The 129,769-nt window shown below is 45.7% G+C and overlaps 2 protein-coding genes across 3 annotated transcripts; both read left to right on the top strand.

Annotated features, from left to right (window-relative positions):
• The first annotated feature begins 21,570 nt into the window (after window positions 1-21,570).
• Window positions 21,571-61,835, top strand: LOC141153591 (cholesterol 24-hydroxylase-like). Of its 2 annotated transcripts, XM_073638542.1 has the most exons (16): window positions 21,571-21,792; window positions 21,957-22,034; window positions 22,879-22,960; window positions 31,879-31,949; window positions 32,712-32,798; window positions 34,417-34,555; window positions 38,502-38,600; window positions 40,139-40,295; window positions 41,665-41,727; window positions 55,532-55,604; window positions 55,801-55,885; window positions 56,734-56,844; window positions 59,408-59,496; window positions 60,040-60,106; window positions 60,265-60,408; window positions 61,687-61,835. In XM_073638542.1, the coding sequence occupies exons 1-16, from the start codon at window positions 21,668-21,670 to the stop codon at window positions 61,729-61,731; spliced, it is 1,515 nt and encodes a 504-aa protein (XP_073494643.1). In that variant the 5' UTR covers window positions 21,571-21,667; the 3' UTR covers window positions 61,732-61,835. The 2 variants fall into 2 exon arrangements, with proteins under 2 accessions (XP_073494643.1, XP_073494644.1); XM_073638543.1 differs by lacking the exon at window positions 56,734-56,844.
• Window positions 61,836-62,342: 507 nt separating this feature from the next.
• On the top strand, window positions 62,343-122,509 carry LOC141153589 (cholesterol 24-hydroxylase-like). The gene is made up of 15 exons (XM_073638539.1): window positions 62,343-62,612; window positions 102,268-102,345; window positions 103,305-103,386; window positions 103,615-103,685; window positions 105,025-105,111; window positions 105,953-106,091; window positions 106,271-106,384; window positions 116,815-116,971; window positions 117,748-117,810; window positions 118,210-118,282; window positions 118,369-118,453; window positions 120,567-120,677; window positions 121,563-121,651; window positions 121,735-121,801; window positions 122,254-122,509. The coding sequence occupies exons 1-15, from the start codon at window positions 62,449-62,451 to the stop codon at window positions 122,401-122,403; spliced, it is 1,530 nt and encodes a 509-aa protein (XP_073494640.1). The 5' UTR covers window positions 62,343-62,448; the 3' UTR covers window positions 122,404-122,509.
• The last annotated feature ends 7,260 nt before the right edge of the window (window positions 122,510-129,769 follow it).

The following is a 129,769-nucleotide window of genomic DNA, read 5'->3' as shown; positions in this document are numbered from 1 at the left end:
GAGAATTCTATCCTTGGCAATGCAGACTATATATATACAGTACAGACCAAAAGTTTGGACACACCTTCTCATTTAAAGATTTTTCTGTATTTTCATGACTTTGAAAATTGTACATTCACACTGAAGGCATCAAAACTATGAATTAACACATGTGGAATTATATACTTAACAAAAAAGTGAGAAACAACTGAAGATATGTCTTATATTCTAGGTTCTTCAAAGTAGCCACCTTTTGCTTTGATGACTGCTTTGCACACTCTTGGCATTCTCTTGATGAGCTTCAAGAGGTAGTCACCGGAAATGGTTTTCACTTCACAGGTGTGCCCTGTCAGGTTTAATAAGTGGGATTTCTTGCCTTATAAATGGGGTTGGGACCATCAGTTGTGTTGTACAGAAGTCAGGTGAATACACAGCTGATAGTCCTACTGAATAGACTGTTAGAATTTGTATTATGGCAAGAAAAAAGCAGCTAAGTAAAGAAAAACGAGTGGCCATCATTACTTTAAGAAATGAAGGTCAGTCAGTCCAAAAAATTGGGCAAACTTTGAATGTGTCCCCAAGTGCAGTTGCAAAAACCATCAAGCGCTACAAAGAAACTGGCTCACATGAGGACCGCCCCAGGAAAGGAAGACCAAGAGTCACCTCTGCTTCTGAGGATAAGTTTATCCGAGTCACCAGCCTCAGAAATCGCAGGTTAACAGCAGCTCAGATTAGAGACCAGGTCAATGCCACACAGAGTTCTAGCAGCAGACACATCTCTACAACAACTGTTAAGAGGAGACTTTGTGCAGCAGGCCTTCATGGTAAAATAGCTGCTAGGAAGCCACGGCTAAGGACAGGCAACAAGCAGAAGAGACTTGTTTGGGCTAAAGAACACAAGGAATGGACATTTGACCAGTAGAAATCTGTGCTTTGGTCTGATGAGTCCAAATTTGAGATCTTTGGTTCCAACCACCATGTCTTTGTGCGACACAGAAAAGGTGAACGGATGGACTATACATGCCTGGTTCCCACCGTGAAGCATGGAGGAGGAGGTGTGATGGTGTGGGGGTGCTTTGCTGGTGACACGGTTGGGGATTTATTAAAAATTGATGGCATACTGAACCAGCATCGCTACCACAGCATCTTGCAGCGGCATACTATTCCATCCCGTTTGCGTTTAGTTGGACCATCATTTATTTTTCAACAGGACAATGACCCCAAACACACCTCCAGGCTGTGTAAGGGCTATTTGACCAAGGAGAGTGATGGGGTGCTACGCCAGATGACCTGGCCTCCACAGTCACCAGAACTGAACCCAATCGAGATGGTTTGGGGTGAGCTGGACTGCAGAGTGCAGGCAAAAGGGCCAACAAGTGCTAAGCATCTCTGATAACTCCTTCAAGATTGTTGGAAGACCATTTCTGGTGACTACCTTTTGAACCTCATCAAGAGAATGCCAAGAGTGTGCAAAGCAGTCATCAAAGAAAAAGGTGGCTACTTTGAAGAACCTAGAATATAAGACATATTTTCAGCTGTTTCACACTTTTTTTGTTAAGTATATAATTCCACATGTGTTAATTCATAGTTTTGATGCCTTCAGTGTGAATGTACAATTTTCATAGTCATGAAAATACAGAAAAATCTTTAAATGAGAAGGTGTGTCCAAACTTTTGGTCTGTACTGTATATATATATATATATATATATATATATATATATATATATATATATATGTACCAGTACAATGTGCCTGTAAGGAAGAACAACATCATTTAGATATGTAGGCAGAGAGAATCTTCCTATCCTTAGCGGTGCAGATTGTATATATAGATATGTTTTATGTACCAGTACAATGTTCCTGTAAGGAAGAAGAACATCATTTAGATATGTAGGCAGAGAGAATTCTCCTATCCTTGGCGGTGCTGCCTGTGGCTCACAGCTAAAGCTGCTGCCTGACATGCAAGAGATTGTGATTTTGGATCTTGGAGAAGCCAACACTTCAAGAAAAGCAAAGAATTTATAAATGAAAGAGCACAGGCAGATGTTGTTTCCGCTCCATCATGGTCCTGTGCAGAACAGGAGGTACTGAACAATCTCAGCGGCGTCCTCATTAACAAACTAGCCAGTAGACGTGGAATCATCACCGTGCTCCCCCTGAGAGATTTTGCAGACTGTCAGTCCCGAGGGCGCAATGATGAAGTTGGGACATAACCCTGACCTCTCGGGATAGCGGGACATCCCCCCCAATTTGGGAATGTCCCGAAATTCCCTCTGGTGGCCGAGAATCCCGGCACTGCATGCAAGGGACCTTCAGGAAATGCTGCTCTTCTAAGGTTTTTAGAGAATTTGTTGTCCACCATTTATCAGTTCGGGAGGTTTCCCCTTTTTCTAAGGGTCTTGTGGACATCTTTGGACTGCTGGCTGGCGAACATTCGAATAAAGCGGCCCATCGTCTAGTTCTGACGTGGTGCATACAGTGCTATTTTTTGGGCCAAATCTGTGAAATCTGCTCAATGTGCTATAACTTATTGTGAGGCCTTTTGGTAGCGACTTTGGAGAGGAGTCAGCACATTATTTGCATAAAACACACTCTCGAAAATAAAGTCTAATTACAACGATAATTATTTATAAATGTATATTTGGGGATGTTATTATCTTTTTTAATAGCCATCATTTTTTAAGTTTTAGTGATGTCTGGGCTGGAAGGGCTAAAAATTCCCAAATGTGAAGTGGTTAAAAAGATATTGGTGACAGAATTGGAGGATTCAACATGACCCAAGTCCGCAGATAAGTAAAAGTGCAAGGATAAAGGCATTGTATACTTCAAATAATGTGGGCCTGTCTAGGAATACACAGACCTGGCCAACAAGTACTGGTGGTCCCGGTATAAATATGCACTACTACTCCCAAGCGCAGGTATATCCAGTGTTGTCAGTCTGGAGGCTGCATTCGCCTGCTAGTTTGTGCCTTCATGATTCTTTTACTCCTATATGCTTGTTGAAGCTGGTTATTTTCTCTCATTTTAATAGATTTCTTATTGCCCACGTGTAGAGGATACGAGGAGCAGAGAATTCCTACTGGCTGGTTTGGAAATACACACAAAACCTTGGAAGGTGGAGCTGTGCAAATAGGAACATTCAGATTAGAAAACATAGTTACAGAATGTGGTTTTATGTTACAAGAGACTGCCATCTGTTGGTGGTAGTGAAAACTGCAAAGTGTAGAAAGAAGTATACAAAATCAATTACTGTACACAATGGTTGATGAACCATATTCTTGCAAATCAATGTTCTCATCTCTATTTACTATATATAATTTTTTACAATCTTATTCTAGCAAATAAAAAAATATTTAAAGTGTTTTAAAAAAGTGCTTTACATGGCTGAGCAGCTGCCTGCAAGCCTTACATAATAATAATAATTTTTATTTTTATAGCGCCAACATATTCCGCAGCACTTTACAATTTTAGGGGGGGGACTTATACAAACAATACAGAATAAGCATTTCTCAAATCAAAAGGAGTGAGGGCCCTGCTCGCAAGCTTACAGTCTATGAGGAAATGGGGGAGACACAAAAGGTAAAGTGTACATATATTTTATAATGCAGCCTTGATATAAATAGGATAAATAATAATACATGGACTGGTCGCCAGCCAGTATGTGTACAGTTTTGATCGAGGCTATTAAGTGCATGGATGGTATGAACCTGAAATTGAAGAAGATTTTAATATGGGGGAAAACTGGGACAGACAGATAGTGTGTTGAGGCGATACGCCAGTCTAAAGAAATGGGTTTTTAGGGTCCACTTGAAACTGTGGGTATTGGGAATTAATCGAACTGTCCTGGGTAATGCATTCCAAAGAATTGGCGCAGCACGCGAGAAATCTTGGAGACGGGAGTGGGAAGTTCGGATTATGGAGGATTTTAGTTTTAAGTCACTGGCAGAACGGAGGGCACGTGTAGGGTGGTAGACTGAGACAAGGGAGGAGATGTAGGGGGGTACTGAAGCATGGAGCGCTTTGTGGGTAAGCGTAATAAGTTTAAATTGAACTCTATATTGGATGGGCAACCAATGCAATGAGTAGCACAGGGAAGAGGCACTGGTGTAGTGGTTGGCGAGGAATATGATCCTGGCTGCGGCATTAAGGACGGATTGGAAAGGGGAGAGTTTAGTAAGAGGGAGACCGATAAGTAGAGCGTTGCAATAATCGAGATGAGAATGAATAAGAGCTACAGCAAGAGTTTTTGCTGAGTCAAAGGTGAGAAATGTCCTGATTCTTGAGATGTTTTTGAGGTGTAGATGACATGACCGAGCGAGTGATTTGATGTGAGGAGTGAAGGAAAGATCTGAATCAAAAATTACCCCAAGACAACGGGCATGTTGCTGGGGAGTAATGGTTGAGCCACAAACGGAAATGGCAATATTGGGCACAGGTAGGTTAGTGGAGGGAGGAAATACGAGTAGTTCAGTTTTTGACAGATTCAGTTTTAGACAGAGGGAGGACATAATGTTAGACACAGCAGAAAGACAATCACTGGTCTTTTGTAGTAATGCAGGGGTGATGTCTGGAGCAGAGGTGTATAATTGGGTGTCATCAGCATAGAGATGGTACTGAAAACCGAATCTGCTGATTGTTTGTCCAATAGGAGCAGTGTATAAGGAGAAAAGAAGGGGGCCTAGGACTGATCCTTGAGGAACCCCGACAGTAAAGGGAAGGAGAGAGGAGGAGCGGTCAGAGAGATAGGAGGAGAACCAGGAGAGAACAGTGTCCTTGAGGCCAATAGTGCGGAGCATAGTGAGGAGGAGCTGGTGATCCACAGTGTCGAATGCTGCAGAGAGATCCAGGAGAATCAGCAGGGAGTAGTGACCATTAGATTTAGCTGTTATTAGATCATCAGAGACTTTAGTGAGGGCAGTTTCAGTAGAATGTAAAGAGCAGAAACCAGATTGTAGAGGGTCAAGAAGAGAGTTGTCTGAGAGATTAGACGGGAATGGACCAGGCGTTCCAGGATTTAGAGATAAATGGAAGATTGGAAACAGGTCTGTAGTTGGCCGTGCAGTTCTGGTCAAGGGATGTTTTTTTGAGTAATGGATGTATGCTGGCATGTTTAAAAGAAGAGGGAAAGATACCAGATGAGAGGGAAAGGTTGAAAATTTTAGTTAGGTGAGTTGTGACAGCTGGAGAAAGGGACTGAAGGAGATGTGAGGGAATAGGGTCACTGGTGCAGGTAGTAGGGCGAGAAGATGCAAGGAGCCTGATCCCTTCATCTTCCGTGACTGGTTCGAAGTCAGAAAGTGAGCAAGATACAATGTGGCGGGGAAGAGCATGTTTAACGTTTGGGGATTGGAAGAAAATTTCCTGTCGGATATGGTCAATTTTTTCTTTGAAATAATTGGCCAGATCGTCAGCGCTGAGGTCGGTGATTGGGGCCTGTGCTGTTTGATTGAGGAGAAAATGAAACGTGTCGAAGAGTCGTTTAGGTTAATTGGAAAGTGAGATGATGAGATTGTTAAAGTAGGTTTGTTTGGAGAGGTGAAGGGTAGAGTTATATGTTTTCAGCATAAATTTATAATGGAGGAAATCTTTGGGCAGATTAGATTTTCTCCACAGCCTTTCAGCACACCTGGAACACCGCTGGAGAAGATGTGTTTGAGGCGTGTGCCAGGGTTGTCGCTGTCTATGCCGAATTGTTCTTTGTGTAGGAGGTGCGGCTTCATCCAGGGCGCATAGCAATATTTTGTTATAATGCTTCAATGCAGAGTCGGGACATAAGAGGGAGGAGATTGGGGCCAATGATGATTGCAACTTTTTCATACATTTCTGGGTGTTAATGACGCGTATATTTCTATAAGTGTGAAAAGTGGGGGTTTCCTGAGTAGAGTCACAGTTCTTGACAGAGAATGAAAGAAGATTATGGTCAGAGAGTGGAAGGGGAGAGTTAGTAAAGTCATGTACTGCGCAAAGCCGGGAGAAGATCAGGTCCAATTTGTTCCCGTCTTCATGTGAAGGAGAATTAGCAAGCTGTGAAAGGCCGAAGGAGGAGGTTAGGGTATAGTTTGATGAAGGAGGGATAATGCTATGGGCTTGTTTTTCAGGGGTCAGCCTTAGCCACTTATATCCAGTAAAAGCAAATCTTAATACTTCGGCACAAGACATTTCTTCACAATTGTAGCTTCCAACTTTGTGGGAACAGTTCGGGGAAGGCTCTTTTATGTTCCCCATGACTGTGCCCAGTGTACAAGGTCCTTAAAGGCAAGCTGTGGAAGAACATGACCGGCTGCACTGAGCCCCGACCTCAATCCCATCTAACACCTTTGGGATAAACTAGAATGGAGATTGTGAGCTCGACCTCTCCCCAATATCATGGTCTGACATCACAAATGGTCTTCTGGATGAATGGGTACAAATTCCTACAGATACCTCCAAAATCTTATAGTCTTCCCAGATAAGTGGAAGACTATAATAGCTGCAAAGGTGTGAACAAATTTATATTAATGTCTATGAATGTAGAATTGGGAGGTCATAAAAGATACTGAAGATGTAATGTGGACGGGATACATACTTTCATCCATGTAGTGTATAGAACTGACATGAAGTATAGAAATTTCATATATCTAACACCCTAAAACCACAACCAAAGAAGACTATAGCAGTGGATGAGACTATGAGAATATGTCTGAACTCAAGTCATTATCATTAAAGATAATGTTAAAAGGCTCGGATGCCGCACACAGCACGCAGAGAGTATGGCAGAGGTTTAATTCAAGATTTGGTTTCTCCACGCAGGGAGTGTAAATTTAAGTAACACAACAATAAAACAGTAAAATCGGACAATAAACGATTGTGGTTTAACTATAACACCGAAAGGATGAACAATACGGCGCAGTCCCAAAAGTTCAGGCTGAATAAGAGAAGGTTGATTACTGGAGGCTTGCACTTATCTGTCCTTTAGCGATAACTACGTCCGTCTTCAGACACTCACTCCTGAGGGTGTCCGTCTTCTGGTGGCAGTGGGTGGTCTCGGGTCTCACCCACTGGGCCCCCAGTCCTTTTGACCACACGACAGTGGTCACGACTCCTTTAAGAGCCGTAGCAAGCTCCTCCGGCATACAACAAACTGCGTTAGGATCACTAATCCCGGGTGCGTCCTCACCCGTAGGTCACCGTCAGATGTCTGGAAAACTGTGGTGATGCAGGTAACTGAACGATCACTTTCTGTAGGCCCGGTACAGACCGCACACCCCTTGTTTTGCGGCAAACTGTGTCACCCGTTCGTCCGTCACCGCAGACAGGTCAGCACGTCTCTATTTCACCGAGGAAAGGGCAGCACGTCTCTCTCTCGTTGTCGGCAGGACAGACTGTTTCTCCCCAACTGCCGGTCTGCTCTCCACAACCAACTGTCTCTTTCGCGCGAACCCAGACACCTGACTTCCTCTCCTCTGTCCCCCAGCACTGTCCAGGAAGTCCCCCATGCACTTTTAATACCGTCCCGTGGCAACACCGAGCAGGACCCTGGCAGTTCCGGCACCGGAGCTCCACACCTGTCCCTAGGCAAGTCTTCCTTCTTACACTCCCGCTCCCTTTGAGCTCGTCATTCCATGGGCGAGAGTTTTTTCACCAGGCGCTCACAGTCTCTAACCTCTTGGATGATACGTTGCCATATGAACTGATCCTGATTGTAGCGAATAGGCAGCACACCAGCCGTGGATCGTTGGGACCGGCGTAATGCAGTTGGAGCGCAGGGTACTTGAGAGTCGCTGGGGTTCCCAACTTCGCCCGGCCCAGCCTGACGGAGCGGTGGGCCCTCCTCTCTCGTGTGGGAAGCTGTAGGTGATGTGAGACTGGGGATCGCAGCCACTATCGTCTCTTCCTCCTCATCATCGTAGACGGGCGCACTGGGTGTGCGATCTCTCGTCCTTGTGCTGAATTCCTCCTTCTTTTCTTCATCGCTAGACAAACAGGGCCGTAACATGCTTCGATGAACGATTCTAGTTGGAGCCGCTTCTTCCCCCTCAGGCTGAACCTCATACACCGGTCCTTCAGGACTAACTCTCCGTTTCACTCGATACGGGGTCGACTCCCACCGTCTACTCAGCTTGCCCCGGGGTCTCTTGTCCCGTACCAATACCCATTCTCCCGACTTAAGAGCTGTCCCCCGAAGAGGTGACGTTTCATTGTGCTTATGTTCCTTAAACTTCTGCTGCACCAACCTCCGAAGAGTCTGCAACCGATGCCTATGCTCCCGGACCCAGGTAGATGGGCCCGTCCGGGGCCAGTCCTCCATAGGATCTAGTTCGAGCTCGGTGATCTCCCTACCCTTTTGTCCGAACAGCAGGGTGTAGGGGGTGAACCCTGTGGCACTGTGTACCCGGTTATTATAGACCCACACCAACTCGGCCACAAACTCCGGCCAGCGTACCTTCTGATCTTCTTCCAAGGTTCGAAGCACCTGGATCAAAGTTCTGTTGAAACGTTCACAGGACCCATTCCCTTGCGGATGGTAAGGGGTGGTCCTAGACTTCTTGATCTTGTATAGCCGGTGCAGCTCCTCCATCTCTCGTCCTTGGAAACAAGCTCCTTGATCGTAGTGAATTCTCTTCGGACAGCCATAGACCCTGATGAAGTCCTGACCGATAGCCTGGGCAGCAGATTCAGCTGTCTGATCCCTGGTCGGAGTTACCACCGTAAATTTCGTGAAGTGGTCGGTCATGACCAGGCAATGTCCATACCCGAGATGCTCCGGCCCGATGGTCAGGTAGTCAATCATCAACACCTCTAAGGGTGCAGCCGTCACAATGGTCTGGACGGGGGCCCTCTGCTTTGGGGTTTTCACCAACTCACAACTCCGGCACTTCTGGCAGACGTTCTCCACTGCAACTCTTAGCTGGGGGTGATACACCAGTCTCTGCAGCCACTGGAAGGTCTTTTCTGGTCCAAAGTGTGCTCCCCGCTCGTGTGCTTCCTTGGCCAGTGTCCCGATCACACTCTCTGGGACCACTACTTGCCAAGTGGGGCCGAACTCCCGTACCAACTGGACCCGTCTGTACAACAAGCCGTCCTGCAGGCTCAGTCTCTCCCACTGCCGCAGCATCTTCAGCCCCTCTAGCGTCAGGGTCCCCCTTTCTTCGTGGTTAGGGACTTGTTTCAAAGTCACCCACTGTCGCAACAGCGCAATCTCTCCATCCATTTGCTGTATCCATACCCACTCGTCCCTGGGCCGCCCCAACACGTGTCCTTCTTTCACTTCCCCGATCTGTCCCTGCGTAGCGGACAACGGGCTGCCAACCCACCGGAAGCTGGGCACCTTTTCGACCTCCAGTTCTTCGTCTCGGTCACGGTCAGGGTGCTCATGGGTCACCCCGGAGAGGGCTTCAGCATGCGTGTTTTCAGCCCTAGGCCGGTAGGTGATCTTATACCGGTACCGAGCCATGCGAGCCACCCATCGTTGTTCCAGGGCTCCCAACTTCGCGTTCTCCAGATGAGCCAACGGGTTGTTGTCTGTTGTAAGGATTTGTACTCACTGAGCCGCGTTGGAGGTAGGCACGGGTTCACACAGTGATGCAGTCCACGGGTTCAAATAAACTGGTGGTTTATTTTAGTGTCCATACACCAGTTAAGAAACAAAAGTAACAGCCTTTTCCTGGCACGAAAAGGAATAACAGAACAAAGCTCAAAATAACATGTCCATGCAGCACGGCCTCAGCCGTTTAAACAAGGTGCTTTTCTCTGCCTCCTGCAGAGTCTAAGAAGCACCTGCAAGATCTGCTCATCTTGCCCAACAAACACAGACAGACAGAGACAGGCGCAGCTGTCTTAAATTAGCCTTCCAAGACCTGGACTGGAGGTAAGTGAGCAGCTGCTCCCCCCCCCCCCCAGCTCTTTCAGCTGCTCGTAAAACCCGGCCCTGTAATCCAGGCCAATTAAATTTCTCTCAGCACTATGTGTGCTGGAGCCTGCTTCTCCGGGTCCTACATCACCGAAGCTTGGCACTTCGGGGACACATACCTCCCGTCCATGACCTGTCCAGCAGCCACCTTACATACCCCCCCTCTGCCCAAAGCCAGGGGGCTTGGCACCTTCTGTCACCATACAATAAACCCTTGACAAGGCATCAGCATTCCCATGTTGTTACCCAGGCCTATGCTCTACGCGGAAACTAAAATCTTGTAGAGCCAGGAACCACCTAGTCACTCTGGCATTGTTCCCCTTCTTTTCTCGCATCCACCTCAGTGGGGCATGGTCTGACACTAACCTGAACCTTCTACCTAACAGGTAATACCTCAGAGTGTCTAACACCCACTTAATGGCCAAACATTCTTTTTCTGCAATGGAGTAGTTCTTCTCACAAGCGGAGAGATTCCGACTGAGGTATATTACAGGGTGTTCTTCTCCGTTAATCTCCTGGGACAAGACTGCTCCAAGCCCGACATCCGATGCATCCGTCTGGACCACAAACTCCTTGGGAAGTTGGGCGCCACCAAGACTGGTTGTTTACAGAGGACCAGTTTCAATTCCTGGAAGGCCGCTTCTGCTTCCGGGGACCACTTGGCCATAGCTGACTTCGTCCCTTTCAGAAGATCCGTCAGCGGGGCTGCTATCAGGGCAAAGTTAGGGACAAATCTTCGATAGTAGCCCACAATGCCTAGAAACGCCCTGACCTGTTTCTTCGAGAGGGGCTGTGGCCAGTTCAAGATCGCCTCGACCTTATTTATTTGTGGTTTTAGATTGACGCGAACATGAGGCTCTGTGAGAACCTCATGCTTTATGAGCTCAGTGAGTCCTGGCAACTCTGAAAACAGGTCTTTATTTCGCTGTAACAACTCTTTGCACTGTTGCTTTTGACAGTGACCCTGCTACCTTGACCTCTTTCACATCGGCCTCAGCCTCAGCCACTAAACAGGGAGCTTCCGTGGGCTCTCTATCTTGCCATGGCTTAATCAAGTTAACATGGTAAATTTGGTAGGGCTTCCTCTTCCCTGGTTGGTGGATTTTATAGTTGACTTCCCCCACTTTCTCTACCACCTCATAGGGGCCCTGCCACTTGGCCATGAACTTGCTCTCCACTGTGGGCACTAGCACAAGCACTCGATCTCCTGGGTTGAACGATCTCACCTTGGCCGACCTATTATACACCCTGGACTGTGCCTCTTGTGCCTTGAGGAGGTGCTCCCTCACAATGGGCATCACGTGGGCAATCCTCTCTTGCATCTGGGCAATGTGCTCCACCACGCTCCTGTAGGGAGTGGTCTCAGCTTCCCAGGACTCTTTCGCCACATCCAGGAGTCCTCGAGGGTGTCATCCATAGAGTGGTTCAAACGGGGAGAAACCTGTGGAAGCTTGGGGAACTTCCCTGATGGCGAACAACAGATAGGGAAGCAGATAATCCCAGTCTCGGCCATCCTTTTCCACTGCTTTCCTCAACATTGCTTTCAAGGTTTTGTTAAACCTCTCGACCAGTCCGTCCGTCTGGGGATGGTACACGGAGGTTCTCAGTTGTGCAATCTGCAGTGTCTTGCACAATTCCCTCATGACCTTCGACATAAATGGAGTTCCTTGGTCTGTTAGGATCTCCTTAGGCAACCCCGTTCTTGAAAACATGTGGACTAACTCCCGGGCTATACACCTGGTGGAGGAGTTTTGTAGTGGTACGGCCTCCGGATACCGTGTAGCATAATCTAATACCACCAGGATATACTGATGCCCTCGGGCAGACTTGACCAGAGGCCCCACTAGATCCATTGCTATGCGTTCGAATGGAACCTCGATGACTGGTAGGGGCACTAGGGGACTGCGGAAGTGGGACCCTAGGGAGGTTATCTGGCATGTGGGGCAGGAACGACAATAACTCTTTATTTCTCTATGGCAACCTGGCCAGTAGAATCTCTGGAGGATCCGTTCTTGAGTCTTGTCTGCACCCAGGTGACCACCCAACACATGAGAATGAGCCATGTGTAACACCCTGCGTCTATAGGGCCCTGGCACCAGCAACTGTTCTATTACCTCACCCCTTGGCTTGGTTACTCTGTACAGCAAATCCCCATTCACAGCAAAATGAGGGAACCGAGTGTCAGCCCCCGGTTCCTGAGGCACCCCATTTAACACAGTAACATTTTCAAGGGCCCCTTTCAGAGTTAAATCCCTGAGTTGGGCAGTTCCAAAGTTTCCCTCGGACACCTCCAGCTCAGGGATATTGGCCTCAGGGGATGCAACTTCATCCTCATTGCCCACCAGCACACACATGGGAAACTCATCTACTATGTTCTGCGGGTAAGTTTCCTTAGGGGCGATCTGGCTGTCGTCCGAGCAACCAGGTGTCCCCGCTTTCCCCCACATTTCCCAGAATAATGCAAAGTCACGTCCAATTATTATGGGATGCAATAGATCCTTAACGACCGCCACTTCATGAGATGTGGTGCCACAGTCCGTGTTTACATCCACCTGGGCCACAGGATAGTTCTTAGCGTTCCCATGGATACACCGGACACCCACCACCTTCCCAGGAACCAGCCGATGAGGGAGTGTGGCCCTTATGAGGGTCACCAAACTTCCTGAGTCCAATAGTCCAGAGACTTGTGCCCCGTTTACTGACACTGAGCATGCCTGAGGGCCTTCGCCATGTTGAGGAACCGCGCTGCAGGCGGGGTAGGCAAAATAAGAGCAACGCCGGCCCATGTTGCAGTCCATTGGCTCAGAGTTTATGGGACTCCGGGCGGCAATATGGCCAGGGGTATGACATCTCCAACACGCTATATTATGGGGTGGGTCCTTGGGCAGCAACTCAGACCCCTCCCGAACTCTAGGACACCCCCCAGGTGTGGCGCTAGCTCCCTTCTTTTGGGTGTCCGCCGCCTTTTGGGAACCCCAGTATTGAGAGGCTATGATCCCTTGTTTTCCCAACGGACTCTCAACCGCCTGGTATCTTTCCACCAACCCCACCAAGTCATCGGCATTATGGGGATCTCCCTGGGCAACCCAGGATTTCACCGACTTCGGGAGAGAGTGTATAAACCTGTCTATAACGACCTTCTCCACCATCCGTGCTGGGGAGGAAGATTCAGGTTGCAACCACTTTTGGACCAGGTGTAGGAGGTCGAACATCTGGGACCGGGGAGGTTTGTCACTGCAATATGCCCAGTGGTGCACACGTTGCGCCCTGACAGTTTGCGTTACTCCCAAGCACGCCAAAATCTCAGTTTTCAACTTAGCGTACTCTTTCGCGTCCTGCAAGGCCAAGTCATAATAGGCCTTCTGCGGCTCGCCTGTCAAATATGGCGCCAGTACCTCCGCCCACTGCTCTGAAGGCAATTTCTCCCGCTCTGCCACCCTCCGTCCATCCGTCATCACCCGGGGTCATCTTTTGTAATGCTCTTCTTACCGTCTTCCTGACGTGTGAGTCATCACCTGGTCCTGAGGATGTGGCGGTCGTCCTGCCACGGATCTGCTCTGCCAAGATTTCCATTTGTCTTTGTTGCTGTTGGATCTGCTGCATCAGAAGTTTATTTGTTTCCTGCTGCTGCTGCAGCATGCTCTGCTGGCTCTGCAGGTACTGCTGCTGGTGTTGCGCTTGCTGCTGCTGGTGCTGCGCTTGTTGCGCCTGCTGTGCCTGCAACAGATGTTTAAGCAGGTCCTCCATTTTTTCCGGTGACACTTGCTGGCTTATGGCCAACTTCACCCAGGACATATACGTCTTCTTGTAGCAGTCACACTGCCGCTTGGGATCTGTGCCCGTGCTTCTAGCACCAATTGTAGGGATTTGTACTCACTGAGCCGTGTTGGAGGTAGGCACGGGTTCACACAGTGATGCTGTCCACGGGTTCAAATAAACTGGTGGTTTATTTTAGTGTCCATACACCAGTTAAGAAACAAAAGTAACAGCCTTTTCCTGGCACGAAAAGGAATAACAGAACAAAGCTCAAAATAACATGTCCATGCAGCACGGCCTCAGCTGTTTAAACAAGGTGCTTTTCTCTGCCTCCTGCAGAGTCTAAGAAGCACCTGCAAGATCTGCTCACCTTGCCCAACAAACACAGACAGACAGAGACAGGCGCAGCTGTCTTAAATTAGCCTTCCAAGACCTGGACTGGAGGTAAGTGAGCAGCTGCTTCCCCCCCAGCTCTTTCAGCTGCTCGTAAAACCCGGCCCTGTAATCCGGGCCCATTAAATTCCTCTCAGCACTATGTGTGCTGGAGCCTGCTTCTCCGGGTCCTACATCACCGAAGCTTGGCACTTCGGGGACACATACCTCCCATCCACGACCTGTCCAGCAGCCACCTTACACTGTCTTCACCAACACTTCAGACCCCGACAAGTACTCCGCCAATTTTTCTGTCATTGACCACACTAGGGCCAACAATTCCAGTTTAAAGGAGCTGTAATTGTCTGGGTTCTTCTCCGAGTCTCGGAGGGAGCGACTCGCATATGCTATCACCCGCTCTCTCCCCTCTTGCTCCTGCGACAGCATGGCCCCTAGCCCAAGGAGACTTCCATCGGTGTGAAGAACGAAGGGCTGAGAAACGTCCGCTTAGGCCAGTATGGGAGCTTCCGTCAGGGCCATCTTGAAGGCCTCCTTCTGTTCTCTTCCCCATTTCACTGTTCAATTTTTTGAGCCCGCAGGTATCCCTTGAAGGAGCTCCAGTAGCGGATTAGCGATGCGTGTGAAATTTTTCACGAATCTGCGGTAATACCCTGCGAGTCCTAGGAAGGCCCGCATGTCCTTTACAGTCTTCGGGGTGGGCCACTCTTGCACGGCGGCCACTTTCTCCCGAGTGAGCCTGACTCCTTCACCGGACACCATGTGCCCGAGGTACTCAACCTGCTTGCGGAATATATGACATTTTTGTGGCTTCACCTTCAGGTCGTGATTTCGAAGGCGACTCAAGACTTGCTCCAGTCGTCGTAGATGTTCCTGGAAGGTAGACGCATAGACGATGATGTCATCGAGGTAGGTCAGTGTGGCCTCAAAGTTCAGATCGCCTAAACATCTCTCCATCAAGCGTTGAAAGGTCCCGGGAGGGTTGGTTAGGCCAAAAGGCATTAGATTAAACTCGAAGAGTCCCATGGGCAACACGAATGCTGTCTTGGCGCGGTCGTGTTCAGCCACTGGCACTTGCCAGCATCTGCTGGCCAGATCCAGGGAAGAGAAGTATTTTGCCTTGCCTAGGGCAGATAGAGACTCCTCGATCCTGGGTAAAGGGTACGAGTCTCTTATGGTGCAAGCATTTAGCCGCCTGTAGTCCACACAGAATCGTAGGGATCCATCCTTCTTCCTGGCCAGGACGATTGGAGCCGCCCACGGGCTCTGGCTTTCCCGAATCACCCCGTTCTGTATCATATGGGCCAACATTTCCTTCAGCTCCTGGTACATTTGCGTGGGTATCTGTCTATACCGTTCCCGTACCGGAGCAGCATTTCCCGTAGGGATCTCATGGGTGATGGCCTCGTACATCCAAAGTCATCCTCATGACCGGCAAAGACATCCTGGTACCATCCCAGCATCTCTTCGACCTGGTACACCTGTTCCGTCGTGAGCCCTGTCAAATCAGCACGCATCTGTTCTAGGATCCTTCGACCATCCTTAGTCTGAGGTCGAGGAGACCCCGATCGTACGGTGATCGCCAGGGTCCAGGGATCCCCCTTTATGCTGACAATTGTATCGCATCTGGCGGTTCCAGCTGTTCTGGCATCCCCAGGATCTGGGCCATTTCGGTCCTGGTGGGAAGAATGAGAACACTCGGATTCAGGTTCACGCATCGTACCACCACGTTTCCCTTATGGACGGTAGCCAAGGTCAACGCTACCAATAGACCCGGAGGCACCTTGTGCACGGTGGTTGACTCGATCTGAATCTCTACCCCTTCTAGTGGGGTGCAGGCTCGGATGGGCAAAGTGAGGACTGTCTGTCCTGGTGGTAAGGTGAGGGTGTTGGTGGCGGGTATTATCACCTTTCCCAGAACTTTTCCCCCACTCGAGGTCTCTTGCGCCTGGGCAACCCTGATCAGCTGCTGGAGGGCCTTCCTTTGAGGGGCTCTAGATTTCCACCACCCTAGCGTGAGCTCTCGTGGTTCCCCAATCAGGATCTGCCCCATTTTCTTCAGCACGTTCATACCGAGGGTCACTGGCGGTCCTGGGCCGGCATCTCCGCCTGTCAGGACGACTCCTTTTCTTCGACACATCTTGTCCGCACACCCGGATGCGTAACCACACAACTCCTGTGACTGGAATAGGCAGTTGGTTAGCGGCTGTGAGCTTTATCAAGGGACCCCCTTCATTTTGTGCCATCTCTGGGTACCGCTGACGGAAATAAGTTTCTCCCATGGTGGTCACTTGAGATTCCGTGTCGATCAAGCAGTGAACCGCCCGTCCGCCAAGCTCGGCCCACACTGTCGGGCTCATGGATATTAAGTCTTCGGGACTCACTGCCTTCCTCCGCTCCGGGTTGCGTCCCTCACACCTTGAGCCCGTCAGTTTAACGGCTGCTGGACAGAGGCCTTCCTCGACTGGCACAGCTCCTGGCGTAATGCCCCATGCCCCCACAATTCCAACACGTTGGTCCCCTGTCTGCAGGGGGTCGTCGGGCCACCCGATTGGGCTCTGTTCCAACCCGGGGTCTGGGCTCGTCCTTTACTTCGCCCGGGGGTCTCGGGTCAACTGTTCCGGCTCTTACTGATTGAGCCACTTGAATATTGTACCACTCTTCTCGTATTTCTTGGATCTCCCGCCGCATCTCTTGGGCCCATTCCGGTTCGGCCGTGGGCGACGGGGGCACTGCATTGCCCCGGACCATCCCTGCCAGGGTCACTACCCCCATCTCCTGTTCCCTCACGCGGGGCTCTGCCCCTGCCTCCAGAAATGTCATACGCGGGTTGGTGTTCAAGCGCTCTCGCAAGGCCTGTCTCAGCTGCGCATCTCTGAGGCCGGCTACGAACTGGTCCCTAAGTACTAGGTCCGGGGGCCCCACTCCCACGTCTTCTAGTTTTCCTAGTGATGTAAGTGTACACACTCTGTAGGGCGTTGACATATTGGGTCACAGTCTCCCCCTCCCTTTGTACCTGTTGGAACAGTCGCATCCTTAACTCTGCCACATTAGTAGGGTCCCCATGCATTTCTTCTAGGATTCGTACCACCTTTTCCACCGTATTTCGGTCAGTGTGGGAACGAAACATTACTGACTGTCGAGCTTCTCCTTCTAAAGCCAGCAAAGCTATCTCTGCTTGCATATCGGGGGTCATTGGGTGCATCCTTAACATGCTCTTAACCCGTTCTACCCAATCCCACAGCTTCATGTTGTCTCCTGTAAACTTTGGGAGATTATTCAACATGGCGCCCAGGGGTAGGCTAGCTGTAGGGGCTCTCGCGCTGGCCTGGTCTGCCATGCCTGCAACTGCGTCTGGGGACGACATTCTGCCGACTGCGCCAAATGTTAAAAGGCTCGGATGCCGCACACAGCACGCAGAGAGTATGGCAGAGGTTTAATTCAAGATTTGGTTTCTCCACGTAGGGAGTGTAAATTTAAGTAACACAACAATAAAACAGTAAAATCGGACAATAAACGATTGTGGTTTAACTATAACACGGAAAGGATGAACAATACGGCGCAGTCCCAAAAGTTCAGGCTGAATAAGAGAAGGTGGATTACTGGAGGCTTGCACTTATCTGTCCTTTAGCGATAACTACGTCCGTCTTCAGACACTCACTCCGGAGGGTGTCCGTCTTCTGGCTGCAGTGGGCGGTCTCGGGTCTCACCCACTGGGGGCCCCCAGTCCTTTGACCACACAACAGCGGTCACGACTCCTTTAAGAGCCGTAGCAAGCTCCTCCGGCATACAACAAACTGCGTTAGGATCGCTAATCCCGGGTGCGTCCTCACCCGTAGGTCACCGTCAGATGTCTGGAAAACTGTGGTGATGCAGGTAACTGAACGATCACTTTCTGTAGGCCCGGTACAGACCGCACACCCCTTGTTTTGCGGCAAGCTGTGTCACCCGTTCGTCCATCACCGCAGACAGGTCAGCACGTCTCTTTCACCGAGGACAGGGCAGCTCGTGTCTCTCTCGTTGTCGGCAGGTCAGACTGTTTCTCCCCAACTGCCGGTTTGCTCTCCACAACCAACTGTCTCTTTCGCGCGAGCCCAGACACCTGACTTCCTCTCTTCCGTCCCTCTCCTCTGTCCCCCAGCACTGTCCAGGAAGTCCCACGTGCACTCTTAATCCTGTCCCCTGGCAACACCGGGCAGGACCCTGGCAGTTCCAGCGCCGGAGCTCCGCACCTGTCCCTAGGCAAGTCTTCCTTCTTACAATAATACCAACAATAATAATGTAAAATAACATATACTGTAACATGTATAATGTAGTTCAGAGTTGTACTGGGTTTCCCAGTCCTGTATTTTAAGCAGAGTAGCTTGTTAGCCAGTTTTTGCTCCTCTCTATCTATGTCTCTCGTGCGTATGACTAGTGTTGAGCGAATTTGTTCAGCATTTCAAATTCGGGTTCGTGTTCGGGGTTCCGGCTTGTTCGCGCCAAAAAATCTGCTCCACCCATGAACATCTGCGTGACAGTGTGGCAAATCAGGGATGTTCATGGGCGAAGCCTATTTTTTGGCGCGAACAAGCCGGAACCCTGAACACGAATTTGAAATGCCAAACAAATTCTCTCAACACTACATATGACATATACTATGCATGTTTTGTCTATATATGTGGTGAGCCACCACTATAGATTTACAAGGTTTATATTCTAGACCATTATAGAGAAGATAAACTGCCCAGAATTTAGGAAATAAGGAAGAATACATTTCTTTAAAGGGTTTGTCCAATACTTTTTGTGTAAATCAAGTTTATCATATAAGTTGAATATGGCACGATACAAAATCACAGATTTTTCTTATTGAAAGGATTGCTAATGGCATTTAAATAACAATTAACAGTATAACGATATATCTTTATAGGCATTGATAGCAACTGTGGTAAATATCAAGAAATGCAAATAAAAGCAAATAATATAGTAAAAAAACAAATGAGGGATGGGGATAGAAAAAGAGGGATAAGTTGGGTAAGAGAAAAGTTTAAGAAAGGGGGGAAAGGAAGAAAGGGAAGGGGTTGGATCTTAGATCCCAACTCTGGTCGAGTCCGAACCGCCGACCAGCAGATGAGCAAGGTCAGTGATCCAAACCACGATCTACCATTAAGTCACGGTAAGGCAGTAATAAGATATTGGTCAATACTTTAGGGTGCCGATTGATACCCTGACAACCAGGAATCCAGGTCTGGCGTTTCTCTAAACGCAATCCAGGGGGCCCAGGTATTATAGGTCTTATCAGGATCTCCAGTAATTTGACCTATCAATTGCTCCATTCTGTAGATGTTGTTGAGTTACGATATAAATTCTGGGCATGATGGTGATTTATTTTGTTTCCAGTAACCAGGAATTAGGTTCCTAGCGACCGTGAGAAAGTGTCGAAGGAGGCCATTCTTGAATTTGGTGATTGAGATGTCACTCAAAGATAATAGAGCTAATTCCATTGAAGGTTGAACCTTATGTAGAGAGAGTTTGTTATATAATTCAAAAATTACCACCCACAATTTATTAATAGGTGGACTGGCCCACCATATATGTGTGAATGAGCCTTTTTCTTCTAAGCATCTCCAACAGGTATCTGGAGTGGTAGGGGATATTGAATGTATAGTAGATGGGCATCTGTACCATCTTGTCAAGACCTTGTAACTTCTCTCCTTTGATACCGAGCACAATGAAGACCTGAACGTAAATAGAAGGATTTTTGATCGATCTTCAGGCGATAGGGACCTACCCAATTCATTCTCCCACTTTACAAAGAACAGAGGGAAATTATGTGAAGTTGTTTGTCCCTCTTGGTAGAGTTTATATAATAGAGGGACGGTGTGGTCTGGAGGGTTCTTTGACATACATAGTGTTTCGAAGGAGGTAAGCGACCTAAAAATGTTTGTTTGCTTAGCTAGAGCATTAATATAGCTTTTAAGTTGTTCATAAAAGAACAAGGAACCCGCCGGAGTTTCTACCACACCAAAAATTTCTTGTAGTGATCTCATTCCTGTCCATTACTTTTTATTATTTTAAATATGAGCCCATGGTTGTCCAAACAAAATTACATGCTCACCTACCTATCCTCTACTGCTCCTCCATACTACTACTGGTGATGGCCTAGCTTCCTATTACAGTGACGGACATCAAGTATTTTGGTGAGAGACACAATAAATATTCTTATTTTGATATTTTTAAATAGAAAGCAAACACATTGATCTAACAGTAACATAATATTATGTTTCACCCATTATTGAGTAAGGTTCTCACCACCCTGCTGTGCCTCCCAGAGATAAGCGCTCACTTCAGGGAGTTTCCTCTCTATCTGTTCTTGCTCCTGGGATGACAATATACTGTATTCTGTGTAGTTTGTGTCAAGTACAAAACCCTGGTTGTGTCCAGTTCATTGAATTACGTTATAATAGAAAGATACGGCACAGGGAATTTTTTTGATTTGGACCTCAGTGAATGTGTCTGAAATAGAGAAATTAGGTTGCAGGAGTGCAACTTTAAAAGAGCTGTCCAGTTTAGAAAACAATTTTCATGCACACTACTAGGGAATTCCGAGTTAATAGAGAGCGATCCTCTTCTCAGGATCCTCATCTCCAGAGTGCAAATTGGTACAAAGAGCACCTCTCTGGAGGACCTGTCTTGTTCTGCCTTACTAAGTAAACCACTTGATATGAATGGACAATGTGTAATTCCTAATTTCCCTATAGTAGAGCTATTAGGAAATTGATCAAATCAAAAATTATTTCAACCATATGTTAAACTTTTTTTGGTCGCCGTACTTCCCTCATAAAATGCAATAGAAACAAAATGTCAGATGTACCGCAAAATAGTATCAACAAAAACAGCAGCTCTCAATGCGAAAAACAAGCCCTCATAAAAAAAAGTTTTGGGTTTCAGAAAATAAAGACAAAAATATAAATTACCTTATGTTTGCCATCGCTGTAATCATACTAACATGAAATGGTGGAAAAAAATAAAATTCCGCCAAAAGGATTTTGGGTGTTTTATTTTTATTGTCTCTATTGTGCAAAAAAAATGTCAGGTCATTTTTTGCACAACGGAGACAATAAAAATAAAACCCTAAAAATTCCACCACACATGAAATTACAACTCATCCTGCAAAAAAAGCCCTCATACAGCTACGTAGATGAAAAATAAAAAAGTTATGGTTCTTGGAAGAAGAGGAGATAAAAATGAAAGTGCAAAAAGAAAATTTGCCTGGTCCTAAAAGGTTGATTCTCATCATAAAAAATTGCATTACAATTCTGTAGCATAAGAAAAAATCCTCCCACTCTCCTGGATGAGAATGGGACCAATTTTTTTATACGCTAGTGAGAGTGAACCCTAAGAATCTTAATACTAAATACAGACTGTAGAACAGACCCAAGGCAGCAGGCGTCTATCTGTAAATAATATGTAAAGAATGAAGAAAGACAAAAACAACTGAATCTTAATGTGTTTTGAGATGGTGACTGTGCGACATCTCCATATCGCACTGAAGCAAAACCAGCCCCGTCCTCAGTGTGTCTAGATATGAAGTCTCAATGAAGACACACTGAGCCGTCCGTAGAGCTGTAACATAGCCGTATAGTACATCTAGATATCTGTCGTGCTTCAGCCATGAGTATGTGGATTTGGATTACGTGGAGTTTTCTTTTTCTGCTGGTCTGTTTTATCTTATACAGTGGATATATCTACTACATACATATGAAGTATGACCACATTCCCGGACCACCCAGAGACAGGTAGGCAACGTATTTAATGCTACATGATATTGAATCCATTCTCAGACTGGTGGGAAATAAAGAAAGAGTTTTTTTACTTGTGGCTGGTATACAATGCATATTACTTGTGCCATTCTCTTGTACACTTATGCAACATTTTAGAGAAATTCCTTTTTCATTTCTAGCTTTTTCTTTGGGCATTTGCCCTCCATATTGAGGGTTCTTGAAAATAATGGGCTGGTACATGATCTCTTCTTGGAATGGTAAGTTGCTTTTTTGAATCTACATATTACACCTTTCCAAAGTCTATTATTTTTGTTGGTTGTGGCTATGTGGCTGGCACTGTTAACTTTGGCATTGTTGACACTGTCATGCAGGTATGGGGCTGTTACTGATTACGGAGCGTTAAGGCTGTTGCTTATATAGACACCCTGTGGTTGGCTCTAATATCTGAGCTCTGTGGTTGGCACTAGTATAAAGGCTGGGCATAATATGGGGTCACAATGGATGGTGTGGATCTAAAGGCGCTGTGATAGGTTCTGATGCCAATTTTCTAAGGATTATGCTTATATAGACACATTGCCTGGCTCGAATACGGTATGTGGGCACTGAACCTGCCACTGATATGAGGACACTGGGGCTTTGGTTCCTAAGGAGGTAGCATGGCTGGCAGTGATATGGGGGAACAGTGACTTGTGATTATATGATGTCGCTGTGCCTGGTGTGGGCATTGTGGCTAGTTCTGCTATTGAAGATGTGAGAATGATAATGGCTGATGCTTTTGTAGTTACTCTGTGGCTAGTTCTGATTAGTGGGCACTGTGGATGGTTCTGGTCTAAGGGCACTCTGGCTGGTGATAGTTTGGGGGTCCTATGGTTGGTGATGTTGAAGATCTGAGGGTGGCGCTGATATGGGGGCACTGAGGCTGGCAATGATATGGGTGTGCCTAGCTATTGTGTGAGTCTGTCCATGACTATGGACCCTCTTGGGTCACTGTCATATTCCATTATTATGTATCCTCCTCAAATTGTGGATTGGCACAGACAAGGAACCCTGAGGAGAACTAACATAAATGTAAACCTTTATTAAAAAAATCTGTGCTTTCAGGGTTCAAAAATATGGTCCTGTGATACGTATGAACACTTTCCACAATGTGAAGATTCTTCTTTGTAATCCAGAAGGAATAAAGGTATGAAATTATGTGGAGTTATATGTTCATCTAACATGTGAAGCCATAACCTTCTAAGAGTCTTCACATTTTTATTCATAAGGGGGGGGGGGGGGGGGGGGCACTGACAGCCAGGGGCCCCTGTGCGGGACTCTGTAAAGAGTTCACAAAACCCTAATCCTGTAAGACGACAAAAAAAAAAAATTGTAATTTAATCCTTTTATTGATGAAAATTGTGGTGCTGCATTACCTATAACAAAGAAGAAAAACATTTAGATCTTTAGGCAGAGAAAATTCTCGCATACACAAATGTGCTGCCTGTGGCTCACTGTTAGAGGATCTGTCTTCCTCTAGCTCCCTGTTAGAGTCTCTGACTTCCTCTGGCTCACTGTGTAGAGTTTCTGACTTCCTCTGGCTCACTGTGTAGAGTTTCTGACTTCCTCTGGCTCACTGTTAGAGGATCTGACTTCCTCTAGCTTCCTGTTAGAGTCTCTGACTTCCTCTGGCTCACTGTGTAGAGTTTCTGACTTCCTCTGGCTCACTGTTAGAGGATCTGACTTCCTCTAGCTCCCTGTTAGAGTCTCTGACTTCCTCTGGCTCACTGTTAGAGTCTCTGACTTCCTCTGGCTCAATGTGTAGAGTCTCTGACTTCCTCTGGCTCACCGTGTAGAGTTTCTGACTTCCTCTAGCTCACTGTTAGACTTTCTGACTTCCTCTGGCTCACTGTGTAGAGTTTCTGACTTCCTCTGGCTCACTGTGTAGAGTTTCTGACTTCCTCTGGCTCACTGTTAGAGTTTCTGACTTCCTCTGGCTCACTGTGTAGAGTCTCTGACTTCCTCTGGCTCACTGTTAGACTTTCTGACTTCCTCTGGCTCACTGTGTAGAGTTTCTGACTTCCTCTGGCTCACTGTGTAGAGTTTCTGACTTCCTCTGGCTCACTGTGTAGAGTTTCTGACTTCCTCTGGCTCAATGTGTAGAGTCTCTGACTTCCTCTGGCTCACCGTGTAGAGTTTCTGACTTCCTCTAACTCACTGTTAGACTTTCTGACTTCCTCTGGCTCACTGTGTAGAGTTTCTGACTTCCTCTGGCTCACTGTGTAGAGTTTCTGACTTCCTCTGGCTCACTGTGTAGAGTCTCTGACTTCCTCTGGCTCACTGTTAGACTTTCTGACTTCTTCTGGCTCACTGTGTAGAGTTTCTGACTTCCTCTGGCTCACTGTGTAGAGTTTCTGACTTCCTCTGGCTCACTGTTAGAGTTTCTGACTTCCTCTGGCTCACTGTGTAGAGTCTCTGACTTCCTCTGGCTCAATGTGTAGAGTTTCTGACTTCCTCTGGCTCACTGTTGGACTTTCTAACTTCCTCTGGCTCACTGTGTAGAGTTTCTGACTTCCTCTGGCTCACTGTTAGAGTTTCTGACTTCCTCTGGCTCAATGTGTAGAGTCTCTGACTTCCTCTGGCTCACCGTGTAGAGTTTCTGACTTCCTCTGGCTCACTGTTAGACTTTCTGACTTCCTCTGGCTCACTGTGTAGAGTTTCTGACTTCCTCTGGCTCACTGTGTAGAGTTTCTGACTTCCTCTGGCTCACTGTGTAGAGTCTCTGACTTCCTCTGGCTCAATGTGTAGAGTTTCTGACTTCCTCTGGCTCACTGTTGGACTTTCTAACTTCCTCTGGCTCACTGGGTAGAGTTTCTGACTTCCTCTGGCTCACTGTTAGAGTTTCTGACTTCCTCTGGCTCACTGTTAGAGTTTCTGACTTCCTCTGGCTCACTGTGTAGAGTTTCTGACTTCCTCTGGCTCACTGTTAGAGTTTCTGACTTCCTCTGGCCCACTGTGTAGAGTTTCCGACTTCCTCTGGCTCACTGTTAGAGTCTCTGACTTCCTCTGGCTCACTGTGTAGAGTTTCTGACTTCTTCTGGCTCACTGTTAGAGTTTCTGACTTCCTCTGGCTCACTGTTAGAGTTTCTGACTTCCTCTGGCTCAATGTGTAGAGTCTCTGACTTCCTCTGGCTCACCGTGTAGAGTTTCTGACTTCCTCTAGCTCACTGTTAGACTTTCTGACTTCCTCTGGCTCACTGTGTAGAGTTTCTGACTTCCTCTGGCTCACTGTGTAGAGTTTCTGACTTCCTCTGGCTCACTGTTAGAGTTTCTGACTTCCTCTGGCTCACTGTGTAGAGTCTCTGACTTCCTCTGGCTCACTGTTAGACTTTCTGACTTCCTCTGGCTCACTGTGTAGAGTTTCTGATTTCCTCTGGCTCACTGTGTAGAGTTTCTGACTTCCTCTGGCTCACTGTGTAGAGTTTCTGACTTCCTCTGGCTCAATGTGTAGAGTTTCTGACTTCCTCTGGCTCACTGTTGGACTTTCTAACTTCCTCTGTGTAACATACCTGGCGGCGTCCTTGCATGGTGGTCCATCTCCCACTGTGCAAGAGGGCGCACTTGATCTCCTGTCCAGAATGTCTCTCTGGCTTCCCTCCATGCTGTCTGTTTGTGTCTGTCTCTGCTGCTTAAGGGCGGCGCCCGATCACTTCCTGTCTTTTGTACCTGCTGTGGGTCACACCCCTTGTGCGTCCTCAGCCTATTGCTGTCTGACACTTGGTATATAGCTCAGCAGCTCCCTTCTATCCCTGCCTGAGCATATGTGTTTCTTTCAGTGTGTGCTTGCACTCTGAAGTTGCCAGGTCCCGTTCCTGTTTTCCCTGTCCGCCCTTCCTGGAGGCTGTATTTCCAGGCCTGTCTGAACTAAGTCCTGTATGTCTCCTGCCTTGCGGTGTCAGCTCCCGTGTCTGAACTGTGTCCTGTATGTCTCCTGCTTTACGGTATTAGTTCCCGTGTCTGAACTAAGTCCTGTATTTCTCCTGCCTTGCGGTGTCAGCTCCCGTGTCTGAACTGTGTCCTGTATGTCTCCTGCTTTACGGTATTAGTTCCCGTTTCTGAACTAAGTCCTGTTTGTCTCCTGCTTTACGGTATTAGTTCCCGTGTCTGAACTAAGTCCTGTATTTCTCCTGCCTTGCGGTGTCAGCTCCCGTGTCTGAACTGTGTCCTGTATCTTGTCTGTCCTGTCTGAACACGCTCCTTGCCTGTTCGTCCCGCCTCTCTGGGGGCAGTATTCCCAGACCCGCTCCTGTATCCCGCTGCAGTGTCGGTCTCCTCCGTACACTCAGTTCCAGTCTGAACTCTCTCCTATCCTTTACCTGTTTTGTCTATGTCCATTCCCTTCCTTTTCCTGCAGAGTCTGTACTCGTACCTAACTCCTGCTTGTTGTCTCTGTACTCCCGTTTGTGAGTTTTTGGTCCACTCGCTACTTCACTGCAAGTACCCTGTGGGTGTCTGGCTCTGTCTTTCCCTTCCTGTCTGTTCCGTGTGAACAGAGTCCTGTCCTGCCCTGCTTCTGCCCGCTGCTCCTGCAGTCCTGTCCTGCCCTGCTTCTGCCCGCTGCTCCGGCAGTCCTGTCCTGCCCTGCCTGTACCCTATCCTGCCTGTATTGTTCCTGAGTCCCAGTGTGTACTGGGCCCTATCCTGCCTGTATTGTTCCTGAGTCCCAGTGTGTACTGGGCCCTATCCTGCCTGTATTGTTCCTGAGTCCCGGTGTGTACTGGGTTCTATCCCGCCTGTGTTCCTACCTGCTAGTGCCTCCCCGTCTGCACTCTAGCTGTGCTTGCCTTTACCCCCCTGCCTGCATACCCGCCTGCCTGCATACCCGCCTGCCTGCATACCCGCCTGCCTGCATACCAGTCTGTTCCTGTATTTCCCTGTGTGGGTCAACAGCCGTGTCCGGGGTCTGTCCTGGAGTAGCACCTGGTCCCTCTGCTCGGTTCCTCCTTGGTGCACTGGCGTCGTATGCCGTCGTGCGACCCTGGTCGGATCGGGTGAATACTTAGTCACGCCCCTCCAGGCATACACTCTCCGGCACGGTCCAGTGGAATCACTATCAATCACACGCACACGCCGCTTAGCCCGGGCGTGTGCATAACAGCATGCTCAGGCCATGGTTCCCGTTGAGCCCCACGGCCTTCGCTCTCTGAGAAGTTTTTCCAGCAAATACATGCATTAAAATAAATAAATAAATTTTTTTTCCCTTTAGCTGAGTTCCAGGCGAATTACGCACCCGTCCAGATGGATCTATCAGCTCTCGTTCCTGCGGATCCGCCACGTTACTATGGGGATCCAAGACAGTGTCGTGCATTTGTGGAGCAATGCATGCTACACTTTAAGGCCTACCCTCTCTATTTTCCTTCCGATTGGGCTAAAGTGGCCTTTATGATTGACTACCTAGCGGGTGATGCCTTGAAATGGGTCACCCCCCTATGGGAAGCATGGGATCCTGTCATCCTTGACCTGCAGGCCTTCCTGGTGGCCTTTCGTATGGTCTTCGAGGACCCTAACTCTGAAGTCCCTGCTGAAGCTTCACTTCCCAATATCCCGGAGCAGCCCCGACAGGTAATGTGTGTGGGTAGCGCAATAGTCCTCCAGCCCAATGAGACTACTGCCCACCCAGAATCCTCACAGGGTGACTACGCTTTCCGGAATACTTCTCTCAACCTCAAGAGGCAGTCCAGACGTGCTAAACATAGAGGCAAGCCGTCACGCCAGGGTCTGTCCTCCCTGAGACCTCCTGAACCCTTCGGGGTGCTACCTGGTAGCGAAAGGACAGAGACTCTCCTATACTCTGTACCTGATACCTCGCTCGCTTCGTCCAGTGAGTCCAACCTAGTGTACTCCGAAGCAGAGGTTACTCCCGAGTCTCTACACCCCTCCGACCAGGCGGAGGACCTCCAGTTGTGTTCTGACCCCTTCGGGGTGCCACCTGGTGGTGAATGGACAGAGACTTTCCTATATCCTGGATCTGATACCTCACTCGCTTCGTCCAGTGAGTCCAACCTAGTGTACTCCGAAGCAGAGGTTACTCCCGAGTCTCTACACCCCTCCGACCAGGCGGAGGACCTCCAGTTGTGTTCAGAACCCTTCGGGGTGCCACCTGGTGGTGAATGGACAGAGACTTTCCTATATCCTGGACCTGATACCTCGCTCGCTTCGTCCAGTGAGTCCAACCTAGTGTACTCCGAAGCAGAGGTTACTCCCGAGTCTCTACACCCCTCCGACCAGGCGGAGGACCTCCAGTTGTGTTCAGAACCCTCCGGGGTGCCACCTGGTGGTGAACGGACAGAGACTTTCCTATACTCGGTACCCGATACCTCGCCTGCTTCCTCCAGTGAGTCCGACCTAGTGTTCTCCGAAGCAGAAGTTACTCCCGAGTCTCTACTCCCCTCCGACCAGGCGGAGGACCTCCAGTTGTGTTTAGAACCCTTCGGGGTGCCGCCTGGTGGTGAATGGACAGAGACTTTCCTATTTCCTGTACCTGATACCTCGCCTGCTTCCTCCAGTGAGTCCGACCTAGTGTTCTCCGAAGCAGAAGTTACTCCCGAGTCTCTACACCCCTCCGACCAGGCGGAGGACCTCCAGTTGTGTTTAGAACCCTTCGGGGTGCCACCTGGTGGTGAATGGACAGAGACTTTCCTATTTCCTGTACCTGATACCTCGCCGGCTTCCTCCAGTGAGTCCGACCTAGTGTACTCTGAAGCAGATGTTTTCTCTGAGCCTCTGTACTCTTCTGACCCGGCGGAGGACCTCCAGTTGTTTCCTGAATCCTCCGGGGTACCACCAGATAACAAAGAGACAGTGACTTTTCCTCATTATGTACCTGATAACCCGTCTATTTCTTCCTGTGAGCCTGACAAGATGTACCTCGAAGCAGAGATTACCCTCAAGTCTCTGTTCCCCTCCAACCCAGTGAACGACTGGTCCTCGAATTCCCTGCGGAAGATTCTGGCAGGCCTGAAGAAGAGGGGGCGTAAGGGGGGAGGTACTGTAACATACCTGGCGGCGTCCTTGCATGGTGGTCCATCTCCCACTGTGCAAGAGGGCGCACTTGATCTCCTGTCCAGAATGTCTCTCTGGCTTCCCTCCATGCTGTCTGTTTGTGTCTGTCTCTGCTGCTTAAGGGCGGCGCCCGATCACTTCCTGTCTTTTGTACCTGCTGTGGGTCACACCCCTTGTGCGTCCTCAGCCTATTGCTGTCTGACACTTGGTATATAGCTCAGCAGCTCCCTTCTATCCCTGCCTGAGCATATGTGTTTCTTTCAGTGTGTGCTTGCACTCTGAAGTTGCCAGGTCCCGTTCCTGTTTTCCCTGTCCGCCCTTCCTGGAGGCTGTATTTCCAGGCCTGTCTGAACTAAGTCCTGTATGTCTCCTGCCTTGCGGTGTCAGCTCCCGTGTCTGAACTGTGTCCTGTATGTCTCCTGCTTTACGGTATTAGTTCCCGTGTCTGAACTAAGTCCTGTATTTCTCCTGCCTTGCGGTGTCAGCTCCCGTGTCTGAACTGTGTCCTGTATGTCTCCTGCTTTACGGTATTAGTTCCCGTTTCTGAACTAAGTCCTGTTTGTCTCCTGCTTTACGGTATTAGTTCCCGTGTCTGAACTAAGTCCTGTATTTCTCCTGCCTTGCGGTGTCAGCTCCCGTGTCTGAACTGTGTCCTGTATCTTGTCTGTCCTGTCTGAACACGCTCCTTGCCTGTTCGTCCCGCCTCTCTGGGGGCAGTATTCCCAGACCCGCTCCTGTATCCCGCTGCAGTGTCGGTCTCCTCCGTACACTCAGTTCCAGTCTGAACTCTCTCCTATCCTTTACCTGTTTTGTCTATGTCCATTCCCTTCCTTTTCCTGCAGAGTCTGTACTCGTACCTAACTCCTGCTTGTTGTCTCTGTACTCCCGTTTGTGAGTTTTTGGTCCACTCGCTACTTCACTGCAAGTACCCTGTGGGTGTCTGGCTCTGTCTTTCCCTTCCTGTCTGTTCCGTGTGAACAGAGTCCTGTCCTGCCCTGCTTCTGCCCGCTGCTCCTGCAGTCCTGTCCTGCCCTGCTTCTGCCCGCTGCTCCGGCAGTCCTGTCCTGCCCTGCCTGTACCCTATCCTGCCTGTATTGTTCCTGAGTCCCAGTGTGTACTGGGCCCTATCCTGCCTGTATTGTTCCTGAGTCCCAGTGTGTACTGGGCCCTATCCTGCCTGTATTGTTCCTGAGTCCCGGTGTGTACTGGGTTCTATCCCGCCTGTGTTCCTACCTGCTAGTGCCTCCCCGTCTGCACTCTAGCTGTGCTTGCCTTTACCCCCCTGCCTGCATACCCGCCTGCCTGCATACCCGCCTGCCTGCATACCCGCCTGCCTGCATACCAGTCTGTTCCTGTATTTCCCTGTGTGGGTCAACAGCCGTGTCCGGGGTCTGTCCTGGAGTAGCACCTGGTCCCTCTGCTCGGTTCCTCCTTGGTGCACTGGCGTCGTATGCCGTCGTGCGACCCTGGTCGGATCGGGTGAATACTTAGTCACGCCCCTCCAGGCATACACTCTCCGGCACGGTCCAGTGGAATCACTATCAATCACACGCACACGCCGCTTAGCCCGGGCGTGTGCATAACACTCTGGCTCACTGTGTAGAGTTTCTGACTTCCTCTGGCTCACTGTTAGAGTTTCTGACTTCCTCTGGCTCACTGTTAGAGTTTCTGACTTCCTCTGGCTCACTGTGTAGAGTTTCTGACTTCCTCTGGCTCACTGTTAGAGTTTCTGACTTCCTCTGGCCCACTGTGTAGAGTTTCCGACTTCCTCTGGCTCACTGTTAGAGTCTCTGACTTCCTCTGGCTCACTGTGTAGAGTTTCTGATTTCCTCTGGCTCACTGTGTAGAGTTTCTGACTTCCTCTGGCTCACTGTGTAGAGTCTCTGACTTCCTCTGGCTCAATGTGTAGAGTTTCTGACTTCCTCTGGCTCACTGTTGGACTTTCTAACTTCCTCTGGCTCACTGTGTAGAGTTTCTGACTTCCTCTGGCTCACTGTTAGAGTTTCTGACTTCCTCTGGCTCACTGTTAGAGTTTCTGACTTCCTCTGGCTCACTGTGTAGAGTTTCTGACTTCCTCTGGCTCACTGTTAGAGTTTCTGACTTCCTCTGGCCCACTGTGTAGAGTTTCCGACTTCCTCTGGCTCACTGTTAGAGTCTCTGACTTCCTCTGGCTCACTGTGTAGAGTTTCTGACTTCTTCTGGCTCACTGTTAGAGTTTCTGACTTCCTCTGGCTCACTGTTAGAGTTTCTGACTTCCTCTGGCTCACTGTTAGAGTCTCTGACTTCCTCTGGCTCACTGTGTAGAGTTTCTGACTTCCTCTGGCTCACTGTTAGAGTTTCTCACTTCCTCTGGCTCACTGTTAGAGTCTCTGACTTCCTCTGGCTCACTGTGTAGAGTTTCTGACTTCCTCTGGCTCACTGTTAGAGTTTCTGACTTCCTCACTACAGATCCTGAATTTGAGTTCCAAACTCAGCTACAAAAAAAAGGCAAATAATGAATTACATTTCTAAAGGCATCCACTGGACAAGCTCACAATTGGATTTAATCAATAATTATTTTTGTACATTGGCCCTTTAGATTAAGAAGAACAGAAGACTTATAATTCATACATGAAAAAAGCGAGGTGGCACACCGATGTAATAAAATCTTCTTTTATTCCATTTCCATTAAAAATGCAGGCAAGCGGCGCCTTTTGCGGACGACGGCCGTTTCGCATGTCTATCACGCTTCTACGGGTCCAGGATATGAAGCGTGATAGACACGCGAAACGGCCGTCGTCCGCAAAAGGCGCCGCTTGCCTGCATTTTTAATGGAAATGGAATAAAAGAAGTTTTTATTACATCGGTGTGCCACCTCGCTTTTTTCATGTATGAATTGTGACTTACTTTGTTTCTGGAGGGAGTTGCACCCGATGGTAAGATTGATTGCTCCAGCTGATGAGGTCGAGCTTCTGGAGTCTCTGCACAAGGACTGAGTCGCTGCAGTGCTGGTTGCCTGTGCATTTGTAGAAGACTTATAATGATGATGGAAGGAGACACCTAAATTCTTCTATTTCATTACAGGAGATCCTCATGTCACCAAAATATAAAAAGGATGCAGAATATAGACATGCTCATAGCTTGTTCGGGGAAAGGTAGGAGGCTGTATCCTGTTTTATTTTATGTTTCATCATGCCATAACATTACAAATCTAGGCATATTATTAGATAAAAGAGTTAGAAGCTCCCTGTTAGACCATCCTAGCAGAAGTTGGATGGGATTGAGGTCAAGACTCTGTGCAGCTGGTCATGTTCTTCTACAACAAACTCTCTCAACCATGTGTTTATGAACCTTGCTGCATGGCCATGGATATCCTTGCCATGAAGCTCCAGACGGGAGCACAGTTTTTGTGCTGATGGAGGTCTGAACTCTGCAGTTATGAGGTCAGCAGAGCGGTGGTGACTTTTCTGCCCTCTGCCCCTCAGTACTTGATGATCGCGCTCTGTAACGTTACATTGTCTCCACTTCATGGCTGAATTGCTGCGGTTTCTTCCACTTCTCAATAATATCACTCTGAGGCGATGGGGGAATTTTTAGAAGAAATGTCATGAACAGACATGTTACACCAGTGGCTCCTATTACTGGACCGCGCTGCCATTAACAGTGAGCTCTGCACCACCGGCCGTTCTGTAGTAAAGGCAGATGGCATGGCGGAGGGCCGGATGTTACACACTGTGGGCAATGGGGCTGGATGATATCCTGAATTCAATGAATAAGATGTGCGTCCGAACACTTTTCTTCATACGGCGTACTCCTTTCTAATTGCTCCCACTGTTCAATGGTACTCCAGTGGTCTTTGTTTACTTGGTCGAAGTGACAACGAATTATAAATAATAATTCATTTATTTTCTTTTCAGGTTTATGGGTAATGGTCTTGTGACAGATGAAGACAACGATCACTGGAGTAGGCAAAGGAAGGTGATGGATCCTGCTTTCAAGAAAGAGTAAGTCAAGACATACACCAGATTCTCCAGAGCAGAGGTGCACAACCTTATTTGTTCAAAGTGCTAAATTTTGAAATTGCACCAGTCCCAAGAGCTGCATAAAATTTGAAGGGGTACTCTGATCCGAAATATATATATATATATAGTACTATATATGATATAATCTAATAAGCGGGGGTTCCATTTCTGGAACTTACACTGTTGTAGACAAAGAGGGTCCAATGAAAAGGAGTCAAGATGACCATAAAATGAGACTTCTCCATAGTTTTTGCGAGTTCCTGAACACATAAGAGTCGGAGATAGCTTGGGGCAAACAGAATGGCGTCGCGGCCCGAATGTAGACCCTGGGTGTCAAGTTGTGCACACTGCTCTAGCGGAAGCAAAATAGTTTGTACCCCCTATTTCCTACTTATGTACATTTGTATTCATTTTAGAGGGAGTTTGACTATTTATTTTAAATTACTACATATTAAAGAGAATCTGTCAGTAGGATTAACCACCCTAAGCCGTCTATATGAGCATGTAGGGCATAGAAAGTTAAATAAAATCATACCTTGATATCTTCGATCTGATATCTTATTCCAGGAGTAATCCACTTTTTTCTTATATGTAAACGAGCTGTTAAGATCTATGGGCAGGACATAGATCTCCCTGAGAATCGGCCTCCAGAGCTTATTTTAAATGTAAGGGGGAGTTACCAGTGTGAGACATGTAATGACTGACACATTGCTCTCATAATCACACACAGCTCTGCAGTGAGATCAGTAGAGCTAACATGGTACAGCAGAGCTAACACGGTCAAGGAAAACAAAAAAGCCAGTTGCATATTTAAATTAAGGGTGAGACCCTGCACTTAATAGGTGCCACGGATCACCTGAAGAAGCCAACTCCAAAAAAATGCATGTAAGAGAGAGGAGGAAACTGAGTTTCTGAGGTATAAAATGCAAAAAACGTTATTAAACACTATAGTCACCAATAGTAATTATGATGCAGTTTTCTTAATAATATAACAGAACCTAGAAGTCACTAGTGTGACATGACCAAGAGGGGTAAACCATACCGTTGTGGTGATGAGGACTCAGGTTGACAGGTAAGAGATGGACAACAGTCTTATTGGTGACTTTGGGACTTTGGGGGTGTTCTCCTGCCACATTAGCACCTGCTGTTTACAGTGGATCTTATGGATCTTTCTAGGTGGTTTTGATCACTCTGGGTTGACACAACGTTTATCTGTCTTGTTATACAGCTTTTTTTAATAGTGTTTAATAAAGTTTTTTGTATTTTATACCTCAGAAACTCCGTTTCCTTCTGTCTCTTTAGAGCTAACATGGTACAGCAGAGCTAACACAGTACAGCAGAGCTAACGCGGTACAGCAAAGCTAACACAGTACAGCAAAGCTAGCACAGTACAGCAGAGCTAACACAGTACAACAGAGCTAGCACAGTACAGGAGAGCTAGCACAGTACAGCAGAAGTGAACTTTGTCTCATTACAAACATTTGCTGCAGCAGTTGTCCTCTCATGGTGCTGTCCACTCTCATTACAAACACAACAAGCATATTTGTAGTTTGGGCCCACAAGGAGTATATACTTCTTTCTGCTTTTCCCGATGTTCCAGCTACCTTATAGAATTAATGGAAACTTTTAATGAAAAAGTAGAAGAGATGGAGGAGAAGCTATCAGAAAACGCTGATGGAGAAAGTCAGATTGTAATGCACGAAATGTTGAGAAGAGTCACACTGGATGTAATTGCCAAGGTAAAAATAAAAATGTCATGTCCACTCTTCCTTTGTCCAAACCAAATATGTATCACTAAAGGGCAGGGGCGGACACAGACTGTAGTGGGCCCCTGTGCAAGAAATTTTTGGGGCCCCCCCCCTGCCCTTCATAAGGCAACAAAGTTATGTAAACATAACCCCCCCATGTGCAGCTCTCATCCCCCCGTGCATCTCTCATCCCCCCCGTGCATCTCTCATCCCCCCCGTGCATCTCTCATCCATCCCATGTCCAGCTCTCATCCCATGGGCAGCTCACCCCCCCCGTGCATCTCTCATCCCCCCCGTGCAGCTCTCATCCCCCCCCGTGCAGCTCTCATCCCCCCCATGTGCAGCTCTCATCCCCCCGTGCATCTCTCATCCCCCCATGTGCATCTCTCATCCCCCCCATGTGCATCTCTCATCCCCCCCCATGTGCACCTCTCATCCCCCCATGTGCATCTCTCATCCCCCCATGTGCATCTCTCATCCCCCCATGTGCATCTCTCATCCCCCCATGTGCATCTCTTACCCCCCCATGTGCATCTCTCATCCCCCCATGTGCATCTCTCATCCCCCCCATGTGCATCTCTCATCCCCCCCATGTGCATCTCTCATCCCCCCCATGTGCATCTCTCATCCCCCCATGTGCATCTCTCATCCCCCCCATGTGCATCTCTCACCCCCCCATGTGCATCTCTCATCCCCCCCCAATGTACATCTCTCATCCCCCCCCCCATGTGCATCTCTCACCCCCCCCCCATGTGCATCTCTCACCCCCCCCCCATGTGCATCTCTGATTCCCCCCACTCCTGGTTAATTAATTGTATTTAAAAAAAATAAAACTTGTTATACTTACCCCCATGCGATCCCTGCAGAATCCTGGCGCTCGTCCACGTCGCTGCCACCACGTTCTCCTGACGTTCGGCCATGTGACGGCGCCACATGCATAGCCAGCAGCTTTTGTTTTGGCCAAAAGATTTTTAAAGCCGCCACCACGATAAGGTAGACTCTTCTGGCCGGGCCCTACTCTAACCTATTAAAATTTTCTTAAAATATCCAATACTCTTTTTAGATATATGTTTATTTAGTTTTCTTTAAGGGAATGTGTCATATACATTTTTTTTTAAAATGACCAATAATACCACATACAGGGAATACCGCCACACCATGACCAGACCACATATTACCACAACATAGTGACCGAATAATACCACACAGAAGGGAGAAAAACTGCCACACCATGACCAGACCACATATTACCACCACATTACTAATATTACCACCACATTACTAATATTACCATAAGTGTCATTATACACGGGAGCTCTATACATGGTATGTATAATGTAAGTGTCCAGGTAATCTAGTGATCACCAGTGACATTATACACAGGAGCTCTGTATATAATGTCAGTGTACAGGTAATACAGTGATCACCAGTGACATTATACATAGGAGCTCTGTATATAGTGTACAGGTAATACAGTGATCACCAGTCTCATTATACACAGGAGCTCTGTATATAGTGTCAGTGTACAGGTAATACAGTGATCACCAGTGACATTATACACAGGAGCTCTGTATATAGTGTACAGGTAATACAGTGATCACCAGTGACATTATACACAGGAGCTCTGTATATAGTCTACAGGTAATACAGGGATCACCAGTGACATTATACACAGGAGCCCGGTACATAGTATATAGTGTAAGTGTACATGTAATACACTGACTCACTGGTGACATGTCTAGGTGAAGTCCTTCAGCTACGCTTTTCTCCTTCATCCAGCACAGACCGCCATCACGTCTTCCAGCCAGGACTCGTCTCTGCATAAAATAACACAGTTATCTAGAGCACATTCCCCAACTTCTACATTACGCAGCTGAATACAGACGTGCATCCACCATCAATATATGGTTAGTTATTATGCAACCTACCATTCCAAATATAAATTGTAATCCACCACGGTGCCCCCATTAACTGTAAATAGGCACTCAATATATAATTTAATTAGAACCTCTACTCTTTCCGCCAATTTGTTACCAGTTACACTCCTGCATCCGCAACGCCCCCTACTCTATGCTTCCTGCTCCCCGCATTCATTATTTACATGCACCCCCTGCCCCAATTCATTATATCGTGTCCGTGCTCTCCCCACCCCATCATCATTTATCATTTACTCTCCCCCACCCCACATTCATTATGTGCAGCTCATTATCCCCCTACTCCCAATTCCCCCATGTGCAGCTCATTTTCTCCCAATTCCCCCATGTGCAGCTCTCATCCCCCCCATGTGCAGCTCTCAAACCCCTCCATGTGCAGCTCTCAAACCCCCCCATGTGCAGCTCTCAAACCCCCCCCATGTGCACATCTCTCACCACCCCCACATGTGCACATCTCTCATCCCCCTCCCCCACATGTGCACATCTCTCATCCCCCTCCCCCACATGTGCACCTCTCTCATCCCCCTCCCCCACATGTGCACCTCTCTCATCCCCCTCCACCACATGTGCACCTCTCTCATCCCCCTCCCCCACATGTGCATCTCTCATCCCCCCCACATGTGCATCTCTCACCCCCCCCCCACATGTGCATCTCTCATCCCCCCCCCAACATGTGCATCTCTTATCTCCCCCCCCCCCACATGTGCATCTCTCCCCCCCCACATGTGCATCTCTCATCCCCCCCCACATGTGCATCTCTCATCCCCCCCCACATGTGCTTCTCCCATCTCTCCACTCCTAGTTAATTGTATTTTAAAAAAAATAAAACTTGTTATACTTACCCCCATGCAATCCCTGCAGAATCCTGGCGCTCGTCCAAATCGCTGACACCAGGTTCTCCTGACTTCCGGCCATGTGACGGTGCCGTCACATGACCGGAAGTCAGGGGAATCATGAAGGCGCAGCCACGGCAGCGCAGCACAGAGATGTCCCGGACCCGGCGCTTAGCATGGGGCCGGGGGCCCCATGAGGCGAGAGATGCACAAGAGGGGGGCCCCCAACGGGGCTCCGAGGGGGCCCCTACCGGCCGGGCCCCATACTGGAGTCAGGGCAGTCATGCCCTGATGGCGGCCCTGCTGGAGGCTGGAGGGGCCCCCTCTCCCTCGGGGCCCCCGTTCAATTAACCGGCTGCACGGGCGGTAGTTCCGCCCCTGCTAAAGGGTATAGAAAGCCTCCTTTCAAATACCCCATTAGATAATTCTAAGTTTAGGTCCCTCATTTGTAACTTCCAGCAGTTGCCCAGAGGACGGAGCAGTGACAAAGAGCTGAATGACATGGTAAATGCATGTAGTATCTGATCAGCCATTTATTTCTGTGTACACTACGCAATGCTCCATATACCCTGTGGTGGCGCTGTAGGGAAATTGAACACTTACTGCTGAGTTCCCTAAAGATTATTGCTGATTGCCGGAGATTAAAGTAGAAAGATTATCTGTGATCAACTTATTTTTAAGGGAACTTTTCTTAAGATAAAAAAAAATGATTGTGCAGATTAAAGAACTTTTTTTTAACCTCTTGGTGACATTTGCATGGCGTATTCATTGTGTCGAAAACGAAAAAAAAAATGTCTGTGTCTCCAAAGCGTTAACCTGCTTTACATTTGTGCACACCTGTAAAGGTGAAACTGGAACGTTTGCATAATTTGTCCTCCGACCATGGCCTCAACCTTGCGTGCAATTGTTTATGTAGATTCTGTGTCCTTGTATGCAGATACAACATATAGATGAGCTGTTAAAACGGCAGCTGAACTCTTGTGCGTACACGGGCAGTCAATTAAATAGCCATATAGATCTGTTCGGTGACTCCAGGATGGGACGTATGATCTCAAAGTTCATGGAAACTACTGTAGTCAATGATAATACTCACATAAAAGAAGACATACTCCGACATATGTAAAATAACAGGCTATAGTAGTCATTGTGGGCCCTGTCTGTCTATTTCAGGCTGCTTTTGGTTTGGAGCTGGGGTGTCACACACTGATTCCACAAGCCATTTCAGTTGTTACAAAAGGCCTGAATGAAGCTCTTAACCCGCTTGCAAAGGTTTGTGTTAAAGCACGTTATTAGAAAATGTCTTATGTGGAAAACAAGTTTTTATGTTGAATATATATATTTTTAGAATGTTTGCTGTTTTTTTTCTATGTTAATCGCTATATTTTAATACAAATCAAAAAATTACTGTTTTCAGTCTACTAACACTAAAATTAGACTTATACTCCCTGGTCTGTAGAGATCACTTATTCACAGTAATGTCATTATCATTATGGGCAGGATTACAATGATAGGAAACGCCTACTGTATATACAGTACATAACACAGGATCCGCCATTCACTATAGGTGATGTCACAGCTCACCTCCTCCTGTACAATGACTGATAACACCTCTATATACAGTAGATAATACAGGATCCACCATTCACAATAGATGATATCACAGCTCACCTCCTCCTGTACAATGACTGATAACACCTCTATATACAGTAGATAATACAGGAATCACCATTCACAATAGGTGATATCACAGCTCACCTCCTCCTGTACAATGACTGATAACACCTCTATATGCAGTAGATAATACAGGATCCACCATTCACAATAGGTGATGTCACAGCTCACCTCCTCCTGTACAATGACTGATAGCACCTCTATATACAGTAGATAACACAGGATCCAACATTCACAATAGGTGATATCACAGCTCACCTCCTCCTGTACAATGACTGATAACACCTCTATATACAGTAGATAATACAGGAATCACCATTCACAATAGGTGATATCACAGCTCACCTCCTCCTGTACAATGACTGATAACACCTCTATATGCAGTAGATAATACAGGATCCACCATTCACAATAGGTGATGTCACAGCTCACCTCCTCCTGTACAATGACGGATAGCACCTCTATATACAGTAGATAACACAGGATCCACCATTCACAATAGGTGATGTCACAGCTCACCTCCTCCTCCTGTACAATGACTGATAACACCTCTATATACAGTAGATAACACAGGATCCACCATTCACAATAGGTGATGTCACAGCTCACCTCCTCCTGTACAATGACTGATAACACCTCTATATACAGTAGATAATACAGGATCCACCATTCACAATAGATGATATCACAGCTCACCTCCTCCTGTACAATGATTGATAACACCTCTATATACAGTAGATAACACAGGATCCACCATTCACAATATTTGTTGTTACAGTTCACCTCCTCCTCCTGTACAATGTCTGATAACATCTCTATATATAGTAGATAATACAGGATCCACCAATCATAATAGGTGAAATCACACCTCACCTCCTCTCTCTCCTGTACAATAACTAATAGCACCCCTATATACAGTAGATAGCATGGGATCCACAATTCACAATAGGTGATGTCACAGCTCACCTCCTCCTCCTGTACAGTGACTGATAACACCTCTGTATACAGTAGATAATACAGGATCTACCATTCACAATATGTGATATCACAGCTCACCTCCTTCCCCTCCTGTACAATGACAGTGGTATAAGAACATTTATGCTTTTTTAACTAATGCCACTTTTCTGTATATAAAGTATATTCCATGGAAGCAGGCCTTTATCAGAGAGGTCCAGAGAAACACCAAACTTCTGCGGGAGACTGGCAGAGAATGTATCAAAAGGCGACAGAAAGCAAAAGAGCGAGGACATCAGCTGCCAAATGATGTACTGACACAAATACTCAATATGGCAGGTACGGAGGTTATCTGTAACATGTATGACTGCTATACTATATAGAAAAAAAAACAGTGACTATGGCCTGAATGTCCCATGTCGCAGAGAAAAATTAAAAATCCATAAAGATATCTCCAGAGAGGGGACAAATCACCCTCACATTGAACATATGGGATTAATTATAACTGGGGAAGTGAGAAACTAATTATAACTGGGTAAGTGAGAGAGCTAAAACTTAAACCTCCATTGAAGTAGGGACCTCCTGCAGTGACTAGGTATTGACAACAGAAGATTGGCTCTGAGAACCAGCCACCAAGACTGGGATTCGTTTATTCAGAGGCGGAGAAGTACACTTCCAAGGCAAGAGCTTCCTTTATTCAAAGCACTAATTGCAGACCTTTTGGAGCCAGTGGTCAGTGATGAATATTGGAATTTGCATCAATCCGATATTTATGGGAGATATATTTTTGGCGTCATAGTGAACGGATGAACATAATGCATTCACTCACATCACTGTAAGGCCATTCTAACCACTCCAACTTAATATTAGCCCGATGGATGATTCTATCCATGCCATGTTTCATCTCTATAGAAAGGTAAACTTGCGACATAAAACATGATGACAATATCTGCCGCCTGGGACCTCCAGGGGCAAAGATATCCTGAAAGTTAGGGATCTCATAAATTTCTAACAGACCTAGCACATCCCACAACCAGCCCCCATTTCCGCTCACGAAGGATAGGTATGAGGGTGTAACCTTGTGCTAATAAAAATTGGAGTTTGGGTTTCTTTCATTGTTCATTTCTGGAAGACACGATTCTCTATGAGAGTGTTCCATTTTCCTAATTGGAGCGCTTCCCTCCATGAAGATAAGAGTCATTCCGGCAACATTACGTTTTGGATTTCTCTTTCGTTATTCCTTTTTACACCATGTAATTATATATACCGTATTGTTTTGTTCCCATTTTCTAAAGTCTTTGTATATTTTTTTATAATCACTGCCTTCCTTTCCGGATTAAATATATAAAATTTAATAGCTCTGTTCCTCTTGCTCTGTAAACTGCACCCCTTAAGCCATACAGTATCTGTAACGTGTGTCCAATTGGTCGGTATAAACGATTGGTGGTGGCAGCTAGTAGTTCCTTTAGTTATTGTGGAGTTGGCAGTGACCGTACAGAGGTATATATATATATATATATATATATATACATATATTCCATGAGTTGGATTCGGAGGTGTATATACCATATGCACACTGTGAGTGCCCCAATAACAACCCTAGTAGTGGAAGCAGCCGAGGCCTCGTCCGTCACTCGTCAACTATTTACTGTATTGGAACTGTCATTATATTTTATATAGGTTAAACCTTTTCATTTTTTTCCTGCAGATTTGGAGAAAGACTGTGATCTTGAGAATTTAGTGGATAATTTTGTCACACTTATTATTGGAGGTTTGTATATGGTTTGTATCATATTTCACATTGGTTGTAGGGAATCAACTAACCACTGGGGTATCATAGGGAGGGCCAAAGAGGCAGTTGCACTGCGCCCTCCCAGCGCTGCCTACACAGCTGAGATTGAGCAAATAATGAATGAAGACAGAACATGATTCAGTATTGTCTTCCTTCATTATTAAGAGCTGCCTTTGCGATTTTAGACAAATGTTACATATAATCCCTAACATACATTAGAGCTAGGGTTTGGAATAAGGCTAAGGTTAGGATTAAGGATAGAGTTATGGATAGATCTAAGGCTGCAATTAGGGTTAACGTTATGGATAGAGCCAGGGTTAGAAAGAAGGAGAAAAGATATATGTAGACCATAGTGATCACTAAGGTCTACATATATCATTTGAGAAAAAAAGGAAAGGATGATCCAGTGTATCATGCTAGTTTCTTAAAATAAAACATAGCTTTTATTGTGCCCATTAAAACATTGCTCCTCACCAAAGGTCCACATGGTGCACTACAAGGATCAGGACCTACGCGTTTCGACATTTAAGTCTTAATCATGGTCTCTCTGACCCAAGTGCTGACCGACATATAAACATAGTCAGTGAGAGACATTAATTTGCCACCTGATCATCAGCACATGAGGTCACCGTGATGGGCGTGTATGCATCCAAAATAAAACCATTATTATAAAACATATCACAAACATTACACATACCAAATACAAATATAAAAACATAAAATATGATAGTAACTTTTACTTGTATGTTCGCACTAAAAAAGGCTTGGAGACAGTGTCATACCCAGTGTAGGTGATTTCCTAGCCACCAATCTGATATAATTACTGAGTATATTGCTGAGACAAGAATCCTGATGTAACATTGGAATATATTTTTTAATAATATTCACTATTTTCATGTATTGGGGACTGTATGGGTTTTTTTGAGAATGTTATGTTTGGGCTAAAATTTCTCTTGTTACTTGTCTTATTGTTTCTAAGAAGATCCTTGTGTTTCTTTACGATCTGACACTTCCCTTAAGCACCTTTTCTATGAAAGTAATCAGTATTTTTACCCCTTGAAATCACGTCCAGTGGTTCTAGACCAATTCCAAGATCTCATTGAAAAGGATTTAGTATCTTTGAAAAAAAGAAGTCTCAGGTACCAGAAATAAATGTGATAATTTAACAAAGAAAGATAGATATGTCCTTAAAAAATTATCAAATAATATGGATCTTGTAGTTCGCCAAGCGGACAAGGGGGGCACAATAGTGATCTTGGATGCTGGATTGTATAAAAAATTAAACTTAATAGACCTGAACAATGATGATATCTATTTAAAATTGACATGGGACCCCACACAGGATTTCAATATAGAACTATTAAAATTATTACAGGAGGGTCAGAATATGGGGGCAATAGATGAGAAACTAGCAGAGCATTTGTATGTAAATCATCTGGTAATTTCCATATACCATTCATTCCCCAAAATTCACAAACACGTGTTCCCACCACCACTAAGACCCATAGTGGCTGGTATAGGATCGCTGGGAGAAAGACTAAGTGGATGGGTAGAATTTTATTTAAAACCTCTAGTACAAGAGATACCCAGCTACATCAGGGATTTAAAATTTGTAACTAGTATATTTGATAATTTCATCTGGCAGGATAATTTTAACTGGCTTTCTAGTGATGTAGTAGCGCTCTATCCTTCTATTCCGCATGGTGTAGCATTGTCAAGTCTGAACTAACATCTAGACAGGTATAGTACCTACAGTGTGGAAATTAAGGATTTCATCCTAATGTCAGTCAAATTTTTTTTAGACCATGACTATTTTAGCTTTGATGGTCTTTATTACTTACAAAAGAAGGGAGTCAGTATGGGCAGCAAAGTCTCCCCTTCCTTATCCAATATCGTCATGTCTAGATGGGAGGAGCTTTACATCTATAATGATACTAACATATACAGTTCTAAAATTATATGGTATGGTCGATTTATTGACGATCTGCTCTTGGTGTGGAGGGGGAGACAGGAGGAGGCGTTGGACTTTATGAAAATTCTAAATTTCAACGATTTTAATCTCAAATTTACTTGGTGTTTTGACAATTATTCTATTAATTTTTTAGATCTTAAATTAATTGGAAATAAATACACCCATTCAGTGAATATAGCTCCTTTTAGAAAGAGTATGGCCAACAATACCATTTTACAAGCCGAATCGTGTCATCCCACACATATCAAACGGAATATTCCCTATGGGGAACTAATCAGGACTAGAGGTAATTACACAGATAGGATTACTTTTGAAAGGGAAGCAAATAAAGTCTGTGGGAAACTGCAAGCCAGAGGGTATCCAGATTGGAGACTTAGGGCCCCGTCACACTAAGCGATGCAGCAGCGATCCCGACAACGATACGACCTGTCAGGGATCGTTGCTGCATCGCTAATACATCGCTGGTGAGCTGTCAAACAGGCAGGCTCACCAGCGATCAGGGGAGCAGCGATATCGTGGAAAGAATCGTTCCACGATGTCCTGCTCCCGTTACCAGCCTGCTGCAAGCAGGAGCAGGCTGGTAACTATGGTAAACATCGGGTTACTAAGTGCGCGTGTGCCCCTAGTAACCCGCTGTTTACCATGGATACCACTCTGCTACGGTGCGCGGGAGCCTCCGCGCACCGTAGCAGAGTGGTATCCATGGTAAATAGCGGGTTACTAAGTGCGCGCGTGCCCCTAGTAACCCGATGTTTACCATAGTTACCAGCCAGATCGTTGGTCCCGCTGGTCACACACAGCGATGTGTGCTGACCAGCGGGAGGCCAACGACCAAAAAATGGTCCAGGACACTTTGCAACGATCAGCGACCTCACAGCAGGGGCCTGATCGTTGCAAAGTGTCACACACAGCGACATCGCTGGTGAGTCACCAAAACCGTGACTCAGCAGCGATCTCGCTAGCGATATCGCTATGTGAGACGGGGGCTTAAGAAAGGCTTATCAATCAGCAGCAAATTTGGATCGGAAGGATCTTCTTAGAAACAATAAGAGAAGTAACAAGAGACATTTTAGCCCAAACATAACATTCTCCACAACATACTGTCCCCAATACATGGAAATAGTGAATATTATTAAAAAATGTATTCCAATGTTACATCAGGATTCTTATCTCAGCAATATACTCAGTAATGATATCAGATTTGTGGCTAGGAAATCACCTACACTGGGTATGACACTGTCTCCAAGCCTTTTTCAAAGCGAACAAACCAGTCATTATAAATCGAGTATGTGGCTTGAATTAAATGTTTTTTTCAAATGTGGTGCTAATTGTTGCAAAGTATGTCCACATGTAATAAAAAAAGATAATTTTACATCTATACGTAATGAACAAACATACAAAATACATGATTTTATAAACTGCAACACTCCCTGGGTAATTTACCTTGTGGAATGCTCACAATGTAAAATACAATACATACAGTAGGTTGTACCACGGGAGCTCTAAAGGTCCGCATAAGAAGACACATCTCGGATGCAGTAAATCCACTTGCAACGAATTCATCCGCAGTTTCAAAACATTTTTCAGGAGTGCATAAAGGAGACGTATCTGCCCTGAGGTTTCAAGGAATTGAAAAGGTATATAAACCAATATGGGGGGGGGGATCATAAGCGTAAACTTTTGAATAGGGAATCTTATCAGATTTTTATGTTGGAAACTCGCTCACCTTCAGGACTTAATCGTAGGCAAGATTTAATACTGCAATATTAAGGCTACGTGCGCACTATCAGGAATTGCTTATAGAAATTTCTGCAATGTTTTGCACCTTTTTGCAGCAAAAACGCTGCAAAAATTCCACAGTGTTTTTCATGTTTTTTTGCCTTAGGATTTGCCATGCATTTTTTTTTTCAATGCACTGGATTGAAAAGACGCAGGCCAAAATGCACTAATAAAGGACATCCTGCTTCTTTTTTTGCACATGAAATTCAGTCAGGAAAATTCCTGATCATGTGCACAGATCATGCAAAATCTCATGGGAGATCATGGGATATAAGTTTATAATGCGTTTTTGGCCCATTTCTGCACAGAAAAGAGGCACAAAAAAGCACCAAAAACACATAGTGTTCACATAGCCCAACATATATATATATATATATAAAAATCAGAATATTCTGCTTGTCATGTTACTATCATATTTTATGTTTTTATATTTGTATGTGGTATGTGTAATGTTTGTGATATGTATTATAATAATGGTTTTATTTTGGATGCATACACGCCCATCACGGTGACCTCGTGCTGGTGAACAGGTGGCAAATTAATGTCTCTCACTGACTATGTTTATATGTCGGTCAGCACTTGGGTCAATGAGACTATGATTAAGATTTAAATGTCAAAACGTGTAGGTCCTGATCCTTGTAGTGCACCATATGAACAATTGATGAGGAGCAATGTTTTAATGGGCACAATAAAAGCTATGTTTTATTTTAAGAAACTAGCCTGATACACTGGATCATCCTTTCCTTTTTTCTCATCTGAGTTACTGCGGCTTCTCTGACCGGATCCGGGCGAGGCGATTTGGCTCCACACTCCGAATGGTGAGCGGACTCAGTTGTGCATTTACATATATAATTTCTCTTTATTTATCTTCATTTTCTTTATTCAAAAAAGGAAAAGGGAAAGAAAAAAAAATTAAACATTTCTTTTTTAATTATTTTTTAATTATCAGTTGGCTACAGACTCTACGCTAGGGACCGGCTGCACCTTAATGGGGAGGGTGCAGCTGTGCTGGGGGAGAAAATGGCTAGAAGGTTGGAGGAGTGTTTAAACTAGGGATTGGGGGGGAGGGTATTCATTTTATAGGTGGGGAAGATAGTGCAGATAGTGACCTGGGCACAAATAAAGAAATTGGGGGTGGGGTTAGAACAGTCAATAAAGTAAGAAGGAATAGAGGTACAGAGAGATACATAAAATGCATGTACACTAATGCCAGAAGCCTCACCAACAAAATGGAGGAATTAGAATTCATTTTGTTGGAAAATAATTATGACATGGTAGGGATATCTGAGACGTGGCTGGGCGAGAGCCATGACTGGGCAGTTTATTTACAAGGCTATAGTCTGTTCAGAAATGACCGTACAAACAAGCGAGGGGGGGGGTGTGTGTTTATATGTAAAATCATCCTTAAAACCTGTCTTGCGGGAGGATATATGTGAATCTAATGAAAATGTAGAGTCCCTGTGGGTGGAGATAAGGGGAGGGGGAAAAAATAATAAAATACTGATAGGAGTTTGTTATAAGTCTCCAAAAATAATGGAAGTAGCGGAGAATATCCTCATAAAGCAAATAGATGAAGCAGCGACTCAAGGAGAAGTCATTATTATGGGAGACTTCAACTACCCTGAAATACATTGGGGGACAGAAACATGTAGTTCAAGCAAAGGAAATAGGTTTTTGACTACTATGAGAGACAATTACCTTTCACGACTGGTTCAGGACCCAACAAGAAGGGGGGCACTGCTAGACCTAATATTAACCAATAGGCCAGACCGCATATCAAATATACCAGTTGGGGGTCACTTGGGTAATAGTGATCACAAAATAATACGTTTTCATGTAACCTTTAATAAGATGTGTAGTAGAGGGGTTACAAGGACACTAAACTTCAGGAAGGCAAATTTCAAACGGTTAAGAGATGATCTTAGTGCAATAAACTGGGACGATATCCTGAGACATAAAGCTACACAAAGCAAATGGGAGACATTTCTTAGCATCCTGAATAGGACCTGTGTACAATATGTACCCTATGGGAATAAACATGCTAGAAATAGGAGGAAACCACTATGGCTAAATAGAGCTGTAAGGGGTGCAATAAGTGACAAAAAGAAAGCATTTAGAGAACTAAAGCAAGTAGGTAGTGATGAGGCATTAAATAAATATAGAAAATTAAATAAATTCTGTAAAAACCAAATCAAGGCAGCAAAGATTGAGGCAGAGAGAATCATTGCCAGAGAAAGTAAAAAGAACCCCAAAATATTCTTTAACTACATAAATAGTAAAAAACTAAAAAATGATAGTGTTGGCCCCCTTAAAAATAGTCTGGGTGAAATGGTGGATGAGGATGAGGAAAAAGCCAATATGCTAAATGATTTTTTTTCAACCTTATTTACACAAGAAAATCGCATGACAGAAAACATGATTAGTGATAACAAAAATTCTCCAGTAAATGTCACTTGCTTAACCCAGCAGGAAGTACGGCAGCGTCTAAAAATCACTAAAGTTGACAAATCCCCAGGCCCGGATGGGATACACCCGCGAGTACTGCAGGAATTAAGTAACGTCATAGATAGACCATTATTTTTAATCTTTAAAGATTCCATAATAACAGGGTCTGTACCACAGGACTGGCGTATAGCAAATGTGGTGCCAATATTCAAAAAGGGGACAAAAACTGAACTTGGAAATTATAGGCCGGTAAGCTTAACCTCTACTGTGGGTAAAATCCTGGGGGGTTTCCTAAGAGATGCTATACTAGAGTATCTGAAGAAGAATAACCTCATGACCCAATATCAACATGGGTTTACGAGGGACCGTTCCTGTCAAACTAATCTGATCAGCTTTTATGAGGAGGCAAGTTCCGGACTGGACCAAGGAAATGCAGTGGATGTTGTGTATATGGACTTTTCAAAAGCTTTTGATACGATTTCACACAAAAGGTTGATACATAAAATGAGAACAATGGGGATAGGGGAAAATATACAGTGCCTACAAGTAGTATTCAACCCCCTGCAGATTTAGCTGGTTGACACATGCGGAATTAACTTGGCATTGTGACATTTATACTGTAGATCAGCCTGGAAGTGGGAAATGCACTGCAGCAAATTTTGTTTTTGTTTTTTTTGTTTTTTAAAACGTAAAAAGTTAATTCAGAGTGTCATTTATTATTCAACCCCTCAAACCACAAGAATTCTGTTTGGTCCCCCTAAAGTATTAAGAAGTAGTTCAGGCACCAAGAATAATGAGCTTCACATGTGTGGATTAAAGATCTCTTTTGCCAGCCTTTTCTGACTATTTAAGACCCTCCCCAAACTTGTGAACAGCACTCAGACATGGTCAACATGGGAAAGACAAAGGAGCATTCCAAGGCCATCAGAGACAAGATCGTGGAGGGTCACAAGGCTGGCAAGGGGTACAAAACCCTTTCCAAGGAGTTGGGCCTACCTGTCTCCACTGTTGGGAGCATCATCCGTATGTGGAAGGCTTATGGAACTACTGTTAGCCTTCCACGGCCAGGACAGCCTTTGAAAGTGTCCTCCCGTGCCGAGACCAGGCTTGTCCGAAGAGTCCAGGCTAACCCAAGGACAACAAGGAAGGAGCTCCGGGAAGATCTCATGGCAGTGGGGACATTGGTTTCAGTCAATACCATAAGTAACGTACTCCACCGCAATGGTCTCCGTTCCAGACGAGCCCGTAAGGTGCCTTTACTTTCAAAGCGTCATGTCAAGGCTCGTCTACAGTTTGCTCATGATAACTTGGAGGACTCTGAGACAGACTGGTTCAAAGTTCTATGGTCTGATGAGACCAAGATCGAGATCTTTGGTGCCAACCACACACGTGACGTTTGGAGACTGGATGGCACTGCATACGACCCCAAGAATACCATCCCTACAGTCAAGCATGGTGATGGCAGCATCATGCTGTGGGGCTGTTTCTCTGCCAAGGGGCCTGGCCATCTGGTCCGCATCCATGGGAAGATGGATAGCACGGCCTACCTGGAGATTTTGGCCAAGAACCTCCGCTCCTCCATCAAGGATCTTAAGATGGGTCGTAATTTCATCTTCCAACAAGACAACGACCCAAAGCACACAGCCAAGAAAACCAAGGCCTGGTTCAATAGGGAAAAAGTCAAGGTGTTGGAGTGGCCTAGTCAGTCTCCTGACCTTAACCCAATTGAAAACTTGTGGAAGGAGCTCAAGAATAAAGTCCACATGAGACACCCAAAGAACCTAGATAACTTGGAGAAGATCTGCATGGAGGAGTGGGCCAAGATAACTCCACAGACCTGTGCCGGCCTGATCAGGTCTTATAAAAGACGATTATTAGCTGTAATTGCAAACAAGGGTTATTCCACAAAATATTAAACATAGGGGTTGTATAATAATTGACCCACACTTTTATGTTTAAAATTTAATAAAATTCAACTGAGCAACATAACTTTTTGGTTTGTAAGATTTATGCTTCTGTTCATAAAACCTACTCTCGTTTGCAGTTTGAAGGCTCTAACTTATTTGCATCTTATCAAACCAGCTAAATCTGCAGGGGGTTGAATACTACTTGTAGGCACTGTATGTATGTGGGTTAAGAATTGGCTCAGTGATAGGAAACAAAGGGTGGTTATTAATGGAAAACACTCAGACTGGGTCTCAGTTAACAGTGGGGTACCACAGGGGTCAGTATTGGGCCCCCTTCTTTTTAACATATTTATTAATGACCTTGTAGGGGGCATACAGAGTAATATTTCAATATTTGCAGATGACACTAAACTCTGCAGGGTAATCAATACAGAGGAGGACAATTTTATATTACAGGAGGATCTATGTAAACTAGAAGCTTGGGCTGATAAATGGCAAATGAGCTTTAATGGGGATAAATGTAAGGTAATGCACTTGGGCAGAGGAAATAAAATGTATAATTATATGCTTAATTGTAAAACACTGGGCAAAACTGTAACTGAAAAAGACCTGGGTGTATTGGTGGACGACAAGCTCACGTTTAGTGGCCAGTGTCAGGCTGCTGCTGCAAAGGCAAATAAAATAATGGGATGCATTAAAAGAGGCATAGATGCTCATGAGGAGAACATCATTTTACCTCTATATAAGTCATTAGTGCGACCACACTTAGAATACTGTGTACAGTTCTGGTCTCCGGTGTATAAGAAAGACATAGCTAAACTAGAGAGGGTGCAGAGAAGAGCGACCAAGGTTATTAGAGGACTGGGGGGTCTGCAATACCAAGACAGGTTATTAGAGGACTGGGGGGTCTGCAATACCAAGACAGGTTATTACACTTGGGGTTATTTACTGTGGAAAAAAAGAAGGCTTAGGGGTGATCTTATTACTATGTACAAGTATATGAGGGGACAGTACAAAGACCTTTCTACTGATCTTTTTACTCAGGCCTGAGACTGGGACAAGGGGGCATCTTCTACGCCTGGAGGAAAGAAGGTTTAAACATAATCACAGACGGGGATTCTTTACTGTAAGAGCAGTGAGACTATGGAGCTCTCTGCCGCATGATGTTGTAATGAGTGATTCACTGTTAAAATTTAAGAAGGGCCTGGATGCCTTTCTTGAAAATTATAATATTACAGGTTATAAATACTAGATTCCTTGATAGGGCGTTGATCCAGGGAACTAGTCTGATTGCCGTATGGCGTCGGGAAGGAATTTTTTCCCCCAATGTGGAGCTTAGTGTTTGCCACATGGTTTTTTTTTGCCTTCCTCTGGATCAACAAGTTATGCTATGGGTTGGACTAGATGGACTTAGTCTTCCTTCAACCTTAAAAACTATGTTACTATGTTCCTATGTTATGTTTTTTTAACACAAAAAGAACAGATGTGTATTTTTGTGTTGAAGTGATACTTTTTAACTTTTTCATAATGGGATGTTAATCAGATTGACATGTTTCTTACAAAAAAGGTTTGTTATTTGTTATTTTATATATAATATTTATATGTTTATATATATATATATATATATATGTGAAAAAAACTGAGAACAATGCGGGATGAAGCACTCCTCCTCTTCCTCTTTTTGTAACCCCTCCCTCTCTCACTCTGGCAAAGGGCTATAAAAGAAGGGTCAAATTAATATTTTCCATACACCTGAAGAAGGCTGCAAACAGCCGAAACGCGTTGTGTATATAGGTTTTATTGTTTTATATTAGTGTGAATAATACTTTTTTTTTTTTTTTTTTTTTTTACTTACGAGCAACCTGAAGTTCATGCACCTTGATCTCACTTGGTGACAAAGACAGCGCCATCACCTGGTTCTTCCTTTTGGCATCCTTCTTTCTGATACTTGAATTGATATGCAGCAGTTGATCCCTTTTTTGTCCACTAGGTGGTGCCCTCCTAAATACAGTATATAGAATAGAGCTAGGGTTACAATTAGGGATAGGGTTATGGATATGTGACGCTCACAGCCCTCCCTGGGAGATGGGGGCACTCGGAGCCGGGTCAGATATTTGAGGGGTTGCAGCCGTGGCCTGGACCCGTTCCGTGCCCAGGGCCGTCACATAAAAGGTTTAATGGGCTTTCAGAGTTGGTGTTAATCGAGTGGATGTAATGACTACGCCACCTGTGGAGTCTAATGATTCGCCACCAGCGCTGCGGCAGTCCTCTGAGGCGGGATGTAGTGGCAGCAGAAGATGGTACTACTCCCCACAGGTGGAGCAGGGCCTCAGGGCAGAGAAGACGGATCAGGGGAGTAGTAGTAGGAGATGTGGCGCGGTGTAGTGCGGTGCCGCGTTGAAATAAGGAACCGGAGGCATTAGATGCAGTCTTCCAAGCTTTACTCACGATGTTAGGTGTCAGCTGCAAGGCTTCTCCTTGCTCCTCACGGCGCGCTGCGGCCACCAGGAAGGGGTTCAGCACACTCCGGGTAGTTCGGGTGCGTGAATCAGGACCCCCGCACCAGAGTGTTCCTAGACTTTCCCACTAGGTCCTCTCCTGTCCATGTGTGGTACGTGTACTAAGGCCGGGTCTCCCTCTGGACTATGCACAGAATAAGGGTACGGGTGGCGACTCCGCTCCGTCCGTTACCCGGTGGGATCCACTGAGCCTCCGGGCTTCTCCGACTAAGACTTGAAGTGACAGAGTCTGATATCGGGGGCCGGTACCCCTTTTGCAGCAGGAATCCCTCTGACTAGACCAGAATAGTGAGGACAGGTTGCGTATACCGCTCCGTCTGCATCCCCCTGGGATCCTTTTGCCTGTGGAGCTTGTCTCCTCTGCTCCCCTCCAGGCCTTCTTGGGTAGGGACCTTGACCGGGTAGAGACAGCCGTTAACTCTCGCCCACTCCTCGCCTCAAGGCCAGAGGACGAGGACCGTGTATCCTCAATCAGCTGCAGGTTCACACAGAAAGCCACGTTTAGTGATGAAGATCACAAGCAAAGACCATAAGCCCAAGATGGCCGTTTATTAAATATGAAATGCTAAGTGTAACCTAAAGGTGCGTCCTCCACCCTCACCGACTACATGGTTCCCCCTATCTTTGCTTCCCCCCGTCTCCTCTTATCCCGGCTGGGGCAGCACCCTGGTGCATATAAGCCCCCCTTCAGGTGGGAGAGGTGTAGTGTTGGATGCAGAGGTTGGGTCCTGAAGGGCTCTCCTTCCTTACCTCGGAGAGGAGATACCATACCTCGGTCTGAGGTGCAGTACTCCTGTGGCGACTGAACCCTCAGGGGCGCCACAGATAGAGATAGGGTTACAGTTAGGGATAGGGTTATGGATAGAGCTAGGGTTACAACTAGGGATAGGGTTTGGTTTAGGGCTACAATAATAAAATAATTTCATAAAAAATATAAAATGGTTTAAGGGGTTCAATACTGGACTGCTAGAAGGGAGAGCTAACGTATGAGTTATTGGGCACAACATACTTACCTTGCCTTGGGTGCTGGCAACACATGCTACACCACTGCAGATGACATACAGTACAGACCAAAAGTTTGGACACACCTTCTCGTTTAAAGATTTTTCTGTATTTTCATGACTATGAAAATTGTACATTCACACTGAAGGCATCAAAACTATGAATTAACACATGTGGAATTATATACTTAACAAAAAAGTGTGAAACAACTGAAAATATGTCTTATATTCTAGGTTCTTCAAAGTAGCCACCTTTTGCTTTGATGACTGCTTTGCACACTCTTGGCATTCTCTTGATGAGCTTCAAGAGGTAGTCACCGGAAATGGTCTTCCAACAATCTTGAAGGAGTTCCCAGAGATGCTTAGTACTTGTTGGCCCTTTTGCCTTCACTCTGTGGTCCAGCTCACCCCAAACCATCTCGATTGGGTTCAGGTCTGGTGACTGTGGAGGTCAGCTCATCTGGCATAGCACCCCATCACTCTCCCTCTTGGTCAAATATCCCTTACACAGCCTGGAGGTGTGTTTGGGGTCATTGTCCTGTTGAAAAATAAATCCAACTAAACGCCAACCGGATGGAATAGCATGCCGCTGCAAGATGCTGTGGTAGCCATGCTGGTTCAGTATGCCTTCAATTTTGAATAAATCCCCAACAGTGTCACCAGCAAAGCACCCCCACACCATCACACCTCCTCCTCCATGCTTCATGGTGGGAACCAGGCATGTAGAGTCCATCCGTTCACCTTTTCTGCATCGCACAAAGACACGGTGGTTGGAACCAAAGATTTCAAATTTGGACTCATCAGACCAAAGCACAGATTTCCACTGGTCTAATGTCCATTCCTTGTGTTCTTTAGCCCAAACAAGTCTCTTCTGCTTGTTGCCTGTCCTTAGCAGTGGTTTCCTAGCAGCTATTTTACCATGAAGGCCTGCTGCACAAAGTCTCCTCTTAACAGTTGTTGTAGAGGTGTGTCTGCTGCTAGAACTATGTGTGGCATTGACCTGGTCTCTAATCTGAGCTGCTGTTGACCTGTGATTTCTGAGGCTGGTGACTCGGATAAACTTAATCAGCTGTGTTCCTATATCCCATGTACATTTTTAAAGAAATGGGGGTATATTTTTCACTTTTATGCCATGGCTAGGTGTCACGCCAGGTGTGAGTGCAACACAGAGAGTAAAGGGAAGGGAGCCCAGACACTAGGGAAAGGGGGAAGAGGTAACCTCCTAATCTGGACTAGTGTCACCCTGTCTCCCCCTAACGTCCCTATGTAGCCTCCGCAGCTGTCGCCGATCACGTGCCTCGCTCTACTATCCCTGGCGTAAGGCTAAAGCTGGGGGTGGAAGGAGATGAGCGCTAGTCAACCTCCGCTAGCACTCTAAAGACAAAAGGGGAAGACAACACAGAGGAATTACAACTTAGCTTTAGCAGAAACTCCAACAGGGCACATGGCCTCAAGACTCCAAAGAGGACGTGATGCTACTTCAGCCAAGTTCCAAGTAGGAATGAGTATAACCGGCGATGCCCACCTGGAGAGACCAGTTATATATACACCCAGGCCAGAGGGAGGTAGTCGCTGGGTCCTAAAGACAGCCTCCTATCTAGGCAGCTGTCTGCATTGCCAAACGTGGAGATCTCCTGTAAACCACTGCGGGGCGACTGTCTGTCACCTCTGACACACCCGTGACACGAGGAGCCTATTCGCTAGCAGGATAGAGGATTTGGAACTTAAATTTCTAGAGATAGATGGTGGGCCCAGGGGTCGGACCTGCAGCTATCAGACACTTATGGCATATCCTGTGGGAATACCCCTTTAAAATAGACAATTTTCACCATTGAGAAGAATTACACCTTAGTGTTCTTGAGGAGCTAAGTTTACATAGAAATCTGGACACCATAACAAGACTAAATCTTTAACAGGAAAACATTAAATGCTTCCCACTATCGAATCTCATCTTCTTCTCTGGACATTAATTATGCCCTCCAGTATTGCGGCTCTGATTGAACATGTACAGTTACAAAAACCTAAAATTATTCTGTTGCAAGCAAAATGATAATCAGCATAATTTGCAATGAAGGTTGAATAATTGTGGTTGTATCTGTAAGCTCAAGTTCATTTACATTTGTCCTTTTCCATTGTGCTGACCATGTGTCTGTCTTACAGGGATGGAAACAACCGCCAATTTTCTCTCATTTGCAGTCATGGAGCTTGCACAAAACCCAGAAATACTAGAAAAGTGAGCTTGAGATACTGCTGAAAATCCTCCTTGTGTTACATTGATTGTTACAGACTGCTCTCCTCTTTATTTGGAGGTTTATTTTGCTCTTTTACTATAATATTGTTAATTTAGATTATATAAAGTTCTTCCACATGAACGGCTACCAGACCACTGATTACTGGGGTGCATTGGATAATGTTTTTTCTATATTCAGGGTTCAGCTTGAGGTCGATGGAGTCATGCAAACCAAAAAAGACATTGAATATGATGATCTTGAGCAATTCGAGTACTTGACCCAGGTATGAAATGACGAACGTCCCTATTTAGTCAAGTTGGATGTCAAGACATACCCACTAGAAAAGAGGCTAATCACAAATGGCTTCACTGTGAAATTAAAGGGGGTTTTCTTAATATCATTGTTCAGGAGCACTCTGCTCCCCTGCCTCCAGGCTTCAGGCTTGCTGGTGGGGTGCGCTCCTGAATGATTGACAGTTCTCCCTGGCAGCAAGACTATGCTGCTGACCCCAACTGTGCATTCTCTGATGCTGCAAGCAGAGATAGCTTTACTCCTCGGCATCAGAGATGTGTAGGGATTGCTAATTCCAGCAGTCCGGCCAGCTTCAGAGCAGCGCTTACAAGCTGTATCACAAAGAGGTGGAAGCGCTATTCTCCTTGCCTAGAAGACTGACCAACGCTAATAGACTAGAAAGGTGTCCGGGAACATTGGCAGCGAGCTGTACTATAGAACTAAAAATCTCTCTCTTATTAGAAACAGAGAAATAGCAAAATTGCTTTTTTTTTGTAAGCACTTTGCAATTTTAACCATTTATAATGTTGAGACAAACCCTTTAAATATATATATAAATATATAATATAAAATAAACACCATAAATCTCATAATAAACCCAAAAGCTCCAACTCTGAAGGATATAACAAAAAGACTCAGAAGTGATATATACTACAATCATATTTTACTACTGCTGTGCCCTGTCTGTGACTGCTACAGATCTACAACTTTAAGCATACCCTGATAGCCGCAGGTGTCAGTCCCAGATCACTGTCCTAGATATTGCTATATTATATTCCTATTTAAAATTCAAATTTTCTTTATATGAAATGATTGCTGTAATGTGTTGATACATTGCAGGTTCTAAAGGAAACTCTGCGACTGTATCCTCCGGCTCCGGGGACATCACGGGCTCTAGAGAACGAAATAGTCATAGATGGTGTGAGGATTCCACCTCGTGTCACTGTGATGGTAGCGTAATATTAAGGCTTTATTTTATCCAGCTTACAAAAGGGGAATTTTTTTTTACGACATCTTGATAAATAGGTTGTGGTACAATTTTACATCATGTGCATTACTGGACATACAGTATATATAGCGTAGTCCTTCTACAGTTTGGACCAGTAGTTCTAATCTTCTGGCCCATTTAGATAAGACACTTGTAGTAATGCTTGTTCCCAATTATCAACCAGATATTGTCCCTTCTTCCAGAAGTAGCTTATCTCCAGGACTTGTATCTGTGCTTACCGTAATAGTTTAATCGTAGTGCACAAACGCAAAGCCAGGACTACATCAGTCATAACACATTCTCACCACAGTCTTCAGCTGCACATGTGCAAGACTTACAGTATGGTGACATTGCTGGCATCAAAGAGGATGGAGTCAGGCATCAGCTCTGAAAATATGAATTGCCAGGACTTCATACTATAACTGTGACATCACCTATTATGAATGGTGGATCCTGTGTTATCTACTGTATATAGAGGTGTTATCTATCCTTGTACAGGAGGAGGAGGTGAGCTGTGACATCACCTATTGTGAATGGTGGATCCTGTGTTATCTACTGTATATAGCGGTGTTATCTATCATTGTACAGGAGGAGGAGGAGGAGGTGAGCTGTGACATCACCTATTGTGAATGTTGGATTCTGTGTTATCTACTGTATATAGAGGTGTTATCAGTCATTGTACGAGAGGAGGTGAGCTGTGACATCACCTATAGTGAATGGCGGATCCTGTGTTATGTACTGTATATACAGTAGGCGTTTCCTATCATTGTAATCCTGCCCATAATGATAATGACATTACTGTGAATAAGTGATCTCTACAGACCAGGGAGTATAAGTCTTATTTTAGTCTTAGTAGACAGAGCTGTGATATCACTTATTGTTAATGGTTGATCCTGTGATATCTACTGTATATAGAGGTGTTATCAGTCATTGTACAGGAGGAGTAGGTGAGCTGTGACATCACCTATTGTGAATGGTGGATCCTGTGTTATCTACTGTATATAGAGGAGTTATCAGTCATTGTACAGGAGGAGGAGGAGGTGAGCTGTGACATCACCTATTGTGAATTGTGGATCCTGTGTTATCTACTGTATATAGAGGTGTTATCAGTCATTGTACAGGAGGAGTAGGTGAGCTGTGACATCACCTATTGTGAATGGTGGATCCTGTGTTATCTACTGTATATAGAGGTGTTATCAGTTATTGTACAGGAGGAGGAGGTGAGCTGTGACATCACCTATTGTGAATTGTGGATACTGTGTTATCTACCGTATATAGATGTGTTATCAGTCACTGTACAGGAGGCGGAGGTGAGCTGTGACATCACCTATTGTGAATGGTGGATCCTGTGGTATCTACTGTATATAGATGTGTTATCAGTCACTGTACAGGAGGAGGAGGTGAGCTGTGACATCAGCTATTGTGAATCGTGGATCCTGTGTTATCTACTGTATATAGAGGTGTTATCAGTTATTGTACAGGAGGAGGTGAGCTGTGACATCACCTATTGTGAATGGTGGATCCTGTGGTATCTACTGTATATAGATGTGTTATCAGTCATTGTACAGGAGGAGAAGGTGAGCTGTGACATCAACTATTGTGAATGGTGGATCCTGTGTTATCTACTGTATATAGAGGAGTTATCAGTCATTGTACAGGAGGAGGAGGAGGTGAGCTGTGACATCACCTATTGTGAATTGTGGATCCTGTGTTATCTACTGTATATAGAGGTGTTATCAGTCATTGTACAGGAGGAGTAGGTGAGCTGTGACATCACCTATTGTGAATTGTGGATACTGTGTTATCTACCGTATATAGATGTGTTATCAGTCACTGTACAGGAGGAGGAGGTGAGCTGTGACATCACCTATTGTGAATGGTGGATCCTGTGGTATCTACTGTATATAGATGTGTTATCAGTCACTGTACAGGAGGAGGAGGTGAGCTGTGACATCAGCTATTGTGAATCGTGGATCCTGTGTTATCTACTGTATATAGAGGTGTTATCAGTTATTGTACAGGAGGAGGTGAGCTGTGACATCACCTATTGTGAATGGTGGATCCTGTGGTATCTACTGTATATAGAGGTGTTATCAGTCATTGTACAGGAGGAGGAGGTGAGCTGTGACATCACCTATTATGAATGGTGGATCCTGTGGTATCTACTGTATATAGATGTGTTATCAGTCATTGTACAGGAGGAGAAGGTGAGCTGTGACATCAGCTATTGTGAATCGTGGATCCTGTGTTATCTACTGTAGGTAGAGGTGTTTTTAATGGTGCATCCTGTGTAATCTATTGTAGATAGATGTGTTATCAGTCATTGTACAGGAGGAGGAGGTGAGCTGTAGCAACACCTGTAATGGTGGATGTTGTTTTTGTTCTGTTCTGACCTTCTGCTATCTGTGACACCCTGAGAACCATCAATGTTATTGGTAGTCTCTAGGCTGGTCTCCTTTAATATACCAGAACCTGTTTAGCCATCCATAGTTTCTTATTGTCTCTAATGAACAGTTTTCTGTGCAGGTTAATTCTTACATCATGGGGCGGTTGGATCATTGTTATCATGACCCCTTGATCTTTAACCCAGACAGATTTCATCCAGATGAAGCCAGGTATGCCACTTTCTCCTCCATATTTACTGTATTAGGGTATGTGCACACGATCCGGACAGGCAGCGCTTTGGACGCAGCATACTTTATGCTACGTCCAAAGCGCTGCGTTATATGAACGCAGGTGAATCCGTGTGTTCATTGAACCATGCGGATTCACCTCATTCAATACATTGTAGTGATTTAATTTGTCTTGGGAAGACTAGCGACTCTGCAAGAGAAATTGACATGCTGCTGTCTGGAAAGACTCGCCGCATGTCCGTGTCCGCGAGTGATCCGCAGGTGCACGGAGACACATAGTGGACATTTGATTTCTACAAATCTCATCCACTATGCTGTAACATCCGGCCCCTACGGGTTTGATGCTGCATATACATGCAGCATAAAACCCGCAGCGGCTCCTGATCGTGTGCACATACCCTAACATCCATTTTGTTGCACTTTATTTTCCATGAGGTCTCCTCTTATATCATTTAATGTTTGGGTTTTACTTTCTATAGAATTTATTTCACAATTCTAGTTGGCTTCTTATGTGTGTCTTCACAGGCCATACTTCTCATATTTTCCATTTTCACTGGGGCCCCGCTCCTGTATTGGAAAAGAGTTTGCACAGGTATGAAAATAAAATCTGTTGGCAGTGTATGCGATTTTGAAATTTTGATAATTTAGCATACATCTCATATAATTGTGTGATTTTTTTTCATCAGTGATATGATAAAGAAACTTTTTTTTTACTCTTCTTTGCACTAAACCTTATGTTTTCTCTTCTAGATGATGTCTAAAGTGATAATCGCTAAACTCGTTCACAATTATCACATTAAACTAGTAGAAGGACAAACGTACAAAATCCTAGGTACTGGAACTTTGCACCTGAGGGATGGGTTAATCTGTAGACTAAGACATCGCACACTCAAAGTAAGTAAGAGGTTGTACACAACTTATTTTTATTTAACAAATGGGCCCATGGTGGTCTTAAAAATAAAAAAAATCCTCTCTTCTACCAGATCACTGCTGTTCTTCAGCACTGCTTCCTTGAAGAAGCAAGGAGAGGGGCGGGGGACCCACTTGTCAGCTGTTGTGAATCAGCGGCCAGTGATTGGCTGCAGCGACGATGATAAAACCAGCCCCCCACTTCCTGTAGAGAGAAAACCCACCCTCAGTTCCTGCAGAAAGATAAAACTTGCCCCACTTCCTGTAGAGAGATAAAATTTGCCCCCACTTCCTGTAGTGAGAGAAAAACCACCCCCACTTCCTGTAGAGATAAAACCAGCCCCCCACTTTCTGTAGAGAGATAAAACCAGCCCCCCACTTCCTGTAGTGAGAGAAAAAACACCCCCACTTCTTGTAGACATAAAACCTGCCCCCCACTTCCTGTAGAGATAAAACCCGCCCCCACTTCCTGTAGTGAGAGAAAAAACACCCCCACTTCCTGTAGAGATAAAACCAGCCCCCCACTTCCTGTAGAGAGGTAAAACCACCCCCCCACTTCCTGTAGAGAGAAAACCCACCCCCAGTTCCTGTAAAGAGATAAAACCCGCCCTCACTTTCAGTAATGTGTCTCACCCTCTCTGCTGATAGGGACGGATTACACTTGACAGCAGGCGAATACCACAACAGGGAGACACATAGTGGCTGGCACTTTGGTGTGATTATTTTTTGTGGCAGTACAACATACTATATAAGTAGTTGATTTGCTGTTTATTACCTTATTTATCAAATAAGATGAAGTTTTCAGAATGTGCAGTGATCACTTACGTACCTAGAAATATGACAATATGGAATTGACATAGAAGTTTAACATTTACACGTTTATAATCTGTGACATGCAGCAGAGAAGCTGCAGATCTCTTTGCATGCAGCCTGAAACTTGTCCATTTTCTTTGCATTTGTGCATCTGCTGCCGGATCTGTGATCCTTTATCAGTGGGGTCATTATTGCAGCATGTGTGGGCAGCATTATTTCTAGCGACTCTACATTGTATAATGTACAGTGGAGAGTGACATCATTAGCACAGTGACCCCTTATAAGAGAAAAACACGGCCACCAAAGAAACTCTGTATATGAATTCCTATAGCCCTCCCTAACGTTACGGTATATTTCTTCTTCATTTCAATGTTTGATTTAGTTGATATTAATCACATCTTTATATTATTTTCTATGACTTATTTTTGTTTCTTTTTTTCTTTCTATCAGAGAATTCGGAGACACTTCTTCTTTGAACCATTTATTAATGTTTGACGTCCATTCACCCAATGAAGTCTCTATTTATCATTCATTCTGGACTCTAAACTCCTTTTTTTTTTTTTAAATCCGACATTGTGCAAATTTGTCTGACCAGGGCAATGGCTTCCAGGGTACTGATATTCACCTCTCCTCTAAAGCAGGGTTCCCCAACTCCAGTCCTCAAGGCCCACCAACAGGTCATGTTTTCAGGATTTCCTTAGTATTGCACAGGTGATGGAATTATTGCCTGTGCAGGTGATGGAATTATTGCCTGTGCAATACTAAGGAAATCCTGAAAACATGACCTGTTGGTGGGCCTTGAGGACTGGAGTTGGGGAACCCTGCTCTAAAGTAACTAAACTATAATTTATAGTTTTTTTATTTTTTGTATTTGTTTTACGGCATAGTATTGGGTTATCGCCCATTCATACCTTCTCTTTCTTACATTATGTAGGGTGTAACACTTCATATTTGTGTCTATAACATTATATAACAATGTAGAAGTATAGAGTTCAGCAGAATTGTGTCATTGTTGCTCTTTAGGAAGCGTTCACAATCACGTGCCACATTCTGTCTAGGAAATAAATGCTTTCCTTTATGTATATGGCCTCTGCCCAAGAATGTGATAAACACCTCCTTGCTTTACTGGGGGAGGGACGCTGGATCTGATCATACAGCCTGCTGCTCCTAGCTTGGTTTGTGGTACAGTAAAGCAGCCTCTGTATTGTTTTGATGCCCGACTCCAAACAAGAACAAGACATGGGGGTGTGGAGTTTTATTATGGGAGCTGTTATTTTGCTCCTGATCCTGGTCGCCATCTGTTTCCTTCTTTATTGTGGCTACATCTACTACATGCACATGAAGTATGACCACATCCCTGGTCCCCCTCGAGACAGGTAAGGACTTAGGAGGGGGTACATACAAAAAAAAATCAAACTACTTTTCTACCACGATGACGACTTACAGTTTAGCCATAGATATTGGACATTTAGATTTCATGGGTGCTTAAATGTAGGCACTTACAATCACACTGGAGCCTCATATATGGGTCTAAGACAGATATGAATTCTGTAAGTGGGTGTTGCATTGATACAGTGTGCACCATGCTATTTACTATCGTTATCATATGCAGCTGGTACATTGGGTCCAGGAGTTTTAGGCCTCATTCAGACGACATTGATTTTCTTGTGCGCAAAAAATGTTCAGATTTTCATCAGTGCCTGGTCCGTCTGTCAGTTTTTACCATAGGTCTTTCATCAGTGATTTTTTAGTCTGAAATTTTCTTTGTAAAGCTTCTCCTATCCACTACATTTTTAAAAACGGCAGCACTTGGATTTCACAATAATGGCAATGTGTTCTGTCTATGATTTTCACGGACCCATAGACTTGTATTGGTAATTTTGATCCACGACTCGTTCCACAAAAAACACGGACATGTGAACAATCCAATAGATTCTAATAAGTATGTATTCAAACTGTGAACACACACATATATATACCGTACAGACCAAAAGTTTGGACACACTTTCTCATTTAAAGATTTTTCTGTATTTTCATGACTATGATAATTGTACATTCACACTGAAGGCATCAAAACTATGAATTAACACATGTGGAATTATATACTTAACAAAAAAGTGTGAAACAACTGAAAATATGTCTTATATTCTACGTTCTTCAAAGTAGCCACCTTTTGCTTTGATGACTGCTTTGCACACTCTTGGCTTTCTCTTGATATAAGACATATTTTCAGTTGTTTCACACTTTTTTGTTAAGTATATAATTCCACATGTGTTAATTCATAGTTTTGATGCCTTCAGTGTGAATGTACAATTTTCATAGTCATGAAAATACAGAAAAATCTTTAAATGAGAAGGTGTGTCCAAACTTTTGGTCTGTACTGTATATATATATATATATATATGTACTATATGTATATGTACTGTACTGGCTCCTACAGACCAGCTGGACGCTCTTAATCAACTCGTTACCTGCATTAAAGACAGCTGTCTTACATAGTCACCTGTATAAAAGACTTTTGTCCACAGACTCAATTAATCAGTCAGACTCTAACCTCTACAACATGGGCAAGACCAAAGAGCTTTCTAACGATGTCAGGGACAAGATCATAGACCTGCACAAAGCTGGAATGGGCTATAAAACCATAAGTAAGACGCTGGGTGAGATGGAGACAACTGTTGGTACAATAGTAAGAAAATGGAAGAAATACAAAATGACTGTCAATCGACATCGATCTGAGGCACCATGCAAAATCTCACCTCACGGGGTATCCTTGATCATGAGGAAGGTGAGAGATCAGCCTAAAACTACACGGAGGGAACTTGTTAATGATCTCAAGGCAGCTGGAACCACAGTCACCAAGAAATCCATTGGTAACACATTACACCTTAAAGGTTTAAAATCATGCTGTGCCCGCAAGGTCCCCCTGCTCAAGAAGGCACATGTGCAGGCCCGTCTGAAGTTTGCCACCTAGATGATTCTGTGAGTTATTGGGAGAAGGTGCTGTTGTCAGATGAGACAAAAATTGAGCTCTTTGGCATTAACTCAACTCGCCGTGTTTGGAGGAACAGAAATGCTGCCTATGACCGAAAGAACACTGTCCACACTGTCAAGCATGGAGGTGGAAACATTATGTTTTGGGGATGTTTCTCTGCTAAGGGCACAGGACTACTTCACCGCATCAATGGGAGAATGGATGGAGCCATGTACCGTAAAATCCTGAGTGACAACCTCCTTCCCTCCGCCAGGACATTAAAAATGGGTCGTGGTTGGGTCTTCCAGCAAGACAATGACCCAAAACATATAGCCAAATCAACAAAGGAGTGACTCAAAAAGAAGCACAGTAAGGTCATGGAGTGGCCTAGCCAGTCTCCAGACCTTAATCCCATAGAAAACTTATGGAGGGAATTGAAGCTCCGAGTTGCCAAGTGACACCCTCGAAATCTGAATGATTTAGAGATGATCTGCAAAGAGGAGTGGACCAAAATTCCTCCTGACATGTGCGCAACCCTCATCATCAACTTCAAACAACGTCTGACTGCTGTGCTTGCCAACAAGGGTTTTGACACCAAGTATTAAGTGTTTTTTGCCAGAGGGATCAAATACTTATTTCTCACTGCAAAATGCAAATAAATTTTTCTAATTTATACAGTATGATTTTCTTCATTTTTTGGGGGGATATTCTATCTCTCAATGTTAAAATTAACCTACCCTTAAAATTATAGACTGTTCATGTCTTTGTCAGTGGGCAAACTTACAAAAACAGCAAGGGATCAAATAATTATTTCCTTCACTCTATATTTATATATGTGTGTTTATATATGCATATAATATCTAAATTATTGCAGCTACAGTTTATATGTATATACACTGCTCAAAAAAATAAAGGGAACACTCAAATAACACATCCTAGATCTGAATGAATGAAATATTCTCATTGAATACTTTGTTCTGTACAAAGTTGAATGTGCTGACAACAAAATCACACAAAAATCATCAATGGAAATCAAATTTATTAACCAATGGAAGCCTGGATTTGGAGTCACCCCCAAAATTAAAGTGGAAAAACGCACTACAGGCTGATCCAACTTTGATGTAATGTCCTTAAAACAAGTCAAAATGAGGCTCAGTATTGTGTGCGGCCTCCACGTGCCTGTATGACCTCCCTACAGCGCCTGGGCATGCTCCTGATGAGGTTGTGGATGGTCTCCTGTGGGATCTCCTCCCAGACCTGGACTAAAGCATCCGCCAACTCCTGGACAGTCTGTGGTGCAACGTGACGTTGGTGGATGGAGCGAGACATGATGTCCCAGATGTGCTCAATCGGATTCAGGTCTGGGGAACGGGCGGGCCAGTCCATAGCTTCAATGCCTTCATCTTGCAGGAACTGCTGACACACTCCAGCCACATGAGGTCTGGCATTGTCTTGCATTAGGAGGCACCCAGGGCCAACCGCACCAGCATATGGTCTCACAAGGGGTCTGAGGATCTCATCTCGGTACCTAATGGGAGTCAGGCTACCTCTGGCGAGCACATGGAGGGCTGTGCGGCCCTCCAAAGAAATGCCACCCCACACCATTACTGACCGACTGCCAAACCGGTCATGCTGAAGGATGTTTCAGGCAGCAGATTGCTCTCCACGGCGTCTACAGACTCTGTCACGTCTGTCACGTGTGCTCAGTGTGAACCTGCTTTCATCTGTGAAGAGCACAGGGTGCCAGGGGCGACTTTGCCAATCCTGGTGTTCTGTGGCAAATGGTAAACATCCTGCACGGTGTTGGACTGTGAGCACAACCCCCAACTGTGGAGGTCGGGCCCTCATACCACCCTCATGGAGTCGGTTTCTAACCGTTTGTGCAGACACATGCACATTTGTGGCCTGCTGGAGGTCATTTTGCAGGGCTCTGGCAGTGCTCCTCCTGTTCCTCCTTGCACAAAGGCGGAGGTAGCAGTCCTGCTGCTGGGTTGTTGCCCTCCTACGGCCCCCTCCGCGTCTCCTGCTGTACTGGCCTGTCTCCTGGTAGCGCCTCCAGCCTCTGGACACTACGCTGACAGACACAGCAAACCTTTTTGCCACAGCTCACATTGATGTGCCATCCTGGATGAGCTGCACTACCTGAGCAACTACTGTGGGTTGTAGAGTCCGTCTCATGCTACTGTGACACCCCAGGGGTCTGGTTGCCACAGTGATAGAGATATTACGTCTGAGAGCAGGTGGGAGGTCCTTTGGTCAGGGATCCTGTGCATGCCACACCTCCTGCCCAGTCTTGGGAGGGGAAGGACTTCCCCTATATAAACCTGGGGCTGAGGCAGGGTAAGGGGTTCTGAGAGGAGAAGACAGGGAGCAGAGCTGCTCTATGGGCTCTGCTCCACGGGCAGGCCCTGTCCAGGGGCCTGAGCCTGGAGTCAAGGAGAGTAGAGACAAGAAACAGCAGAAGCAATACTACTACGAGTCAGGGGCTGGCAGCTGCAGAGCTCGCCCTGACTGAGAAGCTTTCTTACCGGACCCGGCGTCCGAGGCTGTGGGGACTAACTCTTACCCAGCAGCAGAAGCCGACCGGCAGGGGATTTCAGGTCCTCAGGCCCAGAAACCCGAAGGCACGGTCACACGCGTGGGACCAGCACCGCCATCGTGGAGCGGAAGCTATTAGAAGGCCCCGAGTCACCGGCCATACGGGTGAGCACCACACGGTACACTCAGGGACGTGGGCTACTTATATCCGCTTCTAGCAAGGTAGCCAGAAGAGTACAGTCAGTTTGGGAGGCCTACAACTCCGCCTGGCCAGGGGAGATCCCATCTGCTCAAGGACTGACCAGGCCCCGTTCACTAGCAAGTACTCCGGGAGGGTCTATCGTTGTTACCAGTAAAGACCCTGAATTACACCGCACCGTCTCTGAGTGGTTCCTGCTACCCCCATCATCCACATCTGCTGCCCTGAGGCCATACCCCTCCCGTTGGGGGTTATACCATCTACGCTGCACCATCCATCCACCGGCCTCAGCGGACTGTCCTGCAGCGGCAGCTCCATAGCTGCATTCAACGGGTGGCGTAGTCGTCCTACATCTACCGCTGTTACATCGCCGCTCAGTTTGACTCCCTGGGCACGGACCGGGTCACCGCCACGAGACTACAACCCTCAAGAGATCCGGCTCCGGGTAAGCTCCCGCGTGCGCAACGCAGCGCGACACAGGCCCAGGGGCGCGTCAACTTTGGCGTAGTCGGCAGGATTTCGTGCCCGCAACCACCGGGTACTGCGTGCCTGAAAAAGAGACTTTTCAAACTTACCAGTGGTGAAGATTCCCGCCATCTGTGAAGATTCCCGCCATCCGTGGAGTTTTCCCGCCATCCGGCGCCATCTTCTGCCTTCTTCCCGCCATCCGAGGAGTTTTCCCGCCATCCGGCGCCATCTTGGAGACGCCGCGCGGGAAGAAGAGGGGCGTGGACTCCGAAAGCGCGCGAGAACTGAAGCCCCGCCTCACGTCCGGACGTTGCGTAAGGTCCTGGAAGGAGCCCAGCAGACGCCGACGTCACAGGAGCGCGACGCCAGGTCCTCTACCCCGACGATTGACTGCGGAGCCGCGGCCTACGGAAGAGGATCTCCGGAAGGTAGGCCACGGTCCACTAGGGGGGAGGAGGACACCAGGAACGGACAGCAAGATGGCGGACCGGCAGCAGACTAAGCTGCCCAGCATCGGCAGTGCCCCAGTCGTCGCCGGCCCCGACCAGCGCCGGGAGAAGACGCGTGACGCAGGAGCGGTCGCGGGAGCAGGTAAGAGGAGTCTCCCTGTCCCGGACGCTGCCAGCGTCAGCCTGCTCCCGGGCCCCCTGGTGGAGCCGCCGATTCCGGGCGCTGCAGACACCGACCTGCTCCAGCCCCCGCAACAAGCCCTGTGGCCAAGCCCTCCAGCCCTGGGCACTACCACCACCAGCCCGCGCCCAGGCCCAAAGTTGCACCCTCTGACCCCGGGCGTCATCAACGGCGACCCTCTCCACGCCTGGTCGCAAGGCCTGAACTCCCCAGGTGCAAAAGGACTGTACGCCCTCCACGTTAACCAAGGAGGAGCTGCAGTACTACCAATACGAGGAAAGCCAAGAGGACCCGGACGGGTCTGAAGCCTACACACAAGAAGGAGCAGGAGGATGCCGTTACTGAAGTACGGTAAAGTGGAACTGTACATAGTTACCCGTAGGGGTACTTGTGTTGCTAATTAAAATATGGTCCCCGTTGGGACAAGTGTGAACTGTTCCCGTGTGTCCCCTATCCTTAACCAGGCTGAGGACTGTGACCAGCCATCCCATCTCCCCACAGGCTGAGGACTGTGAGCAGCCAATCCTTATCCCCACTGGCCGAGGACTGAGAGCGGCCATATCTTGTAAATATTATGTGTTTCCAGTTATTTATAGGAGTCCTTGGTGGATTTACCGGGAATCCTTTGTACAGTTAGTGGAGCGTAACCCGGGATGGACTAAAAGACTGTTAAGGACTCGGGGTAGGACAGACCCCTACCTGGTTACGTCTCCCTGTTTTGGTGAAATGGACACCTTGCTTTTCAAAACTGCACCCGGTTGCGGACACGCCGTAACCATCTTATGTGTTTTTCTTATTGTATTGTTATTGTTATACCTTGTTATGTTTTTCTAAAAAAATATGTTTAGTCCCGGAGTACTAAATTTCACTAGGGGGGAATGTGACACCCCAGGGGTCTGGTTGCCACAGTGATAGAGATATTACGTCTGAGAGCAGGTGGGAGGTCCTTTGGTCAGGGATCCTGTGCATGCCACACCTCCTGCCCAGTCTTGGGAGGGGAAGGACTTCCCCTATATAAACCTGGGGCTGAGGCAGGGTAAGGGGTTCTGAGAGGAGAAGACAGGGAGCAGAGCTGCTCTATGGGCTCTGCTCCACGGGCAGGCCCTGTCCAGGGGCCTGAGCCTGGAGTCAAGGAGAGTAGAGACAAGAAACAGCAGAAGCAATACTACTACGAGTCAGGGGCTGGCAGCTGCAGAGCTCGCCCTGACTGAGAAGCTTTCTTACCGGACCCGGCGTCCGAGGCTGTGGGGACTAACTCTTACCCAGCAGCAGAAGCCGACCGGCAGGGGATTTCAGGTCCTCAGGCCCAGAAACCCGAAGGCACGGTCACACGCGTGGGACCAGCACCGCCATCGTGGAGCGGAAGCTATTAGAAGGCCCCGAGTCACCGGCCATACGGGTGAGCACCACACGGTACACTCAGGGACGTGGGCTACTTATATCCGCTTCTAGCAAGGTAGCCAGAAGAGTACAGTCAGTTTGGGAGGCCTACAACTCCGCCTGGCCAGGGGAGATCCCATCTGCTCAAGGACTGACCAGGCCCCGTTCACTAGCAAGTACTCCGGGAGGGTCTATCGTTGTTACCAGTAAAGACCCTGAATTACACCGCACCGTCTCTGAGTGGTTCCTGCTACCCCCATCATCCACATCTGCTGCCCTGAGGCCATACCCCTCCCGTTGGGGGTTATACCATCTACGCTGCACCATCCATCCACCGGCCTCAGCGGACTGTCCTGCAGCGGCAGCTCCATAGCTGCATTCAACGGGTGGCGTAGTCGTCCTACATCTACCGCTGTTACATCGCCGCTCAGTTTGACTCCCTGGGCACGGACCGGGTCACCGCCACGAGACTACAACCCTCAAGAGATCCGGCTCCGGGTAAGCTCCCGCGTGCGCAACGCAGCGCGACACAGGCCCAGGGGCGCGTCACTACCACGAGTGTGAAAGCACAACCAACATTCAAAAGTGACCAAAACATCAGCCAGAAAGCATTGGTACTGAGATGTGGTCTGTGCTCCCCACCTGCAGAACCACTCCTTTATTGAGTGTGTCTTGATAATTGCCAATAATTTCCATCTATTGTCTATTCCATTTGCACTACAGCATGTGAAATTGATTGTCAATCAGTGTTGCTTCCTAATTGGACAGTTTCATTTCACAGAAGTTTGATTTACTTGGAGTTATATTCTGTTGTTTAAGTATTCCCTTTATTTTTTGAGCAGTGTATATATGTTATGATCTGCAACAAAAAGGGACACCTCCTGAACAGAGAAAGTTGTTGCAGAAAACAAAAGATAAACTGACCAAAAGGTACTAGAGGTCCCAAGGGACCAAGCAAACTGAGAGATAGGCACCGAAGCACCTGGCTAGCAAAACAGTCAAACAACACTGTAGTCCAGCACAGCCAAAAAGGCGGAGCTGTAATATAAAGGCAGATGGTCAAGTGACCGCAAAACACAAGATGGAAAAAACAAACAGGAGGGTTCTAACAGTACCCCCTCTTTTAAGAGGATCCTCCGGATCCTCCAGGCCCAGGCCTATCCGGAAACCTCTTGTGGAAAGCTCTAGGAGCAGAGACATAATCTGTCCTTACCCAGGAGTTATCTTTGGAACCGAACCCTTCCAGGAGACGAGATACTGTACTCTCCCTCTATGCCATCTAGAATTCAAGATACATGAAATTTCATATTAGCCGTCTTCCACCACAGGAGGAACTGAGACAGTGACATCCCTATCAGATACATCCGCCTTTTTCAACAAGGAAACATGAAACACAGGATTAATCTTCCAGTAAGTTGGAACATCCAACCTAACCGCAGGCGGGTTAACAACCTGAAGCTGTTATGATCTGCAACAAGAAGTAAGGAAAGATAGGGGAAAGCTGTCCCTACAGTAAGACTAAGCTGAATCCCTACGATGTAGCGGGCTGCCTGTTCCTAGTGAACAGACCCGCCTTTGTCCTCGGCTAGTCTGATCGAAGACCTATAGAAATAAGGGAGGGGTCCCTAAAAGTACTAAGGACTGGGACAAAAATGGGACACCTCCTAAACAGAAATTGTTGTAGAACACAAAAGACAAACTGACAAAAAGTACTAGAGGTCCAAGAGGACCAAGCAAACTGACAGAGATAGGCACCGAAGCACCAGGCTACCAAAACAGTCAAACAACACTGAAGTCCAGCAAAGCCAGAAGGGCGGAGCTGGAATATATAGGAAGATGGTCACGTGACCGCAAAACACAAGATAGAAAAAAACTAACAGGAGGGTTCTAACAGTACCCCCTCTTTTATTAGGATCCACCGGATCCTCCAGGCCTATCCGGAAACCTCCTGTGGAAAGCTTTAACAAGCCTAGGAGCAGAGACATCATCCGTCCTTACCCAGGAGTTGTCTTCGGGACCGAAACCCTTCCAGGAGACAAGATACTGTAATCTCCCTCTATGCCATCTAGAATTCAAGATATACGCGAAATTTCATATTCGCCGTCTTCCACCACAGGAGGAACTGTGACAGTGACGTCCCTATCAGATACGTCAGCCTTTTTCAACAAGGAAACATGAAACACAGGATTAATCTTCCAGGAAGTAGGGACATCCAACCTGACAGCAGACGGGTTAACCACCTGAAGCACTTTAAATGGACCCACAAACTTAGGACCCAGTTTTTTAGAGGTAATACTCAACCGCAGGTTCTTCGAGGACAACCAAACCATGTCACCCACAGTAAACAAAGCCTCTTTACGTTTCCTGTCAAAATACTTCTTGGACTTTTTGTTAGCCTCTTGAAGGTTACAACGTACATTAGTCCAAACTCTCTCCAAATCACTGGAAAAATTCTCCTCCTCTGGCACCGCCGACCCCAATTTGGAAAACAAACCAAAAGATGGATGTCTCCCAGTACAACAAAAAAAAGGAGAACACCCAGCAGAAGAGGATGTATGATTGTTAAGAGCCAATTCTGCGAGAGGCAGAAACTCTGACCACACTTCTTGATTGTCCGCCACAAAACAACGCAAAAACTGTTCAACATCCTGGTTCTTTCGTTTAGTCTGTCCATTAGACTCAGGATGATAACCAGACGAAAATGACAAATGGACTCCCAAGCTGTCACAAAAAGCACGCCAAAAGAGAGCCACAAACTGAGGTCCTCTATCAGAAACAATATCCATGGGAACGCCATGGAGCATGACAATCTCCTTAACAAACGCCTTAGCGAGTGTCTTGGCGCAGGACCACTTAATGAATGGAACCAAATGACACATCTTACTAAAACGGTCCACGACCACCCAGATGACAGTAAAACCCTCAGACTCCTGAAGATCAGTAATAAAATCCATAGTGAGATGCGTCCAAGGCGCACTAGGAACCTCCAGAGGGCAAAGCAACCCCGCAGCAGGAGTATGTGAAGCCTTTGACCTAGCGCATACAGTACACTGACGCACCCACTTGATGACTTCCTTCTGCCACCCAGGCCACCAAAAACTGCGACTGATCAGTCTCTTAGTCTCTGAAATTCCTGGATGACCTGCCAACAGAGACTCATGACACTCCACAAACAAATCTCTCCTAAAGGCTCTAGGCACGAACAACCTCCCATGGGGAGTGTTAGATGGAGCATCATCTTGAGCTTTCAGAATCCCATTCTCCAAAACAGAGTCCAAAGCCGCCACCACAACTCCTTTCTGTAAAATGCTCTCCTCCTCCTCGGCACCGACCGTAGGAGAGAAGCTGCGAGATAAAGCATCGGCTTTAACATTCTTAGTACCAGGGATATAGGTAACAGAAAAATGAAACCGAGAAAAAAAAAGTGCCCACCTTGCTTGACGGGCATTCAAGCACTTGGCAGTATCCAAATAAATCAAATTCTTATGATCTGTGAAAACCTGAAAAGGAAATCTAGCGCCCTCCAAAAAATGACAACAATGTTCAAACGCAAGTTTAATAGCCAGCAACTCCCGATTTCCAACATCATAATTCAATTTGGTTTCCGAAATTTTTTTCGAAAAGAAGGCACAAGGATGTACTCCATAACTGTTCTCCTGAGACAAAACTGCACCGACCCCCACCGATGAAGCATTGACCTCAACCAAAAAAGGCTTGGTCTCATCAGGCTGCATAAGGATAGGGGCTGAACTGAACCTCTCTTTGAGATACTTAAACGCCTCAATGGCCTCAGTAGTCCATTGGACCATATTCGCACCTTTCCTGGTGAGATCGGTTAGAGGCTTAACAATTACAGAAAAATTCTTAATGAATTTCCTGTAATAATTGGCAAAACCCAAAAATCTCTGTATAGATTTCAAACCAATAGGCCTAGGCCATTCCTGCACGGCCTGAACTTTCACCGCGTCCATCTCAAAGCCCTCGCTGGAGACAATGTAGCCCAAAAAACGAATTGTCTGCACAGCGAACTTACATTTCTCCAGCTTAGCAAAGAGTGAATTATCACTCAATAGCTGCAAAACTTCACGTACACTCTGCCAATGGGACTCCAGATCTGGCGAATATATCAAAATGTCATCCAAATACACAACCACATTCTTACCAATCAAAGGTCTCAAGATGTCATTAATAAGGTTCTGAAAAAATGCAGGTGCATTGGTAAGACCAAAAGGCATCACCAGATTCTCAAAATGACCTACCGGAGTGTTAAAAGCAGTTTTCCATTCATCACCCTCCTTCACTCGTAACAAATTGTATGCCCCCCGGAGATCAATTTTGGAGAACCACTTGGCCCCCACTAACTGGTTAAACAAGTCAGGAATTAATGGCAATGGGTAGGAATTGCGTATGGTAATCTTATTAATTTCACGAAAATCCAGACACGGACGCAAACCCCCATCCTTTTTTTTAACAAAGAAAAATCCAACTGCCACAGGCGACTTAGAAGGTCTAATGTGACCAGCAGCCAGGCTAGTCTGTATGTACTCCTCCAAGGCCTTTCTTTCAGGGATAGTTAGATTAAACAAGCGACTCTTGGGAAGAGTAGCTCCCAGAATAAACTCAATGGCGCAATCATAATCTCTATGAGGAGGTAAAACTTGTGATTCCTCCTCCGAAAAAACCCTCCAAAAATCTTGAATAGGTACAGGTAATTCCCCTTTTCCCACAGCCGCAATGCGACCATTATAACATTTATCATAGCATTTCGGACTCCAAGACTTAATCATATTAGACCAGTCCAACAAAGGATTGTGCAGTTTTAACCAAGGCAATCCTAGAACGACCGGAGAGGGTAAATTATCTAATACAACCAAGTCCAAAATTTCTTGGTGAGGACAATTGATAGTGAGGGGAAATGCAGCAACCTTGTGAGTAATACATTTCAAGGGAGTGTTATCAATTGCAATCACAGAAATAGGTGATGACAAAGGTTTGGATTTCAATTTAAGTTTTTCCAAAACCCTTTATCAATCACATTAAGTGTTGAACCACAATCCACAAATACCTGAAATTCAATCAAATTTTCCTGCAAAGTAGTACTCTCTGAAAGAAATACTCCTGCAGAGCGTAAACAAGCTATACGGGCATAACTGACCTTTTTTTTTTTACTTAAACGAAGCTCACAATACTTAATTAAATGGTTAGCTTTACCACAATAAAGACACAATCCCTCGGCGACCCTCCGGTCTCTTTCCTGAGAGCGGAGCGACATCGCCCCAACCTCCATCGGTTCTCCGCCGTCTGAGCAGATTTTCTGGGGACTAGAACCTGGCATTACAGGAGTCTTTACCTCATTCTGCCTAGATCTCAGCCTCCTATCCACACGAACAGCTAATTGCATGGCATCCTGCAGAGTCTCAGTTGCAGTGAATGCAATTAGCAAATCCTTAACCCTTTCACTCAAACCTGCAAGAAATAGACATTTCAGAGCAGGATCATTCCATCTGACTTCAGAAGCCCACCTTCTGAAGTGTGTGCAATAAATCTCAGCATCATCTGACCCCTGATTCAAACGCCTGAGTTCTGCCTCAGCAGATGAGATTCGATCAGGATCGTCTTATAATAGATCCATAGCAGAAAAAAAACCTTCTACCGACCTCAAACATGGATCATTAGGTTGAAGAGAAAAGGCCCACCCTTGTGGTTCATTGCGCAAAAGTGACATAATAAAACCAATGTGCTGTGATTCATTCCCAGAGGACCTTGGTCTCAAATGAAAATATAACAAACAAGCATTTTTAAAGGAAAAAAAATCTTGCTGTTAACCATAAAAAACATCCGGCAGTCCTACCTTGGGTTCCACAAAATGCGCTCCGGAACAGCTACTCACGAGTTGCTGGAGCTCGGCCACCTCCAGAGTCAACCCCTGCAAGCATTGAGCCAAATCCTGGACGGAAGCCATATTGATCCCCGTTTTTTTTTTTTTTGGGCTGGACTTACTGTTATGAACAAAAAGGGACACCTCCTGAATAGAGAAAGTTGTTGCAGAAAACAAAAGATAAACTGACAAAAAGGTACTAGAGGTCCCAAGGGACCAAGCGAACTGAGAGATAGGCACCGAAGCATCTGGCTAGCAAAACAGTCAAACAACACTGAAGTCCAGCACAGCCAAAAAGGCGGAGCTGGAATATAAAGGCAGATGGTCAAGTGACCGCAAAACACAAGATGGAGAAAACAAACAGGAGGGTTCTAACAATATACTTAAATACACTGCTCAAAAAAATAAAGGGAACACTTAAACAACAGAATATAACTCCAAGTAAATCAAACTTCTGTGAAATTAAACTGTCCACTTAGTAAGCAACACTGATTGACAATCAATTTCACATGCTGTTGTGCAAATGGAATAGACAATAGATGGAAATTATTGGCAATTATCAAGACACACTCAATAAAGGAGTGGTTCTGCAGTTGGGGACCACAGACCACATCTCAGTACCAATGCTTTCTGGCTGATGTTTTGGTCACTTTTGAATGTTGGTTGTGCTTTCACACTCGTGGTAGCATGAGACGGACTCTACAACCCACAGAAGTTGCTCAGGTAGTGCAGGTCATCCATCTAGGACTATCAGCTGTGTATCCACCAGACTTCTGCACAACACAACTGATTGTTCCAACCCAATTTATAAGGCAAGAAATCGCACTTATTAAACCTGACAGGGCACACCTGTGAAGTGAAAACCATTTCCGGTGACTACCTCTTGAAGCTCATCAAGAGAATGCCAAGAGTGTGCAAAGCAGTCATCAAAGCAAAAGGTGGCTACTTTGAAGAACCTAGAATATAAGACATATTTTCAGTTGTTTCACACTTTTTTGTTAAGTATATAATTCCACATGTGTTAATTCATAGTTTTGATGCCTTCAGTGTGAATGTACAATTTTCAGAGTCATGAAAATACAGAAAAATCTTTAAATGAGAAGGTGTGTCCAAACTTTTGGTCTGTACTGTATATATATATATATATATATATATATATATATATATGTATATATTTCACAACATTCTTAGAACACATAATCTATGTCTGGGTTGGGGAGGGGAGTACTAAGTCCCCCCTTAATTAATCCCAACGACAGAACATAGTCAGGAGGTGGAGTGCTTCAAACATAATTAACCACAAAAGAGAACCAATTAACCATGAACCACCAATAACATTAAAAGATGTATTTAATGAAAAAATATATTCCCCATGATACTTCCCCTTGAGAAAGCTTAAATGTGAAACGTGCGTCGGGGCAGCATGGTAGACTCATACTATCCTCCCTTATTATGGGTAATAAACACACTCTATAACATATACATATTTCACCTGTTGTTATGGCCACTTGGCTGAATACTTTCCGTGGGTACGGAAAGTACTCAGAGCCCTTTACATTTTTCACTCTTTGTTTCATTGCAGCCATTTGGTAAATTCTAAAAGGTTCATATTTTCCCTCATTCAAGTACACTCTGCTCCCCATCTTGTCTAAAAAAAAACAGAAATGTTGACATTTTTGCAAATTGATTAAAAAAGAAAAACTGAAATATCTCATGGTCATAAGTATTCAGACCCTTTGCTCAGTATTGAGTAGAAGCACCCTTTTGAGCTAGTACAGCCATGAGTTTTCTTGGGAATGATGCACCAAGTTTTTCACACCTGGATTTGGGGACCCTCTGCCATTCTTCCTTACAGATCCTCTCCAGTTCCGTCAGGTTGGATGGTGAACGTTGGTGGACAGCCATTTTCAGGTCTCTCCAGAGATGCTCAATTGGGTTTAGGTCAGGGCTGTGGCTGGGCCAGTCAAGAATTGTCACAGAGTTGTTCTGAAGTCACTCTTTTGTTATTTTAGCTGTGTACTTAGGGTCATTGTCTTGTTGGAAGGCCAAGTCTGAGGTCCAGAGCACTCTGGAAGAGGTTTTCATCCAGGATATCTCTGTACTTGGCTGCATTCATGTTTCCTTCAATTGCAACCAGTCGTCCTGTCTCTGCAGCTGAAATACACCCCCATAACATGATGCTGCCACCACCATGTTTCACTGTTGGGATTGTATTGGGCAGGTGATGAGCCGTGCCTCGTTTTCTCCACACATACGTCTTAGAATTGTCACCAAAAGTTCTATCTTCATCTCATCAGACCAGAGAATCTTATTTCTCATAGTCTGGGATTCCTTCATGTGATTTTGAGCAAACTCTATGCCGGCTTTCATATGTCTTGCACTGAGGAGAGGCTTCCGTCGGGCCACTCTGGAATAAAGGCCCAACTGGTGGAAGGCTGCAGTGACAGTTGACTTTGTGTAACTTTCTCCCATTTCCCTACTGCATCTCTGGAGCTCAGCCACAATGATCTTGGGGTTCTTCTAGGAAGACTTCTGGTGGTCCCAAACTTCTCCCTTTTAAAGATTATGGAGGTCACTGTGCCCTTAGGAACCTATTTTTTTATAACCTTGGCCAGATCTGTGCCTTGCCACAATTCTGTCTCTGAGCTCCTTGGGCAGTTCCTTTGAGCTCATGATTCTCATTTGGTCTGACATTCACTGTGAGGTCTTATACAGACAGGTGTGTGCCTTTCCAAATCTAGTCCTGTCAGTTGAATTAAACACAGCTGGACTCCAATGAAGGAGTAGAACCATCTCAAGGAGGATCACAAGGAAATGGACAGTATGTGACTTAAATATGAGTGTCTGAGCAAAGGGTCTGAATACTTATGACCATGTGATATGTCAGTTTTTCTTTTTTAATAAATTTGCAAAAATGTCTACATTTCTGTTTTTTTTCAGTCAAGATGGGGTGCAGAGTGTACTTTAATGAGAAAAAAAATAACTGTTTAGAATTTACCAAATGGCTGCAATGAAACAAAGAGTGAAAAATTTAAAGGGGTCTGAATACTTTTGGTACCCACTGTATAATGATATGTTTTCTGCATATACATTGTTTCATGAAGTGTTCTTCTGCTGAGTGTTGCATTTTATACTTTGGATTGTTGATGCTCTTACTTCCTCCTTTGTAGATCTATATGTATGTAATGGTAATGACCTTTTAATATATTTTTTCGATAAATTATTTTTTAAATTTATTGGTGGTTCATGGTTACTCCCTTGGTTCTCTTTTGTGGTTAAATATACAGTATATAAATGTACACTGCTAAAAAAAAAATAAGAGAACATTTCTTTGTCACAGTATGACAGCAAGTCAATGAAATGTTAGGGATATCAGTTTATCAAGTAAGGAAGCAAGTGTGAATCACCTGCTTTGGTGCAAATTAATGTTCCAAAATGAGTACTGGAGAGGCAACAGGAAAAGGAATGGTTTTGCAGGGGGTGGCCACTGACAGATACTCTCTCCTTACCCCACCTAAGTGATCATTCTCGAGTTTTGCATTTTGCTAGTGCCATGCCCTTATCAGTACTGGTAACATGAGGCTATACCTGCAGCCCATTCAGGTTGCACAAGTAGTCCAGTTCCTCCAGGATGGCACATCCATCCATGCTATTACAGGAAGGTTTCCGTGTCTCCCAACTCAGTCTTAAGAGCATTAAGCAGATGCCAGGACAGGGGTCATTACTAGTGTTGATCGAGCACTAAAATGCTCGGGTGCTCGAAGCTCGGGCCGAGCTCGCCGTGATACTCGGGTGCTCGACCCGAGCAACGAGCCCAATGTTAGTCTATGGGAGACCAGAGCATTTTTGCGGCGGCACCCCCGGCAGTCTTTTAAAAGCCTAACAAGTTCCCAAAACGATAGTGAGAGTGCTCAAATGACATGGGGACAGCATGGGGATCGCCCCAGGAAGCATTTCTGACCCCCAGGTCACTGCTGTCAACAACGTGGTCAGAGGTATTAAGCCACTTTTACGGGCTCACAATAAAACGTTCAAAAACGAAACTAAAACTTTTTTCCTGTGAAATATGTTAGGGAATTTCTTTTCCAGGGTAAAGACTTGTGTATAAGGTAAAATAAATAACCAAAAACAAAAATACTCCTCCACACCTTGGGCTATGTTCACAAGTAGCATTTTTTATGCGTTTTTGCACTTTTGTATTGCTTTCAACTGTGACAAATGCATTCACCGGGAAATGTCATTTTAACATTTTACAACCTTATCTGACCATGTGCTGTGTGACACATGCATAAAGTGCTGAAAAGACATGGGAACAGCATGGGGAAGACCCCTAGAAGCATCTCTGACACCCAGGTCACTGTCTAAAAGTTTGCCCATCATAAGTGATCCTTGCCGCATCAGAAGATGCAGACTTGCAACTATCCCCGTGCAAGTTCTAGTCCCAGGGCAGTGTTCAATTGTACCTCCCCCATTCCTTGCAATACAAGCGCAAGTATGCAGCCTGCCACCCACCCACCCCCAGGCTGCAATACTATACTGCTTGCTTGCTTGCACTTGAAATTGGGCCTTTTAGGCATGTGGAGGCGGAATCTTGCCACCACGTCATGGCTGCGTTGGCGGCCTGGAATCCATACTCAGTCTCCAGCCGCCCGGCGGCCGGGTGTCCATGCTCGGTCCCCAGCCGCCCCGTGGCCGTGTGTCCACACACGGTTCCCAGCCGCCTGGGGGCAGCCGGGTGTCCATAAACGGTCCCCAGCCGCCCCTATTTCTCCTTGGAACATCCCCCCACACACTTTTCTTAGCCCGGCCTGCTTTAGGGCAGCATTGGACGAGCCAACCAGAGAACCAGACTCCTCCGGTGGGCCCTGACTTCTCCATCAGGGGAGTTGAGAGTGCCAAGGTGCGGAGCATGATGATGATGACGACAGAAGTTAGCATCTGCTTTGTTTTCTTTTAATGCAAGTGTAAGTGTGCAGCCTGCCACCCACCCATCCCCAGACTGCAATGCCATACTGCTAGCTTGCACTTGAAATGGGGCCTTTTAGTTTGGAGGAGGCCGAAGCTGGCCACTACCTCATGGCTGCTTCGGCAGCGAGGTATCCATACTCAGTCCCCAGCCGCCCCTATTTGTCCTGGTGTGCCTTATACATAATATTAAGCGCGTATACCAAAACATTACCTGTGCCCTCCCCAGTGCATTTAGTGGGAAGGAGAGCCAATTCCGCTGTAGTGTGTGCATGCCAAACCCCTGTTCATGGTACATGCAAAGATGCCTCCCACCCTGCAAGTCTGTCATTGCAGACTTGCAACTATCCCCGTTCAAGTCCTTGTCCCAGGGCAGTGTTTAATTGTACCTCTCCCATTCCTTGCAATGCAAGCGCAAGTATGCAGCCTGCCACCCACCCACCCCCAGGCTGCAATACCATACTGCTTGCTTGCTTGCACTTTAAATTGGGCCTTTTAGGCATCTGGAGGCGGAATCTGGCCACCACGCCATGGCTGCATCGGCGGCCTGGTATCCATACTCAGTCCCCAGCCGCCCGGTGGCCGGATGTCCCCGCTTGCTCCCCAGCCTCCAGGGGGCGGCCGGGTGTCCATACTCGGTCCCCAGCCACCCCTATTTGTCCCGGTAACCTTTCCCACACTTTTCTTAGCCTGGCCTGCTTTAGGGCAGCATTGGCCGAGCCCACCGGACAACCAGACTCCTCCAGTGGGCCCTGGCTTCTCCATCAGGGGAGTTGAGAGTGCCAAGGTGAGGAGCATGATGAGGATGATAGAAGTTAGCATCTGCTTTGTTTTGTTGGAATGCAAGCGCATGTATGTAGTAGCGGCTAGGCCTGAGGTGGTCAGCGTTTTGGCGCATATCCTACCTCCTCCGAGGAATGCTGGATGTTTTTCTGCTACTATCCAAGTTCTATGACTCCCGTTAAAACAAAGCTTCAGGTGATAAATGATGGATGAGGTAGTGGCAAAGGAGAAAGAGCATCAGGAACAGGGACCATTCACATCAATATCTGTTAGAACCTTGCTCTTAGGTTTTTTCCTTTGCTGGTCACATGACCTCGTTGGCCTATTTAATCCTGCTCCGCCCTTCTGGCTTTGCTGGACTTCATTGTATAACTACTTTCTAGCTAGCCTGTGCTCTGTATCTAACTCTGTTAGTTTGCTTGGTCTACGGACCTCTTTGTTCTATATATTTTGTTTGTTTGTCTGTCTGCTACTATTTCTGTTAGGAGGTGTCCCATTTTCCTCCCAGTCCTTAGTACTTGTAGGGATTCCTTCCCCGCATCTATAGGTCTCCGTACAGACTAGCTTAGGACTTTAGCAGGTCTGATCGCAGGATCAGGTTCCCTGTTACATCGTAGGGATTCAGCTGAGTTCTATCGTAGGGACAGATCTCCTCTCTTTCCTTAGCTCTGGTAGCAGAACATAACAGTAAGTCCAGCCCGCAAATTCTCTAAGGAAAGATTTTTCTGTTCCATCATGGTGTTGGTTCAGGATTTGGCTCATCGCCTGCAGGGACTCTCTCTGGAGGTGGCCGAGCTCCGTCAGCACGTGAGTAACTGTCCTGGAGCACATTTCTTGGAGCCTAAGGTATATTTGCCGGATTTATTTTTTGGTGAACACCGAGAATTTTTTTCATTTAAAAATGCTTGCTTATTGTATTTTCGTTTGAGACCCAAGTCCTCTGGGAATGAATCCCAGCGCATAGGGTTCATAATGTCACTTTTGCGCAAAGAGCCTCAGGAGTGGGCCTTTTCTTTGCAACCTAGTGATACATGCTTCAGATCAGTGGATAGTTTTTTTTCTGCTTTGGGACTATTATATGATGATCCTGACCGTGTCGCATCAGCTGAGACTGAGTTAAGACGTTTGAGACAGGGATCAGGTAATGTGGAAAAATATTGTACTCATTTCCGTCGTTGGTCTACTCAAACAGGGTGGAACGATTCTGCTCTGAAAAGTCTATTTCTTGCTGGGCTCAATGAAAGGGTTAAAGACCTGCTAATTGCTTATCCTACACCTGAAGATTTGCAACAGGCTATGCAATTAGCTATACGGGTGGATAGGAGACTGCGTGCAAGGGTTAATGAGAGCAAATCCTCTGCTATGTCAGTTTCTGGTTATGAGAATGTGTGTACTAACAGTGGTGAATCGATGGAGATTGGATCGGTGGCACCTCGCTCTCAAGAAAAAGACCGTCGATTTTCTGAAGGCTTGTGTTTCTATTGCGGAAAATCTGGTCATTTGATTAAAGGCTGTGAGCTTCGTATGAAGAAAGAAAAAAAAATGGTCAGTCATGCCCGTATTGCCTGTTTAAATTCCAAGGGTGTATTTTTAGCTGCTTCCACGATTGCTCAGGAAAAATTAATGGAATTTCGGGTGTTTGTTGATTGTGGATCTACTCTGAATGTAATTGATGGGGGATTCTTGGAAAGACTCAATTTAAAACCCGAACCTTTATCATCCCCCATTGCTGTGGTTTCTGTGGATGGTTCCCCTTTGAAGAATATTACTCTCAAGGTCTGTGAATTTCCTCTCACTATTAATGGTGTTCACCATGAGAAATTGGATTTGGTAGTTTTGAATAACTTGCCTTCTCCAGTTATATTGGGATTGCCCTGGTTAAAATTTCACAATCCTGTACTGGATTGGTCTACCAATGAAATTAAATCCTGGAGCCATAAATGTTATGACAAGTGTTGTAACGGGCGTATTGCAGCTTTGGATAGGGGAGAATTGCCTGTTCCTATTCAGGATTTTTGGAGAGTTTTTTCTGAGAAGGAATCGCAGGTTTTGCCTCCCCATAGAGACTATGATTGTTCTATTGAATTTGTCCCTGGAGCGACTCTTCCTAAAAGTCGTTTATTTAACCTTACTATTCCTGAGAGGAAGGCTTTGGATGAATACATACAGACAAGTTTGGCCGCCGGTCACATTAGGCCCTCTAAGTCTCCTGTGGCGGTTGGATTTTTTTTTGTAAAAAAAAAGGACGGCGGTTTACGTCCTTGTCTGGATTTTCGTGAGATTAACAAAATTACTGTACGCAATCCATACCCACTGCCATTGATTCCTGATCTGTTTAACCAGTTAATGGGGGCCAAGTGGTTCTCTAAAATTGACCTTAAGGGGGCATACAATCTGTTGCGCATGAAGGAGGGTGACGAATGGAAGACTGCTTTTAACACTCCTGTGGGTCATTTTGAGAATCTGGTTATGCCTTTTGGTCTTACTAATGCTCCTGCATTTTTTCAGAATCTTATTAATGACATCCTTAGACCTTTGATCGGCAAAAATGTGGTTGTGTATTTGGATGACATTTTGATTTATTCGCCGGATCTGGAGTCTCATTGGCGGAGCGTACGTGAGGTATTACAATTGTTAATGGACAATTCGCTTTTTGCTAAGCTGGAGAAATGTGAGTTCGCTGTACAGAGAATTATTTTTTTGGGTTACATTATCTCCAGCGAAGGTTTTGAGATGGACCCGGTTAAAGTTCAAGCTGTACAGGAATGGCCTAGGCCTATTGGTTTGAAATCGATACAGAGGTTTTTAGGTTTCACCAATTATTACAGAAAATTCATAAAAAATTTTTCTAGTATTGTCAAACCTCTGACCGATCTCACCAGGAAAGGTGCTGATGCGGTTCAGTGGTCTTCTGAGGCCATTGAAGCTTTTGTGTATCTCAAGGAGAGGTTCACCTCTGCTCCCATCCTTATGCAGCCTGATGTGACTAAGCCTTTTTGGTTGAGGTTGATGCTTCTTCGGTGGGGGTTGGCGCAGTATTGTCTCAGGATAACGGGGATGGATTACATCCCTGTGCCTTTTTTCAAAAAAATTTTCGGAGACTGAACTGAATTACGATATTGGTAATCGGGAATTATTGGCTATTAAACTCGCATTTGAACACTGGTGCCACTTCTTGGAAGGTGCGGAATTTCCCGTTCAGGTTCTTACGGATCATAAAAATCTGATATATCTTGATGCTGCCAAGCGCCTGAATGCCCGTCAGGCTAGGTGGGCACTGTTTTTCTCGCGGTTTAATTTCTCCGTTACTTACATCCCTGGTACTAAGAATGTTAAGGCGGATGCCTTGTCTCGCAGTTTTTCTCCCATAGTCGGTGCTGAGAAAGAGGAGAACATTTTACAAGAAGGTGTTGTGATAGCTGCTTTGGACTCCGTTTTGGAAGATGAGATTCTTAAAGCACAGGAGAATGCCCCATCTAACACTCCTCATGGGAGGTTGTTTGTGCCTGGGACCTTTAGGAGAGATTTGTTTATTGAGTGTCACGAATCTCGGTTGGCAGGTCATCCCGGAATCTCTGAGACCAAGAGACTGGTGGGTCGCAGTTTTTGGTGGCCTGGATGGCAGAAGGAAGTCATTAAGTGGGTGCGTCAATGTACTATATGTGCTAGATCTAAGTCCTCACATACTCCTGCTGCGGGGTTGCTTTGTCCTTTGGAGGTTCCTAGTGCTCCTTGGACACATTTGGCTATGGACTTTATAACTGACCTTCCCCCCTCTGAGGGTTTTACTGTCATCTGGGTGGTCGTGGACCGTTTTAGCAAGATGTGTCACTTGGTTCCCTTCGTCAAACTGCCCTGCGCTAAAACTCTCGCTAAGGCCTTTGTCAAGGAAATTGTCAGACTTCATGGCGTTCCTACGGACATTGTTTCTGATAGGGGTCCTCAGTTCGTGGTTTGTTTTTGGCGTGCCTTTTGTGACAGGTTGGGAGTTCATCTGTCGTTCTCGTCCGGATATCATCCTGAATCTAATGGCCAGACAGAAAGGAAAAACCAGGATGTTGAGCAGTTCTTGCGTTGTTTTGTGGCAGACAATCAAGAGGGGTGGTCTGAGTTTCTGCCACTTGCTGAATTTGCTCTGAACAATCATACATCTTCTTCTGCTGGTTGTTCGCCTTTTTTTTTGTTGTTCTGAGAGACATCCGTCGTTTGGGTCGTTCTCCAAGTTGGGATCTGCTGTGCCTGAGGAGGAGAATTTTTCCGGTGATTTGGAGAGAGTTTGGACGGATGTGCGTGGTAATCTTCATGAGGCCAACAGAAAATCTAAAGACTACTTTGATAGGAAACGACAGGAGGTTTTATTCGCTGTTGGTGACATGGTTTGGTTGTCCTCTAGGAATCTGCGGTTGAGGATTCCTTCTAAGAAATTGGGTCCCAAGTTTGTAGGGCCCTTTAAGGTGCTTCAGGTTGTCAACCAATCTGCTGTTAGGTTGGAGGTTCCTACCTCCTGGAGAATTAATCCAGTATTTCATGTCTCTCTGTTAAAAAAAGCTGTTGTGTCGGATGGTGACGCCTCTGCCTCTGTTCCTCCAGTGGTGGAGGACGGGGAATATGAAATTTCTCGCATCCTTAACTCTAGACGGTATAGAGGTAGTTTGCAGTATCTGGTGGCCTGGAAAGGTTTCGGACCCGAGGATAACTCTTGGGTGAGGTCAGATGATGTTTCGGCGTCCAGACTTATCAGAGCGTTTCACAGGAGATTTCCTGATAAGCCTGGTCCTAGGGGATCCGGAGGATCCTCTTAGAAGGGGGGGTACTGTTAGAACCTTGCTCTTAGGTTTTTTCCTTTGCTGGTCACATGACCTCGTTGGCCTATTTAATCCTGCTCCGCCCTTCTGGCTTTGCTGGACTTCATTGTATAACTACTTTCTAGCTAGCCTGTGCTCTGTATCTAACTCTGTTAGTTTGCTTGGTCTACGGACCTCTTTGTTCTATATATTTTGTTTGTTTGTCTGTCTGCTACTATTTCTGTTAGGAGGTGTCCCATTTTCCTCCCAGTCCTTAGTACTTGTAGGGATTCCTTCCCCACATCTATAGGTCTCCGTACAGACTAGCTTAGGACTTTAGCAGGTCTGATCGCAGGATCAGGTTCCCTGTTACATCGTAGGGATTCAGCTGAGTTCTATCGTAGGGACAGATCTCCTCTCTTTCCTTAGCTCTGGTAGCAGAACATAACAATATCAGGCCAGTCAACCAGATATGTCTTGTAGGATATGTTTCTGTAACAAAAGGAGCGGTTCGGCTACACAGTTATAGGGCATACAGTGAGTGCAATGCCTACCAAAAATTTCGAGGCACTCCAATGCCCCTTGGAAATGACATGGAGGTCAGAGGGCCTTAACTAAACCTTTTTTTCCATTTATAGCAACTGGGTCTCCTGTGCACTGTTGGCCTAAGCAGTGAATGGAAGGCTTTCCAAAAAATATGAGGAACTGCAATGCCCCTTACAAGAGCCATGCAGTACAGCATATTACAAACATAAGTCCCATTATTGGGGAGTGGGTCTCCCATAGGATTGGCTTATGCCTTCCAAGCAAAAGCTTCCAAAAATTAGGACGGAGCAACTTGCAATGCCCCTTACAAGAGCCATGCAGTACAGCATATTACAAACATAAGTCCCATTATTGGGGAGTGGGTCTCCCATAGGATTTGCTTATGCCTTCCAAGCAAAAGCTTCCAAAAATTAGGACGGAGCAACTTGCAATGCCGCTTACAAGAACCATGCAGTACAGCATATTACAAACATAAGTCCCATTATTGAGGAGTGGGTCTCCCATAGGATTTGCTTATGCCTTCCAAGCAAAAGCTTCCAAAATTTAGGACGGAGCAACTTGCAATGCCCCTTACAAGAGCCATGCAGTACAGCATATTACAAACATAAGTCCCATTATTGGGGAGTGGGTCTCCCATAGGATTTGCTTATGCCTTCCAAGCAAAAGCTTCCAAAAATTAGGACGGAGCAACTTGCAATGCCCCTTACAAGAGCCATGCAGTACAGCATATTACAAACATAAGTCCCATTATTGGGGAGTGGGTCTCCCATAGGATTTGCTTATGCCTTCCAAGCAAAAGCTTCCAAAAATTAGGACGGAGCAACTTGCAATGCCCCTTACAAGAAGCATGCAGTACAGCATATTACAAACAAAAGTCCCATTATTGAGGAGTGGGTCTCCAATAGGATTTGCTTATGCCTTCCAAGCAAAAGCTTCCAAAAATTAGGACGGAGCAACTTGCAATGCCCCTTACAAGAGCCATGCAGTACAGCATATTACAAACATAAGTCCCATTATTGGGGAGTGGGTCTCCCATAGGATTTGCTTATGCCTTCCAAGCAAAAGCTTCCAAAAATTAGGACGGAGCAACTTGCAATGCCCCTTACAAGAGCCATGCAGTACAGCATATTACAAACATAAGTCCCATTATTGGGGAGTGGGTCTCCCATAGGATTTGCTTATGCCTTCCAAGCAAAAGCTTCCAAAAATTAGGACGGAGCAACTTGCAATGCCCCTTACAAGAACCATGCAGTACAGCATATTACAAACATAAGTCCCATTATTGGGGAGTGGGTCTCCCATAGGATTTGCTTATGCCTTCCAAGCAAAAGCTTCCAAAAATTAGGACGGAGCAACTTGCAATGCCCCTTACAAGAACCATGCAGTACAGCATATTACAAACATAAGTCCCATTATTGGGGAGTGGGTCTCCCATAGGATTTGCTTATGCCTTCCAAGCAAAAGCTGACAAAAATTAGGACGGAGGAACTTGAAATGCTGGCACCCTGGTAGTATAGTGGTGGTGGAGGCTGAGGATAAGGAGAAGAACATAAAACAGCCAAAATGAGGAAGCGTATACCCATGTGTGGGTGTGAAGCCGTGCATGTGAATACACCTCCCGAAATAACACAGTGGATTTGACTTTATGCTACTCTGCTGTCATTTGGTGGTGATGAGAAGTCTGGCCCAATCCAGCCCTTGTTCATTTTGATAAGGGTCAGCTTGTCAGCATTGTCAGTTGACAGGCGAGTGCGCTTATCAGTTATAATTCCCCCAGCGGCACTAAAAACACGCTCTGATAACACGCTAGCGGCAGGGCAGGCCTGGACCTCCAAGGCGTACAGAGTGAGTTCATTCCAAGTGTCCAGCTTGGATACCCAATAATTAAAAGGCACAGAGGAATCACGGAGGACGCTGGTACGGTCGGCAAGGTACTCCCTCACCATCTTTTGAAACTTTCCACTCCTTGTGAGAGTACCCCGCGCCTCAGGGCCTGTAAGCTGGGCGGGTGTCAGAAATCTGTCCCAGAACGTTGACAGTGTTCCCCTGCCTCTGCTGGATTGGAGTTGCATCTCTCTCGCCTGTACGCCTTGGTTGGGCAACGAACTGTGACCTCTGCCGCTAGTGTGTTCAGATGGGATTTTTTTTAAGAGTTCTGCAGCAAGGGCCTTCTGGTACTGCCCCATTTTTGTAGACCTCTCCACCTCAGGAATAAGAGAGTGAAAGTTCTCCTTGTAGCGGGGATCTAAAAGTGTCACCAACCAGTAATGACTGTCACCCAACATTTTGACAACGCGAGGGTCACGGTTAAGGCAGCGTAACATAAAGTCAGCCATGCGTGCCAGACTGGTAACGGGCAAGATTTCCGTGTCCTCACCAAGATGACGACTGACCATGCTCTCCTCCTCCTCCTCCTCCTCCCCCCTGTCCTCAGGCCACCCACGCTGAACCGACGGTATGACACTTGTACAGGTACTACCGTCTACAGCGCATGATAGCAGCTCCTGTTCTTCCTCCTCCTCCTCCTCCTCTCCCTCATTGTCCCCCAATGCACGTTGGCATGAGATGAGGCTGGGCTGTGTGTAATCGCCCACTACGGCTTCTTGATCCATCTCATCATACTCTGGCTGCAATGCCTCCTCTTTAATTCTCTGCAGAGAGCGTTGCAAAAGACAGACAAGTGGGATGCTGACACTAATGATGGCGTCATCGCCACTCACCATCTTGGTGGCCTCCTCAAAGTTTGTCAGGATGGTACATATGTCAGACATCCAGGTCCACTCCTGAGGTCTTATGTGTGGAGTCTGACCTGAATATCGACGGCCTTGTTGCATCTGGTACTCCACAACTGCTCTCTTCTGCTCACAAATCCTTTGCAACATGTGGAGGGTAGAGTTCCAACGTGTGGGGACATCACACACCAGTCGGTGTGCCGGAAGCTGCAAACGCTGCTGCAACACAGCAAGGGCGACGGAAGCTGTAGCCGACTTGCGAAAATAAGCTGACAGGCGGCGTACTTTCACGAGCAGATCTGGCAACTCGGGGTACGATTTAAGAAACCGCTGAACCACGAGGTTAAGCACATGAGCCAGGCATGGTACGTGTGTGATCTCACCTCGCCTCAGAGCCGCCACCAGGTTACGGCCATTGTCACACACGACCATGCCGGGATGTAGGTTCAGCAGTCTCAGCCACAGATCTGCCTGCTCTTTCACAGCTGTCCACAACTCACAAGCAGTGTGAGGTTTATCACCTAAGCTTATGAGTTTCAGCACAGCCTGTTGCCGTTTGGCGGAGGCAGTACTGCAGTGCTTCCAGCTTGTAACTGATGTGGTGATATCTGAGATGGAGGCTGAACATGAGGAGGAGGGGGATGATGCGCAGGAGCTATACACTGTGGGGGCAACTATGACTGACATAGGGCCCGCAATCCTCGGTGTGGGGAGGATGTGTTCCGTCCCAAGGTCCGACTGGGTCCCGGGTTCCACTATGTTTAGCCAGTGTGCCATCAGAGAGATGTACCGTCCCTGGCCACAAGCACTTGTCCACGTGTCCGTTGTCAGGTGGACTCTCCCAGTAACTGCGTTGTTGAGGGCACGGCAGATGCTTTGGGACACGTGCTTGTGTAGTGCGGGGATGGCACACCGAGCAAAATAGTGTCGGCTGGGGACCGAGTACCGAGGGACGGCCACCGCCATAAGATTGCGGAAGGATTCCGTCTCCACCAGCCTAAAAGGCAGCATTTCCAACGCAAGCAGTCGTGAAATGTGCGAATTTAGGACTATGGCCTGTGGGGCGTTAGCTGCGAATTTCCGCTTTCGTTCAAAGGTCTGGGATTTGGACAATTGAACGCTGCGGTGGGACGTGGATGTGGACGTTGATGCTGTTTCTTGAGAAACTGCCATAACAAGTGAAGACTTAGAGGAGGGGGCATCTTTACATGCAGTATGGACAGGGGATTGCCTTGCACACACAACAGGGGGTTCTATTGCACGCACAACAGTGGAAGAAGCAGTGGTGACACCCGCTGACACTGGTCGTGGACCCTGGGTTTCGCCCCACAAAGTCGGGTGCTTTGCTGCCATGTGCCTGATCATGCTGGTGGTGGTCAGGCTGGTAGTTTTGTCACCCCTGCTGATGCTGGCATGGCAGGTGGAACATATGGCCTTTTTGGGGTTGTCAGCAGAGTCTGGCAACGTCCCTTGTGTTGGTGTTACGGGGAACGGTTGCCCGCCTTCTGTCTGCGGCCACCACACTGCTTCTTCCTGCCTGTTGGGGTACTCTGCCTCCCTCCCCCTGTGTGCTGCTGGCCTCACTCTGCATGTCCTCCTGCCACGTTGAGTCAGTTACTAGATCATCCACCACCTCCTCCTCTTCCACTTGCGCACCACGATGCTTCTCCTCACTTCCTGGCAATTGTGTCTCGTCATCGTCCACCTCTTGTGACAAATTGCCAGCGTCGACTTCCTGTGGCCGTGGCTGTTCAAATATTTGGGCATCGCTACATGGGATCTCCGCTTCCACCACTTCAAGCGTATCAGGCGAGGGGCACAAATATGGAAATGGACCAGTGAACAGCTCTTCAGAGTGTCCAAGTGTGGGATCAATTGCTGTCTGATGACACTCGGCATGGTGGGAGGAAGGAGCATCAGGGTGAGGAGGAGTATGCGGTCGAGACTCACGGCTACTAAGAGTTGATCGTGTGGAAGACAGACCAGAGGTGGTGGTGCCCAGGTAACTGGAAGTATTATCTGCTGTCCAATTAATAACCTGTTCACACTGATCAGTTCTCAATACTGGTGTTGTTCTGTGCTTCCCTAGTAATTCGGTCAAGAAGTGGGAGCGAGAAGATGTGGCTGTTGGTTGTGGCACATTTTCACCTTAGCCACGGCCCCGTCCTCTGCACGAACCATCACCAGAACGTCCACTTCCACGTCCCTTGCCACGCGCCTTGCCCATTGTAAAGGAAGTAAAATAGCTTACACTTGCACTATCAATGGAAAAAGGGTAATAAAAAGTAGATTAGAACCGTGGAAGAGGAAAACCACAGTTCTATTTCTCTCCTACACCCGACTCTTTTAAACAATCTGAACAATCAGGGAGAAACTATTACTGGTTTTCTTTACGTAAAAAATACCAAAACCTGAATAATAGAGATTTTTTACCGTGGGATGGCAAAACCACAGTTATTGTTTACTGGGGTATACCAGACTTTTTTAAATAGATATAATTGCGGCTGAACAGTGAGCGACACAGTCAAACTGTGTTTTTTTAGATACCAAAGGTCCAAAACTGGATAGTACAGAGATTTGACCCGTGGAACTGCAAAACCACACTGGGATTTGTCGGGCCTACACCAGACTATTTTCAACAGATATATTTTTGTGTCACAACAGTCAGGAGACACTACTGTTTTTCTTTACGGAAAATATACCAAAACCTGAATAGTAGAGATTTTTTACCGTGGGATGGCAAAACCACAGTTATTGTTTACTGGGGTATACCAGACTTTTTTAAATAGATATAATTGTGGCTTAACAGTGAGCGACACACTCAAACTGTGTTTTTTTGGATACCAAAGGCCCAAAACTGGATAGTACAGAGATTTGACCCGTGGAACTGCAAAACCCCCTGGGATTTGTCGGGCCTACACCAGACTATTTTCAGCAGATATATTTTTGTGTCACAACAGTCAGGAGACACTACTGTTTTTCTTTACGGAAAATATACCAAAACCTGAATAATAGAGATTTTTTACCGTGGGATGGCAAAACCACAGTTATTGTTTACTGGAGTATACCAGACTTTTTTAAATAGATATAATTGCGGCTGAACAGTGAGCGACACACTCAAACTGTGTTTTTTTAGATACCAAAGGCCCAAAACTGGATAGTACAGAGATTTGACCCGTGGAACTGCAAAACCACACTGGGATTTGTCGGGCCTACACCAGACTATTTTCAACAGATATATTTTTGTGTCACAACAGTCAGGAGACACTACTGTTTTTCTTTATGGAAAATATACCAAAACCTGAATAATAGAGATTTTTTACCGTGGGATGGCAAAACCACAGTTATTGTTTACTGGGGTATACCAGACTTTTTTAAATAGATATAATTGAGGCTGAACAGTGAGCGACACACTCAAACTGTGTTTTTTTTAGATACCAAAGGCCCAAAACTGGATAGTACAGAGATTTGTCCCGTGGAACTGCAAAACCACACTGGGATTTGTCGGGCCTACACCAGACTATTTTCAACAGATATATTTTTGTGTCACAACAGTCAGGAGATACTACTGTTTTTCTTTACGGAAAATATACCAAAACCTGAATAATAGAGATTTTTTACCGTGGGATGGCAAAACCACAGTTATTGTTTACTGGGGTATACCAGACTTTTTTAAATAGATATAATTGCGGCTGAACAGTGAGCAACACACTCAAACTGTGTTTTTTTAGATACCAAAGGCCCAAAACTGGATAGTACAGAGATTTGACCCATGGAACTGCAAAACCACACTGGGATTTGTCGGGCCTACACCAGACTATTTTCAACAGATATATTTTTGTGTCACAACAGTCAGGAGATACTACTGTTTTTCTTTACGGAAAATATACCAAAACCTGAATAATAGAGATTTTTTACCGTGGGATGGCAAAACCACAGTTATTGTTTACTGGGGTATACCAGACTTTTTTAAATAGATATAATTGCGGCTGAACAGTGAGCAACACACTCAAACTGTGTTTTTTTAGATACCAAAGGCCCAAAACTGGATAGTACAGAGATTTGACCCATGGAACTGCAAAACCACACTGGGATTTGTCGGGCCTACACCTGACTATTTTCAACAGATATATTTTTGTGTCACAACAGTCAGGAGACACTACTGTTTTTCTTTACGTAAAAAATACCAAAACCTGTGGCCCAAAAGTGGATAATACAGAGGTTTGAACCGTGGAAGTGCAAAACAACACTTCTGTTTCTCTAGCCTACACCTGACTATTTTCAACAGATATATTTGTGTCTGAAAAATCAGAGACACACTTTTGGGGGGGGGACACCAAAAGGTTAATAAGACGGGTATTTGTACAGTGTGAAGGAGGAAAAAAAAAAGAATATTTAGATGAAAAAAAAAGGATTTTTCATGTCCCCTGAGACCTGGTGCTAAGTCCAGCAATTTCAGCAACAGGAGCAGCATACAGGACTGTAATGCAGCGTTTGCTGGTATAACCACTGCGTCTCCTATACAGCCTGCCTGCCTGATATCTGGGATGGATATTAGTCCTGAGAAGGACTGTTTGTTTGATCTGGCAGCCTTTACAGACCCTACACTAACTATTTCGCAGTTTATACCTCTCCCTAAATCAGCAGCGCTGTCCCTACACTGTCTGATCCGGAGCGACTGTGTCCAAGATGGCGGTTCCCGGTTTTAAATACTCGAGGTGACGCTGTGCGGCCAGCCAATCACTGTAATGCCCACAACCAACATGGCTGCGGCATTACAGTGACTGGCTGGCAATCCCTGCATGTTCATTGGCTCTGTAAAGAGCTTCAAACCTGCAGGGCGGAGACCCGAGCTCCCGCCCGAGTAACCCGGAAATGCTCGGTGCTCGCCGAACATCCCGAGTAGCGTGATGCTCGGGCGAGTACCGAGCAGTGTCGAGCATGTTCGCTCAACACTAGTCATTACACAAAGAGAGCTGGATGGGGCCGTGCAAGGGCATTAACCCATATGCAGGACTGGTATCTGTTCTTTTCTGCAGGGGGGGGATCAGGAGGAGCACTGCCAGAGCCCTACAAAATTACCTTATGCATAGAATCATAGAATCATAGAATGGTAGAGTTGGAAGGGACCTCCTGGGTCATCTGGTCCAACCCCCTGCTCAAAGCAGGATTCACTAGATCATCTCAGACAGATGTCTGTCCAGCCTCTGTTTGAAGACGTCCATTGAAGGGGAACTCACCACCTCTCGTGGCAGCCTGTTCCACTCATTAATCACCCTAACTGTCAAAAAGTTTTTTCTAATATCTAATCTGTGTCTCCTCCCATTTAGTTTCATCCCATTGCTTCTAGTCTTTCCTTGTGCAAATGAGAATAAAGATGATCCTTCTACAATGTGACAGCCCTTGACATATTTGTAGACAGCTATTAAGTCTCCTCTCAGTCTTCTTTTTTGCAAGCTAAACATTCCCAAATCCTGCAACCGTTCCTCATAGGACATGGTTTGCAGACCAGTCACCATTCTGGTCGCTCTTCTCTGAACTTGCTCCAGTTTGTCTATGTCTTTTTTAAAATGTGGTGCCCAAAACTGTACACAGTATTCCAGATGAGGTCTGACCAAAGAGGAGTAAAGACCGATAATGACTTCACGTGATCTAGACTGTATGCTTCTGTTAATACATCCCAGAATTGTATTTGCCTTTTTTGCTGCTGCATCACACTGTTGACTCATGTTCAGTCTATGATCTATTAGTATACCTAAGTCTTTTTCACATGTACTGTTGCTTAGCTCTATTCCTCCCATTCTGTATATGCTTTTTTCATTTTTATTGCCCAGATGTAGTACTTTGCATTTTTCCCTGTTAAAAACCATTCTGTTGGTTGCTGCCCACTGCTCCAGTTTATTTAGGTCTTTTTGAATCCTCTCTCTCTCTTCTCTAGTATTAGCTATCCCTCCTAGCTTTGTGTCATCAGCAAATTTAATCAGTTTACCCTCAATTCCTTCATCTAAATCATTGATAAAGATGTTGAACAATACAGGTCCCAGGACGGAGCCCTGTGGTACCCCACTTGAGACATTCATCCAGCTGGATGTGAAGCCATTTACAACCACCCTTTGAGTCCGATCACTAAGCCAGTTATGAATCCACCTAACAGTTGCCTGGTCCATTGCATACTTGGTCATTTTTTCAATAAGGATGGTGTGAGATACTTTGTCAAATGCTTTGCTGAAGTCAAGATATACTATATCTACAGCATTTCCCTGATCCACCCAGTCAGTGATTCTGTCATAGAAGGAAATTAAGTTAGTCTGACATGACTTGTTAGTTACAAACCCATGCTGACTCTGGTTAATCACTTCATTCTTATCCATGTACTTACATACATGTTGTTTAATAATTTGTTCAAAGATCTTTCCTGGTATAGAAGTCAGACTCACCGGCCTATAGTTCCCTGGGTCCACCTTCTTCCCCTTTTTGAAGATAGGAACAACATTTGCTCTTCTCCAGTCTTCTGGGACTTCTCCTGTTCTCCAAGAATTTTCAAAGATTATGGAGAGTGGTTCTAAAATTTCTTTTACGATCTCCTTCAGTACTCTGGGGTGTAATTCATCTGGACCTGGAGACTTGAACTCATTTATGTTAGCTAAATATTCCCTCACAATCTTTCTGTTTACAGATAACTTGGATTCCTCTATTCCTTTAAAAGGACAGTGGAGATCAGTTGATGTTACATTTTCTTTCTGAGAGAAAACAGATGCAAAATAAGAATTAAAACGTTCGGCCTTCTCAACATACTCTCTTACCATTTCTCCATTTTCATCCTGTAAAAATCCTATAGCATCTTTGACTTTTCTTTTACTTTTGACATACCCCCAAAATCCTTTTTTATTGCTTTTGACATCTCTAGCAAGCCTTAATTCATTGTCAGCTTTAGCTAACCTGATACGTGCCCTGCAGGATCTGCAGACTGCATTATAATCTTCTTTAGATATGCCTCCCTCTTTCCATTTAATAAACATTTCTTTCTTTCTTTTTAGCATGTGTTTAAGTTCTGTGTTCATCCATCCTGGTTTCCTTAAATGCTTCCCATTCTTCCTACTTTTCGGGATTGTTAACGATTGTGCTTTGAGAATCTCATTTTTAAAAATTTCCCATCCTTCCTGGACATTTTTGTCCTTAAGGACATCCAGCCATTGGATCCCTCCTATTCTCTTTCTGAGTCTCTTAAAATCTGCCTTTCTAAAATCTAACCTTGAAGTTTGAGTCTTCACATGTCTTCCTCCTCTAGTTATCCAAAATTCTATAATAGCATGATCGCTGCCTCCTAGGGTCCCAGCCACCTTTACCTCCTCAACCATTTCCTCCCTGTTTATAAGGATTAGATCCAAAGTAGCAGATCCCCTTGTTTTCTCCCCTACCTTTTGGAAGATAAAGTTGTCAGCAAGAGAGGATAAGAATTTGCTTGACCTGTTAGTTTTACTTGAGAGAGATTCCCAACAAATGTCTGGATAGTTGAAATCTCCCATGACCACTACGTCATATTTTTTGGAGAACTTGGTCATTTGATACATAAAGAGTTCATCCATATCTTCAGCTTGCCCAGGTGGCCTGTAGTAAATGCCTACAATGGTGTCCTTTCCGTTGTTCTCTCCTTGTATTCTTACCCAAACAGTTTCCACAGAACTCCCAGTCTCTGAAGCTTCAATCTCTGTGCAGATATACGCTTTTCTAACATACAATGCAACACCTCCTCCTCGTTTATCAAGTCTGTTTCTTGCAAATAAGTTGTATCGTTTTAGCCTTTTATTCCAATCATGTGTATCGTCCCACCAAGTTTCAGTGATTCCAATGACATCATATTCCTTTTCCTGCGTTAGTAGTTCCAATTCTCCTTGTTTGTTGCCCATGCTTTGTGCATTTGTATAAAAACATTTTAGTTTGTGATTGGTTTCTCTTCCTCCCATATTTTTATTATTTAAATTGTTTTGTCTTTGTTCTTCCTTTCCACTTCCAGTAGCAGAGATCTCAATAGTATTTGTCAGCTGTATGGCTTTTTCTGGCCTTTTGCTTCCCTTCCCACATTGTTCTAGTTTAAAGCTCTTCTGATGAGTGTAGCAAGGCGACTTCCAAATACATGTTTTCCAGTCTTCGTAAGGTGCACCCCATCTCTAGCAAGTAGTCCATCGTATAGGTAATTCATTCCGTGATCCAGAAATCCAAATCCTTGTTGACGGCACCATCGACGTAGCCAGTTGTTCACCTGTAGAATCTTATTCCACCTCATTGTTCCATGGCCATCCACTGGGAGGATGGATGAGAAGACCACCTGCGCTCCCAATTCTTTCACTTTCTTGCCTAAGTCTTCAAAGTCACTGCAGATGGTTTCCAGGTCCTTTCTTGCGGTGTCATTTGTCCCCACATGTATTAGCAGGAATGGGTAGTGATCTGTAGGTCTGAAGAGTCTTGATATCCTGTCAGACACATCTTTAATTTTTGCTCCTGGAAGACAGCACATTTCTCTTGAGGTTATGTCTGGTCTGCAGATAGCGGCCTCTGTTCCTCTTAACAGGGAATCCCCCATGACCACCACTCTCCGTTTTTTCTTCACAACATTCTTCTTTTTCCATCCAGGAGGATTCTGAGGGCTTACAAGGCTATTCATTGCTGGCAAAGTCTTATTTTGCTGTATTTCTTCATGGTTCTCCTGCGTGAGAGCCTGGTACTGGTTCCTGAGCAGTATGGGTGCTGACTGCCTCTCGATCCTCCTGCTTCTGTGGGTCACATGCTTCCATTCCTCTGTTTCGTCAGGTGCAGTTCGAATTTCTTCTCTTTCTGAATCATGAAGAGATAATTCTGCTCTGTCTAAGAACTCTTCACCTTCCTTAATGATTTTCAAGGTAGTTAACCTCTCTTCTAGATTTCGCAACTTTTCCTCCAACAGGGACACAAGCTTGCATTTCTGGCATGTGAAGTTTGGCTTTTCCACTGGCAAGTCTGTGAACATGTAGCAGGATATGCAGCTCACCAAATGGCTCCTGGACTCTTCCATGTTCTTATTGTTAATGTTCTGAAAACAGTGAAAAAAGCTTAAAAAAAAAGCTTCAAAATGCGCGCGCCTTCTGGCGCGCGGTTTACCGATGTCCTCTTTTCAGCTCCAACAGCCAAAATCCAGTGTTCTTTGAGCTCGCGGAGACTCTTCACTTACCCCAAAATGCAGTGGGAATATGCAAATTATCTCCTCAGGACTCCTCCCCTGGTTTACCGATGTCCTCTTTTCAGCTCCAACAGCCAAAATCCAGTGTTCTTTGAGCTCGCGGAGACTCTTCACTTACCCCAAAATGCAGTGGGAATATGCAAATTATCTCCTCAGGACTCCTCCCCTGGTTTACCGATGTCCTCTTTTCAGCTCCAACAGCCAAAATCCAGTGTTCTTTGAGCTCGCGGAGACTCTTCACTTACCCCAAAATGCAGTGGGAATATGCAAATTATCTCCTCAGGACTCCTCCCCTGGTTTACCGATGTCCTCTTTTCAGCTCCAACAGCCAAAATCCAGTGTTCTTTGAGCTCGCGGAGACTCTTCACTTACCCCAAAATGCAGTGGGAATATGCAAATTATCTCCTCAGGACTCCTCCCCTGGTTTTAACATGCAGTTACTGTGTGCATGTTTCTGACCAAAAAAGTCAGAACAAGACTCCACAAAGGTGGCATGATGATCCAACATTCTGCAGTGGGACCTGGGCTCACAGCCCAGCACTGTGCTGCTTGATTGGCTTTCACCAAAGGACATCAGGATTGGAAAGTCCGCCATTGCTGCTCTGTTCTGTTCACAAATGAGAGCAGGTTCACACTGAGCACATGTGATCGACGTGAAAGAGTCTGGAGATGATGTGGTGAATGTTGTGCTCCCTGCAACATCACCCAGCGTGACCAGTTTGTTTTTGGGTCAGTAATGCTCTGGAAAGGCACAACCTTGAGGGTTTGCACAGACCTCCGTATGGTAGCCCATTGTACCCTGATTGCTGATATGTCCTGGGATTAATTTCTCAGAGCCATACTTAGACATTATACTTGTGCAATGGGTTTTCCCTGATGAAGCCCCATTCAGACTGTTAGAGACACCTGGTAGAATGATTGTCCAGAGAGGAAAAGGTGAGCACTACTATAAGTCCTGTGTCTGCCAACAGTAACGCATCCTGAAACCATGTGTAGCGGCTTTTCATCCATGGAGGGCGTGCAATCACAATTTTGTCTAAAATCACTGCTATGAATAAAGAATGGGATCTAACCCTCCTCCAATATCAATTTCTCCCAACCATCCAGGAGCAATGTGGTGATGGACATCGATTTTTCCAACATGGTGACCAGGCCACAAGGGAAAAGTCATAACTAAGTGGCTCGGTGAACAAAACATTTAAAATTTAGGTCAATGACCAAGAAAATCCTCAGATCTCAATCCCATTGAGAACCTGTGATCAATCTTCAAAAAGTAGATGGACAAACAAAAACAGAAATTGTAATAAACTCCAAGTACTGATTAGACAAAAATGGGTTGTCTTCAGTCAGGATCTGGCCCAGGAGCTGATATCCAGCCTTCAGGGCAAAGGGCAGATGTCTTGAAAAAGAAGGGTCGACAGTGTGAATATTGAGTCTTTATGTAAACTTGATGTTATTGTCAAAAGTTTAAAAACTTTTGAAATGATTATAATATTACTTCAGTAATCATAGAAACATCTGACTAAAAAATGAAAACACTTAAGCGGCAGCTTTGTTATAACCTAAATTTGTGTCATATATTTATATATACAGTACAGACCAAAAGTTTGGACACACCTTCTCATTTAAAGATTTTTCTGTATTTTCATGACTTTGAAAATTGTACATTCACACTGAAGGCATCAAAACTATGAATTAACACATGTGGAATTATATACTTAACAAAAAAGTGTGAAACAACTGAAAATATGTCTTATATTCTAGGTTCTTCAAAGTAGCCACCTTTTGCTTTGATGACTGCTTTGCACACTCTTGGCATTCTCTTGATGAGCTTCAAGAGGTAGTCACCGGAAATGGTTTTCACTTCACAGGTGTGCCCTGTCAGGTTTAATAAGTGGGATTTCTTGCCTTATAAATAGGGTTGGGACCATCAGTTGTGTTGTGCAGAAGTCTAGTGGATACACAGCTGATAGTCCTACTGAATAGACTGTTAGAATTTGTATTATGGCAAGAAAAAAGCAGCTAAATAAAGAAAAACGAGTGCCCATCATTACTTTAAGAAATGAGGGTCAGTCAGTCCGAAAAATTGGGCAAACTTTGAATGTGTCCCCAAGTGCAGTTGCAAAAACCATCAAGCGCTACAAAGAAACTGTCTCGCATGAGGACCGCCCCAGGAAAGGAAGACCAAGAGTCACCTCTGCTTCTGAGGATAAGTTTATCCGAGTCACCAGCCTCAGAAATCGCAGGTTAACAGCAGCTCAGATTAGAGACCAGGTCAATGCCACACAGAGTTCTAGCAGCAGACACATCTCTGCAGCTGTTAAGAGGAGACTTTGTGCAGCAAGCCTTCATGGTAAAATAGCTGCTAGGAAACCACTGCTAAGGACAGGCAACAAGCAGAAGAGACTTGTTTGGGCTAAAGAACACAAGGAATGGACATTAGAACAGTGGAAATCTGTGCTTTGGTCTGATGAGTCCAAATTTGAGATCTTTGGTTCCAACCACTGTGTCTTTGTGCGACGCAGAAAAGGTGAACGGATGGACTCTACATGCCTGGTTCCCACCTTGAAGCATGGAGGAGGAGGTGTGATGGTGTGGGGGTGCTTTGCTGGTGACACTGTTGGGGATTTATTCAAAATTGAAGGCATACTGAACCAGCATGGCTACCACAGCATCTTGCAGCGGCATGCTATTCCATCCGGTTTGCGTTTAGTTGGACCATCATTTATTTTTCAACAGGACAATGACCCCAAACACACCTCCAGGCTGTGTAAGGGCTATTTGACCAAGAAGGATGGGGTGCTACGCCAGATGACCTGGCCTCCACAGTCACCAGACCTGAACCCAATTGAGATGGTTTGGGGTGAGCTGGACCGCAGAGTGAAGGCAAAAGGGCCAACAAGTGCGAAGCATCTCTGGGAACTCCTTCAAGATTGTTGGAAGACCATTTCCGATGACTACCTCTTGAAGCTCATCAAGAGAATGCCAGGAGTATGCAAAGCAGTCATCAAAGCAAAATGTGGCTACTTTGAAGAACCTAGAATATAAGACATATTTTTAGTTGTTTCACACTTTTTTGTTAAGTATATAATTCCACATGTGTTAATTCATAGTTTTGATGCCTTCAGTGTGAATGTACAATTTTCATAGTCATGAAAATACAGAAAAATCTTTAAATGAGAGGGTGTGTCCAAACTTTTTGTCTGTACTGTATATACATACGGATTTTCTCATAGCCAAAATGGATGATTTTTAGAGGTTTGGCTGGTGAGACCCAACACCAATCCTGAGAATGATTTTCTTAGAGTCCCGTATGTAAACAAAGTGATAATATTGTGTGTGACCACCACCTCTCCATTCACAACGAGGACTTTGTGATCTTGTTCCTATACGAATGTAGGTCCCACATTTCCCCATATCAGGCAGGTCCCCAGCGTTCATACATTTATAACCTATCTATGTATAGGTGATATATATTGTTTATGTACCAACCACATTAAAAGGGTTCTATCACTTAATGATGTCAAAGATTACATGTTTCCCCCACTGATTGCTTACTGTGTCTTTGTCCCATGATATTAGTGCTCCACCTTTTCTCCTTTCACTTGACCTTCAGTCTCGCTCCTGGTCATGTTCTTTATCAAAAATACCAACCCAACAATAAAACTTGTCTTTCTGGTTGTAGCAGTTCTAACCAGCTGCTGTTTAGAAAGCAGAAGTGACTGTTACATATCACTATTAATGTGCTCCATACATATAGACAGGTACAAAAGTTCACCATTTTGGAGGCATTTTCCAACATGATTGTTGCAAAAATACTAAAATATCAGCAATAATATACCCATAGTTATGTCCTAAGACAGCCTTAGTAACATCACCAAAGTGCTAAGTAATGTATTATAATTAATAATAAATAATGTAGATTTTCTATATCTTGCAGTTTTCTTTTTGGACACTCACCCACAATAATTAAGATGATGAGGAATAACTTGGTCGTATACGACACCTTTCTGGAATGGTAAGTTATCAGACTGGTGATGATTCGTAGTATGTGTTGCCATTGCCCAAGGACCAGGCAAGTATTTTTTGCTCCCAATCCCAGGAACTATTAGCATTCCCTAAGTCTTCTCCAAACTTCAACTATTGAACCCCTTAACTTCCAAGCGTATGTATTGTAATTATTTGAGGAAAATACTGATGTAATTACAGTTTGTGCTTTGACCTCCCAAGTTTTTTTTTCTGCTTTTTGCTAAAATATTAAAAATGTAAAGTTATACGTTGGTTTATTTTTTTTGCTTATTATTACATTTTTTATGTAACAGTCTATTACCCTATCCCTTATATTAACCTTAATCCAATGCCAAGCCTTAAACCTAGTAAGGTTTAGAAAATCTGTAAAAATATAAAAGCAAGCTCTTAGTTTCAATTCAGTCTTTCAAGTACTTGATTCAATATTGTCCTCATTCATTAGTTGCTCAGCTTCTGTCATATTATACAGAGCTCAGTAGTTGAGATGTTTTTCATAGGCTGCTGCGCTTTGCATAGGTCGCAAATGAGATAAAGCTCATTTCATTATTCTGAGCTTTGTCATTCTGGTCGCCGCCTATGCAGAGGGCAGCAGCCGATAACAAACTCAATAGCATGTTGCACTTTGCATAAGCAATACTGGGCTTGTATTCACTGTCACTAACTTGACGGTATTGAACAGCATATGGGATGGGCCGGGAGGCAAAATTTTGCAACCCATTTTTTTATATTATTTCACCCGGACTGGAATTAAAAAAAAAATACTCAGTCCTTAAGGTGTTAAAGGTTTATTCCCCATTCGCCTAACATTCTTTTTACTCCTTGTTTTAAAAAAAATTAGGGTTATAGACATTTTTATTTGTTTACCTAATTTATTATGTGTTTATGCAAGTTTTTTTCTCTTCTATCCACACACTTTTCTGTAATGCCATAATAGCATTTTCTTTCTAGGGCTGAGAAGTACGGTCCAGTGATACGGGTTAATGGATTACACCATGTAATGATCCTTGTTCATAGCCCAGAAGGAGTTAAGGCAAGTGGTCAAACATATCTAAGTAGTCAGATAAGTCACAAAGCACTCTGTGCCACTTATTGATGTTTCTAAGATGTCCATGTGTTTGCCCATGTCAACAATGTCCATCATTGCTTCATATCTACTCCTCTATAATTAGATCTTATATATATACAGATACTTTTTTTTTTTTTTTTTTAATAAATCCTAGCTTTAATTCATGGTTTAATTTTTTCTTTCATTTTACAGGAATTCTTGATGTCACCAAAATACCCAAAAGATCCTTTCTATAAACGTATTGAAAATTTATTTGGAACAAGGTAACAATGGTTTACAGAACGTGTCCTCTTTAGAAGCTTTGCTTTAATACATCAAAAAAAAAAAAAAAAAGGAACTTTGTATTTATTTTGGTCAGAAGAAAGCAGCTTTAGACTCATCATATATGTATTTTAGGGTATGTGCACACAGAGTTTTTTGAGGAGCGTCTTAGAGCAGGTCTGTGTAGATAAAATGCTTGAAAGACTTTTCCTATTAATTTCCATTGTAAAACGCCATGCTGGTCACATGTTCAGTCTTTTGAGCAATTTTCTTCCATTTCAGGTTTTGAGAAACCACTAGTAGAAAAAAAGAAGGTGCATGTCACTTGATGGAGTGTCCTGATGAACACTCCAAACTAGGCATAGTCCAATCAATATACTGCAAAAATATGTCAGGAGAAAAACTCTCCAAAACACCTTTTACAAACAAAAATAAAATGTAATTGTCCTTGTGTTAATTTATTTTTATCAATTAACAAAATGCAAAGTGAATGAACAAAAGAGAAATCTAAATCAATAATACAAGTATAAATACACTTGTACTTGCACACAGTTTTTGAAGAAACTCCTGAGGGATTTTGTTCCAAACATCTTGAAGAACTAACCACAGATCTTCTGTGCATATAGGCTTGTGGATGATAAGCAGTTGTAATAATTATTTTATCCATTTTCTTAGGAATGCATTTCATTTTATATTAAATAGCAATAACCGTAAATGTTAATATGTGTCGACATGATGGTAATAACATGGAGAATTCATTCAACAGCTTATTTAATGTGAAATTTCAACAGCAAATATATATTTTTTTATTTTACTCACTTTTATAGCGCCATTAACTCTGCAGCGCTTCACAAACATTATCAGAACTGTCCCCATTGGGGCTCATAATCTTCATTCCCTATCAGTATGTCTTTGGAGTGTGGGAGGAAACTGGAGAACCTGGAGGAAACCCACACAAACACGGGGAGAACATACAAACTCCTTTCAGATGTCGTCCTTCTAAAAACAAAAATGAAAAAGCCAAAAATTGTTGTTTTTTTATGTATTTGCATCACTAAAAAATTCTATAAATTCACAGTATGCATATACTTGAAAATAGCTACTTATAATAATACAATTTCTCTCGCATAAAACAAAGCTTGATGCAGCCATGTCAGTGGAAAAATAAAAAGTTATGGCTGTTGAAAGGCGGAAAGGGAAAAATTAAAAAAAAAATTATCTGGTCTTTAAAGGGGTTTTCACCTGTTGTTCACCTGCCTATATATTGTGTACTGATTAAACTGATAAATTATCTAGTGCAATATTTAACACTTTTTATCTTTTTTTTTATCCATTTTAAAGATTTATGGGACAGGGTCTACTGTCGGATCGAGATTATAACCATTGGCACAAACAGAGGAGGATTATGGACCCAGCATTCAGCAGAACGTAAGAATGTCTTTTCAATACCTCAAGACTGGATAGTATGAATACACTGCCGCTTCTTCCACAGATGACCACTTTAACTGTTTGACAATGGGTTTTTAATACCAGATAGCTTGTTTAACCTGATCCCGACATGTGACATGCATGTATATCACATGCCGGGTACGGGTGTATGGCTGAGGCTCAGGAGTGGAGCCCACACAATACCCAGCCGATGCCATGTAACAAAAAGCTGAGCTTCAATTACAAACTCTAACAGTAGCATTAAAGGTAGGCGGTCCAAGGGGGCACTGTAAAACAAAAACAAATGGAACCTCCAGAATTGCTGTTTTTTTGCTGCACCTCCCTCCAGAAATATAATAAAAAGTGATCAAAACATTGTGTGTACCCCAAAATGACATCAATATAAACAACAGCTCGCCACTGAAAATATAAGACCTTTCACCACTTTCATCGACAGAAAAAAATAAAAGCGAATCAAAAAAATGCTTATTTTTTTTACGAATTTTAGAATTTTAAAATATATTGAATGCTGTAAAAAAAATGTCAGAATTGTGGTGGGATTTTTTTTTTTTTTTGCTATTTTCCCGTACTTGGAATTTTTTTTCCAGCTTTCCAGTATTGGTGTCATTCATAAATATAACTCTTTACGCGGAAAAAAAGCCCTCATGTGGTTATATAGACGGAAAAGATAATAAAAAGCTATGACTCTTGGAAGAAGAGGAGAAATAAACGAAAGTACAAAAGCAAAAATTGGTTTCAGTATGAAGGGGTTAAGAAGTATAAATGTAAAGTATACAAAGAAACAACATGAGAACTCAATGTCCTTACCTTCCTTTCAAAGTTACCTGATAGGATTGATGGGGACTTTCAATGAAAAAGCAGAAGACCTGGTGGAGAAGCTGGGGGATAAGGCAGATGGAAAGTGTCAGGTTGGAATGCACGAGATGCTGAGCAGACTCACCCTGGATGTCATTGCCAAGGTACCTATGGACAATCCTAAAATTTGTGCCTGAAAATATCGGAAAACTACTTATAAGAGTGGTCCGTACTTAAATACACACTACATATCTGCCCCATGTGCACATAACCTTAACACCCTTGAAAGTTAGGAAAGTTTTTACTATAATGAACCTTTTTTCTTATTATTTGCCTTTAACAGGTCGCCTTTGGGATGGAGCTGAACTCTCTTCATGACGATCAGACGCCATTCCCCAGAGCGATTTCATCTGTGATGAAAGGAATGATTTTCGAGACACGAAATCCCTTGGCGAAGGTATATTTTATACGTTGCAGACTTATACCCTACCCAGCGGGGAGGCAAACACATATAGCCATTAATCCCTTCACGAACAGGCGAATTTTCATGTTTTTGTTCTTTCGTTTTTTTCCCTTCTTTTCTTCTAAAAACGATACATATTTTATTTTTACGTTGACATCAGCATGTGAGGATTTGTTTTTCTTTGAAATACGCCATTCATTTTACCATATGATGTACTGAAAAACGAAGTGAAATGGTGAAAAAAATGCCATGCCGTCATTTTTGGGGTCCATTTTTAGTGTTCATTTTGTGGTAAGAAATTACTTGGTAACATGATTCTCTCGTTCAGTATGATTACAGGGGTAGCTAGCAGATACTGTGGGAGAAAATAAGTATTTGATACACTGACGATTTTGCAAGTTTTCCCACCTACAAAGAATGGAGAGGTCTGTAATTTTTATCGTAGGTACACTTCACCTGTGAGAGACAGAATCTAAATATAAAAAAAAAAACAGAAAATCACATTGTATGATTTTTACAAAATTAATTTGCATTTTATTGCATGAAATAAGTATTTGATGCAATAGAAAAACAGAACTTAATATTTGGTACAGAAACCTTTGTTTGCAATTACAGAGGTCAGATGTTTCCTGTAGTTCTTGACCAGGTTTGCATACACTGCAGCAGGGATTTTGGCCCCCTCCTACATGCAGATCTTCTCCAGATCTTTCAGGTTTCGGGGCTGTCGCTGGGCAACATTCAGTTTCAGCTCTCACCAAAGATTTTCTATTGGGTCCGTGTCTGGAGACTGGCTAGGCCACTCCAGGACCTTGAAATGCTTCTTATGGAGCCACTCCTTAGTTGCCTTGGCTGTGTGTTTTGGGTCATTGTCATGCTGGAAGACCCAGCCACGACCCATCTTCAATGCTCAGTGGTAGATCGGCTCACTTGGTTGCACACAGAGGTACACAGGAACACTGTCTCTTTAAATCTACTGGGGTAGAGGGCTCCGACTGTAACCACTTTTGGACAAGGTGCAGCAGATCAAACATTTGGGAGCGAGGGGTTTGTCACGCTGATAAACCAACGGTGGACACGTTGTGCCCTGACAGACATTGTCACCCCCAAGTGCACCAAAATTTCTGTTTTCAATTTTTCATATTCTTTGGCATCCTGTAAAGCCAAATCATAGTAGACCTTTTGTGGCTCCCGCGTTAAGTATGGCGCTCTGGCGGGAGTTTCTCTATCTTCAACCCCTTCACAAACGGTTAAAAAGGCCTCTATGTCATCACCCGGGGTCATTTTCTGTAAGGCTCTCCTCACCGCCTTCCGGACAGAGAAATCAACAGCTGACAATGAAGTCTGAGCCGCTGCCGTGCCACGAACCGCCTCTGTGAGTAAATCAATCTGCTGCGGTTGTCGACTCTGTTGCTGGTACTGTTGGAGATGATGGTGCTGTTGCTGCTGCTGCTGCAGCTGTTGCGTAAGCAGCTTATTTGTCTTCTGTTGTGCCAGTTGTTGCTGCTGCAGCGGCTTCTGCAGTTGCTGCTGTTGGAGCTGCTGCTGCCGATGCTGTTGCTGCTACTGCTGCTCCCGTTGCTGCTGGAGCTGCTGTTGCTCCCAGTGCTGCTGGTGTTTGCTTTGGACCAGGTGCTTGTGACTTGCCCCCTGGGCCGTGGGGCACTCGGATCCGGGCAATAGGGAGCGATGGGAGTAGTAGTGGCAACCCGGTTCCGTGGCTCAGGGTGGTCAGGCCAATGGTAGTTCGTTATATTGATTATGTCCGACTACGCCACCCGTGGATTGCGGTTATTAGGAACCGCCGCTGCTTGCAGACCGCTGGGGCTGATGAGGTGTGCAGCTAGGGTAGTGTGACTCCCCACGGGAAGAGTGCGGCCCCAGGGCAGTATAGTGGATGGTGGGAGTGATGGAAGTGCTGGAGGAGCAAGGAGCACACAGACAACAGGTTGCAGTCCAGGGTCTTTACTAAACAGGTAAACTGACCCACAAACAGTCCCAGCTAGGAGGGGACCTGGATGTCTGAGAGCAACGGGGAAATTGGCCCTGGTCAGGGTGAGGGTGTAGGCCTACCGTGCTTTCTGCGCTCCTTCTGGCTATCTCCTCCTGATAGGGTAACAGCCCACGTTTCCGAGCTTTCCGTGTATTCTCGCCTGTATGGCCTGCGACGTGGGTTCCTTTCTGCTCCCAGCCTTGTACGGCTTTACTGGTCCCTTCGGTTGTGGCAGGGCCTCCAGGCTTCTTAGGCCAAGGAATGTACAGTCCCTTGCGGACTGGTTCTCTGCTGGGGGATGTGGAATCCTTCCAGCCTCAGACACCAAAGTCTGGTAAAGCTAAGTCTTTCTCTGCCAAGACAGGCTCTCTTCGCCTCTTGTCTCTGGCTTGTGGCTCTCTCCTACTGCCACACTTCCTCTTAGGTGCAATCAACTTTCTGTCCCTGCTCCACTCTGGGACACGTCTCAAAGCTGAGACAGGCAATCCAGTTCTCTCTAACCCTGTCCCCAGTACCAGCTTTTATAGGGGCAGCCTGCTCCCCCTACTGGCCTGAGACAGGAGGCATTGTATGCTAATGTTCCCCTGACCAGAGAACCTCCCCCTTGCTCTCAGACACAGCTTTATTTACACTAGTGGCATCCAGGTAGGGTGACACATTCCCCCCTAGTGAAATTTAGTACTCCGGGACTAAACAATAAACAAAGACAATATGCATAACAATAAAACATTAATAGACAGACGACGCACAAATTGAGTTCTTAAGGTCACAGTGTGGCCTGTGACCGGGTGTCCATATCACCAACCCAACGGGGAGCCTTAACCAGGTGGGGGTCTGTCCTACCCCAAGTCCTTCACAGTCTTAGTTCATTCCTGGGTTAGGCTCAGAATGCAGTCCACACAAGGTCCCGGTTATAAAAAGTCCATAACCTGTGAGTCCTTACGGTTGCTGCAAGAGACTGAAACACACTATTAATAAACATGCAGGTAACTTTGGCAAACAATTCAACATTTGGCAACAAGGTTATTTACAATCTTAGTACACTCTATATTCTCCAGCGAGCGGGTATCTGTCCCTTTGTGCTCCTGGTTGACCTCCTTAACCCACTGTCTGGTGGTGGACTGACTTGGCTTTCCCTACTAGCGTTAGGGGTACAGCTACTAGCTGGGTGTACAGGTAGGGCAGGCAGCTGTCTGCGGGATCTTTGGCTTACCGCAGGCATGGCAGGCTCACTGTCAGCAGAGGGTTGACTCTCCTGGGCTGCTGGTACAGGCTCTTCTGCCTCTGGAACCGCTTGCTCCTCTTCACCTTCCGGCTCTGGTGTTGGTTGTTGCTGTGCCGGTTGCAGGAAATGCAGGACGGGTACCACTATGGCATCATTTATGCGAGTCCAGGACTGAGGGAACTCTCCGAGAACAGTGCTGATCATTTCTTCCTTGTCCTCTGCGGGTTCAAGGTCACTCTGATCCTCTTCTGCACTACGGAGTTGCTCGGGGCACCTTTTGAGGTGGTCTCTGGAGACGACACTAGTGGTTTCTCCTCCGTCCTTGGTGATTACGCACACCTTTGGGTTGTCGTGGTCAGACTGCAGTACGGTGTAGGGTTCCCTTTCCCACTGGTCGTCCAACTTATGTAGCCTTCTTTTTCGCTTTAGGACTTGCTCACCAGGTTCTAGGGGACCAGCAGGGGCGTGTTGATTGAAGAGTCTTTCTTGCTTCTCTCTCACCTGGGCCAGGCTCTTCTCCACACTCTCCTGTACCTTCTTGTACTGCAGTTGCCTTTCCGTATCCCAGTCCGCATCCGGGGAGGTGTCCTCAGGTACTAGGACTCCCATCTCCAGGTCTACGGGCAGCTTACCTGGTCTAGCTCGCATCAGGTAAGCCGGGGTGCAGTTTGTAGCATTCACCGGGATATTGTTGTACATGTCTACCAGGTCCGGCAACTTTTCTGGCCACAGGCTGCGTTCCTCCAGGGGCAACGTCTTCAGGAGATCAATGACTATATTGTTCATCTTCTCACACATCCCATTGGTTTGGGGGTGGTAAGGCGTTGTACGAATCTTCTTACAGCCATAGAGGTTGCAGAACTCCTGGAAGATTTCAGCTTCAAACGCTGGACCCTGGTCTGTCAGGACCTGTTCCGGATACCCGTGTGGACGGCAGAAGTATTGCTGGAGGGCTCTGGCCGCTGTTTGGGCTGTCAAGTCCTTTACCGGGACCACCACTAGAAAACGGGAATAGTGGTCCACGATTGTCAGGGCATAGATGTATCCAGACCGGCTTGGAGCCAATTTGACGTGGTCCAGAGCTACCAACTCAAGAGGCTGCGTGGTGACGATGGGCCTCAAGGGTGTCTTCTGGCTGGTGCGGTCCTTCCTCCTCAGGTGACAAGGGCCACAGTCTCTGCACCACTTTTCTACTGCTCCTCTCATGCCGACCCAAAAGAACCTTCCTCTTAGTAGGAACTCCAGTTTCTTCCAACCGAAGTGCCCCGCTCTGTCATGGTAAGCCCCCAGGACCATAGCTGCATCCCGCCTTGGGACCACGACTTGCCAGGTCAGCTCGTGCGTCCGGTGGTTGACAATCCTTCTGCACAACTTGCCTTCGTAGAGGAACAGCTTGCTCTTCTCCTTCCATAGCTGCTTGGCTTCCTCTGGGGCATCTGGATCTAGGCGGGCGTCTTCCCGGGTCAGCAGATCTTTCACCAGGCGGACAGCAGGGTCACTATCTTGGGTTTCGGCCCAGCTGTGGTGAGGTAGGGGATTCATCATCACAGTTGTTAGATCCTCCTCCTTCACGCGGTGAGAGTGTTGAGCGGCTCCATACCGGTGAAACGCGGGGAGTTCTACCTCTTCCAGCTCTTCTGGGTCTTCGTCACCTTCAGGTAAGTGAGGCATTCTTGATAGGGCGTCCGCGTTGGCGTTGGTTTTGCCTGCCCGGTACTTGATCACGAAGTCATAGTTGGAGAGACGGGCCATCCACCGCTGTTCCAGGGCACCCAGTCTTGCATTGTCCAGGTGTGTCAACGGGTTGTTGTCCGTGTACACGGTGAACTTTGCGGAGGCCAGGTAATGCTTGAAGCGTTCTGTCACGGCCCACACCACCGCCAAGAATTCTAGCTTGAAGGAGCTGTAATTCTCCGGGTTCCTTTCGGTGGGCCTCAGCTTCCGGCTGGCGTATGCAATCACCCGTTCTCTGCCCTGTTGGTTTTGGGACAGTACGGCTCCCAGTCCCACATTACTGGCGTCAGTGTGGAGAATGAAAGGCTGGCCATAATCAGGGTAGGCCAGGATCTCATCCCCTGTGAGGGCCAACTTTAGCTGGCGGAAGGACTCCTCTTCCGGTTTATCCCACTTGAAGGGTGGCTTTTGACTCCTGGACTTAGACTGTCCGATCAGGAGGTCCTGCATAGGAGCTGCCATCTTAGTGAACCCGGGGATGAACCTTCGGTAGTAGCCTACCAACCCGAGAAACTGTCTCACCTCTTTGATGTTCGAGGGGCTTGGCCAGCTCTTGATTGCCGTGACCTTGTCAGGGTCGGGGGCCACTCCTTCCGCGCTTACCACGTGCCCTAGGTACTGGACCTTTGGTTTCAGCAGGTGACACTTCGATGGTTTTACCTTCAGGCCATAGCCTGCCAGGGCTTCGAACACCTCGGCCAGGTGCTTGAGATGGTCCTCGTAGGTCTTCGAATAGACGATCACGTCGTCCAGGTAAAGGAGGACCGTCTCGAAGTTTCGGTGCCCTAGACAGCATTCCATCAGCCGCTGGAAGGTCCCTGGTGCGTTGCAGAGCCCGAAAGGCATACAGTTGAATTCGCTCAGTCCCATCGGGGTGGTGAAGGCGGTCTTCTCCTTGTCAGCCTCTGCCACAGGAACCTGCCAGTACCCGCTAGTAAGGTCCAAAGTAGAAAAGAAGTTAGCAGATTTTAGTGCGGCTAAAGACTCTTCTATTCTAGGCAGCGGATATGCGTCTTTGTGGGTGATACGGTTGATTTCTCTATAGTCCACGCACATTCTCATGGTGCCGTCTTTCTTTTTGACCAGAACCAAAGGGGCTGCCCAGGGGCTACAGCTGTCTCTAATAACCCCAGCTTCTTTCATCTCTCTTAGCATGCCCTTTGCGTTCTGATAATGTGCAGGGGGTACAGGTCTGTGCCTCTCTTTTATTGATGGGTGGCTCCCTGTGGGGATGTGGTGTTCTATCCCTTTTACTCTGCCGAAGTCTAGCGGGTGCTTACTAAAGACTCTCTCGTACTCCTGTACCACCCGGTAGACTCCTTGTTTTTGGTGCAGGGGAGTGGAGTCAGCACCCACGTGGAGTTTCTGGCACCAGTCCTCTTTTTGTTTCTGGGAGCCATTACCCTCCGCCTGAGGGGATGGAGGCAAGGGTTCCACGGCCCTGATAGCTTGGTGTTCGACAACAAACAGTTTGGCGAGTGTAGCGTACCTAGGTAAGTGTACTTCCCTCTCCCCAATGTTGAGGATGCGGACGGGCACCCTCCCATGACGGACATCAACCACCCCCCGGGCTGTCAAAATGGTGGGCCTGCTGTCTGAGTACACGGGTTCTACCATGGCTTGGTAGTCTCTACCTCTCAACCCGATTGCAGTCCGACACCAGATCATCATTTCACTTTTGGGAGGCATGGAAATGGGGAATGGATCACTGAGTCTTACGCTACCGATCTCACCACCAGACAGTTCTACCTGCTGCCGTCTCATCAGGGCTTTTATCTCCTTGTTGAGGACTCTCTTTTGGCTGGAACTAGCATTCACCGCCACCTGTTGTAGAATTACAATTACTTCTGAAAGACAATTTTCAATGATGTTAGTACCCACAGTTATTTTAGGGTGACTTTCATGACGGTCAATGTCCACAATAATCACTCCCTGTGCCGGCAGTTCAACTTTACCAATTTTAATGGTCATCTCCTTGAACCCCATCTGCGGCACGGGTAAGCCATTACTGGCGATGATGCTCAAGTTACTGTCTGGATACCGTGTGATATCAGCATCAGTCCAATACTGCTTAAAAAGTACATAAGGGATTGCGGTTACTTGCGACCCAGTATCCAGCAAGGCGCTCATGGGGATACCGTCCAGCACCACGGGTAAAACCGGGCTCCCCCCAACGTACTTATCACGCCAATTATAAGGGCCTGGTGATCTTATGCCTGGGGGTCGGCCCTCTGCCCCAGGTTGGACCCGTTTAAATTACAGTACCTGGAAATGTGTCCGGGCTGGTTGCATCGACGGCAAATGGGCTGTCCATCCTCTGCGTAGCGGTCTGTGGGCCTCCCTCGGAACGACGGGATCCTCCTCTGTCGATGCCACGGGACATCCTCCGGACTTGAAGCCAGCTCGATGGGTCTTGACGGGTCCACTTGCAACGCCTGGACGGTCCTGGTCAACGCCGCGACGCTCCTGGTCAGCTCCTGGACTTGGTGGTGCAGGCCTTTCGACGGGGCTTGGTTCAGGGCCTGTGCATCAGCCTCCACGGAGTCCATAGAGGAGGGCGCCGCCTCCTGGTGGTAAGTGATAGCAGGGCGCCGGGGGTTTATAGCGCCACTGGTTGCAGATTCACGGAGCACCCTTATGGCCCTGTCCTTAAATTGGGCAAAGGTCAGGTCGGGGTTCTGGAAGAACATGAGGCGCAGCTGGGGCCTGTGGGCGCTGGACAGCAGACCCTCTATGAATTGTTCTGTTAGCAGCTTATCAGTTTCCTGCACACTGCCAGGGTCAGTTTGTTGAATAGCCCTCAAGGCTTCCTGCAGATTTAGGGCATAGTCTCTGATGCTGTCCTGTGCCCGCTGCTTACATCCATAGAACCTCATTTTAATTTCAGCGGAGGTACGTGTATCAAAGGTACCCCGCAGCCGGGCCAGAATACCCTTCACAGTCCCTTTCTCCTCAATGGGCCATGATTTTACCTCCCTTTGGGCTGCGCCAGTTAACTGCCCTGTCAATATGCTGACCTTCTGTTCCTCTGTCAGGGGGTAAACTTGGAACAAACTATACAGTCTTTCCTTGAAGTCAGTTAGGGCATGGGGCTCCCCTGAGTATTTGGGCAGCCAGGCCGCTCCAGGGATGTAGGGCAAGGAAAAGGGCATCACCGCTGCTGCAGCTGCGTTGGTGGTAGTGGGCGCCTCTGTGTCCGACATCTTTCTACCCCCCTAGTGAAGTGTGGCCTACCTTCCGACGATCCTCTTCTGTAGGCCGCGGCTCCGCTGCTGCTGCTCTGGACGAGGACCTGGCGTCGCACTCCGATGACGTCAGCGTCGCTCTCTCTCCCTTCCAGGACCTTGCGCAGCGTCGGTGCGTGGGGCGGAGCTTCGGATCTCGCGCGGTTTTGACGTCCACGCCCCTCTTCTTCCCGCGCGGCGTCCTGAAGATGGCGTCCGATGGCGGGAAGCAGCTGCGGATGGCGGGAAGACGGCAGAAGACGGCGGGAAACGGTCCAAGATGGTGTCTGATGGCGGGAATCGGCTCCGGATGGCGGGAAACGACTCCAGACGGCGGGAAACTTCTCCACAGGTAAGTTTACAACAGTCTTTTTCAGGCACGCACTACCCGGTGGTTGCGGGCACAAAATCCTGCCGACTACGCCAAAGCTGACTCGCCCCCTGGGCCGTGGGGCACTCGGATCCGGGCAATAGGGAGCGATGGGAGTGGTAGTGGCAACCCGGTTCCGTGGCTCAGGGTGGTCAGGCCAATGGTAGTTCGTTATATTGATTATGTCCGACTACGCCACCCGTGGATTGCGGTTATTAGGAACCGCCGCTGCTTGCAGACCGCTGGGGCTGATGAGGTGTGCAGCTAGGGTAGTGTGACTCCCCACGGGAAGAGTGCGGCCCCAGGGCAGTATAGTGGATGGTGGGAGTGATGGTAGTGCTGGAGGAGCAAGGAGCACACAGACAACAGGTTGCAGTCCAGGGTCTTTACTAAACAGGTAAACTGACCCACAAACAGTCCCAGCTAGGAGGGGACCTGGATGTCTGAGAGCAACGGGGAAATTGGCCCTGGTCAGGGTGAGGGTGTAGGCCTACCGTGCTTTCTGCGCTCCTTCTGGCTATCTCCTCCTGATAGGGTAACAGCCCACGTTTCCGAGCTTTCCGTGTATTCTCGCCTGTATGGCCTGCGACGTGGGTTCCTTTCTGCTCCCAGCCTTGTACGGCTTTACTGGTCCCTTCGGTTGTGGCAGGGCCTCCAGGCTTCTTAGGCCAAGGAATGAACAGTCCCTTGCGGACTGGTTCTCTGCTGGGGGATGTGGAATCCTTCCAGCCTCAGACACCAAAGTCTGGTAAAGCTAAGTCTTTTCTCTGCCAAGACAGGCTCTCTTCGCCTCTTGTCTCTGGCTTGTGGCTCTCTCCTACTGCCACACTTCCTCTTAGGTGCAATCAACTTTCTGTCCCTGCTCCACTCTGGGACACGTCTCAAAGCTGAGACAGGCAATCCAGTTCTCTCTAACCCTGTCCCCAGTACCAGCTTTTATAGGGGCAGCCTGCTCCCCCTACTGGCCTGAGACAGGAGGCATTGCATGCTAATGTTCCCCTGACCAGAGAACCTCCCCCTTGCTCTCAGACACAGCTTTAAGTACACTAGTGGCATCCAGGTAGGGTGACACACTTGATCAGCTCCTCCATTTTGTCTGACCGCTGTTCCATGCACACCGCCGCCTTCACCCAGGACAAGCAGTGTTTCCACAGACATCACACTTGCTTCCTGGGGATCTTGCCTGCACTTCTAACACCTACTGTGGTAGATCGGCTCACATGGTTGCACACAGAGGTACATAGGAACACTGTCTCTTTAAATCTTCTGTGCTTTATTAAAAGCACTGTATAAGCCACTGCATTGTTAGTAACACAAACACGGCCTTCCCGGCCTAACAGGAAAACAAAACATTATGTCGGGCACAGTCCTTGTTGGTAATCACCGACTTCAAGAACAAAAGCAACCCAATGTTTAGCTTTCCTTAACATGCACACCACAGCTCCAGAGCTTGTGCCTCCAGGCCCTTCCCACACCAAATGATCCAAAAGGCTGTGATTTTATCCTCTGAGTCCCTCCCTTTCTACAGGTGTTTAATCATATAGCACTAAGATGGATGATTAACCCACTCATGTGCTGGAACCTTTTTCCTATGTATAATTACTCTGTTGTTAGTGCAGGTGCTGTCTCTATAACACATCTAGCACCCGCCGAGTATTGAGTATCCTCAGCTCCTTAATCCACCGTATACACCTGCACCCAACATACAGTACCTGTCAAAAGTTTGAAAAAAATGTTTTTCCTTTCTCTTGTTGGAATGTGCACATTATAGATTCAGACTGAAAGCATCAAAACCACTAAGAGACAAATTTTGAATCAAAGAGTAAAATAAACAATATGTGTCACAGTGACCATATTATAAAGTGATGTTTCCTTCTCTAGTATACTCCAGGAAAACAGGCCTTCATCAGAGACGTCAAAGAGAATATCCAACTCCTGAGGAAAACTGGACAGGAGTGTATAAAGAGAAGGACGAAGGCAATTCAGGACAGAGAGGACATACCTGTGGATATCCTCACACAGATTCTTAAAGGGGCAGGTATGTCCTGAGAAAATGTCATTATAATGAAGGGCGTCTTATGTCAGTGTTACTCTTCCATCCTTAATAATTATAATTAAAAAGGAATATTAATCCAATAAATATGCTATACACCTCATAGTGTAACATAAGAATTCAGTATTAATGAGTTACCTAAACTGGTTCTCTAGAGGACCTATTAGCAGGTCAAAACTTTCCAGTATTTGCTCTTATTATAGTCACGCTGCTCCTCTGAGTATTTTTTTTTTCTAACTCCGCCATACGGTTCCAGAAAGAGATTTTTATTTAGTGCTAATTTTTATGGTCTTGAAAAAGGGGGCATGGCTCGCAGGCGAATTATGCAGAGCAGTCTGAAGACACGCCCCTGAGGATCAGGTGAGCCACACCCCCTTGGTAAAGTCTATAAAAATTAGCACTGAATAAAAAGGCCCATATCTGTGGAAGCGTATGGCGTATATATATAAAAATAACATACTCAGGAGAGCAGCGAGAATGAAATAAGAGCAAAAACTGTCCACTTTTGACCTGGTATTAAGGCTTCTTTAAGCATTACAATACTAATAATGTACGGCATCACGTACTGATCGTAAGAGTTCAGATGATTGTAAATACATAGATGATAGATATTTTTTTTGAGTGGCCTTGTTACAAATGCAGTCTCCTCCTCTGAGCCATAAGAGGGGAGATCAGAACTGCCCAAAGTCTTGGCAAGATGTGCACATAATATACTCATCCTACTTTTATGATGAAATGATTCTGGTTTCTCATTATCTCAGAGTTGGAAGATGACTGCAGTCAGGAAGATTTAATAGATAACTTTGTCACATTCTTCATAGCTGGTAAGTAATTATTTCTTTCTTTCTATCTATCATCTATCTATATCTCTATCTATCTATCATCTATCTATTATATCTATCTATCATCTATCTATCTATTATCTATCTATCATCTATCTATTATCTATCTATCTATCTATCTATCTATCTATCAATCATCTATCTATTATATCTATCTATCTATCATCTATCTATTATATCTATCTATCTATCTATCTATCTATTATCTATCTATTATCTATCTATCTATTATCTATCTATTATCTATCTATCTATTATCTATCTATTATCTATCTATTATCTATCTATCTATTATCTATCTATCTATCTTTCTATGTATCTATCTATTATTTTATCTACATGTTAGTAAGAGGTGGAATATTGATTTGCACATATATTCAGGGCAAGAAACAACGGCCAACCAGCTTTCCTTTGCGGTGATGGAGTTAGCGCGTAACCCAGAGATCCTGACGAGGTAAATCCACTACGTTCAGCAATGAAGACGTTTCTAGTTCTGTCATTACATTAATACTTGAACTAATAATAATACTGGTTCCTCAGGGTCCAGGCTGAAGTGGATGAAGTTATTGGCTCCAAAAGAAGCATCGAATACGAAGACCTTGGAAAATTGCAATATCTGTCCCAGGTACTTGTAACAGAAAGATCTTTATTTTCATATCTGCTCCAGATAGTAAATTTCTATTTAAATTTAGTGAATTTCAACTAATGAACATCAGACGTTGATTTTTGTTGCTTTTGAATTGTGGCTCAACAGAAAATGAAAAAAAAAAAAAACTAATGAAAATGGCCCGGACAAAAATGATGGTGGACTTAACTTAATATTTTGTTGCACAACCTTTTGAGGCAATCACTGCAAATGATTTCTGTGACTCTCAGTGAGACTTCTGCGCCTGTCCACAGGTATTTTGGTCACTCCTCGTGAGCAAACTGATCCCGCTGTCTCAGGTGTGATGGCGTCTTCTCCAGACGGCAGCTTTCAGCTCCTTCCACAGATGTTCAGCTGGATTTAGATCAGGGCTCATAGTAATCACTTCAGTCCAATGCTTTGCTCTTGGCCATTCTTGAATGTTTTTACCATTGTGTCATTTTCAAGTTGGAGGACTCATGACCTGAGCAGCACATTTCACTCCAGAATGACTTGATAGTCTTGAAATTTCGTTGTACATGGCACAGATTAAAGACTCCCTGTGTCAGAAGCAGCCCGAAAACATAACCGAAGCTCCTTCCTATGTCACAGGACGTACAAAGTTCTTTATCTTGTATGCTTCATTGTTACATCTGTGAACATAGAGTTCCAGCTCCAGTTTTGTCTCATCTGTCCAAAGGACATTCTTCCAAAATATTTGTGGGCTGTCAATATGCATTTTGGAAAATTTCAGTCTCACTTTTTTATGATTTGCTTTCAGCAGTTGTTCCCTCCACAGTCAACTTCCATGAAGTCCACTTTGGCCAAGACTTTGCAGGATGGTATAATCTGACACTGATGGACCTTGACCTTGGAGTTCACATCTAACCTAATCTTGGTTGTTATTCTTGTTGTCCGTCTCTTCAATTTGCCATCAATTCTCCCCTTGCAGCCACATCCATAGAAGTTGGCTACAGTCCCATAGACCTTAAACTTCTAAATAATATGTGCAACTGTAGTAACAGGAACATCAAGCTGTTCGGAGATGGTCTTATAGCCTTTACCTGTTTAACATTTTTGACCATCATTTTTTCTTTCGAAACTCCGGAGACAACTCCTCCATGTTCGTTGTGGTGCACACCATGATACCAAACAGCATATTGACTACTTTTCACCTTCTAAATATGCAAGTGACTGATTATAAGTTTGTAGACACCTGTGATGCTAATTGCAGGACACAACTTAGTTTAACAGGTCTCCATGATCAGATTATTTTCAATCTTTTAGGGGGGGGGGAACCATCATTTTTATTCAATTTTCATTAGTTTTTTTTTATTTTGTTGAGCCACAATTCAAAAGCAATGTCTGAATTTTATTAGTTAATATTCAGTATATTTAAATTGAAAAATATTTTTATCAATTTCAAATTATTTCAGTGACCATTGTGGGCTTTTCTTTCTTTAACAGAAGAGTGCCAACAATTTTGTCCATGTGTTGCACAAAATATCCACAGGCTGCACAGAGTATTGTCGGTAATCCGTGGCCGCCAGACAAGAGCCCTGTGAAGCTCCTCCTGCCTGCCGGCATTCCCAAACACATCTTCTGATTAGTAGGCTCTTTGCAATGTCATTGTGTCGGTTTGACTCACACATGACATCATGTTGGATCCACTAATCAAAAGAGATGCCAGCTGGTAGTAGATTACTGGCCTCTGTACTAGGCCCTGGTAATCTTTTCACTCCACTCTACCAAATAGTGGCTACAACATTTTTTTTAAAAAAGTTTATTTCAGCTAATGATATTAAAGCTACATTTCCCTGTGTTTTGATATTATATCAAGGAGTTATACAATTGCAAGGCACATTCTTCCTCTAAGTTTTAGAATCAAAATCTTGATGAATATTAGAAAGTTGCATCCCATCCTATTTACAGTCCATTAAGAAAAGAGGATTGAAAGAAACTTATGAGCTGCCACAGCTACCGGCCTTTTCACTTGAGTTTTTACTAATAAGAATGACGGCGTAACTTTGTAACTTTACAGACAAAAACAAAAAGCTGCTCTGTGTTTCTTTCCGCATTTTATAAGAATACAACTAATTTTTTTCTCTAACAGGTCTTAAAGGAAACATTGAGGTTATACCCTACAGCTCCTGGGACATCAAGAGCCCTAGAAGAGGAAATGGTAATCGAAGGAGTGAGGATTCCTCCCAGAGCAACTTTGGTGGTGAGCCATAGACTGTGGAGATCCAGTGTATTCCAGAAGGCTTGGCGTTGTCACTTTGAAAAACTATAAATGCAAAAACTCAGTACATTTGCTTGTTTCAGCAGTTTGACATTTATTTCAGTTTTTTTTTTTCGTAAAAACTATTGTGCTGTCTTGCTTTTGCTTTCTAGTGCATTATTAAAAAAGAAAACAAGGTGGAAATATAAATGCAATAGGAGGACAGACACTAGCTATACCATACACATGCCCAGTCATGCTAGGTTTGGCATTGCTGCTGACACCTTACCTATGTCACTCTCCACCTTTCAATTGTATTATTCCCAGGCTACTACTACTCATCTTCTTCAGTCCTGCAGCTATGTAAAATAATACTCTCTGGTGTATTTGGTCAATGTTTTATGGTTTTCTCTTCCTACCTCTTTTGCTGACCTGTGATCTCTGACATCCTCTAACAATCCTAAATCACTCTAATAAGGCTGCTGCATTCCCTGCCTCATCTTTTATACAGGCTATGATAGTCTCTTCAGATTGGCTTCGCTATATAATTTGATGTGATAGCTGTAAGCCATTATTGTTAAACCCACGCGTTAACGCCTGAGCTGATGGTAGCCATCTGTGACTGATGCAGTCTACTGCAGTGTGTAAGAAGGCGGCGAACATTTTGCACAAATCGATTCGCAACTTGTCTGAATTTGCCGGAACCTGTGAATTTCATCAAATTTAATTCAAATTCAATTTGCATAAAATCAATTTAATCACTACTAGTCATAACTTTATGATACTACTAGTAAATAGTTTATGATGAAAGTTGATGTATTTTAGGTCTTCATTAAATGTGAGCAGTATATGGTATTAGAAGGTGTTAACACCATTTTCTCTTTGTAGTTCAATTCTTATGTCATGGGCCGGATGGAGAAATTCTATCATGATCCATTGGTCTTCAATCCAGACAGATTTCATCCTGACGCTCCCAAGTAAGTGTCTCGTTCGTTCTCGGATATCATCCTTATTGCCCTGTGTATTATGCAGTGAGTACATGACTATTTTTGGTTTGCAGACCTGGCTATGCCTACTTTCCATTTTCTCTCGGACCACGATCATGCATTGGTCAAGTATTTGCCCAGGTGAGTTCAGATTAAGAAGTGAATAAAAGTGTTCCTGGGAAGAGATTGCTCAAGTAGAACAATATTTTTTGAGCTTGTAGATTTCCTTACTGACATTATTGGTATTTACTATACAGATATGTTACATTTTAAGGTTCTAAGCCTGCAAACCAATGTCTTGCTGTCCCATTCCATGGTATTAGATATTTTTGGCTCGCGAATGCAACCTCAATAGGGAGAGGGGTTTAGGCAGCTGTCAGACACCTCTGGCAGCTGCTTATCTCCCTTGAAGAAAAAAAAAGGATCAGGTATGTTGAAACCCAGTTAAAGTACTACAAATGGAAGACCATCTGAGAGAAAAGACACCACCAAAATGCTCAATATGGAAAAAGAAAGTATCTTCTGGGCATGTACAAATTTAACGACGCACTTCACTTCCCCCATATAATGTCTACGTTCTCTCTCTTGTACAGATGGAAGCGAAAGTTGTAATGGCCAAGATTTTGCAGAGATTTGAGTTTGAGCTGGTGGAAGGACAGAGCTTCAGAATTTTGGATAATGGGACTCTTCGTCCTTTGGATGGTGTAATCTGTAGACTTAAACTTCGAGCGGAACAAAAATAAAAAAAAATAATCAAAAACTCAAAGAAATTAGAACAAAAGTCAGATAATATTTTGTACATCACAGCATGGCCAGACTAATATTGGACTAAACAACTACAAGTGCTTTACATGCTTCAATGTCTATATACACTAGATACTGAATTTAAGCATGGTAATATTTGTTACAGGTACAACTAAATAAAATAATTGTATTTAAAGTATGTATTTTTTCAACAAACAGTGAATGTATAACATTATAGGGCATGACATTTGTGCCATTGTACATTTTGTTTTAAAGGCTTGGAGGAGTTTTGTCACACATGACCAATGGATCTGTATCTGTAAAAATGTACATGCTATAGGAAAACTGGAGATATTGCCCAGGCTTTGTTCTGGATTTCACTACAGATTCTACCATAGCATTAGAAAGAGTCAAATCCATGGCCAAATCCTGGCTTTTCATATATTAAAAACAACCATCATAGCTAAACTTTTTACGTATACAGTGGGGAAAATAAGTACTTGATACACTGCCAATTTTGCAAGTTTTCCCACCCACCTAAGAATGGAGAGGTCTGCAATTTTTATTATAGGTACACTTCAACTGTGAGAGACAGAATCTAAAAAGAAAAATCCAGAAAATCACTTTGTATGATTTTTCCATAATTAATTTGCATTTTATTGCATGAAATGACTATTTAATCACCTAACAACCAGCAAGAATTCTTGCTCTCACAGACCTTTTAGTTTTTCTTTAAGAAGCCCTCCTACTCTGCACTCATTACCTGTATTAATTGCACCTGTTTGAACTCGTTACCTGTATAAAAGGCACCTGTCCACACACTCAATCAATCACACTCCAACCTCTCCACCATGGCCAAGACCAAAGAGCTGTCCAAGGACATCAGGGACAAAATTGTAGACCTGCACAAGGTTGGGATGGGCTACAGGACAATAGGCAAGCAGCTTGGTGAGAAGGCAACAACTGTTAGCACAATTATTAGAAAATGTAAGAAACACAAGATGACTGACAATCTTCCTCGGTCTGGTGCTACATGCAAGATCTAATATTGTGGGGTAAGGATGATTCTGAGAAAGGTCATGAATCAGCACAGAACTACACAGGAGGACCTGGTCAATGACCTGAAGAGAGCTGGGACCACAGTCTCAAACATTACCGTGAGTAACACACTACGCCGTCAGGATTAAAATCCTGCAGGGCATTCATGGCTCCCCAGGTCATGCCAGCACATGTCCATCCTTCCCATCAAATACTTATTTTTCCCACTGTATAAAGCACCAGAACCAAGGTTATAACATAAATGCAGCACTAGATCCAAACTCATTACTAAAATACAGTACTAGAATCAAGATAATAACATATGTAGCACCCTGAGGATTCGGCTGCTACAGGGGTATTGCACCTCAATCCAGAGGTGTGATATTCCACTCCCGGGTAAGGATGGAGTGTGGAACTGAGCTCGGTAGGCTGCATGCACTACACACATCCCATTTCCGAGGAACAGGCCGACGGTACTCCCACTTAGAAATGTGCAGGTACGACCGAGTCTGTTCCTGGCTGGAGTGGGAGGGGGGTGGAACATCCCAAGTAGTGTAGGGGCAGATAGGGGGAGCAGCCTGGGTAAAGATAGGAGCTCATTGGGTGCTGGTCACTGAGCTCACACATAGAGGGTGTATATAAGGTGGGCACCATCAGAGATCAGGGTCAGTCTGTCAGAGTCAGAGGAAGAGGAGCAGAGAAGCCCTAGAGAGAGAGAGAGAGGAGAAAGAAGGAAAGACCCAGAGAGGGGACAAAGAGAGGACTCTGAGAGCCCAAATTCAAGCTACGGGTGAAGAGTCGGCATCAGGGTACCGGAACCCAAGCTGGTGGGGGCAAAAACACACCCCAGCCAGAGACCGGAGGCCGTGGGCAGCGTCTGCCACGGCCACCCACCACATCCACCACGAAGGCATACCACGTGGAGGGTCAGGGAACCCAAGGCCAAGGGTCACCCAACAGAAGGCCCGAGGGAGCTGGACCTGGGTGGATCAATAGTGGGGACGGCCAGAGAAAGGACAGAAGGAGAGCTCAGGGTCACGCTCCGGACTCGCTTGGGGGTTGGCTGGATCCAGGACCTGGTGGACGCAGCACGGCTCGGGAGGTCACTTGAAGCTGGAGTGACCGGAACATCAGCAGTGAGTAAATACCCTAAACTGCACAACCCGACTCTGTCTTCCTTTAACATCTATGCTGCACCACCACAACCCCCATCCTCTGCACCTGACCCCTGAGGCTATACCCCACCCGTTGGGGGTTATACCACCAAAAGCTGCACCTACACCATCAGCCTCAGCGGACCCTGCTGCAGCGGCGGCCATAGTGACCGCAATACAACGGGTGGCGTAGTCGACAATAAAGAACTTATAACATCTGTAGGACTGCCACATACAACTGAGTTTGACACCCTGGGCACGGACTGGGTCACAGCCACTCGGAAGACTACAACCCCCATCTGATCCGGCTCCGGATATTCCCACTAAAGAATATGGCCCAGGGGGCGCATCAACTTTGGCGTAGTCGGCAGGATTACGTGCCCACAACAACCGGGTACTGCGTGCCTGAAGAAAAGAACGAGTTTACCTCAAAAAGAAGTCTCCTGCCGGTTCCGGAGGGTCCCCGCCATCGGACCCCATCACCAGTCGATTCCCGCCGGTTGTCCGCCATTAACAGCTTTTTCCCACCATCTGCAGAGTTTCCCGCCACTGGGAGACGATTCCCGCCATTTCCAAAGGTTTCCCGCCTTGTCAGAGCGGACGCCATTATGGGCGTGCCAGAGGATGGCAAGAGGCCACCTCCCATCGTGGGCCAGGACCGAAAATGGCGCCAAAAGTGGAAACCGCCCCCACCAACAGAGACTGTGATGCTAGAGGTGTCTGTCAGCGTGAAAGAACAGCCCCTGGAGCTGACAGTCACCAAGTGGCCCCGGGACCGCCCTCGAAGGGGGAGGAGACGAAAGGAGAGAACAAAGATGGGTGTCGCCTGGAGCAGTCTAGAGCGAGCGCACCCGGAGGCAAGAAGCCTGGAGAAGAGTTTCGGAGGAGCTTACCCGGAGATGGCGAGAAAGCAGAGCAGCACCGGCCCGCTGGCCAGGAGCCTGCTGGAAACAACTGTAGAAGAGCAGAGCAGCACCGACCCGTTGGTCAGGAGCCTGCTGGAAACAACGACCCCACTAGGCCTAGTGGAGGTCCTAGCACAGCTCCCCCGAGACCGGGAGTGTGCGCAGACCGCTCTGGAGGGCCTCGCAAGGAGGATGGCCCGGGTGCAGCGAGAGACGTTGGCGGAGTGGAGCCGAGAGATGGCCCAGCAGACCGAGACCTGTCAGCGGAGCACGCCACCCGAGACGAGGAGACAGACCGCCTCTGAGGATGGCGCGGGAGGACTGAAGGCCGGAGACGGCGCCGAGAAGGGAGCCGAACCAAAGGAGGCAGGTAAAGGGGACGTCTATACCCCAAACCGGGAAACCGCGTACCTGCCCCAGCTCCCCGTCGCAGAGCCCGAAGTCTATCCTGCCGTGCCCGTCGCTGCAACGTCACCACCGCAGACTAGGCCTCAAACGGGAGCCGCGACCCCTGTGACGTCACACGCCTCGACCCCGAGCGTGACCAAGCAGGAAGTACCACCAGCCTGGTCGCAAGGCCTAGTACCCCCGGGCGCCGCAATACCAACAGCGCCCCCTACCTCCGCGGAGCCCCCGGCCTGGTCGCAGGGCCAAGTAGCCCAGGGCGCCGCCGTCCTTACGGTGCCCTTTACCTTCCAGATACCCCAGGCCTGGCCGCAAGGCCCGGGCAACCCGGGCGCTAACACCACCGCGCCCATAAGACCAAGAGTGCCGCATCTGGGAGAGGACCTGTACGCCCAGCATACGTGCCCGGATGGGCAGCCATTCATATGGCCACCGGAGTTTCACCATCCCCGACTCCGGAGAGAGAGACCCCTGGATGAACCCCTGATCCCGGCTCCAAAGCCCGTAAAGAGGATCTCGCCCCCGCTAGCAGAAGCGCAGTTTGAGTGGGACCCCACCGGAGAAGATCTCATGGGGTTCACTCAAGAGACTCGGGCAGCTGCAGCGGAGCGTGCTGAGTGCTGCCGCCAACAGCTCGAGGACTTTGAGAGGGAGCGGAGAGAGAGGCGGGTCCGGGAACAGCAAGCTCAAGTAAAGAGCGCGGAGCAGAAGAGCCGGGCCAGGAGAGACCCCCCGTGCAGCGCATAGTCCCCGCACCACCGGGACTGTGATCAAGTTTAACATGCAGCATGGGTGGGGCTTCATCCGAGACCACCGCACCCTAGGCGACGTCTTCGTGACCAGGAGAGACGTTGAGTCCCACCTACCGGAGGGACACAGAGGTCGTGACCTTTACATCGGGGACGAGGTCACTTTCACCCGACACAAGTGTGCCAAAGGACCCTACGCCCTCCATGTGCATCGTCTGACGGAGGAAGAGCTGCGGTGTGAGGAGGAAGAACAAGAGGACCCGGACGGGTCTGAAACTAGAGCCAAAGGTAACAATAAAGAAAGAGCAGGAGGACGCCGTCGTTAAGTACAGCGAAGCAGGAGCTGTATATAGTTGCCCGTCGGGGCACCATAAACTGAAACTGAAACTGTTACTGTTGCTAATGTAGTCCCCGTTGGGACCAGCATGTGTGAACTGTTACCCGTAATTCCCTAAATCCCACTGACCGAGGACTGAGAGCGGTCATTCCTCCCTAATACCTGGCCGAGGACTGAGAGCGGCCACTACCCCTGTATATAGTTGCGCGTCCTAAAGCGCCCCCTACCGGTTTTATAGGAAAACCAGTTTTCCAGAGAGACTGTCGCACTTTACCCGGTCACACGTTGCACAGTGACCGGAGGAGGAGCCTGAGGCGACGAGAATGATTATATGAAAAGTTTTATATGATGTTTTATTATGTTGTTTTATGAAAAAAAAATGTAAGTTTGTGGATGTTTTGTCTTACAGCCCGAGGACGTGCTGTGATTTACCAGGGGGGAATGTAGCACCCTGAGGATTCGGCTGCTACAGGGGTATTGCACCTCAATCCAGAGGTGTGATATTCCACTCCCGGGTAAGGATGGAGTGTGGAACTGAGCTCGGTAGGCTGCATGCACTACACACATCCCATTTCCGAGGAACAGGCCGACGGTACTCCCACTTAGAAATGTGCAGGTACGACCGAGTCTGTTCCTGGCTGGAGTGGGAGGGGGGTGGAACATCCCAAGTAGTGTAGGGGCAGATAGGGGGAGCAGCCTGGGTAAAGATAGGAGCTCATTGGGTGCTGGTCACCTGAGCTCACACATAGAGGGTGTATATAAGGTGGGCACCATCAGAGATCAGGGTCAGTCTGTCAGAGTCAGAGGAAGAGGAGCAGAGAAGCCCTAGAGAGAGAGAGAGAGGAGAAAGAAGGAAAGACCCAGAGAGGGGACAAAGAGAGGACTCTGAGAGCCCAAATTCAAGCTACGGGTGAAGAGTCGGCATCAGGGTACCGGAACCCAAGCTGGTGGGGGCAAAAACACACCCCAGCCAGAGACCGGAGGCCGTGGGCAGCGTCTGCCACGGCCACCCACCACATCCACCACGAAGGCATACCACGTGGAGGGTCAGGGAACCCAAGGCCAAGGGTCACCCAACAGAAGGCCCGAGGGAGCTGGACCTGGGTGGATCAATAGTGGGGACGGCCAGAGAAAGGACAGAAGGAGAGCTCAGGGTCACGCTCCGGACTCGCTTGGGGGTTGGCTGGATCCAGGACCTGGTGGACGCAGCACGGCTCGGGAGGTCACTTGAAGCTGGAGTGACCGGAACATCAGCAGTGAGTAAATACCCTAAACTGCACAACCCGACTCTGTCTTCCTTTAACATCTATGCTGCACCACCACAACCCCCATTCTCTGCACCTGACCCCCTGAGGCTATACCCCACCCGTTGGGGGTTATACCACCAAAAGCTGCACCTACACCATCAGCCTCAGCGGACCCTGCTGCAGCGGCGGCCATAGTGACCGCAATACAACGGGTGGCGTAGTCGACAATAAAGAACTTATAACATCTGTAGGACTGCCACATACAACTGAGTTTGACACCCTGGGCACGGACCGGGTCACAGCCACTCGGAAGACTACAACCCCCATCTGATCCGGCTCCGGATATTCCCACTAAAGAATATGGCCCAGGGGGCGCGTCACATATACAGTGGGGAAAAAAGTATTAAGTCAGCCACCAATTGTGCAAGTTCTCCCACTTAAAAAGATCAGAGGTATACGACCCCAAGGCTTTAGGGTCTAGGAGAGGGGAAAAGACAGAAAACACGGGCGCAGATCTAAGTGCAGATTATTATGTTCAGCTATTTTTCAGAAGCTAATTTGCTCACCTTTGATGTAGCTTGTGGCATAGCGTATCACCTCTTAGGTCTGACTGAGATGCCTTGACTCCTTGATGTGCAGCTATAGTCTGGATACAATGGATCTCTCAGCCAGGAGACCATGGAATGAAGGTCAGGAGAAAATGAAAGGATTCATTCAGTCAGTTCAGCGCTCCCAGGAGACAGGCACCAGGCAGAGGTATTAAAAGTCTTCAGAAATTTACTTAGATAAAAATCATCAAAAAAAACGATACATAGAACAACGCGTTTCGGCTATATATTTGTACAAAATAGCCTTCCTCAGGTAAGATATTTCTTTACAGTCTGCTAGAGTTAAAGAAGTATAATATAATAGTCCTAATATGATCATTGAATATATGTTGTATGTGTGGATAATGCTATAGATTTACACTTTTTTTTATACATCCACTCATGCTGTATACACGCAAATCAATGTTTGTAATGTTTTTTTATGTGTATGTGTGTGTGTTTTTCACCATATATTTTATCATGTATTGCAAATATACCTGTAACAACAAAAGAAACAAGGATAAGCTAAAGCTGAATACTGAAAACCACCAAGCAGCAATTAAGCTAATGAAGAACCACCAGGTCTTGACCATTTAACATAATTAATTTATTCAAGTAAACCTACATAGACTATATAACTCTAGCAGACTGTAAAGCAATATCTTACCTGAGGAAGGCTCTTTTGTACAAATATATAGCCGAAACGCGTTGTTCTATGTATCGTTTTTTTTTATGATTTTTATCTAAGTAAATTTCTGAAGACTTTTAATACCTCCGCCTGGTGCCTGTCTCCTGGGAGCGCTGAACAGACTGGATGAATCCTTTCATTTTCTCCTGACCCACTTAAAAAGATGAGAGAGGCCAGTAATTGACATCATAGGTAGACTTCAACTATTAGAGACAAAAGGAGAAAACAAATCCTGAAAATCACATTGTCTGATTT

The sequence above is a fragment of the Phyllobates terribilis genome, unplaced genomic scaffold (genome assembly GCF_046119375.1).
Source record: "Phyllobates terribilis strain yellow unplaced genomic scaffold, ASM4611937v1 Scaffold_7__3_contigs__length_470593459, whole genome shotgun sequence".
Classification (NCBI taxonomy): Eukaryota; Metazoa; Chordata; class Amphibia; order Anura; family Dendrobatidae; genus Phyllobates; species Phyllobates terribilis.
This window is presented reverse-complemented; position numbering and strand designations above follow the sequence as displayed.

Bases quoted from the DNA above. Each gene is read 5' to 3' on its own strand.
- LOC141153591 (XM_073638542.1), top strand. From the start codon at position 21,668: ATGAGTATGTGGATTTGGATTACGTGGAGTTTTCTTTTTCTGCTGGTC. The intron at 21,793-21,956 runs GTAGGCAACGTA...TTTCATTTCTAG, and splicing joins CCCGGACCACCCAGAGACAG to CTTTTTCTTTGGGCATTTGC. The intron at 55,605-55,800 runs GTGAGCTTGAGA...TTCTATATTCAG, and splicing joins AACCCAGAAATACTAGAAAA to GGTTCAGCTTGAGGTCGATG.
- LOC141153589 (XM_073638539.1), top strand. From the start codon at position 62,449: ATGCCCGACTCCAAACAAGAACAAGACATGGGGGTGTGGAGTTTTATT. The intron at 105,112-105,952 runs GTAAGAATGTCT...TTCCTTTCAAAG, and splicing joins GACCCAGCATTCAGCAGAAC to TTACCTGATAGGATTGATGG. The intron at 117,811-118,209 runs GTAAGTAATTAT...ACATATATTCAG, and splicing joins TGTCACATTCTTCATAGCTG to GGCAAGAAACAACGGCCAAC.